Genomic DNA, 131607 nt, shown 5'->3' with positions numbered 1-131607 from the left:
AGAGGAACCGAGGATCGTTGGCCGGGAGCCTGGGGTCTGAAAACCTGGATGAGTGATGGTGTCATTCATAGAGCTAGGGGAGATGTGGGGTGGGGGAGAAAAATGGACAGCTGGCGGGGAGAGGTAGACTGGCTCTGATTTGAGCAGGCAGTGGCATTTGAGACAGTCATTCAGTTAATTGGGTATTTGACGGGTTACTTTACGTTGGTAAATGTAAGAACTTGGGAAATGATAGCATAAGGTAAGAGTCTAGAGATCTATAATTTGCTGCGAAATGCTGGGAAGAACCCAAATTGCGTGCCCAAGATATTTGGGAAACTGAATTGCTTACACAAAAGGCCCAATGGGAACTGTGTCATTTTATTTAGAAGCTCTAATTGACTATCATTTTCTCACTAAACCCCTACACATCCGGTGAGGTAAGGCTCTCTGAAGACGTCTGCTGAAGCGGGTGTTTTACTTCCTGACATGGTTTCCAACGGTGTGGAGGAAATAAGCATCTGGCTTCTTTAAGAATGTGATTCATATTATTCATCTAGAGACCGTGATCCTGAAGGAAGGAACTACAGGGAAGATGAAGCCTTAAAGTAGTATGAGTCCTTTTTAGCAATAGTTTTATAACTATTCAAGAAAAATGAAATAATACAAGAAGAAATAAGGAAACTTAGTATTTCAAAATGCAGAAAGAGTTCAAGTTAGCCTAAAAGTAAGACATTTGGAAGCATTTTCCTTTCAGGACAGCAGGAGTTAAAGAACCAGTTGACAGGGTAATCAAAATAACTGAGTGTAAGCTGAAACAGAGAACATAGGCCACTGAATGATGAGAGGATGCCCATAGCTTCTCCTTTCTCAAAGGACCTCTGAGGCTGGGAGGGACACAGCTTGCAGAGTATCCTTGTCACTGAGGTGTGTGTGTGTGCGCGTGCTGGGCAGGACACAGGTTCCTGAGCATCCTTGTCGCTGAGGGTGTGTGTGTGTGTTTATGTGTGTGGGGGTGTGCGTGCTGGGCGGGACACAGGTTCCTGAGCATCCTTGTCACTGAGTGTGTGTGTGTGTGTGTGTGTGTGTGTGTGCTGGGCAGGACACAGGTTCCTGAGCATCCTTGTCACTGAGGGTGTGTGTGGGGGGGGGGGGTTGCTGGGAGGGACACAGGTTCCTGAGCATCCTTGTCACTGAGGGTGTGTGTGTGTGTGTGTGTGTGTGTGTGTGTGTGTGTGCTGGGAGGGACACAGGTTCCTGAGCATCCTTGTCGCTGAGAGTGTGTGTGTGTGTGTGTGTGTGTGTGCTCGCGTGCTTAAATGGAACTTGATTCCAGAAATTGTCATGGTTCACCTTCAACTCTGGTCCATGCAATACTTATTTCCTTCTACCTCCTTTCTTCATTCCCTGTGGTAGATTGTACTTTTTAAAGATGGCCACACACAAGAGATCCCTTCTGTCTTTTTCCAAAACTTTGCTTTGTAGAGCCTAATTCCCTTCTTAAGCTAGACAGATTTGTATGTCACTTATAACCACTAGCATGACAGTAGGTAAAAATGTGTTAACTTCAATGGTTCAGTCAGAAAATGAAAAGAAAGAGAAGTGCCACCTTGGTCTCTAGAACATTCATGCCGGATCACAGTGCCTCCGTGGAAGCAGTCTGACTTCCGTGAGGCTGCCACTCCATGAGGCCACCTGAACAAGACTAGCCTGTATAGGAAAAGCACTTGGAGAAGCCCTGGGACTACATGAAGAGAAGAGCCCAGCCACCCTCAGCTGCTCCAACCCCACAAAGACCCCTGGCTCTGTCCATCTGCATGAGATTTCCAAGCCAGAACTACCCAACAGAGTCCTTCCTGACACCCTGGCCCAAACAACCATGGGAGATAATACAGGAATTATTGTGTCAAGCCATTAAGTTTTGGGGTGATTTGTCACATAGTAACAAACAGATTTTGGCATCTGAGAACAGGAATACCCAAATAAAAATGAATTTAAACCATATGGCACTGGTTGCAAGGACCTTGAAGTTTAGATTCACAAGGACATAAATTCAAAGGACCTTGAGGAAGGTACTCGTGGAAGCTTAAAAGGACCTTGGGGAGAGTGTTAGAAAATAAAGCATTTCAAGGATGCTGTTGGTGAGAGGTAAAAGAGGAAAATGCCATTGGAAGCAGGAGTAAGAAGGGGACCCTTGTGTAGTGATGGAAAGTTGGCATAGCTGATGCTGTGGTACTAATAACATGGAAATGTACCTAATCCACTGGTGATCTAGCCAAAAAGATGTGTAGGTAGACTATGAAAAGTTACTTCTGGTTTCTTGCTGCCTATGACAAAACATGAGAGGAGAGATGAACTAAAAAGTCGGCAGTTACATATAAGAGGCCAGGACTATTTTTTATTTCCACACTTTCCCAGATGACAACTAATTTTTACACTATGGAGAGGCTTCCGTGCAAAATCAAATCTAGAATAGAACACTGTAAGACCCTTGCTTAGGGCCTAAGAAAGAGTTAAGGCATGGCTTTTAGACCTTTTCAGACAGATAAAAGGCCTCTTTCTGAGGGTGTGACTTTTGGGTGCTCTTCATTAAACAATAGTCTAAGAGTATCAGGAGTGTTGTTCCCAAGCAATCACACAATGAGCCCCTTCTAATGGCATGGATTTTATAAGTTCATTTCAGCCACTTAGTCGTGTCCAACTCTTTGCGAGCCCATGGACTCCAGCACACCAGGCTTCCCTGTCCATCACCAACTCCCGAAGCCTACTCAAATTCATGTCCATCGCGTCAGTAATGTCATCCTCTGTCATCCCCTTCTCCTCCCACCTTCAGTCTTTCCTAGCATCAGGGTCTTTTCAAATGAGTTGGTTCTTCGAATCAGATGGCCAAAGTATTGGTTTCAGCATTAGCATCAGTCCTTCCAATGAGTATTCAGGACTGATTTCCTTTAGGATGGACTGGTTGGGTCTCCTTGCAGTCTAGGGGACTCAAGAGTCTTCTCCAACACCACAGTTCAAAAGCATCAATTCTTCGGTGCTCAGCTTTCTTTACAGTCCAACTCTCACATCCATACGTGACTACTGGAAAAACCATAGCTTTGACTAGATGGACCTTTGTTGGTAAAGTAATGTGTCTGTTTTTTAATATATTGTCTAGGTTGGTCATAACTTTTCTTCCAAGGAGCAAGTGTCTTTTAATTTCATGGCTGCAGTCACTATCTGCAGTGATTTTGGAGCCCCCCAAAATAAAGTCACTCACTGTTTCCATTGTTTCCCCATCTATTTGCCATGAAGTGATGGGACCAGATGCCATGATCTTAGTTTTCTGAATGTTGAGTTTTAAGCCAACTTTTTCACTCTCTTCTTTCACTTTCATCAAGAGGCTCTTTAGTTCTCCTTTGCTTTCTGACATAAGGGTGGTGTCAGCTGCATATCTGAGGTTATTGATATTTCTCCCAGCAATCTTGATTCCAGCTTGTGATTCGTCCAGCCTGGCATATCACATGAGGAACTCTGCATATAAGTTAAATTATCAGAGTGACAATATACAGACTTGACATACTCTTTTCCCGATTTGGAACCAGTCTTTTGTTTCATGTCCGGTTCTAACTGTTGCTTCTTGACCTGCATACAGATTTCTCAGGAGGCAGGTCAGTCTGGTATTCCCATCCCTTTAAGAATTTTCCACAGTTTATTGTGATCCACACAGTCAAAGGCTTTGGAGTAGTCAATAAAGCAAAAGTAAATGTTTTTTTCTGGAACTCTCTTGCTTTCCCATGATCCAGCAGATGTTGGCAATTTGATCTCTGGTTCTTCTGCCTTTTCTAAATCCAGCTTGAACATCTGGAAATTCATAGTTCATGTACTGTTGAAGCCTGGCTTGGAGAATTTTGAGCATTATTTTGCTAGTGTGTGAGATGAGTGCAATTGTGCAGTAGTTTGAGCATTCTTTGGCATTGCCTTTCTTTGGGGTTGGAATGAAAGCTGACCTTTTCCAGTCCTGTGGCCACTGCTGAGCTTTCCAGATTTGCTGGCATATTGAGTGCAGAACTTTCACAGTATCATCTTTTAGGATTTGAAATAGCTCAACTGGAATTCCATCACCTCCACTAGCTTTGTTGGTAGTGATGCTTCCTAAGGCCCACTTGACTTCACATTCCAGGATGTCTGGCTCTAGGCGAGTGATCACACCATCATGATTATCTGGGTCATGAAGATCTCTTTTGTACAGTTCTTCTGTGTATTCTTGCCACCTCTTCTTAATATCTTCTACTTCTGTTAGGTCCATACCATTTCTGTCCTTTATTGTGCTCATTTTTGCATGAAATGTTCCCTTGGTATCTCTAATTTTCTTGAAGAGATGTCTAGTCTTTCCCATTCTGTTGTTTTCCTCTATTGCTTTGCACTGATCGCTGAGGAAGGCTTTCTTATCTCTCCTTGCTATTCTTTGGAACTCTGCATTCAAATGGGTATATCTTTCCTTTTCTCCTTTGCCTTTAGCTTCTCTTCTTTTCACAGCTATTTGTAAGGCCTCATCAGACAACCATTTTGCCTTTTTGCATTTCTTTTTCTTGGGGATGATCTTGACCACTGCCTCCTGGACAATGTCACAAACCTCTGCCCATAGTTCTTCAGGTACTCTATCAGATCTAATCCCTTAAATCTATTTCTCACTTCCACTGTATAATCTTAAGGGATTTGATTTAGGTCATACCTGAATGGTCTAGTGCTTTTCCCTACTTTTTTCAATTTAAGTCTGAATTTGGCAATAAGGAGTTCATGATCTGAGCCACAGTCAGCTTCCGGTCTTGTTTTTACTGACTGTATAGAGCTTTTCCATCTTTGGCTGAAAAGAATATAATCAATCTAATTTCGGTATTAACCATCTGGTGATGGCCATGTGTAGTCTTCTCTTGTGTTGTTGGAAGTGGGTGTTTGCTATGACCAGTGTGTTCTCTTGGCAAAACTGTTTAACTTTGACCCGCTTCGTTTTGTATTCCAAGGCCAAATTTTCCTGTTACTCCAGGTATCTCTTAACTTCCTACTTTTGCATTCCAGTCCCGTCTCATAGGACTTAATAAACCAATCCATAAAAAAACCATAAGATTTTTCTTTAAAGAACTGTATCAGCTTAGACAGAGACAGCACAAAAATGAGAACAAGTTTTTGTACTACTGAAACCTTATGGGCAGGCAGTAGGCAGAGAAACCACTCAGCTACAAACAGGCTACTTTTTTTATGAAAAAGGAAGGCTAACTCAGAAGGTAGAAACAAGAACACAAAAGGCAGAGCCAAAAGCCCTGGAGAACAACCCGCAGAAAGTAGGACTGAGCCTTAATCAAGGAAATTACAAGATGTACTTAGCTGGATATTTGAATTGCTATGGAACAGAGATTACCTTAAACTTTCCAGTTTCCCCTTTTTTGAAAGTGTGTCTCTACTGTAGTTATGCTTCAGTTCAGTTCAATTGCTCAGTCGTGTCCAACTCTTTGCAACCCCATAGACTGCAGCACGCAAGGCTTCCCTATCCATCACCAACTCCTAGAGCTTATTCAAACTCATATCCATTGAATTGATGATGCCATCCAACCATCTCATCCTCTCTTGTCCCCTTCTCCTGCCTTCAATCTTTCCCAGCATCAGGGTCTTTTCAAATAAGTCAGTTCTTTCCATCAGGTGGCCAAAGTATTGGAGTTTCAGCTTCAGCATCAGTCCTTCCAATGAGTATTCAGGACTGATTTCCTTTAGGATGGACTGGTTGGATCTCCTTGCAGTCTAAGGGACTCTCAAGAATCTTTTCCAACACCACAGTTCAAAAGCATCGATTCTTTTGTGCTCAGCTTTCTTTATAGTCCAACTTTCACATATATACATGACTACTGGAAAAACCATAGCTTTGACTATGCTTCCCCATCCCAAACGTTCTTTGTTGTGTAAGGTGAGTGGGAAAGGGGGCAATTATTACCTATTGGTTATCCACAGGCCTTTGGATCAAAAAGAATGGTCTCAGTGTGCTATATTTGATGAACCAACTCTGAGGAACCTTTAGATAGTGGGATCTGGGGCTTCACGCCCGACTTTTGTTGTTACTTGGGAGCAGGTGAATGCATTTTGAAAGTGGAAGAGATGAATTGTGGCTACAGGGCAGACTGTGGCCAATGGTTTTCCAAAAAGGGTGGCAACAACATTGCTCCTGTTCCTCTAGAAACTTTTTAGAACCTATCAAGAAAGACATGGAGTCTAATTTCCTTCTTGACTATGGGCTAGGTTTGTGACTTTCCTGTAATCAATGGAATGCCGTGGAAGTGCTATTTCGTGACAATTGAGGCTAGGTCAGAAAAGACCATGAAACTTCCAGTTGCTTTCCAGGAATGCCTGTGCTGAAGATCTGAACCATCAGGTAAGTATTATGGCTGCTCTGAGGTTGCCATGAGGTGAGGAAGCACAAACTAGCCTGTGTGGAGACGCTCTGAGGCTGGAAGAGGAGGGATGCCCTTTCCACTCCAGGCTGCTCCAGGGACCTGTTTCAGCTCAAATTATCATGTGACTGCAACTGCATGAGAAACCCCCAACCAGAAACATTCAGGTGAACCTTCTCAAATTCCCAACCCACAGTAGCCGTGAGGAATATTAAGATGATGGCTTCTATTTTAAGCCATCACAGTTTGGAGAGGATAAAATGTTGTGGTACACCCCCCAACTCTAATGTGATATTTCCTTTTATTTTATGTGCCTTTGGCATTCTTTTGTGAGAATGTATACTTCATTTGTATGTATTATACTGTGCAACAGATTTCACTGTTGCTTTTTCTTCCTTTCAGCATTGTAAAAACCCGTGTGTGGACGTTGGCTCCCAGCTGAAGGTTAGTGGGTCATAGGGTAAATGTACCATGTCTTACTCACCTAGTCTTCTAGTCATGAACCACTAGTCACAAACCACTAGTCACCTCCTGTCTCCACACCAGAAAGAGAGTTGTCATGGACATGCTGGGACAAGTCCCCATACAGACCCCTGTGAGAGCATCTTGGGCAACATACCCAAGAATGGGGATGTTGGGTCAGAGGGCATATGTGCACTTATTCTAACCAATACTGACAAACTGCTCTCAGCACCCTGCACCAATCTATACTAGTAGAGCAGTGAGGACTAAAACAAATAATAAGATGTTCACTTGCTGGCCCAATTTCTACATTTTATTTATTTCTCAGTGAGTCTGCTGGGAAAACAGGTCATGGCATCCAGTCCCATCACTTCATGGCAAATAGATGGGAAAACAGTGGAAACAGTGGCTGACTTTATTTTTTTGGGCTCCAAAATCACTGCAGATGGTGATTGCAGCCATGAAATTAAAAGACACTTGCTCCTTGGAAGAAAAGTTATGACCAACCTAGACAGCATATTAAAAAGCAGAGACATTACTTTGCCAACAAAGGTTCATCTAGTCAAAGCTATGGTTTTTCCAGTAGTCACGTATGGATGTGAGAGTTGGACTTTAAAGAAAGCTGAGGGCCACAGTATTGATGCTTTTGAACTGTGGTATTGGAGAAGACTCTTGAGAGTCCCTTGGACTGCAAGGAGATCCAACCAGTCCATCCTAAAGGAGATCAGTCCTGGGTGTTCATTGGAAGGACTGATGCTGAAGCTGAAACTCCAATCCTTTGGCCCTCTGATGCAAAGAGCTGACTCATTTGAAAAGACCCTGATGCTGGGAAAGATTGAGGGCAGGAGGAGAAGGGGTTGACAGAGGATGAGATGGTTGGATGGCACCACTGGCTCAATGGACATGAGTTTGAGTAAACTCTGGGAGTTGGTGATGGACAGGGAGGCCTAATGTGCTGCAGTCCATGGGGTCACAGAGAGTCGGACATGACTGAGCGACTGAACTGAACTGAACTGAGTCTGCTGGAGGGTGTGTGATTTGTTTTTTTCTTGTTTGTTTGGCTGCACCAAGGGGCATGTGGGATCTTAGTTCCCTGAGCAGGGATCAAACCCATGCCCCTTGTGGTGGAAATGTGGAGTCTCAACTGCTAGACCACCAGAGAAGACCCTGGAGAGTTTGTTTTTCCTAAGTGCCCCCAAATACCGATGTGGCTCACTTCCTTCGCTTGGGTCTTACATCAGTGTCACCTAACCAGCTTAGAGCAAACACCACTGCTGCATCCCATCATTTTCCATCTGTCTTCACGTGTTGTGCTTTTCTTCAGAGTTCTTACAACTGGATGTTTGTGTGGGTGTGTGTGGTTACTGTCTTGTCTCTCCCCAGAAGAATGGTGTTGGGTGTGTTATAGGTGATCAGTCAAAATTTGCTAAGAATTCATTGACTCAAGCTTGATTTCACCAAGTGCCTTTCTAAGGTGTCTTCCCAGTTCCTCGACCCACCACCTCCACCCCACCCTCAATCAGAGGAGAGAGTACTGGGGGCTCTGAATGACCCCGTCTCCCCCTGCCTCCATTCTGGACTCACCAAGCCCAGGGTTAAGGGCACCCGGAAGTCCTATGAGCCCTTGGGACTGTTCTCTCTGGGGGCGGAAGTGTGGTCTGGCAGGGTTTCAGGTACCGCCGTTCTCCTGAGAGTTTGTGGGGAGTTTTGCTCACTCCCAGTTTCTTGCTGAATAGTTGAATGAAATCATCAGGCCCTGGTCTCTGGTCTCACTTAAGGATCCTAAGACAGACAAGGGATGAATATTTAGGAAAAAAGGCAGCCCATAAAAAGTGAATAGTTTAGCACTGTACTGTCTGATACGATGACAACTCGCTACATGGGGCAAATTAAATGTAAATTAATGAAAATAAAATGAAAAATGCAGTTTGCCAGTCATATTAGCTGAACTTGAAGTGCTCCAAAGTCACACGCAGCCAGTGCAGACGTGTTCACCATCCCAGCAAGTTCTACTGGATGGTCCTGGAGAAAGAAACCGGTCTCATCCATGCTTGCTCTGAAAACACAAACCCGCCCCTAGGGCTCTTCCTGGAATCTCTCTGCCTTCCTTCCTCAAGCTCAAAAGGGTCAGGATTTTGTTCCATCTTTAAAACCGTGAGTACGTTTATGATGTGGCAAGACAGAGGGCCCCTTTTCTGCCAGCATCTTTCAGAGGACACTTCTCACTCAGTGTGTTGTGTAAAATGTAACACAGTCACACTGAGATAGCATGTATTCTCATATAGTGAGCATTTTTTGAGAATGAGCAAGTTTTATGTTTTATTTAAACTTGACATGCCATATTAATTTTCCCTCTTCTGAGGGCCAGGATGAAATATCGAGAAGTTGCTTTTTCCCTGTTGGTTGTCACTATGTCTTCAAATTCCCAAGTTGTGTGTTCAAAGGGAAATTTAGTAAGTTTGTTGCTACTGACCCTGGATGATTATGAAACATCTGTTTCCAATTTGAAATTATGAAATAAGAACTGAAGGAAAAAGTCAAATGTTATAAATTTATTTGGGACATCTATTGCCACCTCTTTGGAAGCCTTTGAAAATTCAAGCAGAAATCAATACACATCCATCTTTTTTTTTTACTTTCAATAAATAATATCTTTGAGTATATGTATATTATAGATAGATATACTTATGAGTCATTTAGCAGAGTTTGTAAGGTTTATACTGCATTAATTCCAACACAGCTCTTTCCAGGTTGATAGGGTGCAAATGAGGTAAGAATTAAGGCAAACCTAAAAGGCATGCAAATGTCGTACATTTATATTCACTGATAATACAAGCTCTTGTGTGTGGACCACATAAAGGAGTCAAGATCTCCTCCGTGTGTCTGTCTAGTACTATTTTACAGGAGAATGGTGACACAGCTTAAAATTCAGTTACATTACCGTGGGGGTCTCAGTGCTACTAACATTATGTAATCAAGGAGACACAAGCAATAGCAAAACATGAACAAGAAATCATAGAACTCTTTGCAGCACGTTTCTGCCCAGGCTTTGGAGGAGGAAGGTTTTTTTATGAAATGATATTACACATATCACATTGTGGCAGGTTGTCTGTTTTATAATATATGCTTTTAAAATTCATTAGCAAATGACATTCTCATGCACACAAGTGTTTCAAACACAAGAAGCAAGTCCATTTATAGGTAGTCCAAGCGATATTTGTGTGTGTGTGTGTGTGTGTGTGTGTGTGTGAATAGCTGCAGACTGAATGGAACATTGATATTCTTGTGCAGTCCATAGCACTGAACTCCGCTCATTTCTGAATGTCGCACTGCAGAAGTAGTACAATGGAAGGGTCACTCTTGGCAGCTTCTTTGAATTCATCCAGTGTAATCTGGTCATCTTTGTTCTTATCCATCTTGCTGAAAATCTTGTCTACTCGTTGCTCGGGCGTGAGGCCATCCTCATTCATTTTCATCATGATCACCGTGCCCACCATTTTGTAGATAGCCTTGGGAAGACAAGAAATAGATCATAAAGTTTACCTAAGATGGGGTAAAGAATTTAAATTTACTTCAAAGAACTCCTTAAATGCTTTTAAATAAGAGAGTGGTGTAATCAAATTGGTGTGAGTCTCATGACTAATGGGATAGAGAAGAATTTCATGTGACTCCTAAATTTTCTGGCTGGAGGAAGTAAGTAAAAGGAGTTGTGGTGAGATCAAGAATAATGATCAGGGAGGTTTAGGGAGGAAAATGATGAGCTCAGTTTGAAAACTTCTGAGTTTAAGGTCAGATGGCAATCAACAAACTCTACTCCTTGGAGATCTAGGAAAAGATGAAGTGGTCCCAGATGAAAAAGACCGTAATCAGTGGTCCCAACTGCTAAGGGACTTAGAATCTGTCAAGAAAGCAAGCGAGGTGCACCAGTAAAATTAAGCCCTAAAAGAAGTTAGCTGAGGGGGATCTGCGAGTCAGGGACTCTCTTCATGAGTGAAAGAACACAGTAAGACAATTCCATTTTCCATTCAACTGCACATATGTAATTCTCAAAATGGAAATTAAAGGTAGAAATGAGTTTCATTCTTAGGAAAGTGCCTTAAAAAAGAAATGCTCATCTACACAAAGACTTGTAGGTGAACATATAGCAGCAATTTCAATAATAGCCCAAAAGTGAAACAGCACAAATACTCAACTGGCAAAGAGAGAAATAAAATATGACATATCTATACAACTGCATATGATTTTAGCAACAGAAAAGAATGAAACGCTGATAGATGCTACAACATAGATAAATGTCAGAAAAAGGTGCCATATATAAAAGGCCAAATGTATACTGTAGGATTCCATCTATATGAAATGCTAAGTGAGACAAATCCATAAAGAAAAAGTAGAAGGGTAGTTTCCAGAACCTGGGGATACCCATGAGCATAAGAGATCCTATTGGGAGAATAAAAATGTTCTACAATTGGATTATGATGATGGCGAATACCCTAGACCTTAAAGCCTAAAGAAAGATTTGGATGGGCCCAGAGCCCTGAAGGAAAAGGTGAAAAGCCCAGGTGAAAAGCATGGTAGAGGCCAAAGTGGCCAGCAGTGTGTGTTCAAGGGTGAGCAGCCCTGGAAGGACAGTGAGGCTGCAGCGGACATGCAAGCGAACGGATGTCAGCTGGACAGCCGAATCTGTGTGCACAGCTGTGCCTGGCATGAAGGCACAAAAGTCTGTAAAGACTTTGACCAAATGAATGAGCAGATCCTGAAGTACCGAGATGCTGTTAAGACTGTATCAATTACTGATGCCTTGGTTCTGAAAAGGCGACTCAGCAAAAAGGAACCTGGAGGCAAGAAAGGGTGCCAGGGTGCAAGTGCAGAGGGCTAGAAGCTGGAGAAAATACTGGAGGAGATAGAGAGCCACGTGCAGAGGGAGCATGAAGAAGGGGCACGGCTGATCAGAAGGAAAGGAGCCGAGAGTCGAGGTGAATGGTATTTCCAAGGGAGACAGAGCCTCGAGAGTGAACTGCTGTGTACTGAGCATTTCCTACATGACAGGAAGTATTGTTGTTTAGTCGCTCAGTCGTGTCCAACTCTTTGTGACCCCCGGACTGTAGCCCACCAGGCTCCTCTGTCCATGGGATTTCCCAGGCAAGAATACTGGAGTGGGTTGCCATTTCCTTCTCCAGCGGATCTTCCCGACCCTGGGATCGAACCTGCGTCTCCTGCCTTGGCAGGCAGATTCTTTAACCACCGAGTCATCAGGGAAGCCTGAGAGAAAGTGTTCCAGGTGCCTAATTATTACCACAGCCTTGAGCAGTAGGTTTATTATCATTTTTTCATTTTTTGATGGTTTGGTGCTCAACGCCCTATAGCCAACTCCATGCCTGAACCTTACTGGGTCTCCCAGTTTACTTGGGAAGGGAAGTGGGTACTAAAGGCAGAGGAGGGACTAAAGCTGCTGGGGCGGGTTGGGTAAGTGGAAGGCAGGGCTCCAGAGGCCAGCGCTGACTGCGCTGGGGAGCGGCCCCAGAGGGAGGAGAGTCAGCATAGCCTAGCGGGCATCTGGGGGTTTTGGTCACTTGGGTTTTGACTACTGTTTCTTGCCATCACCCCTTAGCTCTGCTTTGGGGATCCACCCCCACCCCCACTGCTCCCCAAATCTCAGCCCTGTGGTCTGGGCAGGGCCTTGCCCCAGCTCCAGGATGAGACACTTGGTCCTGCCTGTAGCGCACCTCCCTCTTTGGGTCACCTGGTCAGTGCAGAGGTGGACACACAAGCTAAGATCGTCAGTGAGGGAAGAGGCATTGACTCATTCATCAGTGGGTGAGTGCCCTGCAGGCTCCCGGACTGTTCCAGGCTGGAGGGATAGAGCGGTGAGAGAGTACGGCTCTCTCTTTACATGTAGCTTGTGTTCTACTGTATCAGGTTATTTAGGGCAGTGATAAAATCTGTGACCAAAAAAAAAACAATGTTGGTAAGGTATTAGATGGCCAGAGGTAGGGGGATGTGAGTTCAGAGAGGAAGGCCTGCCAAGATGTTGAGATGAGGCGGCAGCCCCGAGAGGAATGAGGGGACCTGGGGGGTGTCCCGGGCAGAGGGAGAAGATATCAAGGCCCTGATGTGAGGCTGTGTGTTCCAGGAAAACCAAGACCCAGGTATCTCATGCTCAGTGTGTAAGGAGCGGTGTTGAAGACTGAGGTCGCCGCAGTGGGCAGGGGGTCCTGGGGCATTTACTCAGGCAACTGAGGAGGATGCTTGTCCACGTGGAATGATGGGAAACTGGGGACCATGGGCAGCATCTTGTGCCCTCCGTGGGGAAGCTGGCTTGAGGAAGAGAGTGGCATCCAGCAGGGCAGAGCTAAGCCAGGGCCAGAGAAGCTGCGTCCTGATACCATCCTTCGCACCCTCTAGGCTCTTGTTGGTGGCTGTACAAGCGTGGCTGGTTGAAATGTGATTGACAGTCAGAGCCCAGCAGCTTGGAGCTGAGACATTATCCAGCATGGAGGGAGGGGACAGGACAGAGGATTCAAGGCCTGCCAGGGCTCCTGGTGGGGGAGAAGGGGACTACCATAGGCCTGTGTCCAGGGAGCCTCTTCCCAAGGTCTGCCTTCCTGCCAGCAGCAGTCCAGACCCTGAGAACACCCGGGGACCTCACCTCAATGATCTCTAGCATCTCCACTCGGGTGATCTTGCCGTCCCCGTCTAGGTCGTACATGTTGAAAGCCCAGTTCAGCTTCTGCTCAAAGCTGCCCCTGGAGGTGATGGACAGCGCACAGATGAACTCTCGGAAGTCGATGGTACCGTCCCCGTTCTTGTCAAAGGTGCGGAAGGCGTGCTGGGCAAACTTGGAGGCATCTCCATATGGGAAGAACTACAGAACAGAACACACAAGATCACCTGTCAGCAGGGGAAGAATTGCAGGCCCTGAAGTCAAAGGCCACCACCACACGCTGACCCGGGGCTCTCCCAGACCTCCAGGACGGCGAGGAGGGCGGGGGCAAGGGGGTCAGGCTCGCCCGCTTGGAAAAGGTTTGGCCCAACACGCAAGGCTAAGGACGGGCACAGGGAAGCGGTCTCCCCATATGTCCTCACTCCCAGGCTCCTCACTCTTTCCTGAGGGTGAGGCTGGAGACACTGGGCTTTGAGGTAGGTGGGACCTGCATCAGGGCTGCTAGAATTCCTCCTCTGTGACCTTTCTGGTCATTCTCCCTCAAGGTCTAGGACAGGGACAGCCAGCTGACTTCTCTCCTGCACAGGGTAATGTGACCTGGACCCCACATTTCTCTGGGTGTGATCATCCAGGTTCACGGCCCATGGGGCCTGAGCAAGGTGGCCCTGACCTCCCGCCAGTGACTCCCGGCCCCCAGCCCACCATGGTCCCCCTGGGTGTTGGGCCAGTGTCCAACTCCTTTTTCTAGAAACTTTTCTTTTGCAGGGCATTTAAGACCCACTAAAAATAGAACATGACTGGGCTTATTTCTGAGAGACATAAAGAAGTGTCTTCTCAGAGCTGGCAGGATGCTGCAGGAGACAGGAGAGGGACACAGGAGGAGGAGGGAGTGCAGACCCCCAAAGTGGGAAGACCACGGAGACTGTGGCAGTGGCCCCAGTCCTGGACACACGTCTGGGCCCACCACACACAGCAGGGAGCTCTGATACCTGACCCTCTGCCCCAGCAAAGCTAAAGGACATTCTCCATATATGTATGTACATATATGTATGGCCGATTCTCTTTGCTGTATAGTAGGAACTAACACAACATTGTAAAGCAACTATACTCTGATAAAAATATTTAAAAAAAGAAGGAAAGGACATTCTCCAGGTGGAGCATAGGAAACTAGCAAATAAACCTCATCCCACCCCCCAAACAAAAACAAACCACGTGCTGTTTTAAACCAGAGAAGGTGCATACGTGCTTCTGGATGAAGAAATCCACCAAATACAAAGTCCAAAGCAGATTCCTAAGGATGCTGTGGCATTCATATTCTGGTGTGGGTGTTGCCACTTGCTAAGTGGGTCAGGCTGGCCGCACACAGATGGCTGGCGTCATGCCCTCTCTGACTGCATCCTCTTTCTCACCATACATCCTGACCTGGACCCGCTGAGCCCTGCTACCCACTGCCCCTACACTGAGAAGCACATTGGATGGTAGGAAATCTCCCTCCAGAAACAAAAGACAAGCATTTCATGTAAGGGGCGAATACAGGAGGCCCAGGGATGATACAAGCATTCCCGGGGGCAGGGGTGGGGGATGGGGTGGAGGGTGGGGAGAGCTGGTTTCAATTTGCATTTCAGTAGCTCCCACTTCCAGACGCCAGGATCTGATCTGGTGCTTGCTCTTGTTGTGTAAGAAGCTACCCCTAAACCTGGTGGCGCGAAACAGAAACAATCATTTTATTAATCTTGGAAAATAAAATTTGACCATCTCTTCTTTTCTAATCAAACAACTCATTCTGTAACTATGAGCCTCATATACCCTGAACTGTTCATTATTCGTAACACTTATAACACCACATGTGGAGGGGAGGAGCTGGGGGGTGGTTCTATTTTTTTCTCCTCACAACCACCAATTTTCCAACTGGCTGTATCCCAACTGGGTGTTCTATAGGTCAATCCACTTCTGACCTTAATGGCCTGGAGTTACTGGGGGCTTCCCTCATAGCTCAGTTGGTAAAGAATCTGCCTGCAATTCAGGAGACCTGGGTTTGATTCCTGGGTGGGGAAGATCCTCTGGAGAAGGAAATTGCAACCCACTCCAGTATTCTCACCTGGAGAACCCCAGGGACAGAGGAGCCTGGCAGGCTACAATCCATGGGATCGAAAGAGTCAGACACGACTGAGTAACTAAACCACCACCACCACCACCAGAAGGGAGGATCAGTCCGGAAAGACTGCCCCCACCCTAGATGCCAGTCACAAGCCTCAGGCTGCCCCCTGTGCCTCCCAGAGACCTGCTATGAAGTGAAAGGGTTCCCACGGCCTCCTCCTCAGGTGGGAGAATTTGCTGACTCACAAAATTCTGAAAGGCGCTTTACTTACTAGTACCAGTTTCTTGGGGCTTCCCTGATAGCTCAGTTGGTAAAGAATCTGCCTGCAATGCAGGAAACCCCAGTTTGATTCCTGGGTGGGGAAGATCTGCTGGAGAAGGGATAGGCTACCCACTCCAGTATCCTTGGGCTTCCCTTGTGGCTCAGCTGGTAAAGAATCTGCCTGCAATGATGGAGGCCTGGGTTCGATCCCTGGGTTGGGAAGATCTCCTGGAGAAGGGATAGGCTATCCACTCCAGTATTCTGGTCTGGAGAATTCCATGAACTGCATAGTTCATGAGGTCGCAAAGAGCCGGACACAACTGAGCGACTTTCACTTCACTTCACCAGTTGGTTATAAAGGATACAACCCGACGGAGGAGATGCACAGAGTAATGCAAGCGGTGCATGAAGCTCCCAGTACAGGTTGCCCCACTCTCCCAGCCCTTGAATGCTTTCATCAGCCTGGAAGCTTCTGGAACCCCGTAGTTTAAGGGGTTTTTATGGCAGCTTCATTATGCAAGCATGATCGATTAAATCATTGGCCATTGGTGATTGAACTCAATCTCCAGACACCCTCTCTCCACTGGAGGTCTGGCTTGGGGCTGGAAGTTCCAGTTCCCTGATCTGCCCCTTGTCTTTCTGGGACCAGCCCCCCACCCAATCCTGCCCCACTCCTGAAGAGACGAGCACCCAACCACCACTCATCTTATTAACATCCAGTAGACACTAAAGAAGGAAATGCAACCCACTCCAGTATTCTTCCCAGGAAAATCCCGTGGACAGAGGAGCCTGGCAGGCTACAGTCCAGGGGGCTGCAAAGAGTTGGACACAACCGAACATGCATGTGGACAAATCACTCCAGAGATTCCTAGAGTCTTAGAAACTTCTGTACCAGGAACCCAGGACTAAGATCAAATATGTTTATTTCTTATTCTAAGTATCATATGTGCCCTCTGCCTCTTTCTCTAAGGGGGTGCTGTTTGCTAACATGCTGTCTGTGTTCAGGGGTCTTGAGCAGAACCTGTACCTGAGAAATATAATAACCTAAAAACAGAGCAGACCAAGCCCCCTGGTGCATTCCAAGGTCTCCCTAGGGACTTTTATCCCTCAGCCTTTCTGCACCCAGTGACATGAAGCCATTGGGTATAATTTTTCTCCATCCCTGTAGGTTTCTGGTGGTGCAATACTTCATCCATTTTATATCTCACAGCATCCTTTTAAGTTAAGGGCTATCTGATATTTTTATCTGAAAATAGCTGGGCATCTTAGGTCAGTGTATTAAAAATTAATTTAGATCTGAAAGGCCTTCAGAAAAAAAAATCAATGGTAAATTTTGAGCTATAAAAGTTGCATGTGCCTTGCTGAAGGTCTGTTTACTGACTTTTACAGCCAACATGTTTTCTCTGGAGGAACAGAGTGTGTGATGAAGAGCCCTCAGATATCTGGAGTGGTTGTTTCCTCTAGAAAATTCATCCTATGATTTTCTGAGTACTTCAAGTTTTTCAAATCAGGGGAATGATCCTTCTTTTGATGAAATAATTCAACTCTGGATGGGTCATAACAGAAAAAAATGAAGCCATACTCCCTTCAATTTCTAGGAAGAAATCAAGGTCTTGAACTCATATCCACTCCTCTCAAAGGAAAACACTGCCTAAGAAGTACAAGTATTTGGAGGGTATTATTACTTGAATTTTTAAAATTCAATGTATTTTGCATCAACTCCTGAATTAAATATTGATGTAGAAATAATTTTGTGTTATTAATAATCTAAATCTTTTAACATAATAAAAAACTTGGAAGTTGAAAATTTTAATATATATATTTATATATATAGTTTTAAATATTTCACTTGTGTCTTTGTGCGTGCATACTAAGTCACTTCAGTCATGTCTCTTTGCAACCCTACGGACTGTAGCCCACCAGGCTCTTCTGTCCACAGAATTCTCCAGGCAAGAATACTGGAGTGGTTTGCCATGACCTCCTCCAGAGGATCCTCATGACCCAGGGCTCAAAGCCGAGTTTCTTACGTCTCCTGTATTGCCAGGCAGCTTTTTTACCACTAGTGCCGTCTGGGAAGCCCTTAGGTTGCTATTAAAAAACTACCATGGATTGGGTAGCTAGTAAACAACACACATTTATTTCTCATAGTTCTGGAGGCTAGATGTTCAAGATCAAGATGCCAGCATGGTCAGGTGCTGGTAAGGGCCTTCCTCTGGATTGCAGTCTGCTGACTGTTTGCTGTGTCCTCACGTTCTGGAAGGTGCAAGGACACTCTATGAGGTTTCTTTTATAAGAGCACTAATCCTGTTCATGGGGCTTCCCGGGTAGCTCAAATAGTAAAGAATCTGCCTACAATGTGGGAGACCTGGGTTCGATCCCTGGGTTGGGAAGATCCCCTGGAGAAGGGAATGGCAACCCACTCCAGTATTCTTGCCTGGAGAGTTCCATGGACAGAGGAGCCTGGCGGGCTGCAGTCCATGGAGTTACAAAGAGTTGGACACAATTCAGCAACACTTTCACTTTCTTCAATCCTATTCATGAAGGTTCCACCCTCATGACCTAAGCACTTCCCTCCTAATACTATCATTTTGGGTATGAAGTTTCAACATAAGAATTTAGGATACACGGACATTCAGTCCATAGCAACTTGTTTAAAAGGAAATAAATTTTGTCATAAAAATTTTCAAAAACTATATTAGATAATCTAATATAGCTAACCTTCAATTAATTTCCATTGTCTCTTTTATGCCCATGTATACACACACAGTTCTATTTTTGGTCAAAATTTTAAAATCTAGTGTATCTTGTATTTCCATTAAAAGGAAAGTAAAAAAACAAAAACAAAAAAACGCCTCATCTAAGAAACAGATTGTTTACTTTTGTCTGACTAAACAACAGACTACACTGTATAGTCACCAGGTTGTGCCCGACTCTTTGCGGCCCCATGGACTGTAGCCCACCAGGCTCCTCTGTCCATGGGATTTCCCAGGGAAGAATGCTGGAGTGGGTTGCCATTCCTCCTCCAGGGGATCTTCCCAAGCCAGGGATCGAATCTACATCTGCCTCTCCTGCATTGGGAGGCAGATTCTTTACCCTGAGCCACCTGGGAAGCCAGGGAAGCAGCTGCAAATGGCCAGTTAATAACTCCTGCTTGATGGGAATCCAGGCTCCCAGCCAGGAATCCTTCTGACCCCAGAAGCTGTGTGGTGTGCTTCCCAGAGGCATCCTTTGGGGTTTGGCATCAGTGGAGCAGCCTGTCCTCCTGAGGATACCCAGGAGAAGGCTCCTTTTTGAAGAGCAGGGTTTGGGGTGGAGCAAGGTCTGCGCCAGGTTCAGGCCAGCAGAGCCCTAGGCTTAATTCTGGGGGGTCTGAACTGGCCAGTCCCCCAGGCTCCTTGGGCTGGGGGTGAGGCTGTCCTGGAGGCAGTCTTCTCTACAGCTCTCTTTTATCCTTGCCCCTGTGTAGCCCATAGTCCTTTGGTTCAAACACTTGGGGGCTCAGAGCTAGTAACAGAAGGTGGGACCACCAAGTAGCCCCTCTGTCCCTGGGTTCTCTGGGACCCCCAGCTATGGAGGGCTGAGTGTACTAGGCCAGCTTATACAAGGAATCTGAGCATCTGGGGATTTTGGTATTTGAGTCCTAGAACCAATTCCCATGGATGCTGAGGGACCGACTACTGTATAACAAACAGAAGGTAGAAAGTTAGGGGAAAAAAATTTATCTGCCTGATCTGCCTGGAAGAGTCTGATCATAAACTCTGCATCGTACTCTGAACACTGTGCCATCACAAACTCCTTGTGGACAAGCTTGAAATGTCAAGGCCTTTGCTCATGGTGCCTGGCTGGCTATGATAGAGGCAGGATTTGAACGTGTATCTGTCGGGTTATTTCTGCTACATCTTTCTGTTTCTTTTAATCAAGTATTGTGTGTGTGTGTTCAGTCTCTCAGTTGTGTTCGAGTGTTTGTGACCTCATGGACGGTAGCCTGCCAGGCTCCTGTGTCCATGGGATTTCCCAGGTAAGAATACTGGAGTGAGTTGCCATTTCCGTCTCCAGGGGATCTTCCCAATCCAGGGATTGACCCCACATCTCTTGCATCTCCTTCATTGGCAGGTGAATTCTTTATCGCTGAACCACCTGGGAAGCCCTAACCAAGTATTAGCTGAAGAAATAAAGCTAAATCCACATCTGATGAAACAAACGAATTTGTTGCATTATGTAATTCTTCGCTTTCATCCTGCTAATACTGTGTATTTATCGCCATCTCCTGGCAGGAAGTATGTACTACATGAAAATCACTAGAATGCTCCTGAGGGATATTTTTCATGATTCATTCATTCTTTAATGCAACAAATATTTACTGAGCAGTTACTACCTGTCAAGCACTGTGTTGAGTGGTGGCCAAAGTAGAAAAAATGTATTTTTATAATCGTGGGAGACCTAGACACTAATCATACAACTACATAAGTATAAAATTGCACTACGATATGGTAGCTCAGCTGGTAAAGAATCCACCTGCAATGTAGGAGACCCCAGTTCAATTCCTGGGTTGGGAAGATCCCCTGGAGAAGGGAATGGCAACCCACTCCAGTATTCTTGGGCTTCCTTGGTGGCTCAGCTGGTAATGAATCCACCTGCAGTGCGGGAGACTTGGGTTTGAAAGATCCCCTAGAGAAGGGCATGGCAACCCACTCCAGTATTCTTGCCTGGAGAATCCCATGGACAGAGGAGCCTGGTGGGCTACAGTCCCTGTGGTCACAAAGAGTCAGACAGGACTGAGTGACTGAAGCACAACACAAGTGCATAGAGCCACAAGCGAAAGTTATGGGAATGATCTTATGAGTTTGAAACTTAATGAAAACTTAGTGTGCGGCTCCCTTCCCCCACCCTGATATGCAGGTGGTGACAATTCACTGCTCTTCATCATAGCTTAAGAAATGTCTCAGAGTCCAAAACTTGGGGGATTACACAAATCTAGACTGTATCCCACTGTACTCCACATCCTTACTCAGAACTAACCAATGCGCAGAAGAGGAAAAAAACCAGGAAATGCTCAAGGACACTGCCTCTCCCCAGGGGGACAAAGGGAGACTTGGCACAAATTAATCAGCCTACTCCAAAGCCACAGCAGAGGTTTTCCTTACAGAGAGTGGACTGATGTTCCTACATTTCCATCTTTTCAATAATCTATGCAGTGGTGAATATTAAATGGGTTGTCTCCTTAAGAGATGGTGAGTGAACCCCAGATATCTCACACTGAATATGCCAATGTTCTCCCAACCCCCCACTACCCCAGTGCAACACAGGTGGCTGTGTCAAAAAAAAAAAAATGACGTCAAAACATAGTGCTTCCATCCCCGACTCCAGCCCTAGCTGCCGTCTGTGTGTCTACCTCACCCTTCTAGAAGTTGTACTGAGTTCCGAGAAAACATCGTAACATTTCCCATGAGAATCCTCTCTTCTCTCTCGGAGTCACTGGGGCCTGCCTCAGTTTGATGGAGGATTTGGGTCCCCTAGAAGCTCTCCGTCCAACCTTCAGGCGGAGCAGGTTTTCACAAGCAAGGCTTTGACCCACCGTGACAGCTGACTGCAGACCTGCAGTATCAGGAGGGAGTGGCCACAGGACACTGAGGAGGGCGGTCTCTCTCCAGCTCTGGGCTGCTGCTGGGCAGCCCTCAGACCTCAGAACAGATGTCTGCCCATTAGTCTGCCTGAAATAGCGCTCATGATGGGATCAAAGAACAGAGTATTCTTGGACCACTCTGCGGCTCACTGTCATGGACAGGCCTGCCATCCAGTCTCTCATCAGACACAGTCCCTTTGGAAAAGTCCTCACTCAGGTCAGTTCTGTTTTCCTTTGTTCTCAAATGTCAGAAGCCTATATTGTCTGGCTTATGAACCCACCAACACAATCCCCTCCCCAAGGATGGAGTGGTAGTAGGGAAGAACAAATCTGACTCCATACTGGATCTATTTTTTTTAAACTTTAACCTTTATATTCTATTGCTTTTGCTACAAGCTCATCACTAAAGGAATGTTGTTGTTAGTTGCTAAGTCGTGTCCCGCTCTTAGTGATCCCATGGACTGCAGCCTGACAGTCTCCTCTGTCCGTTGGATTTCCTAGCAGGAATACTGGAGTGGATTGGCATTTTCTTCTCCAGGGGATCCTCCAAACCCAGGAATTGAATCTGGATCTGCATCTCCTGCATTGGCAGGCAGATTTTTTTAAATTGCTGAGCCACCTTAAAGTATACATAATGTCCCACCTCCAGGAACCCTGCCTCCCATGCCTGAGAGTTAAGCTAAAATACCTTTGTTTAAGCTCACAGGAAACATCCTGACCAGGCCCACCTGTGAATGGATGCAGGAAAGAAGAAATTAACACATCCTCCCTGGAGTCTGGCTGGAACCAGGAAATATTTGCAACAACTTATTGCCTTTTTTTACTTTACCTTCTCACCTCCCCATCTTTGTTCTATAAAATAAGCTAACATTCAAACTGGGCAAGATGGTTCTTAGGGACAGGAGTCCACCATCTTCTGAGTCTGCTGCTCTCCAAATAAAGTCACTATTCCTTGTTTGAACAACTTCTCTCTCAATTTATTGGCCTGTTGAGTGATGAGTGGTACGACAGAGTCTTCTCTCTCGCACCCCTGAAATATGGCAGTTCTGCTTCTGAGGTCATCTCCCCTCCCCTCTGCTGGAATTAGCCAGAAGCGTCTCATGGATGACCTGGCTCAGAAATCAACCTCTCCAGGTCCTGCCAGTAGAAAAGTGGTTCGTGAGAGCCTATTGGGGAGTGAGGTCCTAGGCAGGTCCTTCTCATGTGCTGCCTCAACTGGTCTTTCAACACATTTAGGACTAGAGGGTCATCACTCTGCATTAAGTAACTGGCTCAAGGTTGTATCATTGGAAAAGACCCTGCGGCTGGGAAAGATTGAGGGCAAGAGGAGATGGGGGTGACAAAGGATGAGATGGTTGGATGGCATCACTGACTCAATGGACAAGAGTTTGAGCAAACTCAGGGAGACAGGGAAGGACAGGGAAGCCTGGCGTGCTGTAGTTCATGGGGCTGCAAAGAGTCGGACATGACTTAGTGACTGAACAACAACAATAAGGCTGTATCTCTAAGGAGGGGGAGGGCGCTGGGATCAAACCCAGATTGCTCAGTGGATGCTGCCTCTCCTACACTTGCTGGGTCTGCCTGGCCTTCTGCACCAAAGTGGAGCTGCAGCCCGCCTCCTCCACCAGGTTCTGGAAAGGATCTGCCCATCTGGCCCATGACTCTGCTGCTTCCTCCCCTCATACCGGGCTCACAGGAGCCTCAATTCTCGTCATCAAGGCTGGGCCAGGTCAGGGCAGGCTCACAGGGAGTGGGTACCCACTGTTAGGGACAAAGAGGGGGAAACACCTGTCCCTCACAGGGGACACCCCCTCCTCTCCAGGCAGCAGGAGAGGAGCTCTGGGCAGGTCGGCGGGGACCATAGCCCCTGGATCCAGGGCAGGTACTGTTGTGGAGGGAGAGAGGCCAACCAAGGACAGCACTCAGCCTCCGGGACCTCACTGTGGCCTAGCTCAGAGCAGATACTACATCTTGCTCCCAGAGCTGCAGGGGGTGGGGTCCTTGAGAGAAAGCAGGACCCACCCCAGGCTCACGAGAGGCAGAGGTGAGATGCGAGCCCAGTTCTGTCTTATTCTGTGATGTGGACGAAGTCATCTGAGCCTCAGTTTCCTCTTCCACAAAATAGGGCAATAATAATCAATACCTATGATGTAGAAGTGTTGTGAGATGTACTGGGGACAGAACATGTGGAAACTGTCTGAGGCTGTGAGGAGCCGGGCCTGGTCCCCTCCATGTTCCCCTCAAAGCTGCCCGGAAGCACCCCATCTCCTGATGTTTGTAGATGGCAGCTGGGTAAGCAGCTGGTTAGCGCTGGGCTCTCTCACACACATGCCCCGGGCTGCTGGTCAAGCTGGTGTCCTTGAGGATTCACTTGGTATTTGGTTTTGGTTTTAGGCTCACCATGCCCACAAGCCATCACAGGTCCAGAGGAAACTTTTCACACCCAAGTTTTCTCCCATCCACTTCCCATAACCGTCAATAGCATCTAACTGTTCTCAGGACAAGGAACAAAATTACCCCCAAGCCTCTGTATCCAGTTTTCGGTCCACTCCCCTGCCCTCTGGGATTCTTTCACTACCTGCTACCTGGGACCTTACTGAGCTCTCAGCCACAGCATGCGGCCTTTGCCATGTTTTTATCTTTGTCTGGAATGCTCCTTTTCTGCTCCAACCCAGTCAATGCCTGCTTCTTTTTCAGACCTTGAAGTCTTCTCCGAGTCAACGTCAGAAGCTCTCATTATACACACGCATATCACTGAGTCCCACCCTCGGTTACATTTATCATCATAGTGAAGAAATGTTCATGGCGTTGCTTGATTAAGGCCCATCTTCCTTAGTAGTTGTTGTTGTGGCTGTTTAGTCGCCAAGTCGTGTCCCACTCTCTTGTGACCCCATGCACTGCAGCCCGCCAAGCTCCTCTGTCCATGGGATTTCCCAGGCAAGAGTACTGGAGAGGGTTGTTATTTCCTTCTCCAGGGCATCTTGCTGACCCAGAAACTGAACCTGTGTCTCCTGCATTGACAGGCAGATTCTTTACCCCTGAACCACCAGGGAAGCCCCTCCCCTAGTAGACCATCAACTAAACGGAGGCAAGGAGTGGCCTGTTTTCGCCCACCACCGTGATCCCTGGCATCTAGCACAGGGCCAGGCACACAGGAGGTGTCAGATGAACATATGACTCAGCACAGCAGGTCTTTTTCGAGCCTGAGGAAACAGCAGCAAATCTACCCCATGACCAGGGAAGGCCTGAAATGTGTTCTGAAGGGTGTCTTAAGTCAGCTCAGCTAAAGAAGGCTCCCACTTGGCCTTAAATCGTGTCATTCCCATTACTGCTTCAGCCGATGATTCATGAGGACTGAATCATCATCAGAGCAGTACGTGCAATTGGTCATGTGCAGGGGAAAAGGAGAGAGATATTTCCCCTTAATCAGAAATGGTGCATCCCCAGACTGTTCTCTGCCAAGATGTTCATTCAACAGATACTCCCAAGAGCCAGGGGTGGTGCCAGGCCTCATGCTGAGCTCTGTGTGGGAGGGAGGGAGGGTGAGGGGCAGCGAAGAAGAATAAGAGTAAAATATAAGACCCGGTCCCTGCCCTCGAGCAGACATAACCAGTCAAATGTAGATACAGCCCAAAGTGTGAGCTGCCTTCCACATGTGGGCTCTCTGGAAAGAGATTAAAGACACAGCCCCTCTACCCTGCCCTCCATGGGGGGCACCCAGATCTGGAGGTCACTTTTCAGAACTGCCTCTTCACTTGTACTCTAGGTGACGATATCCATTTTTTACATTATGGGTCCCTCAGGACTCCAGGTTTTATTATGAGACAACCACTATTAGCTCATGGCTCTTGAGCTGCATCTATTTGAGAAGAAAATTAGTCCTGAATTAAATTCCTAGAGAAGGGGTTTTGCCCCTTGGGTCACGGAAGCAATTTTCACTTATGTCCTGGATCAGGTCCCTCCGGAGGCATATCGCCCCAAGAAGGTCATGAGGCCCAGGGAAGTTCTCTGACCTTCTTATAGAAAACAAGACACAAGCAGCAGAAATCCTGACTAATGTTCAGGTCTCCCTCATTTGAGAATCACACCATAGGTAAAGCCAGAATCACCTCTTCGTTAAAGGAAATACTATATGCTCTTAATTGCATCTTCACTGGTTTTAGACTAGGATCTGTTATCCTGCAGATGCTTGATAAATGCTTTATAAATGCTTAGAGTGGATAAAGAAAGCAACTCGCTGCAGAGGAGCCAATGCTGGGTTGTAACAGGGTATCTAAGTTGTGACTGAACTCAAGCCACTTTGGATATAAAATGACTGCATAAATCAGGTAAGCTTCAAAATTTCTTTTAGCTATCATATTTTATTTCTTTTTTTTCCTGATTCTAGAAGTGAAATCTTTAAAATAGAAAAAGGAGAAAAGAAAATGATTTTGGCAAATGGGTGATCCTTTCATGAATTTGGACTTATTAATTTACTGCCCCCTTGTGTGGCTGTTGTTTAGTTGCTAAGTCATGTCTGACTCTTTGTGACCCCATGGACTGCAGCACGCCAGGCTTCCCTGTCCTTCACCATCTCCCGGAGTTGGCTCAAACTCATATCCACTAAGTCAGTGATGCCATCCAATCATCTCAACCCCCGTCGCCCTTTCTCCTCCTGCCATTAGTCTTTCCTAGCATCAGGGTCTTTTCCAGTGAGTGTGGCCCCTTTCGCTGGTATAGTCTAATTACAGGATCAGACTTTGAGGGGTGAACATATCTATTGTTGTTGTTTAGTCACTAAGTCGTGTCTAACTTTTTTGTGACCCAATGCACCGTAGCCCTCCAGGCTCCTCTGTTCGTAGGATTTCCCAGGCAAGAATACTGGAGTGGATTGCCATTTCCTTCTCCAGAGGATCTTCCCAATCCAGGGATCAAACCTGGGTCTCCAGTGTTGGCAGGCAGATTCTCTACCACTGAGCCACCTGAGAAGCCCACTCACTGGTTACTCAGACTTCAAAAATAAACTCTTTCTCTCAATAAATAAATAAACAAACTCTCTCTACTTCTGCCCAAATACCCAATTCATATTACAAATTGGTTCAATGACATCTTGATTTGGGACAAGGGGTTTCCTGCAGAACTTCTCTTGTTGACTTATGTTGAACCACCAGGATAAAGCAGTCTACTGTTAGCATTTATTACAAAATAGGGGCCAACAGTAGTAAATTACACAACAGTAAATTGTCTTGTTTCCATTTAAAGTCAGTCTGCTCTATTAGAAAGAAGACAATTTTGTCAATTTAAAAAGAAACCCATCTTTGAAACTAAGGAAGGGGTGAGGCTCTCTGAAGATGCTTAGTGGAAAGCTGGTCGTGTAGGGGAAAACTGGAAAAGGATCCCTCATCTCACAGTCTCTTCAATTATTCCAACTGAAGTGGGTAGAGCAGCAGATTTTGCAGCAGGTCTGAAACTGCTTATTTAACTCACCTCCTGAACTCCTCCTAGAATAAAGCAGTCTCCTCAGGATCGATGACCATTTCACCCTAGGCCCAATTCATTTCACAACGTCATGGTGACCATGATGAGAATGCTCAGCCTGGCCGCATCTCAATTAAAACCTTCTATTAATATAATGTCGCAGGTCACCAAGGCTGCAACTCTGAAGAGAGAGCTGTACACCTCAGCTGGCAACAGGAACCGCAATGATTGCCTGAGATGGGGAGTTCTGTCTGTAGCAGCTGAACTCATTTGTAAGAAATGAACACATACAGGGTCACCACCTCAGGAGCTGTGCTCTCCCTTTCCCGGAAAGAGAAGTCTCCCTCCCAACTCTAAAATGTTTCCCTCGATTTTTTACTGTCCATCATTGCTGACATATCCATAACTTTTACCTAAATTGTTCAAGTGAAAGTGAAAGCGTTAGTTGCTCAGTCATGTCTGACTCTTTTTCGACCCCATGGACTGTGGCTCCCCAGGATTCTCTGTCCATGGGATTCTCCAGGTAAGAATCCTGGAGTGCATTGCCATTCCCTTTTCCAGGGGACCTTCCTGACCCAGGGATTGAACCCAGTTTCTCCTGCATTTCAGGCAGATTCTTTACCATCTGAGGCACAGGGGAGCCACAAATTGCTCCAGATGTAATGCCATCTCTGCCACCAGAGGTATAAGAAAAAGGTCTGACTGCAGACCAAGAAATGAACAAGAGAAACAGATCACATGGAGGAGGAAGGGTGGTATGCCATGATGGTAGGATCAGATGGGTCTGGGATCGAGTATCAGTTCTGCAGTTTCCTAAATGTGGGACCTTTGGCAAAGTGTTTTTAAAGCTTTTTCAAAGTCTTTGTTTATATGAAAACTGGGCAGGGGAAGAATTGGCTGCTGGGCTGGGATCTTTGGGATTTAAGGAGGAGGACACTAGAATCGAAAAAATGGAACGATTAGTCAATAATCGTCTACTAAATAGCACCCAGGTGCTAGTCTAACTGCCGAAAGGGATGCAGAAAAGCATAAACTGTGGCCAGATTTCGAGTTGAGGCAAAGAATTCTTGCAACAGGAGAAATTCTAAGAAGTGTAGGCTCTCCCTCGCCCCCCAGGGCAGCAATACACCCCACCTTCCCAACCCAGCTCTGGAGTGAAAGAGTGAAAAAACCAGAACAGACCATAGCAGTAGATTCCTGCTGCTACAGAAAAACCCCAAATCCCTATTTCCAGATCTCACTGGACTGCTGATTCCGGGACGGGCTCCTTTTCACCACAACCCAGAGTTCAGAACCTGCCGTGGGAAGGAGAAGGCTTTGTTTGAGAAGGGCCAGAAGAGGAACTGGGCTGGTGGCTCAGCTGGTAAAAAATCTGCCTGCAATGCAGGAGATCCAGGTTTGATCCCTGGGTTAGGAAGATCCCCTGGAGAAGGGAATGGCAACCCACTCCAGTATTCTTGCCTGGAGAACCCCATGCACAGAGGAGCCTGGTGGGCTACTGTCCATAAAATCGCAAAGCGTGGGACACAACTGAGTGACTATCACACGCAGAAGAGGCACCAAGAGTCAAGACTCAAGGTTACAAACAGCAGGAACATAAAACTCACGCAGACGCAGCCAGGCCGGGGCGTCAGACTCTCACCACTTCTCATCCTGCTGCAGAGCCAGCGTTGGACAGAGCTTCCTGGGACGGAGCCTGCCTCTGCAGCTTCTCCTGCCAAACCCAGACTCCTTGATCCTCCTCTCCATGGGGAGTAAGCCCAGCAAAGGCCATTTGATTCTTTTTTTTTTTTTTTTTTTTTTTTTTAATTTTTTTTTTTTTTAATTTTTATTATTATTTTTTTTTTCCAGTGGGTTTTGTCATACATTGCTATGAATCAGCCATGGATTTACATGTATTCCCAATCCTGATCCCCCCTCCCACCTCCCTCTCCACCCGATTCCTCTGGGTCTTCCCAGTGCACCAGGCCGGAGCACTTGTCTCGTGCATCCCACCTGGGCTGGTGATCTGTTTCACCATAGTTAGTATACATGCTGTTCTTTTGAAATATCCCACCCTCACATTCTCCCAGAGAGTTCACAAGTCTGTTCTGTATTTCTGTGTCTCTTTTTCTGTTCTGCATATAGGGTTATCGTTATCACCTTTCTAAATTCCATATACATGTGTCAGTATGCTATAATGTTCTTTATCTTTCTGGCTTACTTCACTCTGTATAATGGGCTCCAGCTTCATCCATCTCATTAGGACTGGTTCAAATGAATTCTTTTTAACGGCTGAGTAATATTCCATGGTGTATATGTACCACAGCTTCCTTATCCATTCATCTGCTGATGGGCATCTAGGTTGCTTCCATGTCCTGGCTATTATAAACAGTGCTGCGATGAACACTGGGGTGCACGTGTCTCTTTCAGATCTGGTTTCCTCAGTGTGTATGCCCAGAAGTGGGATTGCTGGGTCATATGGCAGTTCTATGTCCAGTTTTTTAAGAAATCTCCACACTGTTTTCCATAGCGGCTGTACTAGTTTGCATTCCCACCAACAGTGTAAGAGGGTTCCCTTTTCTCCACACCCTCTCCAGCATTTATTGCTTGTAGACTTTTGGATAGCAGCCATCCTGACTGGCGTGTAATGGTACCTCATTGTGGTTTTGATTTGCATTTCTCTAATAATGAGTGATGTTGAGCATCTTTTCATGTGTTTGTTAGCCATCTGTATGTCTTCTTTGGAGAAATGTCTGTTTAGTTCTTTGGCCCATTTTTTGATTGGGTCATTTATTTTTCTGGAATTGAGCTGCAGGAGTTGCTTGTATATTTTTGAGATTAATCCTTTGTCTGTTTCTTCATTTGCTATTATTTTCTCCCAATCTGAGGGCTGTCTTTTCACCTTACTTATAGTTTCCTTTGTAGTGCAAAAGCTTTTAAGTTTCATTAGGTCCCATTTGTTTAGTTTTGCTTTTATTTCCAATATTCTGGGAGGTGGGTCATAGAGGATCTTGCTTTGATTTATGTCGGAGAGTGTTTTGCCTATGTTCTCCTCTAGGAGTTTTATAGTTTCTGGTCTTACATTTAGATCTTTAATCCATTTTGAGTTTATTTTTGTGTATGGTGTTAGAAAGTGTTCTAGTTTCATTCTTTTACAAGTGGTTGACCAGTTTTCCCAGCACCACTTGTTAAAGAGGTTGTCTTTTTTCCATTGTATATCCTTGCCTCCTTTGTCAAAGATAAGGTGTCCATAGGTTCGTGGATTTATCTCTGGGCTTTCTATTCTGTTCCATTGATCTATATTTCTGTCTTTGTGCCAGTACCATACTGTCTTGATGACTGTGGCTTTGTAGTAGAGTCTGAAGTCAGGCAGGTTGATTCCTCCAGTTCCATTCTTCTTTCTCAAGATTACTTTGGCTATTCGAGGTTTTTTGTATTTCCATACAAATTGTGAAATTCTTTGGTCTAGTTCTGTGAAAAATACCGTTGGTAGCTTGATAGGGATTGCATTGAATCTATAGACTGCTTTGGGTAGAATAGCCATTTTGACAATATTAATTCTTCCAATCCATGAACACGGTATGTTTCTCCATCTGTTTGTGTCCTCTTTGATTTCTTTCATCAGTGTTTTATAGTTTTCTATGTATAGGTCCTTTGTTTCTTTAGGTAGATATACTCCTAAGTATTTTATTCTTTTTGTTGCAATGGTGAATGGTATTGTTTCCTTAATTTCTCTTTCTGTTTTTTCATTGTTAGTATATAGGAATGCAAGGGATTTCTGTGTGTTAATTTTATATCCTGCAACTTTACTATATTCATTGATTAGCTCTAGTAATTTTCTGGTAGAATCTTTAGGGTTTTCTATGTAGAGGATCATGTCATCTGCAAACAGTGAAAGTTTTACCTCTTCTTTTCCTATCTGGATTCCTTTTACTTCTTTTTCTGCTCTGATTGCTGTGGCCAGCACTTCCAACACTATGTTGAATAGTAGTGGTGAGAGTGGGCACCCTTGTCTTGTTCCTGATTTCAGGGGAAATGCCTTCAATTTTTCACCATTGAGGGTGATGCTTGCTGTGGGTTTGTCATATATAGCTTTTATTATGTTGAGGTATGTTCCTTCTATTCCTGCTTTTTGGAGAGTTTTAATCATAAATGAGTGTTGAATTTTGTCAAAGGCTTTCTCTGCATCTATTGAGATAATCATATGGTTTTTATCTTTCAATTTGTTAATGTGGTGTATTACATTGATTGATTTGCGGATATTAAAGAATCCTTGCATTCCTGGGATAAAGCCCACTTGGTCATGGTGTATGATTTTTTTAATATGTTGTTGGATTCTGTTTGCTAGAATTTTGTTAAGGATTTTTGCATCTATGTTCATCAGTGATATTGGCCTGTAGTTTTCTTTTTTTGTGGCATCTTTGTCTGGTTTTGGAATTAGGGTGATGGTAGGCCATTTGATTCTTGACTCGATTGTCTGAGTGAGTGAAGTGAGTGAAGTTGCTCAGTCGTGTCCGACTCTTTGCAACCCCATGGACTGTAGCCCACCAAGCTCCTCCATCCATGAAATTTTCTAGGCAAGAGTTCTGGAGTGGGTTGCCATTTCCTTCTCCAGGGGATCTTCCCGACCCAGGGATCGAACCCAGGTCTCCCACATCACAGCAGACACTTTACCGTCTGAGCCAGAGATTAGATCTCAGGGTGCAGGGGAAATCTCTGAAGAGTCTGCCAGTAGGGGGGCCAGGAGAGAACCCTCCCACTCTGATGTGGACAAAGGCAGGAGCCACTGGTGTTCTGGGTGCCAGATGGCAGAGGTTTTACTCTCTATCTCCGGCAGGGCAGGGCGTGACCCCAGAGCAGACAAGGGGCAGAGTCCAAGTTCTGAAGGAGACACTTATTGATGTCAGGGAAGGGTCTGAGCAATTGGGCCTGTTTCCTCTCCTGTAGAATGAGGGGATTGATTCTCCATCAGCCCGAGAGGGTCTATCAACCCCTGCAATTCTAAATCTGCATAACTGACAACATTGTACTTGACAAAAGATGCTGATTTAATTAACAACACTTTTATAGCACTTCCTACGTTCCAGGCATGTTTCAGCACACTGCCAATGTTTCCCCGTGGAATCCTCTAACAACCCTCTGACAGAGATACCACTCCCAACCCATTACAGAGACGAGTCAGCGGAGGCACAAGGGGTATTATGTTACTTTGCCCAAGATCACACACCTAGTTATTGGCAGAATTGAACTCGTTTCACTCTAGAAGCTACACTCTTACCAAGCTACTTGCCTCTGATCTAACACGTAGGAACACACATACCAGAAAGGGCAAAATCCCAATTCTGACTCTCAATCTCACCACAGTAGACCATCTGCGTCCATTCTAGTCTGATAGAGAAGCAGAGAAGCCCGGCGGGTGAGGTCAGCAGACCTTCTGAAGCTCCTGATGGGCTCGGTCGCTCAGAGATTGCATAGGATCGTGGGCTTTGGCCAGAGCCAAGGCTTCTTGACTTAACTGCTCAGCATCGCTGGTGGGGGGTGGGGTTGTTAGGGGGGGTTGAGGGTAGGGCCCGCAGGGGGTGCGGGGGGAGGGTGCAGCAATGGCGATGTGGGATGGCACCAGCACCTGTGAATGAGCTGCTTCAGCTGCATCAGTCTGCCTGGGTGATCCTGTCTGGGGGTGGGGGAAGGCTGGAGGGGGCGCTGAGCTGGGGTTGAGGACTGAGCCATTCAGCCTTAAAGAGCCAGAGCTACCTCCTCTGGCCCCGGGTGCTTAGGCATTAGATGAGGTGGTAGTTCTGACTCCTGATGGGGAAGTTCTCTCACATTTCCATATTTATCTCTCAGCAGGGAAAGCAGAGAGCAGACTTACCAAGGCTCCCGGCTCCTCCCTCCCACCCCCGCCCCCAGGCTCATGAATAAAGATGCAGAACCTCCCAAGGAGAGCCTTGCAGGCCTTCCCCTAGGGAGGGGAGGGGAGTCCACGCAGGGCAGAAGGTGCTGAAAAACACCCACCAGCAGCCTTAAGAGGGGACGTAGGAATGGGGGCCGGGGGCCAGGTGGAGAGTCTACAGGTGATCGTGGAGCACCAGAACCATTTCTGCTCTCAGCACCTCAGCTTCTCTGCTTATAAATGGGTTATTGTTTAGTTGCTCAGTCCTGTCCACCAGCTCTTTGTAGCTCTATGCACTGCAGTCCACCAGACTCTTCTATCCATGGAATTCTCCAATCTGGAATATCAGAGCAGGTTGCCATTTTCTTCTCTAGGGGAACTTCCTGACTCAGGGATCAAACCCGTGTCTCCTGCATTGGCAGGCAGATTTTTTTTACCACTTAGTCACCAGGGAAGACCTAGAAGGTGTTTTAATTACCTAGATTCTAGAAATAGGCTACTGCTTTAAGTGAACTTTGGGATGATGTATATGTTATAGCAGAAGCGTCCACTTAGTCAGGGAAGCAGGGGTGTGTGTGTTAACAAGGAAAGTTGTGCCTTCTCAAGCCCAGTCACTGGTTTTTCCTTCCCGCCCTCGGACACCCTTAGTCACGCCCTGGACATACCACCGCCCGCTGGTCTGGGCCTCTTGCTGATGTGTGGCGCTTTATTCCAGATCCAGTGTCTAAATGCCTTCTCACCTTGGTCACATCTCCCATTTCCTCAAAACCCGGGCTGGTATTTCCCCATCCTGGGTGCGGGCACATGCAGTGCCATGGTGCAAAGCCACTGGATTTGCACAGTTTTAAGCTGTCACTCTGGAGAGGCGCTGTCTCCAGTGACAAATCCTGACCCTCCGAGAGAGACCTGTGTTCGTTTTGCTTCTCAGAGAAGTAACAGGGGAGACAGCACCGCTGTCAGAGTCCCTCAGAGGGAAGCTCTGAAGCCACAGTGACCACATCAAACCCCAGTCCACCTCTGAAGTGGCTGTGTGACCTTGAGGGGGCACTTTGTTCTCAGCCTCAGTTTCAGGTGTGAAAAGACCAATCCCAGGAGTGGTTAAGGCACTAGCTTATGTAAAGCATTTTGGACCATGTGAGGTACATGGAAGACAGTAAAGAAAAATAAATAAATAACAGGTAGCTTACACCTCTTCCTCCTGCCCTCGGGATCATGCATGCCTATGTTTCAGAGTCTACATTACAGTTTGTGCCATCTCTGACCACAAACCATTTTTATGATCCACCTCTGTGAGCTGGACCTCAGTTTAGGTCCTTTTACCTGTGAAGAGCTGATTCATTGGAAAAGACCCTGATGTTGGGAAAGATTGAGAGCAGGGATGACCAAAGATGAGATGGTTGGATGGCATCACTGACTCAATGGACGTGAGTGTGAGCAAATTGGGAGACAGTGAAGGACAGGGAAGCCTGGTGTGCTGCAGTTCATGTGGTCACAAAGAGTCAGACACCACTGAATGACTGAACAATAACCTGCTTTAACTTAAGTCTCACAACGGTCCTATGAGGTAGTGCCCATAGATGAGAAATCTGAGGCACAGAGAGGTTAAGCAATTTTCTTAAGGTCACACAGTAAATGGCAGAGTGGAGGTATGAACCTGGGAAAGCTACCTGCCTGGGGGCCCTTTTTCCCCTGCTGCTGCACCAGACGCAGGACTCTTAGGGGAGAGAATTTTGACTTTAAGCACCAGAGGCAAGAGCTTTACAGGTGGTGCAATGGTAAAGAACCCATCTGCCAATGCAGGAGATGCAGGTTCAATCCCTGTATAGGGAAGATCCTTTGAGGAAGAAATGGCATCCCACTCCAGTATTCTTGCTTGGAAAATTCCATGGACAGAGGAGCCATGGAATGGAGTCCATGGGGTCACAAGAGTTGGACATGACTGAGCAGTCACTCAGGCACCAAAGGCAAGAACCACAAACCAGTGTGGAAGACTAATGACCTGAACCCAGGTCATCTTGCCAAGGCAAGTCCCATCAGCATATATTTATGAATTTGTACATTTTCCCTGCCACCTGTTATCAGCATCTGGGCTGCTTCCCCACTGCCCATGGCTTTCTGTCGGGATTCTATTTTCTGGACCATCATTCCAGCAGGTCCCTGAGAGTCCTGGCTCAGCACCAGTGTCTCAGTTGTCCTGTCTCTGCTGTCCTCCTGGCCGCCTCACAGCCTTGTCCTCAGCTAGAGTCCCTCCCAGGGACCCTCCTTCTCCCATGGGGCACCTGTGGTTACAGCAGCTAGAGAACCATTTAATTCCCAGTTCGGCCCAAGGGTGTGTTGCTAAGCAGCTGGTGCACGCTGAGATGTGTGGAAGGAACCCTCATGGTGACCAAAAACAAACCCTGATGTGCCCTGAGCCATGGGCATGAGTGTGTGTGTGTGTCCGTGTGTTTAAAGGAGCTGGGGGTGGGTAGCAGTGAGCTTCCCACCCACTCAGCTGGCAGCCAGCACTGGCTTTGGGACCAGTTCCCTGCAGCAGGACTGCAACACAGCATGGGTGCGGCAGGAACGCAGGGGGCCGGGGCGGGGGGCGGGGGGGGGGGGTTGGGGGCAGGAGGGGAGGGGGTGGGGCGGGTGCAGCTAAATGACCTAAAGCAGGGGAGGTAATCATTTTCTCTTCTTTAGTAGCTGTGCTCCTCCGGGAGGAAAAAGGAATACACAAAAATACCTGTCTTCCCCCCTCTCTTTCAGCGCCTACTGTGGACCTCATTTTTGCTGTCAGTTCAGTTGCTCAGTCGTGTCCAACTCTTTGTGACCCCATGGACTGCAGCACGCCAGGCCTCCCTGTCTATCACCAACTCCTGGAGTTTACTCAAACTCATGTCTATCGAGCCAGTGATGCCATCCAACCATCTCATCCTCTGTCGTCCCCTTCCCTCCCACCCTCAATCTTTCCCAGCATCAGGGTCTTTTTCAATGAGTCAGTTCTTCACATCAGGGGGCCAAAGGATTGGAGTTTCAGCATCAATATCAGTCCTTCCAATGAATATTCAGGACTGATCTCTTTTAGGATTGACTGGTTGGATCTCCTTGCAGTCCAAGGGACTCTCAAGAGTCTTCTCCAACACCACAGTTCAAAAGCATCAATTCTTCTGTGCTTAGCTTTCTTTATAGTCCGACTCTCACATCCATACATGATTACTGGAAAAACCATTGCTTTCACTAGACAGACCTTTGTTGGCAAAGTAATGTTTCTGCTTTTTAATATGCTGTCTAGGTTGATCATAGCTTTTCTTCCAAGGAGCAAGCATCTTTTAATTTCATGGTTGCAATCACCATCTGCAGTGATTTTGGAGCCCATTCTTTCTGGGCTGATCCTAGTTTCCACAAAGAGGAGAAATGAGGATGGCAGGACAGGAGAAGGAGGCCACAGTCAGTGAGCCTTGGACTCAAGTTTCTTACTCCTGCATTGCAGGGCACCTTCACGGGCCTGGGTAAGGCCACTCATAGCCCCCTGATTTAGCCCCCTGACATAGTCACTCCTGTCTTGTAAATGTGTTCAGAAGAACTTTAAATACAATAGCCAAGAGAGGGAGACACAGAAGCCAGGATGGCCTCCTACTCTGGTCCACTGAAACACGAAGCCTGCCTCTAGTCTTGGCAGGACCTTATACATCATTTGTGGGGCCCAGTAAAGAAACTGCCTGCAATACAGGAGACACACAGGAGATGCAGGTGCGATCCCTGGGTCAGAAAGGAGGAAATGGCAACCCATTCCAGTTTTCTTGCCTGGGAAATCCCATGGACAGAGGAGTCTGGTGGGCTATAGTTCATGGGGTCTCAGAGAATCAGACATGACTGAGCAACTGAGCATGCATGCATGAGCAAAATAAAAATGCGAGTCTCTTGTTCAACAGTGATTAAGGATTTCAAAATGACAACAGGAACATTAAAGCGAGTGCAGGCTCTTCTGAACATGTGGTCCTGAGCCGCCGTTCTCAGCAGACCCCGGGTCTCGCCTCTACACTGCTGTTGGAATGAACTAGTACATAAACAAATATAACCCTTTCACGTCTCTACTGAAAGCTCTTTGATGTTCTCACCACCACAGGATCCCACAGCCCCAGGGACAAAGTCACCCTTTGGGACCTGGGTCCAGCTGTCTTCCTGGTCTCATTTCCCAGGCCACTCCCTGGGCACTCCATGCCTGTATGATCCAATGGAAATCCTCCCAAAGTGTTCTTTCAAACTTCTCTCTCTCTCTGCAAGGAATATCCTTTTTCTCTCTCACTCCTGGCTACTTCCCATTAAGCCTATGCCACTCATCTTAAGGGTCACCTCCTCTGAGCTGTCTTCCCAGATCATCCTTCCCTTTCAAGCCCAGAGCCCACACTCTCCCCTCTTAAGCTTCACCTCTGAGGAGTGATGGAGCCCAGCCTATGTCACTGTGTACAGGACACTCACCACTCATCACTGTCCTGAGCTGTTATGTGCCTGCCTCCAACTCTACTATGAGGTCCTCAAGAGAAGTACTGTGCCTGACTCATTTATGTATCTCTAGCGCCTGGAACACAGTGGATATTCATTCTCTAGTTCTTCATCAATTTAATGGGTGAAGCCCTCCACCAGATCTGTCGTATACAGTTCTGCTGCAACTTTATATGAAGTAAGCCACGAGAAATTTTTCACATTCTCTGTTTCACATTTCTTTTAGAATTCTTCTCCATAGAGTGATCTGCTCAATATCTAACTGAAGGAGATTCGTTGTTGATTTTAAAGAAGCATTTCTATTTTCATTTAATGAAAATAGAAATTTTTCTGACTATAAAGTCCTGGGGTGCTGCAGTCCATGGGGTCGCAAAGAGTCAGATATGACTGAGCGACTGAACTGAACATAAAGATAAAACACCTTTATAAAGAAAAAAAATTAAAACACAGTCATTAAGGACTAGCTATCCAAAACTCTGCTGCTTAGAGAGAGATTATAATACATTTTAATACATGGTAAACATTCCTTTTACTCTTTTTTGGATTATTTTGAAAATATGTTCGTCAAGAGGAACTTGAAAATAATGAGGTCAAGGTCAAAAACAACTAAACAAAGCAAAACCCAATGGGATTTTGACTGAGGTTGCTCTGAGCTGCTACATTCATTCACAGAGAGCTGGCATCTCTGAGTCTCCCTATCCAAGAACTAAGAGCATTCATGTGCCGATTGATGTCTGCCCAACCATTTGGGCTCTTGGAGTGTGAACAGCCAGCTCCCCAGGCCTTGAAGACTGGAGGGGAGGCATTGAGCTCTTGAAATGAGTCCCCCAACCCAGAAGGACTCTGGGCTGACATTCCTGGGGTAGCTTGAACCCACTGCCAGGTAAGTCAATTCTATTGGACTCGGAGGTGCATACACAGGGAAGGAATTTAGAAAATCCTGCCCTGGGAATAAATATATCTTCTCTGGAGAACTGCCCTAGTCTAGATCTCAGTAGGGGTGACTCAAAAGGCCTTTTCTGAGCCAAGTGAAGTGGTGCTAATTCTGGCCCACCGCCTAAGGTAGGTGATTTATATAAGCATCTCACCACATCTTCTCACTGACCCTGGAGGTGGATGATGCTGCCCCATATAACAGCGATAGAGAGGAGGGTTTGGTGACCTGCCCAAGCCCTGGTAACTGAGGCTCTGGGATTGGTTCCTAGATCTGCCTGGCTCTAAGCCTTTCATTAAATCATTGTGATCATCAAGGGACCTAATAACAGCCTGAAAACCCAGCCTAAGGGAGGGAGGAGACTGAAGGAGGGGGCAGCTCTGGATCCCCAGGTTGAGTGCCTGGGAGGGGAGTCAGGTGGGTGGACACCCAAGAGAAATGCATGGATGGAGGAGGATGGGGCTTTGGCGCTGAGCCCCCGCGGAAGGCAGAGGTTCTGCTTGTCCATCGGGAGCCGGGATCTCTGAAGTTCAGACAAGAAAGAGCCAATGCTCTGTGAGTGTGGGGGAGGCAGAATCTGAACAGGTGGCACAGAGGAGAGAATGAGGATGTGAGTGGGGGGCTGTGTCCTCCAGCGCCTGGGGGGTGGTGGGCAGAGAGCCAGCTCCTCAGCCCTGGCCCCTCAAGACACTGATGAGGCCACAGACCAGGCAGAAGGCCGAGCTTCGTACCCAGCTCGGGGTCCACCTGCCAGGGTCCAAGAGCCTTCCCTGACCTTCCAAACTCAAGGACCTTGGATATTATGGGGTAACCTCCTTCACCCCCAGAGGTGGCTAGCCTGTTCCAGGGCTCCAGGACTTTGAGTTTCTCTTTTAAAACTGTGAACAAAAAATGAACAGAGTGTCACTCATCACCCAGTTATACAAAGGGTAAAGTCACAACCCAGAGACAGTGTACTGGAGGGGAATTGAGGATGGCAAAAACAGGACTGGACTCTCTTATCCTTTGGGAAAAGTTCCCATAGCTAGTTTGATGTATATCTCAGAAAGAATTTCAATAACCCTAGACTCTTGCATCTTCCTGAATATTCATTGAAAGGACTGATGCTGAAGCTCTAACTAATACTTTGGCCACCTGATGTGAAGAGCTGACTCACTGAAAAAGACCCTAATGCTGGGAAAGATTGAGGGCAGGAGAAGGGGACAACAGAGGATGAGATGGTTGGATGGCATCACCGACTCAATGGACATGAATTTGAGCAAACTCTGGCAGATGATGAAGGACAACATATTCAAAATGCACTAAAATCATTAACTTGAGATACATGTTCTTTGCGATTAGCGGTCATCTTTTATCAAGATGTACATTTGACCATATGGATTTCCTAACCACAATGACTCATATGTATACTGGCTCCTCCCCTGTGTCTTTGGAGCAATTTATCAGAGCCACTGAGAGACTGTCTCCTGAGTTACAGTCCTTGGTAAGACCCTGAATAAAACATAACTCACATCTCTTACGCTGTGCATTTTTCTTTCGGTTGACAACACCATTTAAAAGATGTACCAACAAACTGAAACCCACATTTGAAGGCTCAGATGACTGCAGCCCTCAAAAATCTCTTTCCCTCAAACAGAACTCCTTTGCCACACCTCCTGTCTTTAATTACCACCCAAGGGCAGTATTTTCAAAGCCACACGTTTCACAGCTTCTCATATCCCTTGAACATCTTTTCTGCCCCTTCTTGCCCAGAGGAAACAGTGCTGACTCCCATGCACAGCATCCCAAAGTCTTTGAAATGGGGGTACCAGATCTCTCTTCACAGTTTCTTCTCTCTCTGCTGGAACTCAGACGTGTTGAATTATTATTATCGTTTTTTTTTTTTTTCCAAATTCTCCATATGCCTCCAATGATAAGTTAACTTAACAAATGTTAGGTATCCAATATGTGTCAGACACAGTGCTAGACCCAGAAAAATAAAGAGAGAGAGAGAGAGAGAGACGATGCAAGGCTGTCCTCAGCTCACACTCTTGTGCCTTTGCTGATTCAGATTAGAATCCCTATCCTCGGGGACTTTCCTGATGGTCCAGTGGTTAAGACTCCACACTCCCAATGCAGGGGGCCCAGGTTTAATCCCTGGTCAGGGAACTAGATCTCACATGCCAGAGCTAAATGATATCATAAGCAGCAACTAAGACCCAGCACAGTCAAACAAATTTTTAAAAATATTAAAAAAAAAAAAAGAATCTCTATCCTGGATGTATGCTTTCTTAACCTTTTATTTATACTTTTCTAAGGGTTCCTATCCTATTGTATCTTATTTTACGGGTAGGTTGTCTGTTTCTAGGGGGAAACGGTCATTTCTATCTTTGTGTCCCTCAAGGCACAGGGCAGGGCACAAGATAGGTGCCCCACTGAAAGAATGAATAACTGAAGAAGCCCTGGACGCAAGTACAGTTTTGTCTGATGTGTGCTATGTATGAGTGTTTGAGGGGTGCTCCTCTAAGTTCTTCCAGTAACCTCAAGGCAGCCACACAGCAGTGGTGCAGTAGAAGGAAGCCAAGTCTGGAGATGCGCAGCCCTGGATTTTCATTCTAACCATTGAAGCTGTTTGGAGGCAGTGTTGTTGGAATGAGGTTGGAGATGCTAGGATAGGCCAGGAACAGTAGGTTTTGGACAAAAGAGCCCTTTATGGCTTTTTCTGCTTGGGTCTCACTCATCCTGAGTCTCTGTGAAGGCATGGGGGACCCAGCAGGCCCTGGCAATGGTCAGCTGGAAGTGGGGCTGGCATAGGAGTGCTGGAGTTCCTATCATGTGAATACATTAATGAATCTTCCTGGTACTTCTTCTTCTAAGCCAGTGAAGCTTCTAGCCAGTGACAATTTTTTCCTGGTGTCCTGGAATTGTGGCCTAAGGCCCAAAGTGGGAATTAGAGGCGCTAAGCACTTCTCATTCTAGCTTCAGAGAGCTGCTGGCAGTTGGGGTCAGCCATATGCTGAGGGGGGTTTAAGAGAAGGTGCTAATCCCAGAATGAGTCCTGCATCCAACCATGGTCTCCCGGGTAGCTGAGAGAGCCTGATCCCTTTTCCTGCCATGCCTCCCTTCCTCACCATCAAAGTGGGTGGCTCTATAAAAAAGAACGAAATAATGCCATTTGCAGCCAACATGGATGCAACTGGAAATGATTATATCAAGTGAAGTAAGTCAGAAAGACAAAGACAAATGCCACAGGCTATCACTTATATGTGGAATCAAAAATATGACACAAATGAACCTATCTATGAAACAGAAACAGAAAAAAAAAGAAGAAATAGAAACAGAACCATGGATAAGGAGAACAGATTGATGGTTGCCAAAAGGCAGGGGAGTAGGGAAGGGATGGAGTGGGAGGTTGGGGTTAACAGATGTAAACTTTTATATATGTATAAATTTATATATATAAATATATATATATAGAACAGATAAACAACAAAGTCCTACTGTACATCACAGAGAATGACATCCAATATCCTGTGATAAACCACAATGGAAAAGAATATTTAAAGAGAATATATGTAGAAGCATAACCGAATTACTTGGCTGTACAGCGGAAATGAACACAACTTGTAAATCAGCCATACTTCAGTAAAAAAGCGGATAAAGTTAAAAAAAAATCAGTTTTTGTTTTGAGAAAAAATAAAAACACACAAATTAACTTAATTAAAATAGCTCCAGGGGGATTACTATAAAAGAACAGCCTTTGCTTTACGCAAAGGCTGGCATCTTGTTCCCTGGATGAATGCCGTGTAGGCGGTTTGTTAGTGGCCCCCAGGCTTCTGACGGAGGAGCCCTGGAGACTCACAATGTGGTCAAAAAAAACTAGGCTGGAGGCTCCCCATTCAGGTCCCCCTTTCCAGTTCTTCGTTCCTAAGGGGGTTAGACAATGGATCTGGCAGGCACGCACTAGCCCGAGTGTTAGCCTGAGGGTGGCTGAGGGGGAACACAACCCAACTCCTCACAAAAAAGTGAAGTCGCTCAGTCCTGTCCAACTGTTTGTGCCCCATGGACTATAGCCTACCAGGCTCCTCTATCCATGGGATTTTCCAGGCAAGAGTACTGGAGTGGGGTGCCATTTCCTCCTCCAGGGGATCTTCTGGAGCCAGGGATCGAACCTGGGTCTCCTGCATTGCAGGCAGACGCTTGACCGTTTGAGCCACCCGGGAAACCCTGAACTCACAGAAAGCAGCATGAAATCCAAGGGCATGGGGGGTACCGCAGGGTCATAAGCTCTGCCCTTGCTGGGGGAGCCTACTGGAGTCACAGCCGTCCTTCAAGGAGCCTCGGCCATCCTTCAAGGAGCCTGCGACAATGGTTAGATTAGATCAGCCAAGGAGAGGATGTAACCAGCCCAGTTCAGTTAGGAGAGGACTCCCTTTTCTCTATGTTCTCCCTGCCCTAATGCACTGAAGTGGGAGAGGAGCTATAATCCTAGAGAAAAGAGGAGTGCTTTGCCAAGAGCTAATCATTGAAACTTCCCACTCCCGTCACGAGAAGCTGAGGCTACAGACAAGTCAGCCTACGCCGTGGAGCGGGGCAGAGGGAAGAGAACCAGACATGAGATGGAGATGGGATTTTTATTTTTTAATGAATAGGACTGAGTCCTAAATACCTGAAATGAGTCTATTCTAATAACCAAAAGTGACTGCAAATGTAGGGAATCTTGCCAAGATGCTGTCAAAGTAACTACTACAAAGGGTAGAGTAGCATGGTTGCTATGTGGGATTGTGAGGGAAAAAAAAACCCAAAACACTTCACGATTATAAGTCAAGGAGTCAAGACTCCTCAGGAAATCTGGTTACTGAGCCTTATTACAGCTGCTCTGTTAAGGCAAACAGTGCTTTCAATTGAGCATCTGGATGCCAATCACCATACTAGCATTTCACATAGGTGCTTTCATTGAAAATGTCTTAATCATGCACTGAAGTATTATTCGTTGCAGGCTTCCCAGATGGTGCAAATGGTAAAGAATCCACCTGCCAGTGCAGGAGACATGAGACGTGGGTTCGATCCTGGGTTGGGAAGACCCCCTGGAGGAAGGCATGGCAACCCACTCCAGTATTCTTGCCCGGAGAATCCCACGGTCAGGGGAGTTTGGGGGCCTATAGTACGTGGGATCACAAAGAGTCGGGCACCACTGAATCGAATTAGCATGCATACGTTATTTGTTGCATTGGTTTCCTCTTGGTGCTATAACAAATACCTCAAAGTTGTGGGCTAAAAACAAGGCAAATGTGTTATCTTACACTTCCGGAGGTCAGAAGTGTCCCATGGGTCTCCCTCAGTTAATAACCAGGTGTTGGTAGGGCTGCATTCCCATCTGGGGGCCCTTGTCATTGTTGCTGTTCAGTTGCTCCATCGTGTCCAACTTTGAGACTTTATGGACTGTAGCATGTCAGCTTCCCTGTCCTTCACTGTCTCCTGGAGTTTGCTCAGGTTCATAAACACTGAGTTGGTGATGCTCTCTAACCATTTCATCCACTGTCGCCCTCTTCTCCTTTTGCCTTCAATCTTTCCCAGCATCAGGATCTTTTCCAATGAGTCAGCTTTTCATATCAGGTGGCCAAAGTATTGGAGTTTCAGCTTCAGTATCAGTCCTTCCAATGAATATTCAGGACTGATCTCCTTTGGGATGGACTGGTTTGATTTCCTTGCAGTCCCAGGGACTCTCAAGAGTCTTCTCCAACACTATAATTCAAAAGCATCAATTCATTGGCACTCAGCTTTCTTTATGGTCCAACTCTCACACCTGTACCTATTAGTAAAACCATAGCTTTGACTATACACACCTTTGTCAGCAAAGTGATGTCTCTGCTTTTCAATACATTGTCTAGGTTTGTCAGAGCTTCCCTTACAAGGAGCAAGTGTCTTTTAATTTCATGGCGGCAGTTACCGACCACAGTGATTTTGGTGCCCTGGAAGCCCTAGAGGATAGTCCATTCCCATGCCCTTTTTTCCTTCTTCTCTAGGATGTCCTTTTCTAAGTCCAGGCAGAGGAATCAGAGATCAAATTGCCAACATCCGCTGGATCACAGAAAAAGCAAGAGAATTCCAGAAAAACATCTACTTCTGCTTTATTGACTGCTTTATTGACTAACCCTAACCCTAACCCTAATTTTGACCCTAGCCTTTGACTGTGTTGATCAAAATAAACTGTGGAAAATTCTTCAAGAGATGTGAATACCAGACCACCTGACCTGCCTCTTAAGAAATCTGTATGCATGTCAAGAAGCAACAGTTAGAATCAGACATGGAACAATGGACTGGTTCCAAATTGGAAAAGGAGTACATCAAGGCTTATATTGTCACCTGCTTATTTAACTTATATGCAGAGTACATCATGTGAAATGCTGGGCTGGAAGAAGCACAAGCTGGAATCAAGATGGTTGGGAGAAGTATCAATAATCTCAGATATGCAGATAACACCACCCTTATGGCAGAAGGTGAAGAGGAACTAAAGAGTGTGTTGATGAAAGTGAAAGAGGAGAGTGAAAAAGCTGACTTAAAACTCCACATTCAGGAAACTAAGATCATGGCATCCAATCCCATTACTTCATGGCAAATAGATGGGGAAACAATGGAAACAGTGCGTGACTTTATTTTTTTGGGCTCCAAAATCACTGCAGATGGTGAGTGCAGCTGTGAAATTAAAAGATGCTTGCTCCTTGGAAGAAAATTTATGACCAATCCAGCCAGCATATTAAAAAGCAGAGACATTACTTTGCTAACAAAGGTCCATCTAGTCAAAGTTATGGTTTCTCCAGTAGTCATGTATACATGTGAGAGCTGGACCATAAAAAAAAGCTGAGCACCGAAGAACTGATGCTTTTGAAATGTGGTGTTGGAGAGGACTCTTGAGAGTCCCTTGGACTGCAAGGAGATCCAACCAGTCCATCCTAAAGGAAATTAGTCTTTAATATTCACTGGAAGTATTGATGCTGAAGCTGAAACTTTAATACTTTGGCCACCTGATGGGAAGAACTGACTCACTGGAAAAGACCCTGATGCTGGGAAAGATTGAAGGCAGGAGGAGAAGGGGACGACAGAGGATAAGATGGGTGGATGGCACCACTGACTCGATGGACATGAGTTTGAGCAAGCTCTGGAGTTGGTGATGGACAGGGAGCACTGGTGTGCTGCAGTCCATAGAGTTGCAGAGTCAGACATGTCTGAGCAACTGAACTGAACTGAACTGAACTGAACGGATGTCCACCTTCCTTGGCTTGTGGCCCCTTCCTTCATCTTCAAAGACAGCAATGGGCAGTGGAATCCTCATATCACATATCTCTTCAGCTCCCTTCTTCCACTTCTGAGGACCCATTGTGATTACATTGGGCACCTGGATAATCCAAGGTTTCCCCCCTATTTTAAGGTGAGCCTATTAGTAATCTTAGTTCTACCTACTACCTCACTTCTCCTTTGCCACATAATGTAGCATATCCACAGGCTCTAGTGATGGTGCTGTGGACATCTTTGGAGAGCATTATTCTGCATCCCACACTTGTCATTTTCCATAGGAGACAAAAGCCACAGGGAGGCAGAGAGACTACTCCAACTTTACCTAGTAGGTAAATGCAGGCCAGTTGATCATCACACACTGCAGGTATCTGTCCACAGAGAGGCTTGGCTTCCCAAAAGCACTGGGTCTGACACGTATCAGTGAAATCAACACTGCTCTCCCAACCTCTGGCAGACTTGAGCACGTCTTTCTCAAAAGCTGCCTTGCAGAAATCGGTATTTTTGATCAACAACTTTAGTCCTTATTGTAACTCAGCACAAGATGCTGCTACAGCAGAATTGGTTTTTGGTCTTTAATTTAGCCTGGGGCCTTTCTGGATTGACAGTATCTTTAATTTATATATAGTCAAATTACATGTATGTAAACAAATTGAACATATATTTCCCATTACTTTTAGAAATCACCCTTCCTGCAGATAATTAACAGCCCCTTCTTTAGATGGTAAACAATCTGCCTGCAATATAGGAGACCTGGGTTTGATCCCTGAGTCAGGGAGATCCCCTGGAGAAGGGAATGGCAACCCACTCCAGTATTCTTGCCTGGAGAATCTCATAGTCAGAGAAGCCTGGAGGGCTACAGTCCATAGGGTCACAGAGTCAGACATGACTGAGCAACTAACACTTTTCTATTTCCTTATTTTCCTTATTACTTAATTTAAATAATCAGTTCTTTCATTTGCCTGAATTTATTTAATGCTGGATGGAAGGAGAGGATCTGAATTTCTTTTCTACTCTCTCCCCACAGAAAACGAAAAACTGACAAATATCCCAGCAGTCTTTAGTTGGTGATGGCATCTGAGCACATACGATGTTCTTATGTAGCGAGGCATTGTTTCCGACCTAACTGCCATTTTTTGTGTTGGAGACTGGTACCATACTGTTTTAATTACTGAAGTTATGAAATGTGTTCATATCTCAGAGAACAAGTATCCCACTTACTTAAGAGTTAACTGCTCTCAGCTATTTATTCTTCCAAGTTGACCCTAGAATCATCTAAAATTGACATTTAATTACAAGAAAATTGATATCTTTATAATATGTAATTTTGTTGTCCAGGAACATTGAGTTTCCCTCCATTTACTTCAGTCTTAAGGCCCTCATCACACAAGTCCTGCACATTTTTTTCAAAAGGTTGCTTCTAGGTGTTCTATTTTGTTGCTATTATAATTGCTACCTTTCTTCTAATATGTTTTCTGATTAATTATTGATGTATATAGGGAAGGTGAAGACTATTATATTTTTAACTTAGTTCATTTAAAATTAATCATTATTAATATAAATTTTCCTGTTGATACTCATGGAGTTGTTTTGGGGGGACATGGTCGCTTGATAATTATATCTCTTAACTTATGATACTAGTGCTGATATCCTATCTTATTAAATGGGGAGAATTTCCATAACAAAAATAAATAATAGCAGTCAAAGATCATGGATGTACCTTCATCAGTCTTGACTTTAATAAATGTTTATTATTAAAGATGATGATACCAATTAAGGTTTATAATAGTGAACCTTGCTCAAATTGAAGAATTTCCCTCAGTTATTTAGATGATGTTTTAAAAAATTTTTGGTGTAATTATATTATAAAGTATTTATAGTTTTTTATAATGCTAAACTATCCTTAAACTCTTGGGAGAAAACAAAAATTTAGGGGTAAATGATTCTTTTACTATGCATTAAATATGGATGTCTAAGGGGACTTCCCTGGTGGCTCAGTAGCTAAGATTCCACACTCCCAACGCAAGGAGCCCAGGTTCGATCCCTGGTCAGGGCACTAGATCCCATGTGCCACAACTAAAAGGTCTTACATGCTGCAACTAAGACTGGTATAGCTAAATAAATACATAGTTAAAAAAATATGGATGACCAGGATTCATGGAAGATTTTTCTATGTTTAGAGGTAAGATTCGTGCTGGATTAAGAGATGAGCTGGAAGAGATTGATGGTCTGGGATGCCTCTGGGTTTGATTTGTGTCATAAGTAGGGGGAAGAGGGAAGTAAGAAAGCAGAAAAAGTGAGGAGAATGAATGAGGACTTCACCTATTCAGGTTAGCCTCTTGCATTGTGACTTCTCCTGGTCTTCCCAGAAGAATCGAACTTAAGAACCAGTAGCCTCCCTGGAAACCACTGATTGTTTCAGGGCTATCTGTCAGCGAGAGATTCTCTATTGAGTGAGAGACTGGATATTGTTTTAAGAAAGCTATCCGTCATCAAGTTCATTCATGTATATGAAAATGACCAGACTGCTCCTGACTCACCATTATGTAACACAAGTCTATTATATTTTCATATTAACTTGCCTTATTCTACTCATCAGCATTTGATGACACAAATATTCTCTTGCCTTTAGATGTGAGAGGACTATAATTGTATTCCTTTGGAACCATGTAAAATTCAAAGAAGCCCTCCCCAGTGAGTTTAAATGGAGACTTTTCACTCTATGTTTTTCCTGAATTTATCAGGAGTTCCTCTCTGAGCTTTGTTTTTTTTTTTTTAATCACAAGCAAGGAAACATTGTATGATCTTGCTTTTTTTTTTTTTTTTTACTATACACCCTCTTTGATTTCTGAGGCTTTGAATCTATTTTGTAATGCTACTAGAAGAAAGACAATGGTGGGTGAGAAAATCTTTTTCTCAAAAGAGAATATCATGACTAACACATTACTCACTACCTCCTACCTGCCCACTTCTCCAGGAAAGCAGAGATGACTGCACTTTCCAGTGGCCCCTTGGTTTTAATTAATAGGATTGATCTGTGGGTGAGGGTGTATGCGTGCTCAGTTGCTCACTCATGTCTGACTCTTTGCAGCCCCACGGACTGTAGCCCACCAGGCTTCTCTGTCCGTGGGATTCTCCAGGCAAGAATACTGGAGAGGGTTGCCATGCCCTCCTCCAGGGGAGGGAGCCCACCCCAAAGCCAGAGACAGTCCTCCATCCTGAAACCTTCCCATGCAGGGCAATCCCCTGGGGGTTCAAGGATCATCCTAAGGGAAGAGGCAGGGCCCCGCCCTCCTCACACCTGGGTTACCTGGCCAGTGGCTCCTGACCTTGTTGCTCCAGCCCGCCCCTCTCATTTTGCCAATCCATTGTCCACACACACACTGCCACAACCAACTACTTAAAGGGGCTGTTCATATCTCTAGGGTTTATCCCATTCATACAGCGGTGCCCTACCTGCCTGATCAACACTTTCCACTCTAGTAAAATATACTTTTGTATCAATACTTCTCAATGTACCTCCCAATGTAGTTTCACACCTCCACGCTTCCCCCATTATATGGAAATCTTTCACTCTGATGCTTTCCTACCTCCTAGCATTTTCCTACACAACTTCCAGGACTCAAGTCACATAGGGGAGCCTGAACTCAAGCCAGGCAGAGTGCTCTGCCTCCCCACCCTCTTAAACCCCTGACAGGACCCAGCGTGGCACCAACCACATGCCAGAAAAGCCCAGTAACATCCCTGGGTTTCTGAAGAGTAGGGACTGCATCTAATTTTTATTTATTTATTTTTTGCATCTAATTTTTAATTAAAAAAAAAAAAAAGACTGACATTAGGGACTTTCCTGGTGGTCCAGAGGCTAAGACTCCGAGCTCCCAATGCAGGGGGCCCAGGTTCCATCCCTGGTCAGGGAACTAGATTCCACATGCTACAACTAAGAGTTTGCATGCTGTGACTAAAAAGATTCCTCATGCTCCAGCAAAGATGGAAGATCTTGCGTGCCACACCTAAGATCTGGTGCAGCCAAACAACTAAATACATATTTTAAAAAGACTGATATTAACTCATCTTTGAATCTCTGGTGTCTAGTACAGTTCCGGGTCATCACAGGTGCCCAATAAACCTTGACTCAGTGAATGAATGAGTCACTCCTCCTTTTTCAGGTGGGGAAGTGCAGCTGGTGAAGTAAAAGAAGCAGGAGATGGGAGTCAGGACAGGACAATTCTAATATTGTCAGTGACCCACTTACTCTGCCTAGAAGAGGCCTTTTCTAAAAAGCAAATATGAGACAATCGACCTGGTTGAGTACGTGGGGGGACGAGGCTCAGATTTGCCACCAGTGTACACTTCGAAGTAGAGAGTACCTGTGGCCTTGGCAGGCTCAGCAGCTGCTGTTTGAAGCTTCACATTTTACTTAGCATGTATTTATTTACTTCACATTTTATTTCCATGAAATTTGCATTATGCTCCCTAAAATGTCTCATTTTAAAAACTGAAACATGTAACTCAACTCTCCACTGACAGATGAATGGATAAAGAAAAATGAGGTATATAGATACAATGGAATATTATTGAGCCTTTACAAAAGGTAGAAATCCTTTCATATGCAGCAATGTAGATGGACCTGGAAGACACTGTACTAAGTGAAAGATGTCAGTCATCAAAGGACATGTGTTAAATGATTCCGTGGTTAAGAAGTATCTAAAACAGTCAGACTAATAAAAGCAGAAAATAGATGGAGTTTGCCAGGTATGGGGGAGGGGGCGATGGAAAGCTGCTCCATGGAGATAAAGTCACAGTTACAGAAAATGACTAAGTTCTAGAGATGGGCTTACACTTAGCGCCTGTGGTTAATGATACACTCTCATGCACTTAAACACTGGTTAAGGTGAGCACATCTCAAGCTAAGTGTTCTAACCACACATAAACACACACAAATCACAAAGGGACACAAAAAAGTTTTTGGAGGTGATGCATAGGTTCATTACTTGATTGTGGTGATGGTATAGTGGGTATATGTCTAGCCCAAACTCATCAAATTGTACACATTTTACACATTAAAGATGGGGCTTCCCAGGAGGCGATAGTGGTGAAGAATATACCTGCCAGTGCAGGAGATGCAAGAGACGCCTGTTCTATTTCTAGGTTGGAGAGATCCTCTGTCCATGGACAGAGGAGCCTGGTGGGCTGCAATCCATGGGTTTGCAAAGAGTCAGACATGACTGAAGTGACTTAACATGCACTCAATGTAATCAAAAAGGGTCCTTAAAAAAGTCAGAGGAGATGTGAGAAATAAGCAGAAGCAGACAGAGACTTGAAGATGCCATTCTTCTGTATTTAAAGATAGAGGAGGAACCATCAGTCAAGGAAAGCCAACAGCCCCTAGAAGGTAGAAAAAACAAGGAAGTGGATTCTCTATGAGTCTCCAGGACAAACACAACCCTGCAGACACTCTGATTTTAGCCTAGTGAAACCCATGTCACACATCTGACTGTTGGAACTACAAGAATATAAATCTGTGTTGTTTTAAGCCACTTAGTTTGTAGCAATTTGCTGTGGCAACAGTAGGAGACTGATACACCAGGTGACAACAATCTTGAACAATGACAGTAACAATGACCACCAAACTCTGCTCACTAGGTACCGTGGTGATAGCTGGTCCCCCTCACACGTCTCTCATCCCCTCTCCCCACATCCCCTTCCCAGGTAACTGATGCTGTCTGAGGCTGGGAAGGTGCTTCTATACCTGAAAAGGGCCACTGGGAATCAAAAGTGGTGTGTGTGTGTGTGTGTGTGTGTGTGTGTGTGTGTGTGTATGTAAACGAAGACATTTTCAAAACTGAAAAAATATTACACGGTGGGGCAAAAATTCAGCCCTGTTCTACTCCAGAATGCCTAACCTGGCAAGCCGAGGATGAAAGGCAGTTGCCATGGAAACAGCATCCCTTGGCTTCTGCTCGCTGCTTCCTTAGAACAGCTCTGCCGCTGTGCAATCCAGTTACCACCTAGGGCTCGGCAGTTCCTGGTCAAGACAGGGTCTGACTTACCACAAGGCTAGAGCACTTCTGCTACACTCCCGCTTTCTAAATTAACTGCAGATTCCAGAAGCCAGGAAATTGGATTGAGAACATGGTTCTCAATGGATAGGAGGCTGCAAGGAAGAGTGGGCAGAGCACTGGATTCAAGATCTCTTCATTAAGGCCTTTCCTGCTTAGCCTATTAACTCTTTGGTGTGATGAACAAGCGGTTGCCCAGGAGTGCCCCTGAGAGCCCCTCTAACAATTCTGAGATAAAGTTCACTGGGAGACAGTAAACTTTAAGTCAAGACTGAGCTGGAGCTAAAGAAATCAGATTGATGGCTATTTTTCAGTGTTCCCCAAAACCAACCTTTTCCCTGTGGCAGTGGGGAGAAGAGCCCCAGCAGACAACTGCCAAAAGATGCTACTCTCTGTGTTATTTCAAGTTCTCACTTTTCTCCAAGGAATGCCCCATCCCATGGTGGATGAGGTAGGAGAATATGTGATGTATCCACCCTCCAGTTGCCATCCATTAGAGGAGCCCCTGCTGTGAGACCAGAGAGCCTTGCTTCCTGTACTATTTATTCCTCAGAAACCATGGCATATTCTTAAGCCCCAACCCTGGCCAGGATGGACTCTGAGACCCAGTTAATACAAAGCAGGAGAAGCTCCTCCAACCAATCTGATCCACCAGGTAACTTTTCTAAGGATGCTCAACTAGCTCCTGACTTCCAGGAGATGTAGTCAAGCAAGTTGAGACATATACACAAGTAACTGTAATCCAGGGTTGACACGGAGCTCACCTTGACTAAGGTTGCATTTAGAAAGCAAATTCACTTCACTCTGTCAGCTCATGCCACCTAACACTGCACCACCCATCAGCAGCGGGTATTTGGACAAGTTTATTCTGTCCTTCCTCATCTTCGTGGGACTTGCTAGAGTGCTGCAGAGAGCATCCAGGAAGCTAGCAGCGTTCACGGGACAAGGCTACACAGTGCCATTTCATAACACTTCATAATAAATAAATAGGACTTCATTAATTAACCATGAGAGCCCAACAGGAACCACAGAGCTAGCTGCAGGGCCACCTGGAGTCAAGAATCAGTGTGTGGCAGCTGGGCTTCTCTCTGTGACAATGTTCACAGTATGTGAGGGCCTTGTTCCCTTCACCATGACCTCCCAAGGGAACCTGTCTTAGCCAAGAGAACTGTGGAGTACAGGGATGGAGGTGCCACGTAAAGGCTTGTTTGTTGACAGCAAGCTGTCTGTGTTAGCTGGTGCTTGGACCAACTCCATGAGAAAGACAAGTTACCAGGCCATCCAGCAGATAGTTTAAGTCACCTCCTGCTTGCTCTTCCCCGTGCTTGACTGCTAAGTCACTTCAGCGCTTCAGTCGTGTCTGACTCTGTTGTGACCCTATGGACTGTAGCCCGCCAGGCTCCTCTTATCCATGGGATTCTCTGGGCAAGAATACTGGAGCAGGTTGCTATGCCCTCCCCCAGGGGATCTTCCTGACCCGGGGATCTCACCCGCATCTCCTGCATTGGCAGGCGGGTTCTTTACCACTAGCACCACCTGGAAAACCCAAAGTCCTTGGGTCCGCTGTCTCACCAACAAGCAGGTTTGCATTTTTCCATTTTCCTTCGTAACTGCCCATGTGTTTCATGCTTCCAGATGCAAATATATCTGGATGGCTTTGATGGGACATAATGCAAAGTGAGCACCCAGGGAGCTTCCTCCTGGTGGGTTCTGCCACGAAGCAAAATGCTCTGAACCTGATCCTGAGGGTCAATGCCCCCTTGGGTGCTGGCCAAAGCTGAGTAAGTAAGGCAGGGACAAACTGGCATGGGTTTAGAAGAAAAGGACAAGATGAGAAAGCCACAGAAAGTGCTGTGGGGAGCCCATCAGATTGCTTTCCCTTCTGACTGTTAAGCAAAGCTCTTGGGAAAAGTGACAACTGGCAAAACTCATAGTGAGGGGTAATTATGCTGTCAGAGGCACTCTTTAGTGCTCAGGGCTGGCAAAATCTGCCAACGGGATTCATTGTGAATATGCAATTTGCTGAACATCGTTAAGCCAATGCTTCTCCCAAATGGGAAGTCTGACAACAGGAAATGCTGTTTCAGTGCCCTCTCTTCTGCTGCCACAAAAGCAAAGGTGGTGGGAGAGGCCTCAGATAGACTGCAGGGAGCTTTGCCCACATAAAAGGAATGCCTGTTGCAATGCCTTCCCCATTACAGTCCTGGGGAATTCTACCTTGGTTCAGAGCCTAGCTCTAATACGACCTCTTCCATGAGGTCTCTTCTGACGGCCCCTCCGCAGCATGTTTCCTTCCCAGCCTCCTTTCCAAACCTTTGTGACTTCCCTGTTGAAGGCAGCTGAGAATGTTTTGCTTTATAGAGTTAACAGTTCATCCCTGACACCTGGACCAGGAGCTCTTTATGGGGCGGGATCCTGTCTGGTGGATTTTTCTCTTGATCACCCTATAAAGAGCTATGTAACTTATGTTTTGGTGGAATAAATGAATGAATAACTGGTGGGAAAGATGTATCCTTTGCTTCTAAGCAACTGTATGAAAAGTGAGGTGAGCCAATGAGCTTTGGACCAGTAGCTCTGTCCAGCTCAGGGGAAAATGAGCATTCTCCGGCACATAGGGCCCCACCTTCTGCCTGGCTGGGGTGGAGGGCAACCATGAGCAGAGAAGGGAGTTTAATATGAAAGAAACATTGGGTGACTGTCCCAAGAAGGAGAGTCCTTAAAGGTTATTTAGTCCCGACACCTTTCATGAGGAGGGAATAAACCTAGAGATGAGGTTTGTCTGGTCTGGGATCTCATGACGGTCAGTTGGAGCCACCCCTGTTCTCTTCAGAATAATCTTCCAAACCTCATCCTAACCAGAAAAAATCTACCCTTTGGCCCAGGTCAAGCCCCACTTCCAGGATAAAGCCAATCCCAGAGCAGTCATACATGAGGGTTCCACTGTGTATTTGTCATAGGCATGGTTACCCTTCATTTTGTATCTATACGAGCTTCGTATCTCAACATAAATGACTGAGCTGGGCATGAAGCATTGCTGTGTCCATCAATGAGATGGAGAAACTGGGGCCCAGAGAGTTTGTGTAATTTGTCCATGGTCATTCAGTAAAGGCCAGAGCTGGGGGTTCCAAAGTTGAAATCTGTGTGCAGTTCAGGCGTTCAGCATTTGTGTGACCTTAGATATGTTACAGTTCTCTATTTGTGCTCAGCTGCCTCATCTGCAAGATGGAGACAGTAAAGGTACCCAGTGTAAAAGGCTGTTGTATGAATTAAGTGAATTAAGACATAGAACATACATAGTATAATGCCTGGCATATAATACATAAGTGTTTGCTATTATTATTGCTCTTGTTCTTGTTATTGTAACTATTCACTAACTTTCCAAGGAGATCCTGTCTCCCCGGTTTCTGTCATAGCATCTACTGGACACACAGTAGGAACTCGGTAACTATTAGCTCCTTTCCCCCTTTCTTTTCTCCTTCTGAAAACTGCCATCAGAAACAGAAAAGGGACATAATTGCTTGTTTAATAGAACAAAGATTTTCATGTTCCCCGGGAGAAAAAGCCAACAGAGGCACTACTGGATCAAAGCAAGCAAGGTTCAGGGCTTTGAGCTGTGCCCTTGCTTGGCTGGAGTTCAGAGGAAGATTCCTTGGAAACACACAGTGGAGACGGACAGCCAAGGCCCCATCACCCGGATGTTTCCAGTCCCCTATCACTGACACGTTGCAATCCAGCGTCATGTTTTTGGTCTTCGACAGGGCTCTTCTGATAAAAGGCTAACTAATGGGCAGGAAGGGGGACATTCTGCCAGCATGCTTGTTTCCATTAGATTATGGATGTATTTTTAGTGTGGCTGAGAAATATCTAAGATCTTGCCTTGCAAGATGATTGTGTGGACTAGGACTAGGAAGAAATAAATCTCAGCCAAAAAAAGAAAAGGATTGCAAATGCGTGCTGCTGTCAACAGATCCTTCTTTTCATTGCCAGTTGGCTCAATGTGTTAAGATATGGCTCAAGTTTTATTTCTTCTGGGAAGCCCCCTTCTTCTACCCCAAGTCTCTTCCTAGAACTACCTGCTTTTCACTGCTGCTACTTCATTTATCTCATTGTATCGTCAACGCCAGCTTCCCAGGTGGCTCAGTGGTAAAGAACCTGCCTGCCAATGCAGGAGACATGGGTTCAGTCCTTGGGTCGGGAAGATCCCTTGCAGAAGGTAATGGCAACTGACTCCAGTATTCTTGCCTGGACAAATCCCATGGACAGAGGAGTCTGGCGGGCTACAGTCCATGGGGTCGCAAAGAGTTGGACATGACTTAGCAACTAAACAACAACAAATATCAATGTCAGTTTACTTGACAATCTCTCCCATTGACTGAGCTCATTGAGGACAGGAACTCATAGATCATGGCTATTGATTCAATATCCCCAGCTCTTAATTCGGGACTTTTGTAGGGCATTTTAATGAATAAATGGATGGAGGGATAGATGGATGGATGGACAGATAGACAGATGGATGAATAGATAGATGGGTAGACGGGTACATGAATGGGTGAATGGACAGATGGGTGGATAGATGAATGGATAATTGATATACAGAAGGAATACAAAGACCAAACAGTCATTCTGCATCAATAACTCTCATAATGAATGTGATTACAGGCCCTGTGTCTCAGTATCTCTCATCCATTGTTAGGTGTTTGTTCCTCACGTGATGGTGCATTTGCCTAATGCCCCCAGAGGCCTGCTGTTCATGTGATATTCAAGTCACTGAGCAAATAAACACCTTTGCTATCAAACCAACACACAAGGAGAGAAATGCAAGCACTGAATCATGGTCCTCTAGTCCAGGGCTGCACCCTGCAGAGGCAGCCCTGTGGGGATTAAAGATTCAGAAAGCAGACACAGGAAAAGGGTAGAAGTGACAAGGACTTCTTGTGTTAGCAAATTATGGACAACAGTTTCTCATGCTTCAAAAATGAACGCCACTGCCTGCAGCATACGGAGTGACCACCATTGGTACATTTATGGCTGCATCAATTTGGATGAAGTTTCCATCAAGCCCCAGCACATCAGACAGAGCAAAACCTGGGAGAGGTAGGGAGGCCCAGTCCAGGCAGAATGGGTAACTTGGCATTGCACACTTTTGGTAAAACAAAAGTACACACAGAGTGAGTCCATTTCTGCTTGTCATGCCTCAAATCTCAACCACAGAGATGCTCAAACAACTGAATGTCTGTTTCAACTGAAGAGAGACTGGTGACAGGCTGCTAGAATTCCCCATCTTTAGTCTTCTCTCCTTCCAGGGTGAGTGACTTATAAGCTGGGCATGTTGCCATCCAAAATTAAGGCTACTTTCCCAGTGCCCTTTGTGGCTAGGTATTACGGTGAGACTAAGCTCTGCATATGTGCAATTTTGGGGTCTTACCTTTAAAAGGAAGGGTATGTTCCCCATCTTTTCTGACTTCTCCTTCCACTAGCTGGAATGTGATGCCATGGGGAGCCACTTGGGGTTGTTTGAATCAGAGCAACACCCCTGGAAGGGGCACCAGGAGAGAAGAGGACTGAGCCCCTGAGGGCTTGCTCAGCAGAGTGGCCAGGCCAGCTTGGACTTTGCACAAGAGAAAAATAACTTTCAGTCATGTTGAAACGAGACGAACCTCTGTCACACTCAGTTGAACTTTCATTTTAATTAAGGCACCCATATAACCAAATACATTTATATGTGTGTAAACTGGACATATAGACGTGTGTGTGTATGTATAAAATCTTTCTCTCTCTCTCTCTCACAAGACACCCATATAAACAAATCTATTTTTATGTGTATAAATTGAACATATATGTATGTGTATGTGCCTGCAATGCAGGAGACCCAGATTTGATTCCTGGGTTGGAAAGATCCCCTGGAGAAGGGAATGACAACCCATGTCAGTATTCTTGCCTGGAAAATTCCATGGATAGAGGAAATTTGCAGGCTACAGTTCATGGGGTTGCAGTCAGACAGGACTGAGCAACTAAAACAATGTATCTGGACAGTATGTGTCTGTGTATCAAATCTCTCTCTCTCTCTCTCACACACACAAACACACATACATACACTAAGCAGTATCTTATGTCTCCTCCATCAACAGTTACAAATTCAACTGAATCCTGGTCCTTCAAGTGAGTCATTCGTCCACTTGAACAATAAACACACATAAACACAAAGTAAGAGGGCATCTTCTTCAATCTCTCTGACATCTTAAAAGAAAACAGTGAGACTGATTCTTAGGGAAATGGTCATCCTTGCTTTTATGTTATGTTAATTCTCTATCCACTGGAATCCTCAGTTACCCAGAGCTTTCTTCATCAGTCTCTTCCCTAAGATATTCCATTTAGGTGGCCAAGCCAGGTGTCTAATGCTGTCCACTTCCAAGTGTCCCCACCTTGATCCATGTCCTCCTCCTGAAGGCAGAAGGAACTCTTTTCATCCTTTGACTCCAGGACTTCCCTTAGCTCTTCCCAGTGGGTCTTGTTTTATGTAATCTTTCCCAAAACCAGCCCCATCCTCATCCAGTGAGTTACCCTGGCAACCCAGCTGTGTCATCTTGAAAGATGTCTCCAAGTCCCTGCTTCTGAGTCTGCAAGAGACTTTACTGGCCTGATCTGTGAAGCCACAACATATTAGCTTTAAACAGTGTCATCATTTATCGTGCTCTCAGTAGGCACATCACATTTTTTAAAAGAACAGGGATAAAAGTAAGTCCTACCTTGACTATGCAGAGAGATTTACTTAAAAAGCAGGCAGTCATCTATTTTCAGAGACCATCTATGTTTTTAATGGTCTCCTTAGCATCTCTTCTAAAAGAAAATCCTTTCAGTTCTCACAGCTTTTTTTCTTTGACAATCTCATTACAAACGCAAACGTAAGCAGCCTAATTTTCAAGTCATTACATAGCTTTTTCATATAAGACATCTCGACTTTACATTTTACTCTTTCATTTCCTCTTTGGGAAAAATAGTACTTAAGGAAGCTCATGATGACTCTCTTTTGCTGGCAAATATTTGTAAGAAAATGAGCCACTTGACTCTGAGAATGGGGATGCTATGCTATCCTGTTACCTGATGTTGTATCCTGTTTACTTAAAAGTACTATATGCAAAGGTTCATTATGAATCTCTGTAGGTTTATTATCCTGGATTACACACTAGAAAATGTTTCATTCATTTATTTTTCAAACACTTCAGTTAACCTATAAGACAGAGTCCTTTATTCATTAATTAACTTGTTCTATTAACCAATTAATTTTTGTTACTGGGTGCTGGGGAGACAGTGATGAGTAAAGACAGTCCCTGCCCCTGAGGGCAGTTGGGCAGAAAAACTGCTATGATGCCAAGTGACATGCGGTACTGGGACATTTACATCTAGCAGAGATCTAGTGACAGCTCCACTTGGCTTCCAGAATCTTGGTATTGGAGAAGAAATTAAGAGGCCATATGGTTCTCCCCATCATTTTACACAGGTGGAAACTGAGGCTGTGCTTACCTCCTCTACCTCCCATCTTCCATCTCTGGTCCCTCCATCTCCTGTGCTCAGTCATGTTGAGCTCCTTTCTTCTGTCCATGGAACGTGGAGTTTGGCCCCATATTTGCCTTTTAAAATTCATTTTACCTATTCATTCTATTTCATTTCATTTATTCATTCATTTTTATCCATGCCCTATTTTATTCATTTCTGTTGGATAGACCAAAAAGTTCGTTAAAACCCAAAGGAACTTTCTGGCCAACCCAATATATCTTCAGAACAAAGTGGAAGGTGGGGCTAAAAAAGTTTCATGTGGTTTCACAAGTGTTCTGAGAAAGAGGTAGCCTCTTCAATAAATTAAGGGACTTTCCTGGCAGTCCAGTGGTTAAAACTAAATGTTTCCATTGTAGGGGGCATGAGTTTGATCCCTGGTCAAGGAACTAAAATCTCGTATGCTGCAAGGTGTGTCTGAAAAAGTAAAAAAGAAAAAAGAAAAAAAGTATAATATAAAAGTAAATAATGAAATAAATAAATCGAGACTATGCCTCGGAGACATTGGTAACTGGCCCAGAGTCACACAACTTCTTAGCAGTGGAGTCCTGACCAGAACCAACAGCTCCCGGCTCTTGGTTTCAATCTCCTATGATACTTTCTTCTTCAACGAACAGACCAACCAAAGATGGCCCACATTACAGAGGGTTAATTATCCCATACGACGCATGGTCCAGACACTGTTTTAGGATCAAGTCAGCAGCTCAGGGATATCAGCAAGGGCCCAGGCTCCTTCTGTCCTTCCATTCTGCCATGTTCAGCTTGGAATCAGCATCTTCCTTCATCTCTGAGGGTTAGCCGTAGCAATTCCAGAAATCACATGCAGGCACTTATACAAATATCACTACACTGGTCCTTTGAAAGTGAAGAAATCCTTTTCCAGTACCAGCCCCAGCTTCCAGCACAGCTTTTCTTAGATCCGTTTGGACCAGGACTGGGTGACATGCACACATTTCAAATGCAAGATGGACCTGGGTTTTTAGCCTCTGCCATGAGAGGTAGGCCATGTGCAGAGAAGAAATGGTGAGGCGAGGACCATGGCCCCCGGGTATACAACCCACGATGTCTACCACTCATTTAATCCAGCCACCCTCTGTGTCTCCTCCGGTCAGTGCCAGGCAGTAGGGGGCCTGGTCCCATAATCTGTAGTCATTAAGCCTTCTGAGAAGGAAGCTGCAATTCCTCGTAGTGAGTAGGCTTCTCCACCCTCATACACATAGTCAGCTCTCCTTGGTTTTCCACTGAGCCAACCCTAACACTGCTGGCGAGGAGCTCTCACACTGGAAATATAGGCACCATCAGACCTCTGCCTCGTTGGCCTTCACAGGGACCCTGGCCTTTTCCTTGTCTGGTGAAAAAACGTAGACTCGGAGAGTGAAGAACTTGACTCAGTCCAACAGACTCCTGGACTCCAGGCCCCATCACTCCTTCCACCTGTCTGCACTTGGGAACCACATCAGTTGTTTATTTGGATGTTTTAAATTAAAGACTATGGGAAGGTAAACTATACAAACTACTCTTTTTAGTAGGGATCAGGTCCTCTGAGATGTCTATTAGGATCCACCCACCCAGTAAAGAGAACCAGCAATGGGGTGTGAATGTCACGTGACCTTGGGAAAGTTATCAATCAGCTTCTGCCTCAGCTTCCTCATCTGTAAAGTGGGGGAATACCAATGTCTACTTCATATACCCTTGTGAGGACCAAATGAGTTAACATACACAAAATGCTATGTTTGGAACAGTACCTGACTCTTGATAAGCATTCAGTTAATGTTGCCTGTTGTCACCTATCCATCATTCATCTCCACACCTAGTAACAGTTTGATTTGTCCTAGAAAGGACCTCGAGGTACTCCCTTCCCAGTTTTGAAACAGTCCATGTCTGATTCTAACTGTTGCTTCTTGACCTGCACGCAGGTTTTGCAGGAGACTGGTAAGGTGGTCTGGTATTCCCATCTCTTGAAGAATTTTCCACAGTTTGTTGTGATCCACACAGTCAAAGGCTTTAGCGTAGTCAATGAAGCCAAAGTAGATGTTTTTTGGAATTCTCTTGCTTTTTCTATGATCCAATGGATGTTGGCAATTTGATCTCTGGTGCCTTTGCCTTTTCTAAATCCAGCTTGTACATCTAGAAGTTCTCGAGTCATGTACTGCTGAAGCCTAGCTTGAAGGATTTTGAGCATGACCTTGATAGCATGTGAAGTGAGTGCCATTGTCTGGTAGTTTGAACATTCTTTGGTATTGCCTTTCTTTGGGATTGGAGGTCAAATCAGTCAATCCAAAAGGAAATCAACCCTGAATATACATTGGAAGTATGGATGCTGAAGCTAAAGCTCCAATACTTGGGCCACCTGATGTGAAGAGCTGACTTACTAGAAAAGACTCTGATGCTGGGAAAGACTGAGGGCAAGAGAAGAAGAGGGTGGCAGAGGGTGAGATGGTTGGATGGCATCACTGACTCAGTGGACACAAGTCTGAGCAAACTCCGGGAGATGGTGAAGGACAGGGAAGCCTGGTGTGCCGCAGTTCATGGGATTGCAGAGTCGGACATGACTGAGTGACTGAAGAACAACACAACAGAAAGAACCTAAAGCGTGCGGTTTCTACTGTAGTTTTTGTTATAATGACAATCTGCCCCCTCTCTACTCGCCTCCAGGGTGTGACAGTGCCCTGGAGCAGACAGCATCTTTACAGATTGCACGAGGATAACAGGAACCTTCCCGGGCACCAACCTCCATCCCTAGTGTGAGGCTGCTTTGCCTCAAATGGGACCCTACTCCTCCCGTTCAGCCCTCCGAGGGGGCTGGACACGTGCCCCAAGTGCGCCACCTGGGCTCCCTGTCCAGGGGAGGTCACTTCCTCCCAAAGCTCTTCTCTGGAGTCAGGGTAACGCCTCCGAGGCTGTTACTGTCTGCAGTGGAGATGCACAGGGGGAGGGAGAATTTTCTGTCTGCTGGATTCCCTCCCCGACCACTGGGAGAATTCAGGCTGGCATCTGTGCCTGGAACAATCTCTTCTCTTCCCCTCTTTCCCCACAGGGGTGGGATGGCTGGTCCCGGGGAAGCCTGGCTCACAGGATGCAAGGCAAGACAGCTCTCCCCCGCAAAGAGGTGGACAAGGCTCTGGGGCAAAGGGTGACGTGAGGCTGTTGAGAGGCTGACAGAGACAGAAGGATCTCTCCCGCACTATGAGGCCAGCCTCCTCACCTCTGCACCCCTGTCATCAGTCCTCTGGGTCAAAGTGACCGGGGCATTAATTGAGCACCTTTAGCGGAAGCACTTGTAAGAGAGAGAGGGAGAAGCACTTAACGGCGGCAAAAGCGAAGATAAGAGAAGTGAAGGACCATGTTCAAGAACTAGCAGATCTTAGGGGCAGAACCTGGGTTCAAACTGTGGTGTCAGCTCCAGCGTTGTTCTTTATACACAAAAGAGGCTGCCTTTTCAGCTCTATCTTATTTAACACATATTCTGAGCTTCTCTCTGTGTCTCTGATAGAGGGATCCAAGCCCCAAATAATCTGAATAATATCCATTACTTTAGCTCCCATCATTGTGCCCTTTAGCAAAAAATATATACACAAAACAGGACTGTTTGACAAGGTACAGCTGCTAAAGGGAGGAGGCAGCGAGGCTGCCTGGGTGAATAGACAACGGGAAGGAACATTCCAAATGCCCCTGAGCATTCCAGAAGGCTCTGGCCACTCCAAGAAAGAGAAGAGGAACTGAAGAGCCTCTTGATGAAAGTGAAAGAGAAGAGTGAAAAAGCTGGCTTGAAACTCAACATTAAAAAAACTAAGATCATGGCATCTGGTCCCATCACTTCATGGCACATAGATGGGGAAACAGTGGAAATAGTGACAGACTTTATTTTTTTGGCTCCAAAATCACTGCAGATGGTGACTACAGCCATGAAATTAGAAGACACTTGCTCCTTGGAAGAAAAGCTATGACAAACCTGGACAGCATATCAAAAAGCAGAGACATTACTTTGCCAACAAAGGTCTGTCTAGTCCAAGCTATGGTTTTTCCAGTAGTCATGTATGGATGTGAGAACTGGACCATAAAGAAAGCTGAGTGCCGAAGAATTGATGTTTTTGAACTGTGGTGTTGGAGAGTCTTCTTGAGAGTCCCTTGGACTGCAAGGAGATCCAACCAGTCCATCCTAAAGGAAATCAATCCTGAATATTCATTGGAAGGACTGATGCTGAAGCTGAAACTCCAATACTTTGGCCACCTGATGTGAAGAACTGACTCACTGGAAAAGACCCTGATGCTGGGCAAGTTTGAAGGCAGGAGGAGAAGGGGATGACAAAAGATAAGACGGTTGGATGGCACCAATGACTCGATGGACATGAGTTTGAGCAAACTTTGGGAGTTGGTGATGGACAGGGAAGCCTGGTGTGCTGCAGTCCATGGGGTTGCAAAGAGTTGGACACAACTGAGTGACTGAACTGAACTGAACTGATTGAATTTGTTACAGTATTGCTTCTGTTTATCTTTTGGTTTTTCAGTTGTGAGGCACATGGGATCTTAGCTCCCCAACTGGAAATAGAACCCTCACCGCCTGCATTGGCAGGTGAAGTCTAAAACACTGGATAGCCAGGGAAGTCCTACTATTTCTCTTTCATTTCAAATCAGAACACACTGAGTTTGCTCCTTGTCTTCAGAGAGGAGGAATTTCATCTACAGAAGACAGGGGTGTGGGATCTGAAGGCATGGATGCTGCCTGTAACAGCCAGACCCAGAGGGTCTTTCTGGAACACCCAGAGTCACTGTCTTCACCCTGAAAGTTTTGACGAATTCACTTTCTTTCTCAGCAAGCAGAAGGCTTGGAGCAGGCAGCTCTGGCTGGGAACTAGGCCAGATTGACAGGACAGGACTAGTCTTGTGGGGTGGGGTCAGCCTTTACTGCTAAAGGGAGGAGACAGTGAGGCTGCCTGGGCAAACAGACAATGGGAAGGAACATTCCAAATGCCCCTGAGCATTCCAGAAGGCGCCGGCCATTCCAAGAGCAGGGCTTTATCCACCTACTGCTTACCACCTGTGCTGAGGAGGCAATATGCTTTTTCTCCACTTTGTCTCTTGCTTGGGACCCAGCCCCCAGCTTCTACACTGGCCCTGTACCCTCTGCCCAGGAAGCCTTACCAGTCCCTCCCTGGTCCTTTCTTTCCCTTCTCCTCACCTGAGCTCACAAATCTCCGACTGACCCATAACCTCACTGAGCTCTTAGATTGTCCCCGCACTTGTCTGTTTGGAAGGCATCATCTTCCGCAGATGGCCCAGTGCTTCCATGGGAGTCCTACCTCCAGCTCCCCTCAGGGTTTAGTGCGCACAGACAAGGGACAGCTGGTGTAGGTGATGAATAACTCCGTTAACGTTGACATAAGTCAAAGTTTGACGTAAGTCAAAGGCGTGCTGGAGGGCACGCCGCAAGCTCCTGCAGCCTCACCCACAGAGTCACTGCGGCCACTTACAAAGGAAATGAAAAATAATTCTTCCTTCCCGATCCCGTCATTATGCTGTTTTAAGAGGAAGACAACACCAGGTCACCAGTATTTCCATGGTCCTCAAACACATTCCAGCAGGAAGCTGTCTCTTTACCTCTCCCACAGCATTCAGGACGTCAGAGCTTTTTCTGGCAGTCTGAGCTCTCTGTGATTGAACCCCACTCACATCTCCAACCTCACTTTTCCCTGATATCTCTTTGGTGAGCCAATGTTTTAGCCAACACAGTGGCTTGCTGTTGTTTGCCACCCCACCCCCTGCTCCCCTGCACCCCTGCCTTATACCGCTGCTAATGTTGTCATCCTTGCAGCTGCCAATCTGACCTATATTTCAAGGTACCATGAAATCTTCAGTGAAGGGTTTTTTTTTTTTTTTTCCCCACACCATGTGGCAGGTGTGATCTTAGTTCCCCAACCAGGGATTGAACCCACGTCCCCTGCATTGGAAGCACGGAGTCTTAACCACTGTATCACCAGGCAAGTGAAAAGAATTATCTAGAAATTCACTATGCTAGAACATCTACACAGGTTTTGCACAGATATCACTTTCTCTATGATCTTTGCCCTCTCTACATGGATTGTTCTACTAGGCTGCAAGCTCTTTAAAGGAGTGAGGGAGTCTGGCTCAAACTGCATCCTCTCAAGGCTCTTGGTTACAGACTTGTTATACATATAACCCAGTAGTGCATGGCAAAGTGGGTGATTGGTAGAAACTGCTATGGGTGATTATCTACAAAAGGATTCCCCTAAGATAGTGAAGGATGCCTTTGGGCATTTCATAGATGGAGAGCCCTGTTTCATGGCTGAACCTCCCCCCTACCTTTCCTGCATTCTCTCCACAGTGATGATAGGAACACACTGATTGCAGACACAAGGGGAGAAGCTATCTTAGAGCTCAACTGCTTATGATACCCAGCAATACAAGCGCTGTCACAGGGAGGGGACCCCAATTTCCATCACAACCTCACACAGATGAGGGTCCAAGAACCATTTCAAGTGGAGACACAGAGGTACATAATCAATAAGTCAGACAGCTTTCTTCTAGCAGGTGCTGAACAGGCCACAGGAGGAGAGGAAATGATTTCCACAAAGATGGGTCAATGATATCAGATCTCAGCCCCTCTTACCCTTCCAAAGGGTCAGAAAAATCCAATGATGTAAAATGGCTTTACACCGAGAGATTCAAATATGATTTTTTTTTTCAGGTATGATTTTTTATATTCAAGTCCAACCCTGTAAAAGAAATGGGCTGTTTCTTCCTCTTTGGCTCTGTTTCCAATTAGAAATGTATTGTCCTTTTATAATTAACTGAGGAACCACAGATGAAATTGCCAACATCCATTGGATCATCAAAAAAGTGAGAGAGTTCCAGAAAAACATCTGCTTTATTGACTATGCCAAAGCCTTCGACTGTGTGGATCCCAATAAACTGTGGAAAATTCTGAAGGAGATGGGAGTACCAGACCACCTGACCTGCCTCTTGAGAAACCTGTATGCAGGTCAGGAAGCAACAGTTAGAACTGGACATGGAAAAACAGACTGGTTCCAAACAGGAAAAGGAGTATGTCAAGGCTGTATATTGTCACCCTGCTTATTTAACTTATATGCTGAATACATCATGAGAAATGCTGGGCTGGAGGAAGCACAAGCTGGAAGATGGCCGGGAGAAATATTAATAACCTCAGATATGCAGATGACATCACCCTTATGGCAGAGAGTGAAGAACTAAAGAGCGTCTTGATGAAAGTGAAAGAGGAGAGTGAAAAAGTTGGCTTAAAGCTCAACATTCAGAAAACAAAGATCATGGCATCCTGTTCCATCATTTCATGGCAAATAGATGGGGAAACAGTGGAAACAGTGGCTGACTTTATTTTTGGGGGCTTCCAAATCACTGCAGATGGTGATTGCAGGCATGAAATTAAAAGAGGCTTGCTCCTTGGAAGGAAAATTATGACAAACCTGGACAGCATATCAAAAAGCAGAGACATTACTTTGCCAACAAAGGTCCGTCTAGTCAAAGCTATGGTTTTTCCAGTAGTCATGTATGGATGTGAGAACTGGACCATAAAGAAAGCTGAGTGCCAAAGAATTGATGCTTTTGAACTGTGGTGCTGGAGAAGACTCTTTGAGAGTCCCTTGGACTGCAAGGAGATCCAACCAGTCCATCCTAAAGGAAATCAGTCCTGAATATTCATTGGAAGGACTGATGCTGAGGCTGAAACTTCAATACTTTGGCCATCTGATGTGAAGAACTGACTTATTTGAAAAGACCCTGATACTGGCAAGAATGAAGGCAGGAGAAGGGGATGACAGAGGATGAGATGGCTGGATGGCATCACTGACTCTATGGACATGAGTTTGGGTCAACTCTGGGAGTTGGTGATAAACAGGGAGGCATGGCGTGCTGCAGTCCATGGGGTTGCAAATGACTGAGCAACTGAACTGGATTAACTGAAGAGAGTAGCTAACAGGAGAGTTGGTTCTTCTGGCTTTAAACCCTCATACAGAGGCTGGAGTTGAGGCAAGTCCTTTTAGATGTTAATTGGAACCATTAGTAAACAGCTCCTTGGACAGCCCTCCCCCTACACCCCAGGGCATCTGTTTCCTCTTTTGTAAAATGGGGGAAGGGTGGACTCTTTCCAACCTTATCCTGAGGCTGCAGAAGTTGAGGTATTCTCTAAGAGCATTCCTTTGGATGGCATGGCTGCAATGAACATTGCTATCTCTCTAACTGACACCTATCCTATCATGGGAAAGCACAGTCCCAAGGTGTGGAAGCCATTCAACATAATTTCACACACTTTGAGACAGAAGAAGGTTATCACTTCCACTCTTCTGGGATAAATGCTCCCTGTAATGCAAGACATGCAGGAAATAGCGAACTATTCCCTGAGACAGTCTCACCATGATAAAGTATCTTTGCAGTCTTATATGGGACCTTGTTTTCCCAGAACTGTAACTTTATAGTCATCTCTTCCTTGAGATTTCAGACCCCAGCTCTTGTTTTCCACATTAATTCATGCTGAAGTGCAGCCTGGATCATGTTGGCAAACTTTCCAAGTGGAAATGGATTTCTAGGTTCTCACTAAAAATTACCATGTTCTCACCAGCCCAATCTGGATAACATTTTGTGTCTTATGTAATGTCTATTTCCCAAAGGAATTAAAATGCTTCTGTATATCACTCTGTCCAACAAATTTTTAATAAGGCCTGCTCCTAATTACCTCTATGAACAAGCAGAATCCCCAAAAACCGATTACCCAAAAATCTTTTCTTGAGCCAAGAATGTTATTTTCAAAATGGATTTGAATCAGGTGTTGAGAAGCAATGTTACATTTTATTTTGGTAAATATCTGATAGGGGAGCCAGCTCTTGATGCCACAGCCCCAAAGACTGGCTATTGGGCATCTGGAAGCCTTCCCATGCCCAGGTGCCTAAGATCAAGTCCTGATCAGTCTTACCTGGGCAAGGATAGTCACTGTTTACAAAGCACTTTAGTTGGCTCTCACATGATATAAGCAGGCCTCAGAGTAATTCTCCCCATCTGAAAGATGAGGAGTCTGAAGGTCAGAGTGGTTTGTTGACTTAGTTAACAACATTTAAGCATAAGACATTCCCAAGTTCACAAGACCAGCTGACGGAAGAGCCAGGTACACTTCTAGCCTTCTCATTAAATCACATCACATTTAAGTGTATTCTGGCAAAATACTGACAGCAGTATAGGCTCTGGAGAATGAAGAAGGCTTCTGTTTAGAGAGAAGGTGAAAAAAGCTTACAGAATTTTGTTGCAAAACCATAATGTCTTGAGCTGGATGCAGATGAATCAAAGTCAAAGGAACTCAGAGGAGAAAGAGATTCTTCTGGCTTTGAGGGTAAGGAGATCAAAGGAGGCTCTTCCAGGGCGAGACTGAAGGAGGAAACAGAATGGGTTCTATCTTGAAAGCAGGACTCCATCTTGGGCCAGACTGTGGACTTTGACATACCAACTGAAAAACCAGACCCCAGGAGGAAGAGCCCCAGGGCTCTCCATTGCCTAAAAGAATACCCTAATTATCTGTGTAACTGAATAGAATCACACATTCTATTATGCTTATTGGGGTATGACCACAAGCCTATTGATAATTGTCCACTGTTAAGTACCTAGGCTTAAGACAGAAGAATCAGGGGTTAACTTTGTATCTTTCTTTTTCCTTTGTTCAGACTAGTTTCAGGGAATTTTAGGGAGGTGGGTTTGGACACACACGCTTAGGGTATATAAGGTTTTCACAAAAAACTGGTCGGGGTCCTTGGCTAAGAGGAGACTCTGCCTTGGGCCTGCCGGTATAATAAACTGCACTCCACTAACTGCACTGTCCTTCTGAGTGAGTTTGTTTATGGGAACATGCGGCTACAACAAGATTTCTGAGCTGGTCTTAGAAGGATGGCTGGGTGTGGCACATATGGCTCACAGCAAAGTAGACAGAGCAACGCCAGGTGCTTGCTCCTGAATGTGACCCAGAGGACACAGGAAGCACAGCGAGGAGGGGAGAATGCTGCTTGCAAGGTGGCCCACGTGTCTGACTCTGCTGGCCCCGCTGCAGCCCTGGTCAGATCTCCTGACTTTCCAACTCCTATGGCTTCAAGTGAGGAAACACTATGTCCAAAGTCTGGCTCCTCGGTCATGGAGAATCAAGTGAGCTACCAGGCAGACTGAAGCACTTTAGAGTGATCACAAAGGAAGGGAAGAAAGGGAGGAAGGGAGAAGAGGGGAAGACACCAGAGAGAAGGCCTCTGGTGGAGTCCTAGTGGGTATGAGCTTTGTCTTCAACAGGTGGTTTTCCAGATTATCTCAGCAAGTTTCTGCCGAGAGGCTTTGGTGAGTGAGTTTGTTGTGTGTTGTTTCATTGTACTTTTGTTTCAACCTAATTTGCTCAATCAGATTGGGCCTCCTGCTAGCATTATGCAAAGGAGCTCTCAAATACAATAGTTTTTTTTTTTTTTTTTAATTTTAGCTTTTGTGATTCTGGTCACTGGGATTTTGGAGTTTCCAGATAGACTGGCAGCTCCTCATGTCCAAATCACTCTTCTTTTGAGGCTCAGCTTCAATATCTCCTTCCCACCAGCCCTCCCTGGGCCTTCATGTCCTTCCTTGTCTTTCATGGTCTTGATAACAATAGCCCCTGTACCATATGTGTATGTGTTTGTGTGTATATAAAAAACACATATATATATCACACACACACACACACTCATGTATGTATATATTCACCTACCCATTTATAGCGGTTTCCCGGGTGGTACTAACGGCAAAGATTCTGCCTGCCAATGCAGGAAACTCAAGAGATGAGGGTTTGACCCCTGGGTTAGGAGGATTCCCTGGAGAAGGAAATGGCAACCACTCTAGTATTCTTGCTTGGGAAATCCCATGGACAGAAGAGCCTGGCAGGCTACAGTCCATGGAGTGGCAAAGAGTCAGACATGATTGAGCAACTGAAAACACACACACACACACATCTCATACACTTGACCTGTAGACTTCTTGATAGGACCAGATCATAACCATTTGAGGTCAAGGATCTGTGATGTGTTCTGTAGACCCAGAGCCTACACAGCATCTGGCACATAGGTGCTTAGGAGAATGAATGGCAAGCAGATACATTTCATCCCCATGGGGCCTTCCCATTTTCATGGGGCTCTGGACAAAATATAGCTTAAATAGTGGGCCCTGAATGAATCAGGAAAGCATCCCCAACAAACTGAAAACAATTTCACAGAGTGCAGTCTAGAAACTTCTGTTCTTTTATTGCCTGCCAAGTTTATTTGAAAGTCTAGTATAGAAGGGAGATCTTCCCCATTTGTCTCATATCCATTGAGACCCCATAACTCTGCTGTTACGGAAATTAGAATGTTCAGCCTGTCAATGATACAAGTATCTTTGGTGATCCTTAACATTTTCAGACCCTGATGGAAAAGACCCTAATGCTGGGAAAGACTGAAGGCAGGAGGAGAAGGGGATGATGAAGGATGAGATGGTTGGATGGCATCACTGACTCAATGGACGTGAGTTTGAGCAAGCTCCAGAAGTTGGTGATGGACAGGGAAGCCTAGCATGCTGCAGTCCACGGGGTTGCAAAGAGTTGGGCATGACTGAGTGACTGAACGATGATGACAACATTTTGAGAGCTCACAAAGAACCCTTTATAAGTCTGAGGAAGGGACTTCTCTGGTGGCCCAGTGATTAAGAATCCACCCACCAATGTAGGGGACATGGGTTCGATCCCTGCTCTGAGAGGGTTCCACATGTCACAGAGCGACCAAGCCTGTGTGCCACCACAACTACTGAGCCTGCGAACCTAGAGTCCAGGAACCACGACGACAAAAGCCATTGAAATGAAAAGCCCACGGACTGCAACTAGGGAGTAGCCCCTGCTGGCTATAACTAAAGCCTGCAGATCAACGGGAGATCCAGCACAGCCAAAACTAACTAAATAAAATAAAACAAGTCTGAGGAAGTTATCCCGAGAGTGTAGATACAAAATTTTACATTACAGTGTGTATAGAATTTCAGGAGTCTATCTCAGGATACTCTCAGGTTAGGCTCTAGGCCAGTGTCTCTCAAAATATGGGTTTCCCTGTTAGGACTATCTTTGAGGTCATATTTCCTTCTAATAGTAGGTTTTTAAACATAAGAGCACAGTTTGAGAGTAAACTGCTAAAACCATAAAGCGAATTAGGTGTAATGTGTAATGTTAGTCAATTAGTTGTGTCTGACTCTTTGCGACTCCATAGACTCTGGCTCACTAGGCTTCTCTGTCCATGGAATTCTCTAGGCAAGAGTACTGGAGTGGGTTGCCATGCCCTTCTCCAGGAGATCTTCCCAACCCAGGGATCAAACCCAGGTCTCCTGCATTGCAGGCAGATTCTTTACCATTTGAGCTACCCAGGTAGCCCTTTAGCAAATTAGGTGATAATGCATTATTATCTGGAAAATCTCTCGTTCTATTAAAATGTCTTTATCATCAAATGTTTAGATGCTCCTGATTCTATGATAGCATTTTTTAACAAATTTTGTTTTAATCCTTTTCTCTGGGTAGTTATATCATCAGAATTTTGGGGTCAAGATTTGTATTTCTTAAGTTTTAGGCCCTGACAATTGCTCATTGAATGGAATTCCAATTATATTTTATTGTAAAATAAACATAGTTTTGTGACATGAAAAGCATTATACCAAAAAAAAAAAAAAAAAAATTCCAGCTCTACCAGGTCCTGAGATTACCAAAGGCAAGACCCAAGACAGAGAACATGTTACAGAAAGCATAAAGGAAATGGGCCTTGAATGACTAAATGAATAGATAAACCCACTCTTGAAGGATAAGCTGCAAGGGTATTTTCTAATAACCAAGTTACAGGAGCTCTTCAGGAAATGACCACTTGGCTGGACACATGGAATCACGAGGCAAGAACTCTTCTGTTATATGTAAATAAGTTTTACTAAAATTCAAACTGTTGGATTAGAGATGGTTCAAAGGCACTCTAGGGCCCTCCCACCTGCCTCAGTGCCTAACACTTAACACTCTTGAGGAGAAAATTTGGTGCAATGGTTTTTGCTTGGTGGAAAAGCAGTGGCTCAGGAGAATTGGGCTAGACCTCAGGTGGTACTAGTGGTAAAGAATTCGCATGCTAATGCAGGACATGCAAGAGATGCAGGTTCAATCCCCAGGTCAGGAAGATCAACTGGAGAAGGAATAGCACTTCATTCCAGTATTCTTGCCTGGAAAATTCCATGGACAGAGGAGCCTGGCCCGATACAGTCCATGAGATCACAAAGAGTTGGACATGACCGAGCAACTGAGCACAGAACAGAACCAGAGGAACAATCTTTGGCTATTTAGTTACCTCTGAGAATGCATCTCTTTCTCCATCTGCAAAATGATATGCAGTAGAGACTGAGCATGTAGGTGCCGGTGGAGGTGTGGGGGACAGGACACCGAGTGGTTGGCGGGACTGAATATAGAAGATCTGGAACACCACGCCTTATTCTGCCTGGTAGCAGGGAGCTAGGAGAGGCCACCGTGCTGGAGAAAACACAGAACTCAGTGGCTAAGAATCTCAGGGCTGGGGATGTGGCCTCGTGGTGGGTCCTGCTATTCTGGAAACATGGTAGACAACGCTATTTGATTCAGGCTCATTTTCTTATGGAACCTCCACAGAGCCTCACTGCCTCCTCTGTAGACTGTTCTATGCTGCCACTGCCTTTGGCACTGGACATAAAACCTATTTTCCATCTTGGTTCCCTGAGAATAAATGAGCGGATCATCTATCATGACGGCAAAAACATTTTGTTATAGGTTGCAAGTCATTTTCACTTCCTTTCTTTCCTTTGGGACTTCACCACTGTGGTGACAGGACGGGGCTTATTATTTTCATCATGTAGATAAGGAAACAGATTCAGAGAGGCAGAGATCTGGCAAATGTAGCACAGCTAGGATTGAATCTCAGGTCTGTCAGATTCTAAATCCCATGATTTTTTTAAACTTATTCTCTTTTTTTTTTTTTTAATTGGAGTATAGTTGCTTTATAATGTTGTGCTAGTTTCTGCTGAATAATGAAATGCATCAGTTATATGTCTGCATATATCTCTTCCCTCTTGGGCCTCCCTCTCAGCCCACGCCCTCTCCCATCCATCTATGTCGTCACAGAGCACTGTGCTGAGCTCCTTGTGCTATATAGCAGGTTTCCACTATCTGTTTTACACGTGGCAGTGCACATATGTCAAATACTGTGTATTAATGCATGTGAGAGCCAAAGAATTGATGCTTTTGAATTGTGCTGGAGAAGACTCTTGAGAGTCCCCTGAACTGCAAGGAGGTCAAACCACTCAATCCTAAAGGAAATCAATCATGAATATTCATTGCTGATATGACTGGTGTTGAAACTGAAGCTCCAAAACTTTGGCCACTGACGGGAAGAGCCGACTCATTGGAAAAGACCCTGATGCTGGGAAAGATTGAGGGCAGGAGGAGAAGGGGACGACAGAGGACGAGATGGTTAGACAGCATCACCAACTCAACGGACATGGATTTTGAGCAAACTCTGGGAGATGTTGGAGGATAGAGGAGCCTGGCGTGCTATATAGTCATGGGGTCGAAAAGAGATGACTTAGTGACTGAACAAGTGGAATCAAGAAAAATGGCACAGATAAAGCTATTTGCACTGCATTAATTAACTTCTTACTTTAATATGCCATCATGAAATTACATCTCCCTTCCGCTCATGCCCCAACAACATGCATCAATGTCATTCTACCTTGGCTTGTGGTTAACTGTGTCTCTACAATTAGCTTCTGAGTTCCTGCAGAGCCGGCAGGACTATCCTTTAGCCACTTCTCTATGCCTCCGCCACAAAGCTTCCCGAAAAGGAGATACACAGCCAGCGTTTATTATTTATAGGTCACTCACCAAACACTGATGCTTGCTCTGTGGCAGGCCCTGTGCTAGCCACCAGGTCTTATGTTAATGGAAGTGAGCTGACTGTCCCCTGTAACAGTGGTCCCCAACTCTTTTGGCACCAGTGATAGTTTCTGTGGAAGACAATTCTTCCATGGACTGGGGGGGAGGTGGTGTGGGGATTATTTCAGGACTATTTAAGTGCATTACATTTATTGCACACTTTATTTCTATTATCAATACTTTCTATTACTGTTACATCAGCTCCACCGCAGATCATCAGGCATTAAATCCTAGAGATTGGGGTCTCCTGCTCTACAGAACTGATGAATGAATCCTGCAAAACTGTGCCCCATAGGGTTAACAGAAATCCTTGACTTCTACAGAACAGCAGATAAGGGAACAGATTGTTAAACAACAACAACAACCCTGCTTGTAACCTGCCTTTACTGATTAAGCTTGATTTAGTGTTTGTTTGTTTTTTTTCTTTAATTGCATACCCTCCAAGTTTCACATAGCGAGGCAATATATCACAACACTACTTAACCACCCCTATAGATAACTCCTCTGATGTATGGGCCCAACAATGGGCACTTAAGCTGTTTTCCAGAAACCTGGCATCAGCTCTTGTCTAGTCAGGCTGACGAAAGCAGATAGAGACCATTGACCCTAAAACTGGGCCTGCACAGTTGTCTGATGGGTGACTTTTTGATGTCAGAAGGCCAAACTCTCCACCCTCAGATCTTGCTAAAGCACCTCCATTTTTGAACATGCATCCCATGAAGAAGCATGTAACCCAGACCCCTGCACAAATGCTGATAACTCATCTTTTCTCTACCGCCCATCACCTTGCCCCAGGCCTCAGACAACCTTGCTTCTTTATATATAAATATCTCACACCCTTTGCCTTCAAGGAAGTGGATCTGAGATTCCTTCTCCTATCTCCTTGCTTGGCTGTTTTGTGAATCAGCTCCTTGGTTGGCTGTCTTGAGTCAGCTCTTTCCCTGCCACAAACCTCAGCATCTCAGCGTTTGGCTTGCTGTGTGTCAGGCAAACGAGCCTGGTTCAGTTAACATGCGCCACAAACCAGGATGGACCATGCCCAGCCCTGTGTTTTTCAAATCCTATTCCAGCAGCTTGTTTGGTGGAGGGACTCGGAGGGAGGGTGATGAGAAGCTGCCAAGAGAATCCAAAATGACAGGCAGGGCCATGTGCAGCTGGGTGAGTCAGGGTACCCATCTTTAATGTCTGTCCTGACAGCCACTCTTCTTGTGACACTGGGAAAATTATCTACTTTTTCTGAACTTCAGTTTTGGACAGTTCTAAAGAGAGACTGGATGGAATTTCTTTATATTTTGCATACAAAGTCTTTTGAAGTTCAGGGTTTGTGGTTCCTGGCCTTGCAGGGGGCGGGTGGGGGGCCTCTCTGGTTACCTTGCTCCTCCCCATGTTCTCATCACAGCTACAGCAGTGAGGTGACTCTCCTGAAGCCTAAAAGGGGTCAGGTCAGTAACAGTAAATGTGCCAGGCTGACCTCACAGATAGGGGGCAGAGGCCACCGGCAGCTTTGCTCACTCAGCTGGATTCCAGGATTCAGCTGGAGACAGAAGCAACTATTGAAAAATGCCTGTTGACCAAGATAAAGACTGCCTTGGTGAACATTTGTACTTTTAAGCAGCATTAAGGGAAGAATTTTCTTCCCAGCCCTTCTCCTGGGCCTTCATTACATAAACCACATCTCCCTTCTAACCTATCAGACCTCTTTCTTTCTTTTCTTCTTTTTCCCTGTAGAAAGAAGTGGCATATTTCCTCTGTGATTCTTTTTTGTATTTTGCCCTTGGACAACGCTCAAAGGAGAGGAAGACTTTGCCTACTTTCTGACTATTTGATAACCAGAGCAGCGGCTGAGTTTAAATACAGTTGTTAAGAATCTGCCAAGAATCTAAACTCCATCTACCAGGATAAAACTTCACCTTCTTGGAAAAAAGTCTACTCTGGGGTGGACTGGGGGAGGTAGAAATGGGGGCTGATGTTGGTCCATATACATCAGTGGTACTATAAAACACTGAGGGATGTTTAATGTTTAACACGCTCCTGCCTTATCTTGAGGTGGATTTTATTTTCGGTGTGGAGTCCCTCCAGCATGTAAATAAAATACTTCATTTCCTGCATTTGAACTATTTCTTCAAAGGCAAAATTGCTCTCCCTGTAAACAAATAGTGAGAAACGAGGTACACAGAGCTCTCTTAAACACAGAGTGACAGACTGCATGACCTTTCCTGGTAGGAAAGTGGCTTTGACAAATCTCATTTATTTGTACTTTCCTTGGGGCTGAGGGAAGACAATGTGGAGGCACAGGCTCACTGCTGTAATAAAACGATAGAGGATGTGACTTTGAAAGCTATGGAGAGTGGGATAAAAATTTAGGAAAATGACCATCCCCTTTCTGTGCAAAAGCAATTTATGTCTACTTATGTCAATGATAAATGCATTTCTCAGTGTTTCCATATAGAAGATCTCTACACACTAAAACCAATGCCTCAGATCGTCTTAGAAATGTCACAGTGATCTTATAACATGCACACCTGCCACTTTTTGTCCTTTCTACACACATGCAAAGAGAGAATTTTATAGATGCCTCGCGCTCTCAGGGGGTCAGCACTGGATTCATGATACTCATGAATTCTTGACATTCACTAGTGGTCCGTGCTTATTGCATTAATAAAATTAATAATTTAATAAGCACCTACAAACCCAGCCCCCAAAGCTGTGTCTAAGACTCTGACACAATCTGTATCTAACCACGTGGCTAAACTTCCATCTCACCCCTTGCCTCTTATGCATGGGAGGTAACCGTCGGTTTTAATCCTGTCTTCATCATTCTCTCGCTTTCTTTTTTATGTGATTTCATTGCTTTTATTTGTAGTTCCATAAAATATATTTTTATCTTATCTGTGTTTAATTTAAAGTATTTTGAGACTGACTTTCAGCACTTAATGTTTCAGTGTTGCTGAAGTTCAACTGTTTGGGTGACTGTGTGAGAATACCACAGTTTATTTTCCACTCTCCTTTTGATGGGCATTCGGGTTGTTTCCTGGTTTTGCTATTGTGAACGGTGGAGCTATGAGCATTCTTATGTAGATCTTTTTTATATGCACAGGATGGTATTGCTGGAGCAAAGGCTATGTGAGATGTTCAACTTCAGGAGAGAATGACAATGTTTAATATTTTATATAATCATCCCAACACACATACATGCATGTGGATGGTTCATATTGCTCAAATTGGTATTCGCTGTATTTAAATGATAAGAGCACTATTATATATTGGTATTTTAGTGAGAAAAAATTAAAAGAAAAACAATGCGTTTCTTCCACAAACCTCAAATTATCCAAGTATAAATAAAACGGAATGTCTTAGATCATGCCAAATCTAGAACCAATACAACTGATAAACTCAGAAAAACCGAAACATCACCACTGCAGCACAAATACCTTTCATGGAATGGTTTTGTCTACTGTCCATGGCTTCTGTGGTGGCTCAGTGGTAAAGAATCTGCCTGCCAATGCAGGAGACAAGGGTTGGATCCCTGGGTTGGGAAGACCCCTGAGAGAAGGAAATGGCAACCCACTCCAGTATTCTTGCCTGGGAAATCCCAAGGACAGAGGAACCTGGCAGGCTCCAGTCCATGGGGTTGTAAAAGAGTTGGACCTGATTTAGTCACTAAACAACAACAGGGGAATTTTAACTTCTAAACAGAAAATGCTGGGAAGAATTCATATTTTAGAACTTGATAAAATGATAGAAGACCATCCATGCTGACTTTAATATACATCAGAACTCCCTACTTCCTTTTAAATTCAAAGCTTTGGGGATCTATATATTTTTCTTATCTGTAAATAAAGGAACCTTTGTTGCAAAAGCCCTCCCATGCACTTCCTCTTTAACTGAGGTGTGCTGTGCTGGGCTTAGTTGCTTAGTCATGTCTGACTCTTTGCGACCCCATGGACTTAGCCAGTCAGGCTCCTCTGTCCATGGGGATCCTCCAGGCAAGCATACTGGAGTGGGTTGCCATGCCCTCCTCCAGGGGATCTTCTGAACCCAGAAATCAAACCGGGGTCTCCTGCATTGCAAGCGGATTCTTTACCAGCTAAGCTACCAGGGAAGCTGGAGAAACGCGTAGATACCTTTAACAAGCCAAACAATGCAATTAGCTGCTTGTCCATAATCATCAGCAAACACTATTATCTGAGATTTTTATTCTTCTTTACCAGATGCTATCAAAGTCTGAATTATGTTTGGTGTTTTGATTGAACAATTACTCTTCTTGTTCAGAAATTGCTTGACTTATCTCTGGAACAAAACACATTCCTTTACATTTAAAAAAAGTGACCATTTTTCTTTTGGGGTGGAAAACCACCAGAGTTGAAACAAATAGGCTACTTGGAGTTTTAATTCCATGTGAAGCTATAGTTGATGAAGAGAAGGTTTTCTGGCCTGAACAATTTTTTAAGAAGGTTGAAAAACAACTTACCTTCACATAGAGCTGCTGAAATTCCTCGAGATTCAGTCTCCCGCTTGGACAGTCCTTGAGAAATCCTTTGTACCACTGCTTGAGTTCATGCTCATTAAACTCTGTGCTCTTCACCAGGTCCTCCATCACTTCGGGGGCCAGTTTGCTATTCTGTTTCCCCATTCTGCCTGAAGAAAAGCAAATTAATGCAATTAGTGCTGCGGCTGTGATCATTTCAAGCTTGATTAGGAGCCAAGCTAGAGTTCTGAGCAGTCCCTTGGTTGGATGTCCCTCCAGTGTGTCTGATCAGTCTACCCAAGTCTGTTTCCTTCTATTTGATATTCTAGAAAAGAGATGCATGAAAAATACTTCTCAAAAGGCTATTGACTTCATCTTCCTTCATCATGTGTCATCTTTTACACACATTGACTCCCACAAGGAAATCCAATCATCTCCTTTTATGCTATTCAGGTAAAGTATATGGAAACTGTTTATAATCTAATTTTATGAATTATGATTCCTTAGCACTTACTGCCCAGATACCTAATTCTGCATTTAGTTTGCAGGGTTACTAAGTGGGGCTATTGACAAGAGCAATAAGGCTTTGTAGGCAAATTATCAAAAAGTGGCTTTGAAAACATGATCAGCAATGGTGGTTGTTCTAATTCTAAAGTTTCTACTGTTTTTTCTTTTTCAAATGGAAACAGCTCATTTTTACTAGTCACATTAGCTCTCTATTTCCCTTCTCATTTTCAGAGTCTTCCTACAACATTGCCTTCAGTGTTGACAACCTCTGGGTGGCTTTTTTTTTTTAAGATTGGTTAGTGAATTTCAGTTGATATAGTTTCATTCTTTTATCATTACTGTTAGTAAGTAAAAATAATAGTGCATAAAATAAAATATAAAATATATCAATCACATGCCAGGTTGTGTGACCAACATCACTCTCAGGTGTAGGTAGGCAGAGCCTAGATTTAGAGTTATCCCTGATTTGGCCATTTATCTTGTGTGCTGCTTAGAGAAATATTAATTATCTGCTTTATCTTCAATTTCTTTCCCAATAAAGCACACATTTAAAAAAACAAAAAACTCTTTCAGATTTACTGTGATGACTAATTAAGAAATAAGTAGGTAAATAAAGACCAAAAATTACTCCAAAATTAGTGAAGGAAAATTAAAGATGATTTAAACTTTTTCCCTTTAATGTTGTTGTTTTGTAACAAAAAAGAATGAAAACAAAACAAATCAACCAGAGTGATTTAAAAATCAGGTTAGACTTGAAAATACGAGGGGCCACCAGAACAAGAAAAGTATCACAAGATCTTTAAAGTCCTTCCTGTTAGAGGAGATAGAGGTTTAGAAGAATTTACCCAAGCAGACCTAGCCCTTTTATGTGCTGGAGACAACTTCTCTACCAGGCCTTCAGCAGGTCTACACTTGCAATAGCCCAAGAGGTGTAATCTTACCACATACCTTGTTGTTATTATTATTTTACCTTCTTCTAAAACAGATTCCACACCCATTGTCAGTAGCCTGCCCTAACACTGCACAATTCTTTCATTGTAATGAAACCAAACCACTTCTGCTGCTTTCTGGAGAAGATTTCCTCTTGGGAAGAATAGGACACAGTAAAAAAATGCTGTTAAGATGGCTATTTGCTTTCAAATGCTTCTGTTTGAGAAAAGGCCCTGAGGATCAGCAACAATGACCTCCGAAATTTCTCTACTTATTTTTGCTCTTAATTTCAAGTTCCAAGTCTCTTATTAGCAACTGTCTCTTAATTATAAGTTTCTGTGGGATTCCACAGCTGGATATGGAAATCAAGTGGGTACTCAGGTGTCAGATTTAATTAATCTGGGTAAGAAAACTGTAATTCATGGTTTTCTTGATAATCAAAAGATGTATTACCCAAGCTTTCAGTATTTCTCTTTGCTCTTTTCAGTAGAGAAGTACAAATGGTCATTTTTGAACTAGAATCTCACCTAATAATAATAGCTATTGAGCCCTGACAGTGGCTGGGGGGTAGACAGTATGTTGAACACTTCATAAACTTGACCTCTAGCCCCATGACAACTGAGCAAGTGATTAGAGTGGCTTTCTTGCACAAGTCATACAACCAGAGCTAGAATTTGAACCTGGAACTGTAAGGAAGACATCAGTGCACAACTACTGAGAGATAGGTGGTTGGAAGATATTTCAGAAGAAGGAACAGGAGCAGAAGCAGGAAGGTTTGAATCAGTGTCCTTTGGCACTGAAAGAAGGGATGAGAGGGCAATCACTTTGCCAGGCTCTTGTTTGGAAAAGCCTGTTAGATTTGCCAAAACCACAATCTCAGAAGTGAGTTTATGTGAATGATGGGAAAATGGATTAACCGTTATTAAAAACCTCCTCTCCCAAGGGCCTTTAGAAGGTCATCAGTGTCAGCTGCTCTCTGGAGCAAGGAAACTTGGATTCTCCAAGGATCACTGTGATGCTTTAAACTGTTCAGTTGACCCAGGAGAGGATGGCCTCTTACACACAAGGGGAACACCATTAGCACCATGAATCACAGTTTTGCAGACTCAAATACATAACCTCATGCAACTTGGTTATGGGTCATGGTCAGTATCATCACTCAGGTGTGGCAGGAAATAAGTGAATCATATAGAAAATCAAGTTCTGGCCTGGATCTGAGCAGCTTGCCACTGCCCTTCTCAGGTTTTGCCTGGATTAGTAATCCTCACTGGGTTCTCTGACTGTAGCCTGCCTTCTGCATGGCTGCTTGACAACATTTCTGAAATGCAAACCTCAACATCTGATCTTCTTCCTAAAACCCTCAGCAGCCCTCCATTGTCTACAGGATTTAGCCCCAGCTTGCTAGCATGGCACAATCCTGCCTATTCATAAACTCATTTTCTACCATCCTGTCTTTTCATTTCACATGCCAGCAATAATCAACTGTTACAGGTCCCAGGACTTGCATGCTTCTACACATTCATGCTTGGCATGTGCTGTTTCTTTTCCTGGAATATCATCCTCCTTTGTCTGCTCAGCATACTTCTTTAAGTACTCAGTTTCACATACCACCTTGTCTGTGAAATCTTTGTGGACTTTCCAAGGCTTTCCAAAGGACTTTCCTTTGTCCTAGGCATCTCCCTTCCCTTATAAAAGCTTCCAAGATCATTATTTCTCTACTGGGTTGTTAGTTGCTTGAAAGGACTGCTTTTTTATTTAATCTTTGCAGCCTGGTACCTCATACTAGGGATGACAGAGGATGAGATGGCTGGATGGCATCTCCGACTTGATGGGCATGAGTTTGAGTAAACTCCGGGAGTTGGTTTTGGACAGGGAGGCCTGGTGTGCTGTAATTCATGGGGTCGCAAAGAGTCGGACACGACTGAGCGACTGAATTGAACTGAACTGAACTGAACCTCACACTAGATGCTCAACAAATATTTTTTGAGGGAGTGAATGAAGGATACATGGGCCACTATAAAGGAGCTGGTCACTGGTCTTCATTAAGTTATGGGATTTGGTATGTTTCTTTCTGGGAAAATCAGCCTCATAATAATCTATACATGAGGAAAGTTAGTGCAACCATAAGTATAAACATAGGGTGCAGATGGCAGATGGGAGGAATATTTCATTTAACTGTATAGAAAACAGCCTGCCCTTCTAAGAGATTGTTTCCTTGTCTGTCTTCATCATTACATTCTACATTGCTTGAAGCAGGGCCTGTGCCTTTGTCTTAGCATCCTCAGTATTCAGTACAAAGATGGTGCTTAGTTATACGGTTTTTCCAGTAGTCATGTTTGGATGTGAGAGTTGGACCATGAACAAGGCTAAGCACCAAAGAATTGATGCTTTCGAATTGTGGTGCTGGAGAAGAATCTTGAGAGTCTTTTAGACTGCAAGGAGATCCAACCAGTCAATCATAGAGGAAATCAATCCTGAATATTCATTGGAAGGACTGATGCTGAAGCTGAAGCTCTGATACTTTGGTCACCTGATGCAAAGAGCTGACTCACTGGGAAAGATCCTGATGCTGGGAAAGATTGAAGGCAAAAGGAGAACAGGGTGGCAGAGGATGAGATGGTTCGATAACATCACCAACTCAATGGGCATTAGTTTGAGCAAACTCCAGGAGATAGTGAGGACAGGGAAGCCTGGTGAGCTGCAGTTGACAGGGTCTGAAAGAGCTGGACATGACTTAGCCACTGAATAGCAACAACCATGCTGGAGTTGGAATGATGTGGGTCAAGTAGTCTCTTTCATTATGAGATTGGGATGAAAGGAAGGGTAAAAAGGATAGTAAAGCTTAACATGTTCCCTGAAGCTTCCATGACATAATGGGGAGTATTTATCCTCACTCTGTTTCTAGTTAAACCTGTGATGTTGGCCAAGATCCTTTCCTCCTCTGTTATTCAGTTTCTTCAACTGAAAAATGAATGAGTTGGACAAGATAATCTTTAAGGTCCTTTTAACCCCACTGTTCACTGATTGCAACATAAGTTTTTTAAGTATGAAAATACACAGAATTCCATCCGGCTTGTCTCTAAAGAGTCAAGGCATGTTGGCTGTGTGGATTCTTTACCTGAAAGCCAGTCAGTATTTGAGAGTCTGTTACCTAAGAAGCGAGGGAACAGAAACAGGAGTGTATTATTTTTAGGCTAGGGCTCCAGGCTATAAGATAAAGGGTAGCCCAGCCCCAAATCAAATCACTCCTCATGGTTTGAGTTATCACAGAGAGCGATTTGGCACTAGGCACAAATTGGGACTGGTGGAAGGGTTCTGATGGGCAAGAGAAGACCACCAGTAACAGACCCATGGGCGAGGCACCAAAGTGCAAATGATAACCAGAAAAGACCACGTTTTTATACCCTACAGCTTGCAAAAGGCTTTTGTGTAACAATATTTATCCACATAACAATACTGTTTCGAAGAGATAATTATCATCCCTTTTATCGGTGAGGAGTTTGAAGCTCCTTAGAAAGATGAAGTAATTCACCTTAGCTCCACAGCTAGTAAAAAGCATGAAAAGTGAAAGTCGCTCAGTCGTGTCCGACTCTTTGCAACCCCATGGACTGACTGTACAGGCCATGGAATTCTCCAGGCCAGAACACTGCCTTTCCCTTCTCCAGGAGATCTTCCCAACCCAGGGATCAAACCCAGGTCTCCCACATTGCAGGCGGATTCTTTACCAGCTGAGCTACAAGTACAGAGTAAATGGGTTGTCTCAAACTCCACTGGTTTCCAGATTGTCATCTCTTACCTGGATACTGCAACCACCTCTTAATTGGTCTTCCTGTCTTGCGATTGGCCACTTCTCATCCATTTCCTACCCTGTCTGGATAACAGGTTTCTAGCACAGGAGAGGTGAGACATGTAAGAATGCTCTAAGGAGAGAACTGGGAAACTTCCTGGAAGGGGGAAGAGACCCCTAGAAGGCCTGAGAAGCTCCCATGACCATCTTTCCTCCACAGACCCTTTTGGTCTTGAAGAGGATTCAAATTAAATATATTTTTGTGCGGTGTGTGTTTGTGTGTGCGTGTATTGCCCTGAACATGTCCCCTGCCTACTCTGACATCTAAGCCCAGCTTCTCAGGTCACACCAAGGCTTGCTGTGTGCATTGAGGCACCCAGAATAGCACACTTGGCTTCTCCCAGGAACCTGGCCATCAGCCTTGCTGAATCTCGGTGAGACTCATGTAAAGACTGGGGGGTTGAGATGGGGATGGGGCCACCTCACATGCAGGTGGACAGCAGGATGAGCACCATTGATAGGGAAATAGTCCTGGGAATAGAGTTCAGATCAGAGGATGAAAGATCTTTAGGGGCTCAGGTGGGAGGCCTAAGGAACATACAACAGTCCCCGGTATGGAAGGAATCTTGAATGGAGTTAAGGTGGTTCTAGTGTCAGGTTACTTGGGCCAGATCTGAATGAGTGAAAAGTGAGTGAGTTGCACAAGATAATCTTTAAGGTCCTTCCAACCCCACTGATCACTGATTTGCAATCTAAGTAAGTATGAAAATACAAGTTAAAGACTACCAATTGGCTTGCCTCCAACGGCTACATCCAGCTTTCTTTCTGGGGCTGTGGGATCCTTACCTGAACGTGGAAATAATTGGAGGAGCTTGGCTTTGCTCACGCTTAAACTTCTGCCTGGATTCCCCTTTCTTATTCTTATAGCCTGCTCAAATCTTACTCCTTCTGCAAGGCTCAGTTTCCAAACTGTCTTCTCTGTGGCACGTCTCTACAAATTCTCCTCTTCTTGTCCCTAAAGGCATGGATTTGTACCAATAATGACTGATGGTCTGGTTAACTGAGGAAGATAGAAACTCTCTGGGCAACTCAGTTCAGTGGACATTATAGTCATCGTCTGTGAAAAAGGCCCTGTGCTGGGCACAGTGGAATGTAAAAAAGAAGACATGGTTTCAGCCTTGAAGGGCTCAGAACTGGATGAAATTGACACCTCTTGGAATGTGGGGCTTGCTGAAATGAAGGGTCACAGCTGAAAGCCAGGGAGCACAAGGGACAGAGAGAGAAATTCCCATCAGGCAATTTTACCTATGACTGGTCCCCAGGTGAAAATTCTTAAGCAATGTGTCCCTAAGTTGCCTACCTTCAAGAATCATCCTTGGTTATTTTGTTACAAATACAGCTTCAAGAGACCCTCACTTAGAAGGAAGCTTGTACTTTGAACAAGCAACTCAGGTAAATATGATTCTCAGTCAATTTGGGAATCACTGATGAAAAACATGAACGAAAATCAAGGTAGAAAATGCCCACAGAAGCACAGACTGTCTCTAATCCCTCATGCCTTCCATCTGGCATCCTTGATGTGGTTTCAAGATCCAGGGACTAGCATTAAGGTTTTAAAAATCACACAACCAGGGAAGATCAAAGCTTGTAAAGACTTGCCTCTGGGTCGTTCTGTTTTAAGCCCCCTGGTTGTAGGTTGGTGTGTTTAAAGTTCCTCCAGGATCACACGGACAACTGATGGCACAGCCAGGATGAGAACCCTGATTCTCCCAACCTAACTGGACTCCCCCCACCCTCCCAGCCCCGCAGCACGCTGTCCTCATGCCAAACACGCACAGTCCGTCAGCCAGGAGGCATGTTTTTCTCCATGCCAGGATGTTGAAACAATCCCCATCACCACCCCTCTTGGATCCCATAAACAAATGACATTAGGTTGCTAGTTTCCAGAGACTGTTAAAACAACCCTGAAGACTAGGCCTCAAAGTTTCCCAGTACACTGTGTGGGGTTTTCTTTTCCAACAAAGGCAAATATGTGTCCTTCTGGCTTTTTCTGTTCTTCTCATCTTTATCTCCTGAAAGCCACATACTTACAAGTCCCCAGCAGCATTTCCCGGGGGGTAAGGAGAGTGCTGATCATAGGCTGGCATTTCACGCCACCTCTGGGGACCAGAGCAGCTTCAGAAAAGGGAGAGACAGGCTTTCTCGGGGCATTCTCTGATGACCGTACCTCGAACTGGGAACCTCCTGGGATGACAGTGGAAGTCCTAGCCCATAAGCATGAAACAGGCAGGGGGCAGAGATTATATCCTTGAGGACTCGAGATAAGGCAAGAGTACTTATTTGATTTGTCATAAATGAGGAAAAACATTTTGATGGCAGCGGCAGTGCACTGTTAGGGCAAGTGACAAGAGTTCTATTCCAGAAAGAATAATAAATGCGCGCACGAAGGTGAAAGCGCCAGAGGGCCCCAGGGATCCGCCGTCTGATTCCGGGGACTACAGAAGTTAGTAACAGGCTCTAGCAGCGCCCTGGCTACTGAGACTTGGCAATAAGATTTGAGGCTGCTGCAACGTCCAGGCCTGTGATCCTTGGGTGCTGAGATGGGCCAAGGGTTCTAGGCCCTGAAGGATTGGGAAGAGCCATCCCATGACCAAGGTGTGGAGAGTGGCCTCCTCCCCAGGCCCGTGTCTGCTGCCCCAGTCAAGTTACCACCTGAGTTGTCCTTCTACAACTGAGAGTCTGAGAGCTGCAGGGGCCCTGAAGAACCTGCTGGAAGGGACAGCCCGCCCTGACCCCAGGGCAGGAGCTGCCAATGGACGTTAGCCCTTGGATCTGACTAGGTGGTTCCACGCTGAACCCATCTGGTAACTAGGTGGCCAGGCGCTCAGGGACTCTGATCTGCGAGGAATCAAGTGGCCTTATAAGCCCTTAAGGGTCAGATTCAGCTGCCATCTTCCCCCTCGTGTTCTCCGCACAGAGAACACTTCCTGAACATCTGGAAATGCCATGCAGACAGAAGCCATACTCCGTGACCAGGTGCTCGGCTATGACCTTGGGAAAGTCTCTACTCAGACCCAGTTTCCCTTCAACCTCATTTTGTGGGCTCCCTACTCTTTCCATGATGCCACGTGCCTCTTTCATTTTGCACTTGGACTAAGTTTAGTGGTGGGGAGCGGGAACATGTGCTGGAATCAGACCTGGGATCAAATGAAGCTCCTGCTGCACACAAGGTGTGTGACTTTTGACAAGTTACTTGCCCACTGGGGCCTCGGTTTCCTCGTTTGTCAAATGGAAATGGTGACATTGGTTCACTGAGCTGTTATGAGAATTAATGAGCTAACACACTGAATTCCTTCCAACAGTGTCTTCCATGTACCAGGTGTTCAACAAACAGTAGCTATTATTACCCTCAGCATAGGACCCAGAAAACTGGGCTCTTCCAGAAGGGGCAGAGGCCAACATTTCAGGTTTCAGGTCTAGACACCAAGGTGTCATTCTAACCTTGACACCTACACCAGGCCTGGTGTGTGTAAACAGAAGTACGTGCGTGCATGCACGCATATGTGCTAAGTTTCTTTAGTCGTGTCTGACTCTTTGCGACCCTACGGACTGTAGCCCACAAGGCTCCTCTGTCCATGGGATTTCCCAGGTAAGTATACTGGAGTGGGTTGCCACCTCCTTCTCTAGAGGGTCTTCCTGACCCAGGGATTAAACCCACATCTTTTTAAGTCTCTTAAATTGGCAGGTGGGTTCTTGACCACAAGTGCCACCAAACGGAAGTACACACATAGTCACACACAGAGAATTTTACTGTGGTCCTATTTTCTCTGCTTCTTTCCTGTTAGTAAAAGTGCTTCATACCCAACCTGACAGAGGAAAGTCATCTGAGGATTCCACAGTCCTGACGAAGCCTCAACTGTTGAGTGAAGCTTCCATCCAATTCCTTGCTCACCCAGTGAACAGAATGTGAGCTGATTAATAGCTGGTAACCTTTCATCTGGGAGTTGTTCAAGCCACCGCCCACTTTTCTGAGTCTTATTTTTCACTTCCCCCTGGGTCTTGCCTCTGACCATGCTATGTGTTTCTGAACAGCGATTTCTGTGAAAGGAAATGGGCTGCCTCTGGCAGTGTCAGAGCCCCGCTTAGTCCTGTGAGGTCACAGAGGAAATGCTTTCATTAATAATTACCCCCTTCTGTCCAACAGATTGTGTTCCAGGTTGTGCTGCCAAGTCCCAGTGGGGAAGAACCATGGCCCTTATCTCCGAGTGGCAGGGAGCTTGTGAGAGAGAAGTACAGATCAGGGGCACTGATGTCACCCGCACATCCTTAGGCACAGGGCTAGGAGCAGACTGGAGCATCAGTGGTGCGAGCCCCTCCTTGCCTGAAGAGTAAGGAAATATCCCAAGGGGTGAGGGATGCATCCGAGTGTCTACCACTCATGGCAGAGACATGAAAGTTTTCTGACTCTTCAGCTGGTGGCCTATCCCCTCTGAGAAGCATTTGCTCTTACCATGTTCCTGAACTGTTATCTCTACAGTATTTTGAAAATTACTTTAACTCATGTTGGTGGGCCTTAAGTACAGAGAACTTGGAAATTCTCAAATAAACGTGACTTGATAGAAGTAAAATGCTCTATTTGAAGAATGCGTGCATGGGTGCTAACTCGATTTGGTCATGTCCAACTCTTTGTGACCCCATGGACTATAGCCCACCAGGCTCCTCTGTCCATGGGATCCTCCAAGCAAGAATACTGGAGTGGGTTGCCATGCCCTTCTCTAGGGGATCTTTCTGACCCAGGGATCAAATCCCCATCTCTTATTTTTCCTACATTGGCAGGCGGGCTCTTTGTCACTAGTGCCACCTGGAAGTCCATTTGAAGGATGTGCTCAGTCATGGTTGACTATTTGCGACCCCATAGACTGTAGCCCTCCAGGCTCCTTTGTCCATGGAATTTTCCAGGCAAGAATACTGGCTTGCCATTTCCTATTTCACATTTCAAGGATATATGATACTAAAATTTAATTTGTTCATTTATTTAACAAAGCTTTATTCAATATTAACATATATTAGAAAGGTAAACATGTTCAAGCTGGTTTTAGAAAAGGCAGAGGAACCAGAGATCAAATTGCCAACGTCCACTGGATCAATGAAAAAGCAAGAGAGTTTCAGAAAACATCTATTTCTGTTTTATTGACTATGCCAAAGGCTTTGACTGTGTGGATCACAATAAACTGTGGAAAATTCTGAAGAAGATGGGAATACCAGACCACCTGACCTGCCTCTTGAGAAACCTGTATGCAGGTCAGGAAGCAACAGTTAGAACTGGACATGGAACAACAGACTGGTTCCAAACAAGAAAAGGAGTATGTCAAGGCTGTATATTGTACCCTGCTTATTTAACTTACATGCTGAGTACATCATGAGAAATGCTGGGTTGGAGGAAGCACAGCTAGAAGATTGCTGGGAGAAATATTAATAACTTCAGATATGCAGATGACACCACCCTCACGGCAGAAAGTGAAGAACTAAAGAGCCTCTTGATGAAAGTGAAAGAGGAGAGTGAAAAAGTTGGCTTAAAGCTCAACATTCAGAAAACAAAGATCATGGCATCCTGTCCCATCACTTCATGGCAAATAGATGGGGAAACAGTGGAAACAGTGGCTGACTTTATTTTTTGGGGCTTCCAAATCACTGCAGATGGTGATTGCAGGCATGAAATTAAAAGATGCTTACTCCTTGGAAGGGAAGTTATGACCAACCTAGACAGGATATTAAAAAGCAGAGACATTACTTTGTCCACAAAGGTCCATCTAGCCAAGGCTATGGTTTTTCCAGTAGTCATGTATGGATGTGAGAGTTGGACTAAAAAGAAAGCTGAGCCCCGAAGAATTGATGCTTTTGAATTGTGGTGTTGGAGAAGACTCTTGAGAGTCCCTTGGACTGCAAGGAGATCCAACCAGTCCATCCTAAAGGAGATCAGTCCTGGGTGTTCACTGGAAGAACTGATGTTGAAGCTGAAACTTCAATCCTTTGGCCAGCTGATGCAAAGAGCTGACTCATTTGAGAAGACCCTGATGCTGGGAAAGATTGAGGGCAGGAGGAGAAGGGGACGACAGAGGATGAGATGGTTGGATGGCATCACTGACTCAATCAATGGACATGGGTTTGGGTAGACTCTGGCAGTTGGTGATGGACAGGGGGGCCTGGTGTGCTGTGGTTCATGGGGTCGCAAAGAGTTGGACATGACTGAGCGACTAAACTGGAACTGGAACTGATTTTCAAATCTTGTTCTGTGGTGAACCTTTCCTAAACATTAGAGAACATACCCTCTACCTGCTGGACATTTCTACCTTCGTCCTACAACCATATCAAACTCAACATATCTTCCTGTGCTTCTCACTGGGTAAATGGCCTCACCACCTGCCCAGGGTCTCTTCTGTAGCCTGGGAGTTACCCAGGACTCTGTCCTCTTCTTTGTAATCCTATATCTAGCCCATCATCCAGTTAAATAGTATGTAGACGCTACTTCCTAACTGCCTCTTAAATTCCATCTGCTTCTCTCTGCTGCGTCTACTTTAGTTCAGGACAGGATCATTTCTCATTTTGATTATAACAACAGCCTCTACTGAGATCCATCTGTGTTGCCCTCCTGAAACCCATCTTCCACACTACAGCCAGAATGACCTTTTCTCTAGAACATGAAATCCAATCACATCACTGCCCTGCCTCACCCCACAGTGGCCTCCCATTGTCCTTACTCTGAATCGATCCTCACCTGGACCTACTCTGGCCCCCACCCAGGAACCTTTCTGTCCACCCTTCCACCCTGTGCTCCAACTTTCTTTACTGTCTTGAACGTCTCTGGTTGTTCACTAGCTGTTTCTTTTGCTTTGAGGACAGTCCCATCAGGTCCACTTTGGTCTGCCAGTAAATTCCAATGTTTACTCCAGACACAGATGGGGATCTTCGTCAGTGACTTTGTTGTCTGGTTTCCTCTTTCTCACCTTGACTCTTGTACACACTGCTGTTACCACACCACCTGCCATGACGTGGTCACCATAAGGCATGTCTGCTGTCTCATCAGACCTGGGCTTCCTCAAGGGGAAAGTAGACTGTCATGTTCCCCTTGGCATCAGAGCTAGGCTCTGAACAGGTGCCCAGGAAATGTTGTCACATCAATTAATTATGATGTGATCTCTGTCGACAAGGAGCTAGAGCTTATCACCTGAATGATAAGCAAGAAACAGATCAAAGATGACTGCTTAGTGCCATTAGAGAGAGACCAGCAAAGTTTTGGGAGAAAGAGACAGAAAGAGAGAGAGGAAGAGGATGAGGGGTGGGGAACTTCTGGGAATCAGTAACAAAGCTACTTTAGGAGATGAAATGAAAAAACTGAATGAAGGATTTTTCCAAAGTGGTCCCACAAAACTATTGCAAGGAAATAATCACAATTCTGCAGAGACATATACAAAAGAATGTTTACCCCATCATTGTTTAAAACAATTTTAGAAAAAACTTAAAAAAAAATAACCTAACTAGCCATCAAAAAAAAAAACCCAACTGGTTAAATAGATTTTGGTAGAACTATACAATGGAAATGACAAAGCCATTACAAGTGGTAATGCAGATCTATGTTGATTGGGATGAATTAGTATTACATCAATGTCATTTATTTAAATTAAAACACACAAATATACAAGACAACTGTATATATGCAAGGATAAAAATTCACTGAGAAATGTATTAAATAAAATAGCATGGAAGAGGAGAATGGAAGTGAGTGCAGAAGATAAAAATATGTAATAAAACACAAGAGGGACTTTATAATATAGACAACGATGATTGCATGCCATGAACAGAGGAATATGATAATTCTAAGTGTGCTCTTGAGATCCAAAAAAAGAAAAAAAAAAAGGAGAGAAGACATTGCAATAAACTGTTAAGTAGAAAAGACAAGTCATAAAAGAGTGTATGTAGTATTGTCTTGCTTTTACTCTGTACGTGTTCAAGCTCAAGTTATTGTGCACTGAAAGTTGGAGCAGTACATAATTTATGATGAAGTCTTAACAGTGGTTATTGCTGCTGGCAGTATAATGGTAATATTTCACTCCTCAGAATCAATCTGGAATTTTTATAATGTGTACATATAACATTTATAGTCAGAGAAAAAGAACATAAATAATTTCAACTAACAAATGAAATGTCTTTTGTTAACAAAACAATCAGTCTCAGGAACTGTGGAAAGAGAACTTTTATGGTGGTTTCAGTTAAAGCCACTTTTTTCCCCAAACAATTAATTCACAGCAATATTTCAGGGTTCAGTCTGAACTGGATGCCAAGGAGAACATGATAAGCACTTTCCCCTTGAGGAAGCCCAGGTGAGGTGAGACAACAGACCTTTCGCTCTGAAGCCATGGTTAGCTCTGGGTGAAGTAATGAACATGGAAGAGAAGCTCAGGAGAACCCCGAGTCTGTCGCCTCCTCACCCACATTCACCCTGGAGAGGCAGTGATGGGGAGACACAGTGTTGGAAGGGGAACCCTCTGTGTCAGAGTCTCTGAGGTGAAGGGGAATAGAATTTGTCACCTCACAACATGTCTCTTTGGCATAAGGATTATTTTAGGCTGATTACTTTTAATAAACACCAAACATAGGAGAATCTCTGAAAACCGAGTAGAAGTTAGCCTTCTGAAAGAGACATTTACATTTATGGGGGAAATTTCTGTTTGTAAGGTGTCTCCCTCTCTAAGCAGAAGAGGATAATGACTAAATCTCCAGGAACTCTTATCAGTGGAGAAGGCAACTGACTTAAATCTGCATCACCATACCCTGTTTACTGAGATTTGCCCCCCACCATAGCGTCCCACATCTGGCTTTCCTTCCCATCAACATCTTCTTTATCCTTAGCTGGAGATGGTATTTAAGGGGACAGTTTGAATCATTTCAGAGAGTTCCTCATTTTTTTGGACATTTTGCTTGTATAAGGAGTTATACATGTTATTAAACTTCTGTTTTTCTCCAGTTAATCCATCTTAACCAAGGACCCATAGGGCAGAAAGAGAATTATTTTTCCTCTCTTACAAAGGTTTTGGAAATAGTGGTATCTCTGAATGTATCTGGGATGAAGCTTCCCTGCCATCTTCCTAGGAAATAAGGAAATGGTGATTTGCCTGAAGGTAAAGACCACCATGGGGCTTCCCCGGTGGCTCAGGGGTAAAGAACCCACCTGCAAATTCAAGAGACGTGGATTTGATCCCTGGGTCAGAAGATCCCCTAGAGAAGGAAACAGCAACCCACTCTAGTATTCTTGCCTGGCAAATTCCATGGACAGAGGAGACAGCCTGGAGGGCTACAGTTTATGGAGTCACGAAAGAGTCAGACATGACTAAGCAACTAAACAACAACAACAAAAGACCACCATCCAGGGTTCTCAATCTGGAACTTTTGGCCATGAAACCCATTGACATCCTCAGGAAAAGTTTCCCAGGGCCTCCCCAAAGACCTGTATGGATTTTCTGTGCTTTGATAGGTTAATGTGACCATGCCTTTTCTTAAAACACGAGAGCTGGGTTTTAACCCAACTCTGCCCATGTTTTCCTATGTGATGTTGGCAAAAGTTGGCTTCCTCTTTGAACTTCCGTTTTCTCATCTCCAAAAGTTCTATGAAAGAACTCACCTAATTCACTGGGACAAACCACAGAGGCAGTTTGCGAAATGGGCAAGTGTTTCTAGCTCTCAATGTAGGCATTTTCCAGGACACCTCAGGAGAGAAAATAAGACCCAGACATGTGGAAAGAAAGGAGTGGGCTTTATTAGGCAAGAATGAAGAGAGAGAGAGTGACTTGCAAGTCCAGCGAGAAGGAGCAAAGACACACGGGGATGAGCAGCCATCAGAAGCTTCATAGACAGCTAGAGAAGAGGAGGCAACCACACGGCCCGCCATGAGGCTTTGGAAGGGGAATGGAAAGAGCATATTAACCCAAAATTGCCAGCAGAGAGCTGACCCTCCCATTGAGGTTCCTATCTCTGATGTATTTCCAGCTCTGAATTATGCTCACCCCGTCCTTGCTGGGCCTTTGTGAAGCACCCGGTAAGGCTGGAACAAAGCACTTTTTTATGGTGCAGGAAAAATATCTTGGCTAAAAGGGACAATGCCAAGGCTGAGAGGGCTAAAATTAGACCTTCCGGTGCTGTTTGACTTGGCAGTTGTGTGCACAGGCTGCTAACGTGGCCCCATCTCCCCGCCTCCCTCCCGGCTCTGGGCCTTCTGAGAGCACAGGTAACGTGCTGAAGGAGTGGAAATGCTGCTTCCCCTGGCACCCTGTGGGGATGACAAATGCTTCTGGACCCATGTCACTGCCGCTTGGAGCTGCAGGTGGAGTAATACTTAGTTGGAAAAGAGTAGGTTTCCACATCAGCTAATTTGTAGATTAAGATCAAACTGTATCTCTGCTTCCTGTTAATCTAATGGCTTTTCATGTTGAAACCAAAAAGAAATCTCAAGATAATCATATATTTGAACCTTATATTTACCTAAGAATTTGCAGCTTCACTTATGTAACTGTCGCCAAACCCAAAGAACCAGTTCTCAGTATCTTACATCATGCCGTGCGGTAGTGTCATCTATGAGAAACAGCCCAGACCTTGGAGTTAGACACATCAGGTGAGATCTCCACCTCCAGCACTTCTATTAGTTGGTGCTTTTAGGAAAGTTATTTAGTCTTTCTTATCCCATTCATCCAACTTTAAATTAAATGTACCTTAATAATTATCTCAAAATGCTAAATGGCTCAGTGGTAAAGAATCTGCCTTGCTGATGCAGGAGACATGGGTTCGATCCCTGAGTCAAAGATCCCCTGGAGAAGGAAACAGCAACCCACTCCAGTATTCTTGCCTGGAAAATTCCATGGGCAGAGGAGCCTGGTGGGCTACAGTCCATGGGGTCGCAAACACTCGGACATGACTTAGCAACTAAACAACAACAGGAACAACAAAAACTAAATGAAACAATAAATCTATTTCACTGATATTTTAGCAGTAACAATCCTGGCTTATATTAGCAAGTACTTACCATGTGTTCATTCATGGATTAGGCACTTCGTCTTTACAATAATTTAAAGTAGATGCCATGTATATCTTCATTTTAGAGTCAAGGAAAATAAGGCTCAGAGAATTTAACAAACTTGTCTGAGGTCACACTACAAGAAAACAGTGGAATTTGAACCCTAGAAGGCTCTTACCCTCTGTTAGCTATTCTGCTTATTAAAGGAGATGAGAAACAAGAGAGTGCTTGCCAGGGCAAAAACTGTTATTTTAATGTAAGTGTTCATTATTCTCCTTTCTTGCCTGGGTGCTGCCTGACCTATGCACTTTTTACCTAAATAAGTCAACTTAAAGGTACTGGTAGTCCTAGTCAGTTACCTCCCAGTTGCTGGGCTTTGGCCCTCATGGGGTTGGGGGAGGGGTTGGTTGCTAAATACAAGGGCAGCAATTGAAGGAACTGGGAATGTTTAGGCTGGAGAAGCAAAGGCTCTAGAGAGGAAATTTGAGCTCTCCTCATATAAGTGAAGGATTTACTGGTACAAAAATAGACTTATAAATCAGCATAACAGAGCGGGGAGTCTAGAAATAGATCTGGCTATACATAATTACTTAATGTATGATCAAGGAAGCTTTTCAGAGCAAGGGGAAAAGAAAATGTAATTTTGTAAGGGATGCTATCATCATCACTTGCTAGCCATTTGGTCCAAAAAGGAAATAAGAACCATACCATGTACATCTTTTAACACATCATTACCATTTAAAATAAACACTTTCATATAAAATTAAATGAAAGAAAACTATTAGAAACTGAAAATATGCCAGACAAAATGCTAATAGCTATTATATATGTATGTGTGTGTGTGTGTATGTGTGTGTGTGTGTGTATGGCTCTGGGCTTCCCTCATAGCTCAGTTGGTAAAGAATTCGCCTGCAATGCAGGAGACCCAGGTTCGATTCCTGGGTTGGGAAGATCCCCTGGAGAAAGGGACAGCTTCCCACTCTCGTTTTCTGGCTTAGAGAATTTCATGAACTGTGTCCATGGGGTCTCAAAGAGTCTGTCACAACTGAGCTACTTTCACTTTCATATGGCGCTAGTGGTAAAGAACCCATCTGTCAATGAAGGAGACATAAGAGACGTGGGTTCAATCCCTGGGTCAGGAAGATACCCTGGAGGAGGGCATGGAAAGACACCCTAGAGGAGGACAGACACTCCAGTATCCTTGCCTGTAGAATCCTATGGACAGAGGAGATTTTCAGGCTACAGTCCAGGGGGTCGCAAAGAGTCAGACACAACTGAAGCAACTTATCATGCATGTACCAATTCCATTTGAAAATACAAACCTTAGAGAAACTCACACAAATACACAAGGGGACATGTGAAAAAGATGTACACTACAAATTTGTATTACCAAAGTAAAAAAAAAAAAAATGTGACAATAAGTTAAATGTTCATCAGATTTGTTGTTGTTTAGTTTCTAAGTCGTGTCTGATTCTTTGTGACTTCATGGACTGTAGCCCGCTAGGCTCTTCTGTCCATGGTGATTCTCCAGGCAAGAATACTGGAGAGGGTAACCATTTCCTTCTCCAGGGGATCTTCCTGGCCCAAGGATTCAACACACATCTCCTGCATTGCCAGGAAATTCTTTACCACTGAGCTACCAGGGAAATAGCAAATGAGTAATTAATTTGAAGTATAGTCACATGATGAAACACTATAGAGTAGTCAAAAAGAACAAAGATATTATATGAATAAAAATGGTGATCTAAAAATATTTTTGAGAGGAGTTGGAGAATGACACATGTATTATGATGTCATCTACTTAAACATCAAAGAGCCAAACTGATACTATAGAGATATACATAATTGGTCCAAAGAATAAGGTATTCAAGAAGAAAATGCATAGCAAATAACAGAATGATTTTTCTGAGGAAGAATGGAGGTGAGTGGGATTGAGAAGGAAAATGATGATAATTTCAAAACATGAGATGGCAATAGCATTTCTGAATTCTAGGTAGTAGGCCAATGGATATTTATCATACTATTTGCTAAATTTTTCTGGATGTTTGAAATTTTTCACAACAAAAATGTAATTTATTTTCCTTTATTCTGTAATTCAGATTTCTGTCAAATCCCAACTGATTTTTTCTTAGGTACACTCCATTGCGGAAGATTAACTAATCAAATGGCTTGGGTGCCATTATGATTTTGAATGATGATGTTTTCTTTCAGCTCTTATACAGAGTAATCACGTTCATTTCAAAGAAAACATGTGGCAGAAAACTGAGGAGAAAATTGTACCAGACTCTAAGAATTTTACTGAATACTTTAAAGCATGTCCATTTTAAGTCTAGGAAAAAAAGACATTTCTCTTATTCTCCATTGGTAATTCTCAAGTGGTTTCATTTTTGTGGTATGCAAATTGGTAGCACAAAGCAAAATGGAAATCAAGTTATTTTCCATAGTCTCATGACTCTTTTTTTGGTGCTACAATTGCATCTACAGTTAACACTTTCTAGGTAGTTTTTGTGCATTACAATTACTTGTTTCCTTGCCTGACTTGACGAGACTCTTGGAATGCTTTGAAGATGGAGACCCAATTTCGTTCATCAAATACCCTTATCACATGGGCATTCAGTGAGTGCTTTTAAAATGATTTTATAAAATTTCAATTCTCGTCTGTGCACGTGTGCTAAGTTGTTTCAGCCGTGTCTGACTCTTTGCAACCCTATGGACTGTAGCCCATAGGTTCCTCTGTCCATGGGGTTCATCAGGCAAGAATACTGGAGTGGGTTACCATGCTGTCCTCCAGGGGATCTTCCTGACTCAGGGATCGAACCCACATCTCTTATGTCTCCTTCATTGGCAGGAGGGTTCTTTACTACTAGTGCAACTTTCATCTGTGAATGGAGATATTAGATACAACAGTTTAATGAAACATTGGCAAGACATTCTGAGAGATTCTGACCTTTTGAGGTGCTGAATCAATAAAGTTGGAATGACAGCAATTCTTTGGGTCCATCTGGTTTCCTGCCATTGTACTAAACACATTAAATGAGTATGTAATTGCTTGTAGTTGCTGTTGTTGTTTTTTCAGAACTGTAAGCATGAGTATTGGGATAATTTTGTAAAGGTCACTCTGAATAGTCTCATGGAATGGTATAATAAAGTCCACTTAATGATAAATACGTGTTTCATTGCCAAAATGGAACATAATCCTTGGCCAACTATCTAGGCACAGTTTCTTTCAGCTTATAGGCTCTAGAAGCATATTTTGGGTCAGAGGACTCAAAGAAGGTAGAGAGGAGCTTGCCAGGTCACACAGAAAAACTTTCTGGTTTTCCTTTTTTGAAACCTTTCTTTTCTAATTAATTTTTTTTTTTTACTGTTTTATTTCACTGTATTTGATACATTTCCTAAACCTAACTGAAATCACTTCTGGAGTATGGAAGAAGACTAGATAAAAGAAAACAGAGAAGAGCATGACTCTAGAAAAATACGTGCTATCATTAGAAGAGTTTGTTTTAAAAAGGAATACTTAGAAGAAGGTAAATTTTATTTATATCACAACTATGTAAAAAAGTAAGCATATAGAAAAAAGATCAGAAAGAAAATGTCAAATAATCACAATAATTAACTTTGAATATTAAGATGATGATTTAAATTTCTTTCCATTTTAGAATTTTTCAGATTCTTATCAATGTCAAATATTATCTTTATAATGAAACCGAACATTCCTCTTAAAAGACTTACACATTTAGATAGCACACAGGCAATTCTCAAATGTCTAGCAATTATATATTTGCTTAATGTCTTTAGAGTTGTCTTGACTGACCTAAATTTAACCAAGTTGACTGATTAACAAGTGTTCTCCCCAGAATTAAACATATAATACTGACTAATGCCAGGGACAGCTAAACACTACAGGTTAGAAGGGGTCTGCAAAAAGTTCAAGTTCTGGAGTAAAAAAGGCCTGGGTCTGCTGGATGACCAAGCACATTGTTCATTCCCTCAAAGCTCCACTGTCCTCTTTGGTTAAATACAGAACTTTTATAAACCCTCTGGCTTTGTTCTGAAGATAATGTGTTCTGTTATGGATGCATGGGAAGTGCCTGAATTATTTTTGTCATGAAATAGTTCCCATCCCTCTGCATCTTCCCCTTCCTGGTTATTCTTCACTAGATATGTTACTATTATGTCCCATCTCTTCTTTAGCTGAGACAGTCTTATCTGATTTCATATTCAGGGAAGTATTGTTAAGGTGTTTTTAGGCAGAGATGACCTAAAAATCTAATCAAAGTTGGCACAGCACAGGTCAATCAATGACGTTGGATGGTGGGAAGGGCTGTGCAAATAGAGATAGAAGTCATCAGACTTACACTTTCAGGGATTTGGAATGGAAAGCAGATGGTACTGGATCCTTCGTCAATAGTGATTACAAAGCCAAACTGCAGAGAGAGAAGCTGAGATGCTATGTATAGAGAAAAGAACATCTTGGATTCCACAAGACCAAGAAAAGGAGACAACAGCAAGTCCTCAGAGTTCTGCTGGTTCCTGACGGCTCCTTAGGTCTAGTTCTGACGCTCATTCTTAAAATAAGTATTCTTTGTATAAATTCAATGTTCAGAGGCAGATAACACTGCTCTAATGCAATGTATGCCCTGACTGGAGAGAGCTTCTAGGTTCTAAATTTATGCCGCAGCTGAGAGAATACCTGCTTATGTAATCTCATGGCCCGGTCTGAATGCCACCGTGAGGGAGCAAAAATTGATTCTTTCCTGTTAACAGCAGCATTCTTTTATGTAAAACTAAAACTTTTTTTAATCATCAAAAGATACATTTTGGGCTGTGGACTTCTGGGTGAATTGTGGAAGCGAAGACATCCACTAAATCACTAAATTCACTAGGGGATCTGTGAACACATGTGAAAACTAAGCCTTGGAAATGACATAGTGTGTCTTTCATATATCATTGCATTATTTTCAAATATATGTCAATGCTACTGCTATTAATAGTACATGAATTTTAAGCATTACTGAATTTTATAGTAGCTATTTATCATTCTGTATTCTTTCAATTGACTAATAATGAAATCACAAAGATTAACTTTGAGACTTAAAAAAGAGCTAGCATTACAAAGAAGTCCTAGGAGTGTAAAGTAGTGCTGAAAAAAATTAGGAATGCTTGACAAACTGTAGACCTGATGAAAACCTCAATAAGTTTGAATTTATCCTCAATAGAATAGAATATTAATTCTGAAGGGTGGGGTACTGAAGAACCTGCTGGCTGGATTAGAGGGTTTGGTGTGAGTTACATTTTTTATTCTGTTGAGTAATGGCAACCCACTCCAGCATTCCTGCCTGGGAATCCCATGGATAGAGGAGCCTGGCAGGCTACAGTACACTGGGTCGTAAAGAGTTGAACACAATTTAGCAAAAACAACAACAAGCCATCTTTGGGGCTTCCCAGGTGACGCAGTGGTAAAGAATCTGCCTGCCAAGCAGGAGACATGGGTTCAATCCCTGAGTCTGGAAGATCCCCTGGAGAAGGAAACAGCAACCCACTCCTGTATTCTTGCCTGAAAAGTCCCATGGAGAGAGGAGTTTGGCAGGCTACAGTCCATGGGGTTGCAAGGAGTCGGATACGACTTAGTGACTAGACAACAACAAATACCTTTTTAGAACAACATAAAAGGAGTGCCAATTTCTCTATTAACTTCTGGGCTGTATAGTTAAGAGTTACAAAAAAGAACAGATATTCAACATTCATTCTCTATCTGGTGAATTATACCATCAACCCAATCTTCCATGAACACAATATCTTCCTTTCTCTCTTCACAAATACAGTCATGCTCCTATGTGATCTACCTCCTAAATATTTCCCAAGTTTGTACAAGTCTCTGAATCTGCACTGCACCATTTCAGCCCAAGCCAATATCACTTCTCACGTGGACGATTATAATTGTCTCCAAACAGGTTTGTTTACATTTAGCTCCTCCCTAATTCATTCTCCAGAAGGATCTTTTGCAAATGCAAGTCTGATCAAGTCACTTCCTTTCAAGAAGCTTCCATAATTTCCATTTTCTTCTTTGTTGTTGTTGTTCCGTTGCCTAGTCATATCTGACTCTTTGCAACCCCATGGACTGCAGCCCGCCAGGTTCCTCTGTCCATGGAATTTTCCAGGTAAGAATACTGGAGTGAGTTGCCATTTCCTTCTCCAGGGGGAATTTCCTGACCCAAGGATCAAACCTGTGTCTCCTGCATTGGTAGGCAGATTCTTTTATCACTGTGCCACGTGGGAAGTCTAAAGGCAAGGATTATAGCTGTTTTAGTTTACCCTGTGCATTTAGTACTAGGCAAATGATAGATGCCTTCAACAGGTATTTGTTGAAAGAATGAATGAACTGATGAAGCACAGGGATGGTACTTCATGTAAAAGTAACATAGTGAAGAGAAAAGCAACATAGTAAAGTAAGTGGAAAGAGCACAGATCTGTTTGGGTCTAAGAGCCATCAAATTTATGAATTTGTGTTAGTTAATCAATCCCTGTAAGTACTAATCTCTTCATCTAGAGTACAGATACTATTTCATTGAATTATTGTGAAAATGCGTGAGATAATATGTATGTAACAGTAAAGCGTCTACACAGTTCTTGGCACAGAGGGAGGGTAAGTGCCACAAGTGTTTGCAAACACTGCACACCTTTAAAAACAGCTCTTCCTCTTTTCCCCTTCGTTGCTCAATTAACTGTGGGGAGTTTCAGAACATTTGAACATCATAACGTGTAAGACTCTGTGACAAGTGGAAAGAACTCTGATGAGTAAACCCTGGGGAATGTGAGGTTCTTTTGCCCCTGAAATATCTTCCCCATATAACCAGAAATTTCCACTTCCCTATTCCATCTCTTAGACCTCTTAGGGTTCTTTGATTCATTCAATCCATATTTATTGAGCATCTAGCTGTATATGCTAATCACTGGATTTGGTTCTGAGAATACACTGGTGAATTACATAGAAGTTGAGTCTAAAAGCTTTGTTGTGCAAATAAGTCCTGGAAGAACCTAGGGACCTTAATGATTCACATTATTGCTGTAAACAATAGTGATAATAATTATCTGATATTGCACATTCCTTCTATCCCCAGCTCTGTCCTACGTATGCTTCATACATAAACTGATTTAATTTTTATGAGGACGATACAAGATAGACTTTCCATTTTCAGGCAAGGAAACAGAACATGCTGTAACTAGCCAGTGGTAATGCTGGGGTTTGACTTCAGGTCTATGTAACACTACTGACATGATTTTTCCACCTACTACCAATGTCTGCTTATCACTTTTAATGGTCTAACTGATTTAAGAAGTGATGAACTGGCATTAGTTTATAATTTACTTTATTTTATTAGGCTAGTCACTTTAATAAATATAGTTCTTATAATAACTGATATAAAAATATAGGTTCATAAAAGTTGAGCTTTCACACCACTTGCATTTGGTACAGCAATCTTAAAAAAACAAAACAAAAGAAACCTTAAAATGATAGCAAAAGTCAGGATCCAGGTGTTTTTCTTTTACACCAAGAGTGTCAAATTAATGAACCTTGAACCACAAAAGACCATGTATGTTCTTATGTTGGCCAGTTTACTCTACACTATGTTTTAAAAGTGGAAGCAGTGACAGATATTATTTTCTTGGGCTTCAAAATCAGGTTGGATGGTGACTGCAGCCAAGAAATTAAAAGACACTTGTTCCTTGGAAGGAAAGCTCTGACAAACCTAGACAGCATATTAAAAAGCAAAGACATAAAAAATAAATAAATAAAAAATAAAAGCAAAGACGTCACTGTGCCAACAAAGGTGTGTACAGTCAAAGCAATGGTTTGCCAGTATTCATGTATGGATGTGACAGTTGGACCATAAAGAAGGCTGTTCCTGCTGCTGCTGAGTTGCTTCAGTCGTGTCCGACTCTGTGCGACCCCACAGACCGCAGCCCACCAGGCTCCCCCATCCCTGGGATTCTCCAGGCAAGAACACTGGAGTGGGTTGCCATTTCCTTCTCCAATGCATGAAAGTGAAAAGTGAAAGTGAAGTCGCTCAGTCGTGTCTGACTCTTAGCGACCCCATGGACTGCAGCCAACCAGGCTCCTCCATCCATGGGATTTCCCAGGCAAGAGTACTGGAGTGGGTTGCCATTGCCTTCTCCGAAAGAAGGCTGAGCGCCAAAGAAATGATGCATTTGAATTGTGGTGCTGGAGAAAACTTTTGAGAGTCCCTTGGACTGCAAGGACATCAAACCAGTCAATCCTAAAGGAAATCAACCCTGAATATTCATTTGAAGGACTGATGCTGAAGCTGAAGCTCCAATCCTTTGGCTACCTGATGCGAAGAGTTGACTCATTGGAAAAGACCCTGATGCTGGGAAAGATTGAAGGCAAAAGGAGAAGAGGGTGGCAGAGGATGAGATGGTTAGATAGCATCACTGACTCAATGGACATGAATCTGAGCAAACTCCAGGGGATAGTGAAGGACAGGGAAACCTGGCGTGCTGCAGTCCATGGGGTCACAAAGAGTCAGACATGACTTAGCGACTAAACAACAACAACAACAACAATGTTTTAAAAGGTAGAGATTCTAGGCAAGTATTCTGTTTGATCAAAATATCATCATTTTAACACTCCTTTAACATATAGCCCACTTTATTTAACTACAGCTTTAGATCTTGAGCTTCTTGAAGACAGATATTTGTCTTAAAGATCTTTGTAGCCCTGGAATCAAACTGGATCTGTGGCATATGGTAAAAGCACAAGAGGTGCCTGCTGTTGAGTAAGAGAAATTCTGCCTATTATGAGCTCCTGGGAGTGTCAAAATGGGGCACAGGGCTGGCCTGGAACAGAACAAATTCTGAATGCAGGAAATGTTATTCACCACCTTCCGGGAGCCTAACAGTCTGCTATTTAGTTTATTCAAACAAAACTTGCTTTCAATAGAAAAACTCAGAAATTTATTTAAGCTAAAACATATAAGGGTAAATTCTGTTTTAAAGCCCCTAACTATGTCCCCTTAGGTGTATGGCCCTGTGAAAGATCCAAGGATTACTGAGGCCCTGTGTCTGCTTTCTAGGAATTCCCAGATGGGTTAGGAAGCATACTACTGGAAATGATGATGAAGAGGATGATGATGATAGTGGTAATAGCAGTAATAATGATAATAAAGGCAAAGCATGCTATTAAAAATGGTAATCAAACAATGTTCTGAGATCTTAGCCTAGAAATGACTCTCTCTCCTATTTCCTGCTCCAAAACAAAATGACAGGCATAATGACATTTCAGGAAGGTTTTGATCAGAAGAGGTTTTTCAGAACTTCCAAAAGGAATACAGCTATATGCTCATAAAGTAGTCTCCAAAAACTACAAACTAGTTTAGGTGAATTTTCCACAAAGTATTTAACATTATGACTCCTCAGGCCTACTGTTTCTCCAGAGTCCCATTCTCTGTCACTAAGCAGAAAAGCCTACATTCAAAGAAATTACTCATTCTGCTAGTGATGCCCGGAAATGTATACCAAGGACATTGTCTAGTCCATTCTTAAAAAGGCAGTGAAGTTTGTGCACAAAGATGCTCCCTTCAGTGGTCTTTAAAAAGTTAAAAGTGTAAGAATAAGAGAATACTGAAGCAAATCTTCCCTATGCATATGGTGGAGTGTAATGTCTTAAAATTACATCTGTGGGGCTTCCCTAGTGGCCTTGTGGTTAAGAATCTGACTGACAATGCAGAGGACACGGATTTGATCTCTGGTCCGGGAAAATCCCATATGCTACAGAGCAACTAAGCCCATGAGGGTCTAGAGCACAGGCTTTGCAACAAGAGAAGCCACTGCAATGAGAAGCCTGTGCACCGTACTAGAGAGTAGCCCCCACTTGCCGCAACTAGAGAAAGCCTGCAGGTAGCAACAAAGACCCAGCGCAGCCAAAAATAAATAAATAAATCTTTTTAAAAAATTACATTTGTGAGCAGTTTTAATTGCAAAGGTGGTGTTAAGGGGGAAAAAAGCAGAATACAAATTTTAAAGAAACAAGTCTCAATTAGAAAAAACATATTTATAAAGGAGGAAACTATAACCTATAAATGATAGATTGTAAGTGATTTTTATTCTTTCCTCTGATTTTTCTTTTCTTTTCTGATTCTGTTTTTTATGGATTTTGCTTTCTAAATTTTCTACAATGAGCAAGTATTATTCTTTTTACTCAGAAAAAGTACTTTAAAAGAGCAAAGTCCTGGCTTTCAATGAAGCTCATTTAAGAGCTGTCATATGAGTAGCAGCTTGAAGTGTGGTTATTTGTTTGGTGAGTTATCTGGAATGCTGACAGTAACCCTCTTTAGTTCTAGTTTTTGGAGTTTTGTCAAATGAATGTTTAAAATTAGATTTAAAAAGTCTTTTGAAAGAAAAAAGCAGTCTCTGTCTCCACTTAATTAAAAAAGAAAAATTCTGCACTCATATCTAATCTAAGACAACCACAAAACTGGAATATTCTCACTGTTATAATGATGCAAACTCAACCACCGTGATAACAATCAGTGGTGTCCAAATTAGGTTCAAATTCAGAGATATAATGTGATTTTGGCTATTGACCATAGAAATCAGTAACTACACTTCAGATAAACTAGCTGGAATGCTGTATGAATGTTTAGCTTTCCTTCTATCAGCATTACATCACCTCCTAGTGAGTTTCAATTCACAGATGTATAATCTTATAGACTTATTACAAAAATCTGAATACTCTTCACCAGCAACCTCTGGTTCTCACATGACACAGAAAAAACTGCTTACTTTATATTTTCTAAATAAGCAGGCATAAGCACTATAAGAACATTATGTTACTGTCACTGGGCTACAAGCTTTTAAAATACAGTGTTTTGAATTCAAACATCGTGTTCTAGATAAAGTACCTGTTAACTTCACAAATGGGCTTTAGATGGGCTTTGCTGCTGCTGCTGCTAAGTCACTTCAGTCGTGTCCGACTCTGTGTGACCCCATAGATGGCAGCCCACCAGGCTGGGATTCAGATGTACCCAATTCAGGAGACGGCCTTTCAGCTGTATTCAGTTCTATGCTTCTTGATTATGAATTCATTTAATTTTCTCAATTTAAATGAAAAACTCTTTGAGAACAGCAAATACTACTTTATCATTAAAAAACTGAGTGTCAATTAAATGCTTGGTTTCTGCTAGTCATTTAAAATGTACATATAACCTCTGGTTTTCACAACAATTTTGTGAGACAACTATAATTTACATTTAACAACTGAGAAGACTGAGGTTCAGAGAGATTAAATTATTTATTTGCCTAAGGCTACACAGTCATTAAATGGTAGAGTCAGAATTCAAATTTGGTTTTATTGCCCAATATTATTTCATTTTTCCCATGTTGCTGATGTCTGATCTTTAGATTATTTTGATTATCTTATTCAGAATTTCTATTTTATACCCTAGGAAACTGGGATCTCGAGGAATGAAGTGACTTGCCCAAGTTCATAAGAACAAAAAATAAATTCAAACCTGAATCATTTTAATTGTCCCTATTTGTTTTTTTTTAATTATGCTACTTACGCAAAGTTATGTTAACCTCTAACATGATATCATATTTTAATTTGTCCTATTCCTTTTAATTGACATGATAATAGCTTGTAACATTTCACTTTTTTCAACTTGAGATCATTTTAAACTCACAAATTTCCTTCCTCTTCATGTGGGAAACCACACGAAACATGCCAGTGAGGTGGATTCAGAGCTGTTAGTCATCAGCCATTATGGGACAACTGTGGTCAAATTTATACCCAGAAGCAAAACGGAAGTGATCACAAGGGTCAGTAGCCAAAGCACTCCAAGAAGTTTTCTCAAGTTTCTTGGCCTACTATACTATTTTTTTCTTTTAAACTTCTTTAAGGAAAGGAAACTAAAATTCACTAAAATATTTGTACATGCCAGAGATTGTTCTAAGCACTTTCATAGACATTATGCTATTAAACCTTGCAACTAATCTCAGGAACATAATTTTTACTTTTCAAAAGTTAGATAACTTGTTCGGAGCAATTAGGCTCATCTTTGAAGCCATGTCTCTTTTATCCATACCATATTTTCCTCTAGTGAGAAACATGTCTTATATAAATGTTATATATAAAACAGGCTGCTGTCTACTGGAGAAGGAAATGGCAACCCACTCCAGTATTCTTGCCTAGGTAATCCCGTGGACAGAGGAGCCTGGTGGGCTGCTGTCCATAGGGTCGCACAGAGTTGAACACGACTGAAGTGACTGAGCATGCATTGGAGAAGGACATGGCAACCCACTCCAGTATTCTTGCCTGGAGAATCCCAGAGACAAAGGATCCTGGTGGGTTGCCGTCTATGGGGTCGCACAGTATCAGGCATGACTGATGCGACTTAGCAGCAGCAGTGGCAGCTGTCTACTAACCAACTGGGATGTGCAGACCTTATCTAGATCTGGATTCAGATAAATTATAATAATACTTATGAGCTTTGAACACTGACTAGATTTTTGACGACATTAAATAATTTTGGGGGTATATAACAGTACTGTGGACATGTTTCAAAGATTCCTTACAGATATATATTTGAATATTTATAGATGCAATGACATAGTGTCATAATTTGTTCAACTAAACCATTGGAGGGGGAAGTATGGGTATAGAAGTGAAGCAAAGTGACTCTTAGTGGTTAAAATTGAGTGATGGGTACATAAGAGTCATTGTATCATTCTCTTCAAATGTGTATGCTTTCCATAATAAAAAGTTTAAAAAAACAAAGCAAAGAAAAAGCCTATGTAGATAGACAGGCTTTCCTGGGGGCTCAGCAGTAAAGAATCCGCCTACCAAAGGAGACATGGGTTTGATCACTGGGTCAGGAAGATCCCCTGGAGCAGGAAATGGCAACCCACCTCAGTATTCTTGCCTGGGAAATTCCATGGACAGTAACCTGGCAGGCTACAGTCCATGAGGTCGCAAAGACTTGGACACAACTTAGCAACTAAACATCTGCAAAAAGATAGATAGAGCCCTTGGTTTAAGTAACGCCTTTATTACTTAGTAGCTGTGTGACCTGGAAAAAATTACTTTCTGAGACACAGTTTCTTGGTCATAAAATGAAGCTTACCTTGCAGACCTGTAATGTGGATTCAATGAAGTAACGCGTAAATAGCCAACATAGTGTCCTATACACTTTAAATTCTTTACACCACTACTATTTAATGTTATTACCAAGTATAAATGATCTTTGCTTTCATTTCCTTGCTCTCCTGAAATTAGCTTAGAGAGATAACTTCCAATATTCAGATGAATCTGATCTTGGTTATGAGCCAAAGATGAATGATACAAGCGCTCTGTGTACTTGTATATCTACTGAGTGCCTCTTTGGAAGAACATCATTCTTTTCCAATTTCTCCTGTACCATTGGTGATCTGGATCCAGACAATTTTCTTCTGTCACTCCAGTTCACACCAGTTTCTTCTTTCTAACACCTATACCAGCAATTCTGGCCTATACCTCTTGCTTTATGAATGAACGATATGCCATTTTGTATTGTTTCTTTTATAACCAGCTTATCGAATGGGTTGGTTACATAGCTTTATTTTCTCATCTCTTCCTCAAATATGCTCTAACTGTGCCTTCCTTTCCCATTCCAGGATGATATATTGGGTTGATCTGTATCTTTCCAAGTAACTTTCAGGTATCAGAAAAGTAGGTATTAAAGTAGGTATTAAAAAGCTCTGTCTAATTTAAATGTAAATTTCCACTATATATCCAACCTAGTCTCTCCTTTCTCAGCTCAATTTTGAACTGAGCAGAAGAGAGGAGATTTTAATCTATTCTTTATTCTGCTTACTTCCCTCTTTCACTGTTTGCTCTGCTGCTCCAGGGAGGGGCCAAGAAAAGGAGGTTATATAGGAAATGGGCAGTCTCACTTATTCTTATAGGTACTGTGTAGCCTAGCCATCAACACCCTTTGTGAGTCAGAGGCCCAAATGCTGCTTCTCATAACCCCAGGTGTTTTCGGACTCTTTAAGAGTGCCTGACTGGTGAGTGCCACACTTTACGACTTATTAATGGGGCAAAGTACACTTGACATGCTACCACTCCTATTCAACTGCCCTCCAGTGGCACACCTCTCTAGAGGGGGCCTGAAAATTTATCAGACAGATTTCCTTTCAAGGAACTTCCAGTTCCCTATGAGAACTGGCACATATACAAGTGACTATGAGTTCAGATGTGGTAAAAAGCCTGAGAGAGAACTCTTGGCTAAGACGACCAGGGCAGGATTCTGAGGAAAGAATAAGATTTTGATAATCAGGGTTGTGGAGACTCATGAGAAATGATTTCCATTGTCCTTGAGGGGAAGTCGTTGCTCCTGCTGACCTGCACTGAGAGGCACAGACCTTGTTCAAAATGGATTCTCTTTGGACACAGACATATACGGGTCTCTTTTGTTTCTTCAGTCATTTCCCCCCGTCCTTGCATTGTTCATGTCTGCATACACATGCTGCATTCAAGGATGCAAGGCCCAGTGACTCTCACAGACCTGTTTATTCCATTAGGATAAACGTTTTATTGCCAAAGCCTGTCTGCTGGAACAAACACTTGGGCGTGGCCATGGTTGCCTCTCTTTCCACAAGAGTGTCTCTGAAAATTGGAACATGCTTACTCCACTGAAAAACACTGTGGGCTCAACTACATGAGAAATCCTGAGGAAAAAAACCAGAAGTTGATGTGTCTAAAATTTTAAATAATTTGATTTTCCCCTCCAGATTTATTTTATTTTAAAATCACCTTTTCAATTTTACTGTGTGAAAACCTAGTTATAGTTACCATATGTTTGCCATTTTATACTAGGAACTGAAGTAGGGGAGGATAGGGAGCAGGGGACTTCTATAATTATAGATTATATCTATAATCTCATTGCAATAATTTGCACCAGATCAGTACTCTGATTCTTAATTTATCTTTTTAAAATAAAAGATAAACTAAAATTCTAAAGTTGAATAATAATCGTAAGTCTCTTACCATTACTTGGCACAATCCAGTTTACAAAGTATGTTCAAAGTCATTTCAATCTCACAGTAAACTCCTAACTAGAGAAGGGAAGACAGAAAATCTCATATTTATTTTTAAATGGCAAAACTAAAACTCAGAAAAGTAAAGCAACTCTTGCAAGACTTAACACTTACAATACCTAAAACACAACTTTAATACCTAAAAGACACAATTCATGGCTCCTTGTCCTAAAGTACCTTTCACTATATACTTCAGCTTTTGTCCTTTTCCAACTGGGTTCTTCAGAACCACAGTGAGATGGTTAACAAGCGCATTTTAACATAACCGCACTGTGCAAAAAGGTTTGGAAACAAAAGGTTAAGCAAACGAAACATATGCTGGGTCTTCTCAACAGGACCACTCAGACTTACTATTAACATGAAAATGTGCACTGAAAAGAATTTAAGACTGGGATGTTGGAAACATTATTTACATCAAAAAGGGTTTCCACAAGACTCTTCGAGGGGAAATAACTATTAGTATTTTGGAAATATTTCTTTAAAGAAACAAAGTCTAAAATGTCCTTAATGTGTGAGTGCTTGGTTGTGTCTGACTGTTAGGATCCCATGGACTATAGCCCTCCAGACTCCTCTGCTCTTGGGATTTCCCAGGAGTGGGTTGCCATTTCCCACTCCAGGGGTTCTTCCTGACCCAGGGATTGAACCGAATCTCCTATCTGCATTGGCAGACAGCAGATAGCAGAACCGCTTCTGCATAGGCAGGCAGTTTCTTTACCACTGCACCACCTGGGAAGCCTTAAAACCTCCTTCACTTTCAAATCTGCTACTTCACCTAGAATGAGAAGACTTTCAACAAGGCCTTCCTTTTAATGCCATCTCAAAAAGTGTTGATTTATTATCCAGCTATTTGCTTTTAAATATTTTCCTTAAAATGTAAAACAACCTATGACAACATTCTGAGCTTATTGTGTGTCTATCATGCATGTAAGTATGTATGTATTTATGTATCTGTATGTAGGCGCACCTCTCCCTCACCCCTACTTGGAGAGCCGTCCTCCGCTCCTAGCTAATGTACATCAGTATACACTTCTACAAACGCCCAACAAACGAAGGCTCTGAGAGGCCAACCCTGCCATGAACATGCTTTGCAACATGTATTATGCACTCCACTGAGGGCTCCCTTTCTACCATTTATTTGATGTTATTTGATGGACATTAGTTGGACCAAAAATATAGAAGTGATAGTGCTGGACCTGAAACAAAGAAGTGAAGTAAGGATGTCATTAGAATGTTTAAAACACACTCAAGGTAGCTTGGAGGAAAAGGTAGGGGAGAGAGAGTATGAAGATTGAAAGATAATTAAAGGTTGGCAGATATCCTCTGACAAGATTTATGAAGAGCATTATAAATCAATGGAAACCGTGACAGACTTTATTTTCTTGGGCTCCAAAATCACTGCAGATGGTCACTGCAGCCATGAGATTAAAAGATGCTTGCTCCTTGGAAGAAAACCTATGACAAACCTAGACAGCATATTAAAAAGCAGAGACATTACTTTGCTGACAAACATTAATCTGCCGACAAAGGTCCATCTAGTCAAAGCTATGGTTTTTCCAGTAGTCATGTATGGATGTGAGAGATGGACCATAAAGAAAGCTAAGTGCTGAAGAATTGATGCTTTAGAACTGTTGTGTTGGAAAAGACTCTTGAGAGTCCCTTGGACTGCAAGGACATCAAACCAGTCCATCCTAAAGGAAATCAGTCCTGAATATTCATTGGAAGGACTGATGCTGAAGCTCCAATACTTTGGCCACCTGATGCGAAGCACTGACTCCTTGGAAAAGACCCTGATGCAGGCAAAGATTGAGGGCAGGAGGAGAAGGAGATGACAGAGAATGAGATGGTTGGATGGCATCACTGACTCGATGGACATGAATTTGAGCAAGCTCTGGGAGTTGGTGATGGACAGGGAAGCCTGGCATGCTGCAGTCCATAGGAATGCAAAGAGTTGGACACGACTGATCGACTGAACTAAACTTATAAATCATTGAATGGGGATGGATTATTCATCAACTGAACATAGTCAGTAGAAGCTTTGGGAACTTTAGTAGGAGGCATGTCTTAAATGAATGGAAGGCTTTTTCAAACAGATGTAGGAACACCGGTCTATGCTGAGACATTGGTTCAGTTAGGATGGCTTCTCTAGGACCACACTCACCATGCTACCTGGGATACGCATGTCCTAGCTATTATATTATTTAACCACCAGCAAATTAAGACAAATATACCTGAAAAGAACAGAACATTTTAGTGCTCTGCTAGAATAAATGGTGAAAAGGAGATGGGAAGGTGGAGGCTTGGAGGGAGAGGAAGAATTATTTACTATGTGCTAACCTCTTTTAAGTGGTGTGCATGGGTGCATGCATCAGTCGTGTCCCTCTCTTTGTGACCCTATGGTCTGTAGTCTCCCGGGCTCCTCTGTCCATGGGATTCTCCAGGCAAGAATACTGGACTGGGTTGCCATGCCCTCCTCCAAGGGATCTTCCCAACCAAGGGACTGAACCCACATCTCTTATGTCTCCTTCAGTGTCAGGTGTGTTCTTTAAGTGGTATACATATACACGTGATACACACACACACACACACACACATTAGTACCAAGGTAGATATATGACCCCATTTCAAAAATGAGAAAAAAGCCCCCAAATTAATTAGAATAAAAAATCCTACCTAATTCTGTGAATCATACAATACTCCTCTTATAGAAAAGAGTCTCAGAATTTAGGTGCAACTTTGTTACAGACTTCAAAAGGAGAAAAAGATGCTCCTCTTTAACTCCAGGTAAGAAATATACTTGAATTTTCCTAGTAAATGGGGCAGGAAATAGAGAATTGAGGAAAAAGCTGAGGAGAAGTGAAAAAGCTTTTAGAAGAGCTGAAGATAGTTAAGGCCATTTTGGATTTATGTTATGTATGTGTGGGCTTCCCTGGCAGGCTACAGTCCATGGGGTCACAAAGAGTCGGACATGACTGAGTGAATTTCACACGCGCACACACACACACACACACACACACGTGTGCGCATATGTGTGGCCTCCCTGGAGGCTCAGTAGTAAAGAATCCGCCTGCCAATGTGGCAGACACAGATTTGATCTCTGAGTCGGGAAGATTCCCTGGAGGAGGGCACGGCAACCACCTCTAGTATTCTTGCCTGGAGAATCCCCACAGACAGAGGAGCCTGGCAGGCTACAGACTCCATAGGGTCGCAAAGAGTCAGACATGACTGAGGTGACTTAGCACTTAGGACAGAGAGTATCAGATAGAAAGCTCTTTTTTGGAAGGTATTAAAGGATAGAAGTATCATTGTATAATATTTAAAACAAAGGCAAGGCTCTTGAAATGTTTTCACTGAGTTTCAATGACCCTCTGGAGGCTTGGGTGGGAGGCAAGGGCCACATTATTTAGCTACATTGTAAAATAATTAATAGATGACCTTAAAATGTATTCAATAAGGAAACAAGTTTAAAAATGTCTCCTTGGTTCCATATTCTGTTGTGTCCAATTATACGCTGGTCTTTTATGGTAGGGAGATAACGGCAAAGAAACAGTATAATGAAAGGAGATGCATTTAAGGAAAGAATGAAAGAAATAAGAATGAGAATAAGGTCTCAGTGTAGGCATTTCTTCTACAAATTATTTCCTTTATGCATCTATACCATGTTTTTGTTTCACTTGACTTACTGAACTGCGCTTACCTTCCTCATTAGGCATAAATTCTTTGAAGGCTGAGATTGCAACTTATTTAATATTGATTCCAGTGACTACACAGTGCTTGGCACACTTACTTAACGGATGTTTTTTTTACAAGTAGGTTAAGCACTGTTAACTGTTCATTGATCATAGCTCAATTTCTTATTCAGAGGTTCTATTATGAGTGGGATTAATATAACTCAGAGACTAAAGTGGTTTATGAACCATTAATTTCTAATAAAAGAAATGACAGTAATGATAATGATTATCATTAATTGCACATTTTTAATAATGAGGCATTATATTATATTCTTTAATACATAGTCTTCTATTTCTGTTCAAGAATCCAATTTTAAATGGAAACTGAGCTTGACAGGTTAAACAATATATTCAAGGTCATAGAACTAATAAACTGTGGAATTAGGGATTTTTATCTAAGTGTATTTAGCTTGAAAACTCGTTTTACACTTTTCATAATTTCTTTTGAGCCAATTGAAACTGCGAGAACTGAGGAACTTTTCCATTTACTAGTTAAAAATGGCAGAAGATTGCATGGATGGTTTTCACCTCACCTTGAGGAATAAATAGCTTTATAAACTCTTAAAAGAGAAACTAACAATTTTGTTTAGACTTTAAACTTATTTCACAATTTTTTTTTTAATTTTTCATAAAATTTTCCATATGAACAAGAAAGCAAACCATGCACCTTATGTATAAATTTCAGAAACACTTGAACTTCTGGAATAAACAAAATTGATAGTCTTTCATTTGCTCATAACATCAAAAGCCAAAAAACTCCAGAACAGAAGTTGCTAATTGAAAATCAAACCTGTACAGCACTATTCCACACATTAAAAATAAGATATTATATTAATAAGCATGTCAACTTTATTGATAATCCTTAATGGGCCTCCAATGGGAAATTTCACTCATAATTTAAGACTGGGTTTCAATAAGTTAAAAATAAATACACTAATCACAAATTAATAAAGCCAAGGCAAAATGTAAAACACCAGACTCCAATAGCATCAAAATCTACTATTCTGAGAAGCTTTCAACTGCAATAAATATTCTAAACTATGAAACAGCAGAAATATTAGGATCTAGTTGTTCACACTGGAAAAAATTTACCAAGGCTGCAAAGCACATTGAACACGTTAATAATTTGCAAAAAATCTATTTACATTCAGCTCTTCAAAAGTTCACAGTCTTTCAGAGCCTGAGAGATAATAAATAAGATCCAAAGAAAGGAGAAAAAAAATACATTTAAAGGGACATATTTCCTAGAAAAGTCCTTATATGAACAACAATAAACAAAAGTCATATTCATTCTATAGATATATAAAAATTGCAAGTAAATTTAGCTAATTTGTTAACATGTTGCCTTTTATGAGCAATGCTTCATAAAAATGAAATCTTTTTGAGAGTTTTATTTTCTGTACAAAGTTCTGCAATTATTGAATTAGATATAGTGAGCTTGAAGGTTGCTGGTGAATGAGAATATTCCAAATCTTAAATGTAATTTAGAACAAAAGGAAATATGTTGTTCACCTGAAAATACTCCAACAAATGGTTAGAAATGCAGGGTCTTTCTGTCTTTTTTAAAAAAACAATTGACGGCTACACAGCAGGTCATCTGTGTTAGAAATGCAGTTAAGGAAGGCAATGGAGAAATCCGTGAAACAAAAGAATCACAAACAAATTACCCAACTTGCATGCTTTAAGTTAGCTGATAAAGGTATAGAGCATCTTTAATGTATTCATAGACACCTTGTTATTAAAGTGTCAAACCTCTTTGAGGATTCTTCAGTAATTTTCTATTGCATTTCTAGTTCATTCATTAAGCAGTTTCTAAAGCACCCCCAAGATTCCATTTGTGGATTTGTCAATGAATGAAGCTGGAAGCAACTCAAATTATTTTGATTCACTTAAGAGAGCATAAGCTATCTTTAGAAACAAACTGTAAATGAGAAATCCAGTGTTATGGTCCCTTCACAGTGTGAACACATTAAAATAATTCCCTAGTTCAAGAGAATCATGATTTAAATACATGGTATACATATCTACCACAGTGTAGGTTTATACTCCCTTTTTGACATATTGACATCAATTCTTGTAAATACATAAAATAATTTGCATTTTTACCTATGACGAGATAAAAGGGAGTATATTCTTTAAGTACATTAAAAAGCATGCTTAAAATAAAAAGCATGCTTAAAGGTATTAGCATAGTGCTTTTATGTCCTTATTGAAAATAAATTATGAAATAACTTTTAGTTTAGATTTTCCTTTTAGTAACATAAAGATACTTAAAGCAATTCTAATTTTGCACATGCTTTTCACGGTGGTGGTGGTTTAGTCACTAAGTCATGTCCAACTCTTGCAATCCCATGGACTGTAGCTTGTCAGGCTCCTGTGTTCATGGGATTCTCCAGGCAAGAATACTGGAGTGAGTTGCCATTTCCTTCTCCAGGGGATCTTCCCAACCCAGGAATCAAACCCGGGTCTCCTGCCTTGCAAGCAGATGATTTACCAACTGAGCTATGAGGGAAGTCATGCTTTTAGTATACATGATTTAATTTCTTGATATAATTAATAAAATACATGTAACTGATTCTTATTAGAATATTTAATTGAGAAATATTACAGAGTATCTACTATAAAGGACATTGTATAGAGTATTTTGTGGAAATATGAAAAAGATCATTAAAATCTCTGCCCTTGTGAAATGTGTTTTCACATTGCAGATATGTCTTTAAGATAAAATGTTCCTTGTTCAGTTACTTCAGTTGTGTCCAACTCCTTGTGACCCTATGAATCGTAGCCTGCCAGGCTCCTCTGTCCATGGGATTCTCCAGGCAAGAATACTGGGGTGGTTTGCCATGCCCTCCTCCAGGAAAATGTTCCTTACTATACTATATTTTTTATGTATTGAAGGGATGGATTAGATAATTTATATGGATCCCATCCAGTTCACATACTCTATAAATTATGTGAATTAACCATCAGCATAGTAGAAATATCAACCGTTTTGTTCATTTATCTCTATGCCATTTGATATTTTAGAAAATGAATATATTTACATCTAATAATGCAACTGAGATGGACATTGTCGATTTCAACCTTAGATCAATGGCATGTGATCACCTCTATGAGAAGAGCCTTTCTATCTTTCTAAATAATTGCTAATCTTAGAAATATAAAAATCATTCAACACAAAGAAAAAGACCTTTGGAATGACATTAAACATATTTTGCTCTTGCACACTAGGAAACCACACATTTGATATTGATATACTGTCATTCTATGAAATTCCACCGAGAACTCCTCAGCAAGGTTTGGAATCCATATATACATGCAACCCAAATAGAAAACCTACCACTCCAGTATTCTTGCCTACAGAATCCCATGGACAGAGGAGCCTGGTGGGCCACAGTCCAGGGGGTCATAAAGAGTTGGACAAGACTTAGCAACTAAACAGAGTCATCAGGTAATTTAATTGTTTAATTTAATTTAATTGCTAGTAACCCGATCTTACAATGTTTTCCATATTACTCATTTTTCTTTGTCCCACTTGAGACAGAATCTCATCAAATCCAGACATCTGTCCTCAGGAGAGAATGACATAGGCCAAGGGGGTGGGCAGGGCTTAAAGAGAGAGCGGTTATTACACGGAACTCTCTATTTCGCTCTTGTTGTTTCGAAGTTAAGAGGCAAGATGATTGGCATTGGGATTCCTTCTCAGGATTACGTTAGCTGCCACATTAGTTAATATCAGAGCACTTTAATCTGAAGGATGATACTGTAACTTGATTGAACTAATTTGCTTTTAATTATCAATAGCTGTTTTATTTAAAACCCTCCTACATACAGTACTAGGGACCACTGTAAACCTCTCATATAACTTGTATTTTTGTAGTGCTATGAGATTTATTTACATCCCAATAAAGAGAACTGGACGTTCACTTGAAAAAAAAAAAAAGAAAAACTTATAGCTTGCTCAGGACATTTCTAATCATGCTGTCTTATTACAGAATGAGATTCACACCACAGCAAAGCAAAGCAGCACCTTTAGTAGCTACAAGTCTCTGACATCTGTACAAGGTATTTGGTGTATAGAATAGCTTGGACATGCCTGTTTTCAGAACAGAATAGCAAGACCAGGTGACATCTGACCCAAGAGTATGTGTTAGGGACAGACTCTCTCCAAGACAGAGATCATCCCAACTCAGTAAAAGTTTACCTTGAGGGAAATGGTTTAGTTAAATTGTTAATTGGGAAATGTGTTGAGAAACTCACTACCTTGCTTTCTGAGCTTCAACACTTGCCAAGTGTATTTAGCTTATCTCTCAAATGAGGAAGAGTCTCAGACTTTGTTTTTCTCAAGCCTCCCCCAACTTCTCAGCTTTTTCAGGTAAGAATTCCTGGCATTTCCCCAAAGGGGACATTTGTGATAGTTTCTGAGTGCCTGGGGAGAAGGGACAGGGATGATTGGATTATCTTTAAAAGGCCTAGAGCTTCATGGCACAGATACTCAAGAAATTTGTACGGAAGGGAGAATGTGAGGGAGAAATAGAGAAAGCAAATGATCGGAAAAGAGATTAAAAAAGAAGGAAAGAGAAGGGCCAACTAGGCAGGTATTATTATTGCCTGCTTTGCAGTCCCTGTCCAGCAAGACTGTGCTTTGAAAGCTCTAAAGGCTTCAAAAAGCTGCTCTGCTCTCTGCTATAGCGCCGACCCCAGGAAGGCACAAACAGTCAGGTGTCTTCCTTCAGTCTTCCCGCCCAGCCTTCAGTCCCTCTCTCCGCAGGTGGCTTCGTCTGGTGGATTTCCGTGAAGGCTGGAAACAGCTCGGCATCTTGGATTTGGGCTCTGCCTTCTAGGAGCCAGAGGCGAGCTGGCAGCGCCTGCTGTGTGTTAACGTTGCAACTTCCTCACTCTGCTAGGTCCCAGGGCCCGCGGCTGCAGCAGAGCTGAGGGAGGTGAGACAGGTAGAGCAGAAGGGAGATGCCTGCAGTGTCTCAGAAGGCTGGCTTCCCTGAAAGGTCCTGGGGAACAGAGCAGAGAGGGGTTGGCGATGGGCCTGGACAGTTTTCAAATGGGAGCTGAAGATTCCAATTGGTTTGTCAGTCCTCTCCAAAAACTCGAAGGATTCCAAACAAACTGATTGAGATGCCAGGAAGGCCAGACTAAACATCTAATGAAGTGGGTATATTAGAAGGGAGGGGCAACAGAAAAACGAGACAAAGACCTTACCAAAATAGCGAGGCAAAGAGAGGTGCAGTGGTGTAAAAAGGAACCTTCGGGACTCTCTTAAAAGATGTGTTGGGAGCAGGCAATTATTTATTTTAAGACCTCAGCGATGTCACTGAGGATGCTATAAGTGCAGAGAGAAGGGAACATTTCCCCTCAACATTACTCTTTAATTCTTTATTCCATAGACTCGAAGGTAATTGACTTTTCCCTAGCTTCATGGTTCTGGGCCTCAATTTTCTCATCTATAAAACAAGGGGTTTGGACTAGATGCTTTCAAAGGTCTCTGCCCAATGGGATTCTCTATAACTCAGTCTTATGAACCAGGGTATGGGAGAAAACATCTATGAGCTTTCACACCAGGTTTTCCCCTTCTTTCTCCTCCACCCATTTATCAATGCAGTGTTGCAGCTGCACCATTCAGAGAGCTGTTCCAACTTTCACTGATGACAAGGCGTAGGGCTCAGTTAGGACAAATGACTGGTCCTTCTGCCCTGGAGTAAAGAAAGGAGGGACCGAGAAGGCAGTATGATTTACACTTTAGGCTTCCAAGGAGAGGATATTCTCGAATTTTCTACTTCAAATTTCCTTAAATAAATTATAGATTCCTTCGAAAGGTTCCAAATAGTTGAACTGACTAAAGGGTCAAGAGTCTAAAATGGCTTGTCCTATTTGGAGTAAAATGTATTTCATTTCATCCTAGAAACTGGATCTGCGTTTTCTGTGGAAATTCAACACACACTGGCCATGCTCTTCCCCTGTCTGCCTGCCTCATGCTATTCTGCCAGCCTGCTTCAGTGCAGCATTTTCTGGGGTTAAACACTGAAGCTTAATGAGCGTGTACTCAAGAGTGGGGTGTTCAGTGATGCAGGACACCTCTACACCACCACCACCCCCCTCCCCTGCCCCTGGCCGCCTCCACCAAAGACAACAATAGCCAGTTTAAACGGTAGTGAGAAAAAAAATGTGTCTTCCCAAGAGTTTCATTTTTAATTTTTTCAATGTGAAATTCCTTTAAATTGAAAAAATCAATATGTAGAAATACAGCTCCCTGGGTCCTCTTGTCTCCAACTGAGATGTGACACATAGATAGTATACACTTTCTCTTCTACACCCACTAGCATTTCCACTTCATTTTAATCTCCAAGATATGGACAGGAGGGCAACTCTAGAAAAATGTATTCTCACTCTGGCATCTCCTTGCAGTGCTGAGCACCCACAGAGAGCGTCACCATTTCCTGCACCCTCCCCCAGTTCCCCAGACCCCCTGATTTGCACAGGGGGTTTGACCTTGCAAAGACCCTTCTTCAGTATCTGGGCAAGAAACAATCCATTTTAACTCAAAACACAGAACGACCTTTTCTCCTTTAAAGAAACACTACAAAAGGTAAAACATCTGGTTTTATATTTTTTCAACCCTGCATTCTGGAATGCAAATACAGCATGCAAAGGCAGGTAACTAGTTTGGATCTGACAGTCCCCATTCAAAGGCTCTGAGTCTCATACTCTGTTCAAAATAGACCGGGCTGACCAGGCGGTTGAACATCTTTCCTTTTTCTGCCCATTCACCATCGTGACGAAAAATCAAAACAGAAAAATTATCTTCTCATTTCTAAACACTAACGGAGAAATGAGCTGATTTTGCGCCTAGCCCCGTGGTTCTAAACATCCCACTTTGGAAACCAATCCTGGTCTCCACACCATCTCGTCCACTCAGTTTTACTTAACAAACACGTTCGCTCCTCTTCCACGGTGAGAAAAATGGTGCACCAGCCCTACGAATGACAGGTTGGTACTTGACTGCAACCGCTCAATAGTTTTATCAGCAACCGGAAAACTTCACAATCGGTCCATTAGCTACTTAAATCTGTGTAAGGAAATCTGCCTATGTATAGACAAACTTAAAAAGCACCTCGGTTTCACCTGTCTTAAATCTAGCCTAAGACAATTCCCCAAACACGCCGCATGTAAACACTCCCCCTTCCCCCACCCCCATTATTCCAAAAGGTCCCCCGTGGACTAACAGTATACGTTTAGATCACCAGCATTAACCAAAGCTATTGTCACACCATGCATTTAGACGTATCTATGCAAAACCAAGTAGGCGACAATAACCAAAGCATCTCCCAGACAATCGACTGCACTACACATGCACAAATGCAACGAAGATTGTATTTTCCACTTACAGTTATAGCGCTGCTCACGGTCACTTAGCGAAAATGATAAAACTCAACAGTTCTCTATAAATAAATGTATGTATATATATATATTTAATTCGGATAAAACGGTTAAGCCTTCTCTGGGTATGGTTCTCTCGCGCTCTTTTTCCTTTTTTTTTTTTCCAGTGGAGCTCTGGGCTGCTTAAATCCCTCCTGGATCGCGCCTTGCAAGCCCAGTCGCCGCCGCAACACGCTCCGGTAGGTCTCTGCTGCAGATTGGAAATCCCATAGAAAACCTAGGGTCCCTGGAGCCGGATGCGCAGGCGCGCGAGCCGCCGCCTCTCCAGGCACCCCCTCCCCTTTCCCCTCCTCCCTCCTCCTCTGGCTCCGCAGCCCAGCTCAGAGGGAGCTGGGGCCGGTGACCAAAAGCAGCCAGGCATTGGCGCATGCTCAGTTGGAGAGGCTCGGAGTTGCCGCGAGTGGATTCCACGTCTCCAGATTTTAGCAGAAACTCGGAAGGAAAGTAGATAGGAAAAGGGAGCCTAGCCAGTGGCACAGCCCTTCACCTGAACTGGCTGAGCGAGTTGGCCTCACCACGCCCCCGCGGTTAACCAGCCAAGTCTGGTGGTGAAGGCTGAGGCCAGAAATGGGACACGTGGAGCCAGCTTCCCGCCACCCTCAGGCCTGGAGGGTCCCCGGCCCACTCTTTGTCAGGCTAGTAAGGTGAAGGAGAACACTGCAGAAACCCCTTGCTCCGAAGGAAGCGTGCCCAGCAATCTGTGAGCTTGTCTCCACGGCTCACTCTGAAGAAAACCCTTATGGTTGGCACTTTGCGTGGGCCATTTCTTCCGAGGGTCTTATACTGAGAGCCCTGGGAGCCAGGCATTCTAAAAGCCTTCTTCTCAGGATGGTCGTGGTCCCCAACGGCCTTGGAGAAATTGTGTGTTGAAGGGAGGGGGGGCTGAAGCTCTCCTCCTGGTCCTGGGTGACCTTGGGCCAGTCATGCTAATCATCAACCAACATTTACCAATAAGCGTCTTCTTTGTGCACTAAATACATTTTATTGAATATTCTCTGGGTGGGGCTGCGGCGGGCAGTGAAGGGGAGGCAATGAGCCTTCATGGGAATCCAGGGTTGAGGGATTGGACTAAGCCGCCTTATAAAGCCCCCTTCTGTGTCTTTGAAGGACACGTACATTTGCCAGTCCTCCCCGGATCCTGACTGTCCTAGCCAAAGCCTAGAAGACTTGGCAAGGAATAGTGCCCAGTAAAGGTTTGTTCGCTTCTCTACCAGGAAAGCAAGGTGAAATCTCAAATGTTCTCAACCCAATCAATTTCCTAAAGTGTGTTGTTTGTACTTTTGCTTGCTGCTGCTGCTAAGTCGCTTCAGTCGTGTCCGACTCTCTGCGACTCCATAGACGGCAGCCCACCAGGCTCCCGGGTCCCTGGGATTCTCCAGTAAAGAGTACTGGAGTGGGTTGCCATTTCCTTCTCCAATGCATGAAAGTGAAAAGTGAAAGTGAAGTCGCTCAGTCGTGTCCGCCTCTTCAAGATCCCATGGACTGCAGCCTATCAGGCTCCTCCGTTCATGGGATTTTCCAGGCAAGAATACTGGAGTGGGTTGCCATTGCCTTCTCCAGTACTTTTGCTTATTTAACCATTATTCATTGACCACCTGCCCACTGACTTGAGGCATTTTTCAATGCCTTGGGGGTAAAGACAGCAAACAAAATCCCTCTGAGGTTTTGATTCAGACGGGAGTTTTCAAGAGAGGGAAATTCTGGAGGGGCAGTGAAGATGGGGACTTCCTCAATGGCTCAGTAGTAAAGAACCCATCTGCCATTGCAAGAAACGAAGGTTTAATCCCTGGGTGGGGAAGATCCCTGGGAAGAGGAAATGGCAACCCATTACAGTACTCTTGCTTGGAAGTTTCCATGGACAGAGAAGCCTGGTGGGCTATACAGTCCATGGGGTAACAAAGATACTGTTTGTTACACAGTGAAGATGGACTTTCTTCTTAAGCAGAGAATTTTACAGCTTGCAAAGTGCCTTCAAACACCTTATCACATCCAGGAAGCTGATTCACTTTGCGGTACAGCAACTTTTTTTTTTTTTTTTTAACCTGCAGTTAACCTTTCGGTTCTGAGGACACCAAGAGTATCTCTTTGGGCAAAAGAGCTGGAGATAGACAAATCTCCATTGCTAGGAGAGTGCTTACTCCTGACTGCTAGTAGGGGGCGCCCAGCTTGGAAGACCTTGAGACTACTTAAGCAAAGATCAAGTGAAACCCCTCAGGAACAAGCCTCTGGTTTTGGAAGGCCAGTGGTGGGTGAGGGCCCCAGGTGGTGACATCTAAGCCGGTGCCTCAAGCTCAAAGCCAACCTGGCCAGTCCAGAGCTCAGGAACGCGCTCTGCTGGGCCGGATGCCCCGGGCAGGCGGCGCAGAGCAGAGGAGCGCTCCCGGGACTCCCCGAACTAGGCTCGCCGAAGCGCCCTCCCCGCGGGGCTCTCCGCACGGCGGCGGAGACCGCGGAAACCCGGAGCGTGGATTGGCGCGGAGCAGGGCGCGCCGCTCCGGCGCGTTGCGGCAGCCGAGCAGGTTGTGGATCTGGCGGGCGCCAGCCCTGCGCTCCGGGGACGCAATGCGCACTGCGCAGCGGGGCTCGCCGGGTCGGATTCTTTCTGCTTCTCCGGATGGGTTGGGGGCAAAAGTCAGTTCCAGATGAGTCGCTTTGGTTGGCCAGGGACACAACCTCCAAAAGCTTTCAAAGTGATTCCTCGTCTTTTGTCGGTTTCCCTACTCAAACATTTTACGCTGTGCTCTCTGATTTCTCTCTCGAGAACAGTCTCCGCACTGCAATCTGCATCAACCGAAGGGGTCATGATGCCATTTCTTCGGAGAGATGTACCTATTCATTTCCCCTGGAGGTCTCTTTCGTGGCTGTGTTATGTTTTAGATGACTTAGGACAACTTGTGTGTAGGGTAAAGTGAACACTGAGACTTTAAACCGTGTTCTCTTGTAGGGGAGATTTGATTTAGAAGCGTGCGCTTTTGTGAAGCTGCTTTGTCTCATTGGGCAAGCAGATTTTGTTAGCTCCGTTTGCACTGAGGCGTTGTTTGGCGATATCTTTTTTAATCCTCAGTTATTGTGCACCTTTATCTTTTTTAGTGTTTGTTGTTAAAATGTTTTGTGTGATGCCTTTTATATATGTAACACTAAGTCACATGTAGTCACATAGGAAAGATGATTCTAAAAACATCGAAGGAATATTATCACTTAAATTACAGAAAGCAATTCCCTTCTATAGGATGGTAGAGTGAGCTCTAAAAAAGGGGTGTGGTAAGAACACTAAATACGGGAGCCCTGTGTTTCCTTCTTTCTTCGGTCATTTACACTTGTGATCACAGAGAGCAGAGATGCGCGGCCCTGGGACAGAGGTACTGGGCTGCTGCGCCGTGATGAGCGGAGAATGCCTTCGGCTGTAGCAGTTGCCCTATTACTTGAAGGCAAGTCCCCGACACTGCGGATCGCGGTGTCAGCTTTCACATCCTGGAGGTTTGGAAAGTGCTGCGTGCTAAGTCGCTTCAGTCTTTTCGGACTCTTTGCGACCGCGTGGACTGGAGCCCGCCAGGCTCCTCTGCCCAAGGGGATTCTCTAGGCAAGAATACTGGAGTGGGTTGCCATGCCCTCCTCCAGGGGATATTCCCGACCTAGGGATCGAGCCCGGCATCTCTGAAGTCTCCTGCATTAGCAGGCGGGTTCTTTACCACTAGCGCCACCTGGGAAGCCCGGAGGTTTGGGCGGGGCAGGGGGGCTGTGTAAGTAGGGGCTGGGGGAAGGGAGGGAGAAAGGTACTTTAAGGAGAGAATTGTTTGTTTGTTTGTTTGTTTTTTTCTGGAGGACCTGGTAGAACGCTCACTTGCCTGGAACCCCCTGAGAAGCCATTTTTCCCTTCCTCAGTTGCAAATAGCATTCTTTTCTGAAGTAACTTTACTTTCGCCTCTCTCCTTCCGAGATTCAAACAAAATAAACAAAACTAAGAACGATGTTCAGGTGTACATAACTGATTTAATACTTAGTAAATTCATTTAATATTTCCATCCACTTTATTTGTGACATAGACAAACTGAAAACTGAGAATGGCAGTAAAAGTGCAAATTGCCAGTGATATAACAGATCTCAGCTCATGGCAATATTATTTATCGGACATGCTCTGTATAAAATATATGAGCCAAGAAGGGCGGAACTGAAGGCATGGGCGCATTTAGGAAATTGGAAGAAAAAGTGTTCAGAAGATGACATTAGAAAATGAAAAGAGGTAGGAATTGGAAAAATGAATTTATACTCATTTAAATTCATAAAGAATAGTGATAGTAATTTTTTTTTTTGTATGGTGAAGTGTCTTTATTTAAAAAACTTAAGGGTATTAATCCTTACAGAGGGAAGATATTATGTAAAATAATTATGTTTAGGAAATGGCAATCCACCCCAGTATTCTTGCTTGGAAAATCCAATGGATAGAGGAGCCTGGCAGGCTACATACAGTCCATGGGATTGCACAGCTGGACACAACTGAGCAACTGAGCACACACACATCCTGATTTTTTAATGCTATTTTAAAAAATATATGGATAGATCAACAAAATAACTTCCCTAAAGAAAAACAGAAAGCTATCACCTACAATAAAACTGTACAGTAGTTTTTCTGATACATAAAGTGTTTCACTCTTTACCTCTATACTCCTTCTACATGCTTTTTTCCCCCCTAAAATAAGTGGAAAAATGTAAGATTACTCCCTGAAGGAGTAATTCCCATGCAATTAGAGGGAGTGTTCTATGCCTTCCTATATAGAAGAGGAATTAAAAGCCCTACTTTTTTATTGGACTCAGTTGGTAATTTCACCCACCCCACTACTGATTTGTCTCTGTAATCCAAGATCGAATCTAAATTCAGAAAGATCTTTCTTTGCTGTGTCACCAATTCCCCTTAAAATTTGAACAATCTGCAATGAAAATTTAAGTCCCTGCCTTGTGAATTATTGTCAACGTTTTGAGTTTCCAGAAGTTTCTTGGAGTGTTAGAACTAGTTTTAGCAAGTGCAGGTGATCTTCAGCCTTAAGAATATAAAATGCTTTATTCCATTCTTTCCCATTCATCCCATGTATTCTACATTTGGGCCTAACCTGTGGATTCATAGTGGTACACTTAAGCTGGAAAAATTCACTGCTTTTAGTGACAACACAAAAGCAATGATGATAGCAGAATTAGACTATATATGGCTTATATTCCTTTTCTTTAGTGGCTTTTTAGGTAGTCCTGTTTGCTAGGCTGTACACTTTTTTAGTTGTGTGACTAGCCACTACAAATATTATTGTGGCTTCATGTTCTGGAACTTTTGTACTTTGGATACCATCTGATCCTGAAAGATCTTCAAAAGCACTTCTTACTTGAAGCAGATCTTAATGATTTGTTTTTCCCTTCAATCTTTATTTTCCTTACTATAGTTCCTTTGAATTTTTTACTTGAACACAACAAAGAAACCTAAGGGAAAAATAAATATAATGAATTCTACATCCCTTCTAAGACAACCACCAGAAGCAAAGCCACATTCTTTACCAAAGGATTTTCACAGTGAAGTTTACATTTTTACCTACTGTCCGAAGGAGGAAAGAAACAGTTGGCACTCTCAGTTTTTTGTGTTCTTATCATATTCCCCCTTTAAAGTTCATGTTACCATCCTGAGAAGGTTCAAGAAGAGAAAGAGTGACCAATGATGACCGTTTTTTTCAGAATGTAGATTTAGCACTTGTACCATAGTCTCTAGGAGAGTGGATTGTTCTGATTGTTTAGAAGAAAGAAAATGCTTGAGTAACCCATGGTTGTGTTCAGTAATGCATGCAGGCTGAATTTCTTTTGATCTCATTCATCATTCATTTATCAAATACCTATTGAGCACCTACTTTGTGTCAGGCAGTGTGCTCAGCACTTTATGTGCAACATTGTATTTAGTAACAAAGCTATTTACCTGTGAGATAGGTGCTATTAAAACCTATTTTCAAATCCTATTTCAAATCCTAAAAGATGATGCTGTGAACGTGCTACACTCAATATGCCAACAAATTTGGAAAACTCAGCAGTGGCAACAGGACTGGAAAAGGTCAGTTTTCATTTCAATCCCAAAGAAAGGCGATGCCAAAGAATGCTCGAACTACTGCATAGTTGCACTCATCTAACACGCTAGCAATGTAATGCTCAAAATTCTCCAAGCCAGGCTTCAACAGTACATAAACCATGAACTTCTAGATGTTCAAGCTGGATTTAGAAAAGGCAGAGGAAACAGAGATCAAATTGCCAACATCCGCTGGATCACCAAAAAAGCAAGAGAGTTCCAGAAAAACATCTATTTCTACTTTATTGACTATGCCAAAGCCTTTGACTGTGTGGATCACAACAAACTGTGGAAAATTCTTCAAGAGATGGGAATATCAGACCACCTGACCTGCCTCCTGAGAAATCTGTATGCAAGTCAAGAAGCAGCGGTTAGAACTGGACATGGAACAACCAACTGGTTCCAAACTGGGAATGGAGTATGTCAAGGATACATATTGTCACCCTGCTTATATGACTTGTATGCAGAGTACATCATGAGAAATGCTGGACTGGATGAAGCACAAGCTGGAATCAAGATTGCTGGGAGAAATATCAATAACCTCAGATATGCAGATGACACCACGCTTATGGCAAAAAATGAAGAATTAAAAAAAGCCTCTTGAAAGTGAAAGAGAGTGAAAAAGTTGGCTTAAAACTCAATATTCAGAAAACTAAGATCATGGCCTCTTTGTCCCATCACTTCATGGCAAATAGATGGGAAAACAATGGAAACAGTGAGAGACTTTATTTTTTTGGGCTTCAAAATCACTGCAGATAGTGACTTCAGCCATGAAATTAAAAGACCCTTGCTCCTTGGAAGAAAAGTTATGACCAACCTAGACAGCATATTAAAAGGTAGAGACATTATTTTACCAACAAAGGTCTGTCTAGTCAAGGCTACGGTTTTTCTAGCAGTCATGTATGCATGTGAGAGTTGGACTTTAAAGAAAGCTGAACACCGAGGAATTGATGCTTTTGAACTATGGTGTTGGAGAAGACTCTTGGGAATCCCTTGGACTGCAAGGAGATCCAATCAGTCCATCCTAAAGGAGATCAGTCCTGGGTGTTCATTGGAAGGACTGATGCTGAAGCTGAAACTCAACTGTATTGACTCAAACTCAAAGTATTGACTTTGGCCACCTCATGCGAAGAACTGACTCACTGGAAAAGATCCTGATTCTGGGAAAGGTGGGAGGAGAAGAAGACAGAGGATGAGATGGTTGGATGGCATCACTGACTCAGTGAACATGAGTTTGAGGAAACTCTGGGTGTTGGTGATGGACAGGGAGGCCTGGCGTGCTTCAGTCCATGGGGTCACAAAGAGTTGGACATAACTGAGCAACTGAAGTGAACTGAACTGAAAACCCATTTTACAGATGAGGAGGAAACTGAGGCAACACATGTGTTAGTAGCATCTCCAGATACCTTCTTCAGTTGGCCTTCATTCCTCTTTATTCTTTACCCCATTCCAAATAATATTATGATTCTCCCTCTATAAATTACTATATTTTTATCCACCTAATATTCCTTTGCAAGATAAATATAGTAAATATTGTGATCATCTTATTTCTCTTCAATAATCTCCAGTTTCCTCCTGAGGAAATGTCAAATCCTAAGTCATGTATTCAGAATCTTCCACTACGTGGCAACCTTAATCACAGAGCATCTGGGTTTTTTCAGAGGGGTAAGCAGGAGGCAGGAAGGAAACAGGTTTAGATAAAGACTGCCTTTCCCAGCATTACTACCTTTTTTCTACGGCCTGAGGAAGAGAAACAGAAGGCTCCTCCATTTTTTTGCAGCCCTTACTGTATTTCTTCCTTAAGTTCATTTTACCATACTAAATAGGAAGTGTTCAAAAACAGAAAGAAGGACAACTGATGGTCTTAAACCCAGACAATACTCTCTAGTTCATTATTTATGATTGCCTACAGAACACCTTCATATGAATTTCTTACAGATACTTCAGGTTCAACATGTACAAAACACTTACCTCTCTGGCCCCTCACTACCTCCACCAACCTCCCTGTGCCCCTACCACTTTGAAGGTAACTTCTATCAGCCCAGTCCTATAAGGGGTAGCACCTTCAGCTCCCCCATCTTTCTCATTCCCCATCAATTCATCACTTAAGTCCGAAAAGTTCCATGTTTTGAAAGTCTCTCAAACTTATTCCTCACTGACACTGTATTAGTTAATCCTTTTATCATCCTTTTTGGACCCTTTCATCATCCAAGCATCATATATTTCCTTCTCATAACTATTGAAAAAAACTCAAATAAAATCACATCACTCTTTTGAATAAAACCGTTAAGTGGTTTCTCATTTTATATAGTAAAAAGAAAAGGGCACAGCATACAAACCCCTTTATTTTCTAGCTCTTGCATACCCCTTCAGCCTCACCTCCCGCTACATCTTTTCAGGCTTCTCTGTTCTGTCATACTGTGGAGCAGTACTTGTTTGTACTTTTGCATTTACTCCTTCTCTCTTCTTGAGAAACTCTTCTTTCTTTTGCCTGAAAGATTTCTGTTAATCTGTGAAAGAATAAAATTTTGTGTCTAAGCCACCCAATCTGTTGTATCTTGTTACAGCAGTCCTAGGAAATTAATATAGAGGATGAAAGTGAAAGTGAAGTCGCTCAGTCATGTCTGACTCTTTTTGACCCCATGGAATGTAGCCTACCAGGTTCCTCCATCCATGGGATTCTCCAGGCAAGAATACTGGAGTGGGTTGCCATTTCCTTCTCCAGGGGACCTTCCCAACCCGGTGATCAAACCCGGGTCTCCTGCACTGTAGGCAGATGCTTTACTGTCTGAGTCTCAATATAGAGGATAACTACATTAAGCAGATAGGTCTACAGTAAGAATATTCTGGCATTGAGATGATAGAAAGATAAAATTTTCTTTTCTACAAATAGACATTTCTCTTTCCCCCTCTTTTTTATATGAAAATTACTGGATGTTGAATTAAGAGATTTTGATTCAAGAGCCATCTTTGCTACTTATTAGATATGGTATTGGGAAAGTCAGCTAAGTTTCCCTCATGACTTGATTTACTCATTTATAAAAGTAAAACTCTATAGTTCAAAAATTCAAGATATTGGGCATCTACAAAATTCCAGATAGTAAGCTAACAGTGCTAATTTACATCTAAGATAATATTGAGCCAATTTCTTCCAATTGTAAAGCAAATTAAATTCATGGTTTTGAGTTCATTTAAAATAATTTCTTTAGAGACCTTGCATGTTGTTGCTTGTGAAAATTGGATTGGGACAGTGATCACAGCACCCCTACTAGATGTAATACAAGTGGGTTTAAGATTTCTTGGGCTAGTTTAGATGTTCTAATAAAATTAAGTATTAATAATACTGTAGTGTTAAACATTTTGAACTTAGGCTTACATAAATAACACTTTACCAGTATAATATCTTTTTAAAAAGACTATTTTTAGAGCAAAATTCATTGACCTTTTTGGTTCCGGTAGTATAGATTATAATATAGTTTTGGAAGTTCAAGCATGTTGATTTTGGATTGAATAAAAAATAAGACTAAATAGCAGACTAATTATATTGCTTATTGACTTTCCTGAAGGATATGTTCTAAAACCTTCCTGATTCCCTATTATATGAATATCACTCTAGGATAAAATTGCTTTGTTGGTCAAGTAAGCTATATTGCTTATTTATAGAATATTAAGTGAGATAATAAATTAAATAAGAACAACACAGCTATATTTAGATGCAGACATTAGGTGGTCATTTGATCAGATTTAATACCAATTTAGTTATCAGTTACAACTACCAGCTTCCTAGGTGTATAAGATTTATATTTGAGTTTTAGCAAATGACATATTACTGTCGTTATAACCTTCAGGGTCATTCATAAATAGATACAGTCTAGAGATTAAATCTATAAAGACCACATTCTATTAAAATCCTGCTACCTGGAAACATTAAAATGTTCATACATCATTGTACTACTTGAAAAATAAGTGATTGAGGCTTGAGATCATGGCCATTTTGAAAGTAATTTGAATTCAATGGATGAGGGTCAGGTTTGAAAAAGCTAAAATTTACTCTTCGATTTTAATAAATTCAGCATGCATTTTTACAATAGACCTTCCCAAATACTTCTAAATAGATTGAAGCTCTTTCTCCTTAGGAGTTAATAAATCTATTAATCTAAGAGAATGAACCATTAATGATACTATTTATGCTTGTACTCTTTCTGTCCTAAAAGCTGTGCAAACAATTTGTTACTTGGGCCAGGAGGAAAGAATACAGTAACCCAGCTCTATTTATGTCTTTGGGAAGCTACCAGTGTCCATCTGAGCAGTCCTGTATCTCTCCAGCAGATGTTAATATAACTTGAAGGGTCACCTTGAAA

The 131607-nt window shown here is 43.5% G+C and overlaps 1 protein-coding gene across 2 annotated transcripts; it reads right to left on the bottom strand.

The window, feature by feature from the left end:
- Positions 1–9955: 9955 nt before the first annotated feature.
- On the bottom strand, positions 9956–121446 carry VSNL1 (visinin like 1). 2 transcript variants are annotated; one of them, XM_061156207.1, is made up of 4 exons: positions 121104–121446; positions 78597–78763; positions 13507–13722; positions 9956–10369 (listed from the first exon to the last, which is right to left on the bottom strand). In XM_061156207.1, the coding sequence occupies exons 2-4, from the start codon at positions 78756–78758 to the stop codon at positions 10172–10174; spliced, it is 576 nt and encodes a 191-aa protein (XP_061012190.1). In that variant the 5' UTR covers positions 78759–78763; positions 121104–121446; the 3' UTR covers positions 9956–10171. The 2 variants fall into 2 exon arrangements, with proteins under 2 accessions (XP_061012190.1, XP_061012191.1); XM_061156208.1 differs by lacking the exon at positions 121104–121446 and adding an exon at positions 94351–94394.
- Between the last annotated feature and the right edge of the window lie 10161 nt (positions 121447–131607).

The sequence above is a fragment of the Dama dama genome, chromosome 11 (assembly GCF_033118175.1).
Source record: "Dama dama isolate Ldn47 chromosome 11, ASM3311817v1, whole genome shotgun sequence".
NCBI classification, from domain to species: domain Eukaryota; kingdom Metazoa; phylum Chordata; class Mammalia; order Artiodactyla; family Cervidae; genus Dama; species Dama dama.
Note: the sequence above shows the minus strand (reverse complement) of the source record. Positions and strands in the feature narration are given on the sequence as shown.

Coding starts and splice junctions, on each gene's coding strand:
- VSNL1 (XM_061156207.1), bottom strand. CDS start 78,758: ATGGGGAAACAGAATAGCAAACTGGCCCCCGAAGTGATGGAGGACCTG. Junction 13,723..78,596: donor TTCAGCAGCTCTATGTGAAG/GTAAGTTGTTTT, acceptor TCTGTTCTGTAG/TTCTTCCCATATGGAGATGC. Junction 10,370..13,506: donor AGATGCTAGAGATCATTGAG/GTGAGGTCCCCG, acceptor TGTCTTCCCAAG/GCTATCTACAAAATGGTGGG.